A 106,470-nucleotide genomic window follows, 5' to 3' on the forward strand; every position below is an offset into this window, starting at 1 on the left:
TGCCTTCGTTTCCTGCTTGAGCCCCTGGACTACATCCTGCCTCACTGTGCCCACCTGTGAAATGGGGCCCCCAGCTCCTGCTGTGGCTTCTCCATCTGGGGTGCCGTCAGGCCATGGATGTGAGAGTGTCAGAGCCAGAGGGAGCCCAGACAGCTTCCTGCCCACCCTGGCAAATAAGTAAACTGAGGCCCGGATGAGGGAAGAGTCGGACCAGGGCCCGACAGTGGGTGCCTGGGCTCTGCTCCCCGCCCAGGCCCGTACCCTCCGGCTGGACGCTTGCTCTCACCCTGCACCCCAGCCTCTGGAAAACCTGAGTCACAGCTGGAACCAGGGCCTGGGGATTTTCCTGCTCACCCCCAGGGGCCCTTGAACCTCCCTGACCTCGGCCCCCTCGGAAGGGAGGCAGGCCCCCAGCTTGCTGTTCTGGAGGGGCCGTGCTGCAGGACAGCCCTGTCTGTCTGTCTGCATGGGCCAGCGCTGGGGACCCCGGGTCGGGGAGGAAGTGCCCCATCTGGAGTCTCCCAGCAGTGGAGGGGCGCTGGCGGGAGTGGGAGCTGGGAGCAGGGGGGGATCGTGTGTGGCCGAGCTCAGCCCCGCCCCTCCCCTGTCCCCACCCCAAACCCTCTTAATGGAATCAAGCTGGCCCCGCAGCAGCCCCGGCACGGGAGGCGGAGGAGGGAGGCGGGAGGCGGGGGCAGGAGGGGGGTGGCGGCGCCAGCCGGAGCAGCGGCAGCTGGCACTCCCTGTTGCTCCACCTGGTGGGAGCACCCAGGCCTGTGCGGACGGACGGACTGGTGAGTCCCGGCTGCCCCTCTTCCCCGGGAGCCTGGGGGCGCTGGGGGTTTGGGGACTGGGAGCCGGGAGCACTTTGCGGGGCTTCTCTAAGTTCCTGTGCCTTCTGAGCGTGTGCTGGAGGCTGTGTATGCGCGCTTGGGCTCTGTGCTCAGGGTTCTGGTGGTGGAATGTGTGTGCACCTTCTCTGTGTCCGGTGTGTGGGGCGGCCCGTGTGCGTGCGTGTGTGTGTGTGTGTGTGTGTGCGTGTGCTCCCGCGTGCATGGGGACATGCGTGCAGTTGTGGCCTAAAGGGAGCAGCTGTGTTCTCGAAAAGTGGATACCAGGGTGGCTGTCCCAGGGTCAGCAGGAGGGTCGTGTGGCCCGGGTTGTACGCTGTCTGTGGTGTGTGGGGGCCCCAGTGTGTGTCAGAGGACTATGTCTGTGCTCTTGTGGCCAGAGAATCAGTCCGTTGTGGGTCTGCTGTGCCTCCTCTGTGTGTCTGTGCTGGTGGGCTCTGCAGACTTTCTGGGGTGTCTGGGCATTGTGTGTCCCTGTTGCTGTGCGAGTGTGAGTGTGAGTGTGTGTGTGTGTTGTGAGACAGGTTAGTGCGTCTGTGTTGTGTGTCTGTATATTGTGTGTCTGTATATTGTGTGTCCCTGCTGCTTTGTGTGGGTGTATATTTTGAGCCTCAGGACTCCCCATCCCTCTCCAGGCCTCCCTTCCAAGGGGCCTGAGTCCCTGTCCTTGGCTGCCCTGGGGCGGGTGAGGGGGTGGGTAACGCTTCAGCCAGACCCTCCTCCCCTAAAAGCCACTAATTGAAGCCAGGTTTTCGTGGGCTGCCCCTCCCCCGCTGGCCACCAGTCTCTGGGTGGGGGTGGGGCAGAGGCTCTGGCCCTTCAACCTCAGGTTCCTAGGCCCTGGGGGTGGATTTGCATCATTGGCATATTTCCCGACCTGGCGGGGGGGGGGGGGGGCTCATCACCTCCAAAACCCCAAACCCTGAGTGAGATGGGCTCTAGAGGGAGGTCCTGTTCCACCATCATGTGGGGCCCAAGAGTTGATACCCCCTCCCATCCGGCACTGCTGTTTCTTGTCCTAACAACAGTCAAGGGAGGTGGCCCTTAGACCCATTGCACAGATGTGGAAGCTGAGGCTCACAGATGACATGCTGACCCCAGAACGCATAGCTGGGCGGAGCTCCAACCCGCTCTCCTCTGGTTGTTAGACCCTGGGCCGCCCATTCCCAGTCTCAGACCTGATTTTCCTCTTGGCTAAAATGAGAGGGTTGGCCTGACCCCAGCTCCCAGTGGCCTGTGAGTTTCTGAGCCCTGGAGAACATTAGGTCTCGGGAAGAGAGGCCAACTGTCTCCCAGAAGGAGGTGGAGACAGCTGATGGGCTCACTGATCACTTCGGGGATGACTAGGCCAACGTGCCCACTGTATGGAGGGGCAACTGAGGCCTAGATAGGGCAGGGGCTCATCATGAAGGGCCACACAGCCATTGCCTTTGAGGTCTGGCCAGCTCCCCACGCTCTGCCTGCACCTTTCCCAGGAGCCGGGTTGAGGGGTGTGGGGGACCTGAGAGTCAGGGTCTCAGCCTCTAAGAGCCAGTGATATCTTTGTGTGGCCTCTTTCCTGAGCCTCTGTCCTTGACCCCAAGGGTCCAGGGAGAAGGGGGCCCTTCCCTGTGTCCAGCTCATTGTCATGTGTGTGTGTGTGTATGTGTCTGTGCATTTGTATGTCTGTGTGTGTATGTCTGTGTATGTCTCTGTGTATGTCTCTGTGTATATGTGTGTTTATCTGTGTGTGTGTCTGTGTGTTTCTGTGAGTCTGTGTGTGTCTGTGTCTGTGTGTATGTCTGTGTGAGTCTGTGTGTCTCTGTGTGAGTCTGTGTGTGTCTGTGTGTGTGTCTGTGCACACAAACAAACATGCACATGCACCCTGGATTCTGGGGTGGCTGGAGCTGAGCCTTCACTCAGCAGGTGTAAAGGTTGTCACCGCCCGGGCTGGGGGCGATGAGCCAGTCTACACATAGAGTGAAGGTAACTGTCCGCCCACCTGGTGGGAAGATGGGGCTGGTGCTGGGCTCTGCTGGAGTCGAAAAGGGGCTGCTCTGGAGCCCAACCTTTCCTGCGGAGCACGGTTTCCCTGTGCCAGACGCTCTCTACCCCTCATCTCCCCCAGCCCGCGTGGCTCTGTGATCACTTCCCCACCGACCCCCCGATTTACGGGCAGGAACAATGAGGCCCAGAGGGAGCTGCCCGCAGAGCCGGACCCAGGGGGAGCCCCCCAAGCCCGCCCGTAGCTGTCGTCTGTGGGGAGGAGCCTCAGCCCCTGCCACCGAAGATCTCTCTCAGGCTTGACTTGCAGGAGGCAGGGAGGTGACACGTGGACCAAGACCCCAAAGGTCAAAGCCATGTGCAGGGACCTTGCTAACACGCCGTGCTAACAGGAACGTGCTAACATGTTCAGTGTGGGGTGTGAGGAAGGACCCTGCCAACTGATGCATGGTGTCATCCAGGGGTGCCAGCTCATTTGGGGGTGCCCCAGGGCACATGACAGCACATGTGGGGTGTGTCTGTCTGTCTGTGTGCGGGTCTGTGTGTGTATGTGTGTAGTATGTATATGTGTGAATGTGGGTGTGTGCACGTGTAGAAGGGGAGTGTGTGTGTGTCATAGGTGTGTGTGTATGCTGTGTGATTGTGTGCATGGGTGTGTGTGTGGTGTGTATGTGTGTGAGTGTGTGTGAGTGTGTATGTGTGTGGGGTGTGTGTCCATAAGTATGTACGTGTGTGCGGTGCAAGCGTGTGGACTCTCAGACTCACCCAGAGGAAGGTTCAAATCCCAGCTCTGACAGGCACCATCTGTGTGTCCTTGGGCAAGTCACTGTCTGTCTGGGCACTCACAGCCCCTCAACAACATTGAACCACAGGGTTGAGCTCTAGGGCTTCTCTAGGGCTGAGCCCAGGCAAAGAGGGTGGGGGCTTCCCCCCACCGTCAGAGCCCAGGATTGTCAGCTCATTTAAAACAAACCTCTGAGTAGTTTTGCCTCTTTTTATGTCCTGGAATTACCTTTGGGTTTTCTTGGTCATCTGAGCCAGTGTGTCCAAACTGACGTCAGTACAATTAATTTCAATTAGTGCTACTTAACTGGGGGGCCTCAGGTCAGTTGGAAGAAGCCACTCAGTGTCCTGACATCATAACCACCTCACTCCCCAAGTCCCCATGGTGACCTGTGTGGCCGGGCTGCCAGGGTTTAGGGAGCAGGCCTTGAGGACTGGGCCCCTGAAGGGACACACAGTGCAGGTGTCAGGAACCCGACCTCCCCCTCTAGCCCAGGACCTGGCTCTGCTTCCAGGCCCCTGTTCCCCCATCTCGGAGAGACTGTCAGATAGGGGATCCCCAGGCTTTTTTGTCTTGACGCTTTGAGCCCCACCCAGGTCAGAAGGGGGTTCTCAGGGACAGACAGCCCACCAGGGGGCACAGAAAAGGGCTGCTGGGCTTGTCTGAGGGCCCAGCCCCCCTCGGGCGGGTGGGGAGAGCCCATGTTTTAGGAGCCAGCTTCCTCCGCAAACCTGGACCATGCGGAATGTATTAGTCAGCCGGGCTGTCTGGGCCAGATGGGGTCTGGGGGTTCATGGCGGGAGCAGCCTGCCAGCAGGGGGGAGGGGGAGGGTGGGGTTCATCTGGTTCCCATTTAGTGGTGGACTCAGCTCCAGCTTCATCTCAGGCATGAGGGTCCCTCCACCCCCTCCCAGGCCTCCAGGCCCTGCTCTGCGCCTTGACGTAAGGGTTAGACACGCTCCTGACATCCAAGCCTTCTGCTGAGCTCATGGAGTCTGGAAGCTTCAAAACACACGAGTCTCCCGGAGAAGGGGACTGGGACCACAGAAGGGCCAGGGGCTGCTGGGGAGGGGTCCCCCGAAGAGGAGGGGTCGGCTCCCTCCGTTGCTCCATTTCTTACTCCCAGCCCTACTGACCATTTCACCCTCCGTGCCTAGCTCCAAACCCCCGCTCTTGCCTGACAGTGACTTCCCTCCTCTGAGCCTCAGTTTCCATACCTGGAACCTGGGGATAATAATAGTACCTCCCCCTTTGGGTGGTTCCCAGGATTCAGTGAAATTCTACTTAAGAAACTCAAAATAGTACCTGGCACTTGGTAAGCCATGAAAGGGTAAATTATTATTAATTCAGCCAAGGTGCATTTATGGAGCACTTAGGGTATACCAGATATGGTATGAAACCCTGAGGGTGCCGAGGTAAATAAGAGTCAGTCCCCACCCTCCAGGACCTCAGGGCAAAGTGGGGTGCCTCACTGGGATGGTCTCAGGATGAAGTGGGGGGCAGACAAGAACCCCATGTAGCGCGAACGGGGTCCAGGGAAGCGGCCCCGGCTAGGATCTGCTCTGTGTCCCCGGACGCCCCAGAATTCTACCCCGCACTCTCTCCTGCCTCGCTGCCCCACAGGTCTCGGACAGGATGGTGGCGGCGGCGGTGCCCAGGCTGGTGGTGTCTCTGTTGCTGCTCCTCAGGGCGCTGCCCGTGGTGGCCTACTCTGCACACCTGCAGGCCGCCTATCTGGAGGACACAGGGGGCAGCGGGGAGGCCGAGGGCTCGTCGGCCTCGTCCCCGAGCCTCCCACCGCCCCGGACGCCGGCCCTCAGCCCCACGTCGCTGGGGCCCCCGCCCACGCCCCTGGCAGGCCCCAAACCCCCCACCAACTTCCTGGACGGCATCGTGGACTTCTTCCGCCAGTATGTGATGCTCATCGCCGTGGTGGGCTCCCTGGTGTTCCTGCTCATGTTCATTGTCTGCGCCGCACTCATCACCCGCCAGAAGCACAAGGCCTCGGCCTACTACCCCTCATCTTTCCCCAAGAAGAAGTATGTGGACCAGAGTGACAGGGCTGGTGGCCCGCAGGCCTTCAGCGAGGTCCCCGACCGGGCTCCCGACGGCCGGCCCGAGGAGGCCCTGGATTCGTCCCAGCAGCTCCAGGCTGACATCCTCGCTGCTACCCAGAACCTCAAGTCCCCCGCCAGAGCGGCGCTGGGGGGCGGAGATGGAGCCAGGATGGAGGGCAAGTCCGAGGGAGAGGAGAGCCGCGGTGGGGAGGCGGACCAGGAGGCCCAGGGACGTGGGAGCCCGGCCGCAGGGGAGAAACCGAAACCGGAGGGGCAGGAGGAGCCGAGCCCCGTGGTGGAGGAGGGGGCGTGGGAGGCTGGCCAAGGCCAAGACCAAGGTGAGCCCGGAGAGGCTCCTTTATTAGCCCAGGATGCCAGGGGAGCCGCTGATCCCCCTGAGAGCCCCTGTGCTTGCAGTGTCGCCCCCAAGGTCTAACAGGACTCTGGGGCTGCTGGCTCTGACTATTGGACCCCTTATGGTCACCTCTGTGGGTGTGGAAAGGCCCTTGTCCCTTACGGCTCCCTGACACCCCCTCCTTGGCCACCCCTGTCTGCAGGCAGAGATGCTGGTCTCTGGTGTACCCCAAGAATCTCCCCAGGCTCCAGGACCGTTTGCCCCTGTGGCCCCAAAGGGCTGCATCCCAAACAGCGCCTCTGGGGAGGGGGAATGGGAAGGATCCCCATTATATCCATGATGCTACATCCCACAAAACTGGCCCCATCACTCAGGCAAACATAGGCCACAAGTCCCCTGTGATGGTGCCAACATTGCCGCTTTTCCATGGAGGTAGGAAGACATGTCAGAGTAACTAGGAGTTTGGGACAAGGGTGAATGGGACCTGCTGAGGCCCCTGGGGTGGGAGCAGTTAGAGCGACCACAGAAATGGGCCTGGGGAAGCAGGAAGGTTCCAAGGGGCCTGTGTACACATCATGATGGGTCCCTAAGTGAGCCTGTCCAGGGCTGGGTTCCCCGAGCTACTCAGTGCAAAAAGGATTTGGGGGGCCAGTGAGTTGAGGAGAAACTGCTTCTCTGCTCCCTGCACCCCCTCTTAGAGCACCCCAGGGCTCTGCAAATACTCCAGTAAACGCCCCTGTGGAATCTGGTTTTGACCACAGAGCACTTTTTTTTTTTTTTTTTTTTTTAAAGCTACAGAGTAAAGTCTCACAGAGCACACTCTGGAAATTACTGCCCCAAATGTTCCTGAAGGTGCCCCCCAGTTTGCGGTCACTCTGGGTTTAGGGGTGTGGGTCTGGGGGCTCAGGCCCGCCCAAGATCTGCCAAGCATCTCTGTCTGGGGACGAATTTCTCATCCCGTTACTGCTACGGGCATGGGATGAATGAATTGAACCTTTCTTGTCAGGCCCCCAAAGCTGCCCAGAAGCTAGGGGGCTATGTGTGAGGGGGCCCCGCTCTGGGGGGAATGTGAGAGGGTAGGGGAGGGTTTCTAACACCCAGCCTGGAGCAGGGGAGCCCTGGCCCTTGACCCTTTGCTCATGTGTGTTGTCTGACAGCCCGTGCTCACAGCATTTTTCAGCCTTTGACAACGGAGCCTGAGCTCCGTCCTGATTTGGGGAGGCTCTGGGGGTGTTCCTCTTCCTCATCCTCCCATCTGGCACCCCCCCAACCTCTGCACAACTTTTTAGGTGCTGAGATGTAGCAAACCAGCACAATAAACCTTTATTCTGGCCTGAGTGTCGCTGGTTTTCTGAGGGAGGAATGAGTCTGCTGGTGGGGGTGGGGGTGGGGTATTTCTTTTGGGCTGTTCCATGGCGTGGGGTAGCTTTCTGGGGAGACACATCAGGCAGGCCCGAGAAGCTGAATGAGATGATTTGTGAAAGGAGGGCAGAACGGGATCCCCTCTGGGAACGTGGCAGGGGCTCTTGCCCCCAAGGCTGAGTCCAGCCCTGGGCTTGCGGCCATGCAGACCCGGCCTCCAAGAGCAGTTCTGTGATGCACTGTGGCTGCAGGAGATCTACCCGCCTCCTTCTCCAGGGAACACGAGCCCAGTCTCCTGGTTCAGTCTCCCGCTGGCAGTCTCCCAGTCTCCGCTGGCAGAGTGGCAGAGGACTAGAACAGGGCTCATGGACAATGCCATGCTCCGGGCACCCTTGGCCTGGGATGGGAGGCGGCCTTGGCTTTTGTCTCCCTCACCCACCAGGCTCTGCCTTGCCTTTGATGGCTAGTTCCTGCGGCCACGGCCCCCCGCCCCCTTCCCTGGAGCTGCCAGCTGGAATCCAGATGTGGCTGGGCTGGGAGCATGGGCTGGATCCCCTGGAGTGAGGGGGGCAGGGAGGCCACCCCCCAACCCCTCTCCTCTACTGACCCCACATCCCTTCAGAGGGGGCCGGGTTTGAGTTTCATAACACACAATGGCCTCTGTCTCTCGCAGCGGGGAAGGGCCCTCCCTTTCTCAGCCCAGACCGGCTCCCGCCCAAGAATGTAGGGAAAATCCAATGTGAATCCCTGAATGCTGTGTGGCTCTGACCAAATCACTCAACCTCTCTGTGTGTGACCGCTCCTGCAGGGTCCTAGGTGATTGGATGTGGCTGGGGTACACACTGACCTTCTGCATAGCAGGTAAAACTCAGGTAAGACAGAAGCAGATGTTAGAGATTCCTGGGGAGCAGGCAGGGATGACTTTGCAATCAGCGGCTTCCAGGTCAGTGGCTCCCCATTAATTGTCAGCTGGGTCCGCCAGAGGACATTAAGTATGAGGCCTTAGTTACAGCCTCTGTCCCCCGGGACTAATGGGGGTGGGGACTCAGGAGGTAGTTTGAGCTCAGAACCGGCTTCAACCTCTCCCTCACCTCTGAGCTTTAAGAATTCCTATTCCCTCCCTTCCACCCCACTCCTTGTCCAGCCAACTCCCCCTCCTCCTTTACCTTCCCTGCGTAGATGTCCCCTGCCCTCCCCGACAGCACCCACCCAGACTCCCCTGCCCTCAACACTACTCCTAACTGCTCACAGCTCATGAGCATCTGTGACGTCCTGGGCCCTGCTCTGAGCCCTGAATGTCATTCACTCGTTGAGACTCCCAACCGGGGAGAGGGACCCACTGTTGTCCCCATGTCGCAGAGGGGGTGTCAGTTGCCTAGGTCCCAGAGCCAGGATCCCAGCCCCATCGTCTGACTCTAGAGTGGGTCCTCCACGGCTTGGACAGCTGCTTGGATGAATGAATGCGTGAGTGAAGCCTTTGCACAGGAGAGACCAAGGCCTCACTCCTGCTTAGAGCCCCTCCAGGGTGCTCCCACATTTTTGACGGAGTTACCAGAGGGGCCTTCTGTGGGCACACATCTGGCGGGGCACCAGCGGAGGGCGAGCCTGGGGGGAGATGGGCTGGGGGCCCGTATAGGCTGGGGCTGGGCAAGGGGGAGACCTGAGCTGGAGGGTGGGGGTGGGGGGCTCCACTGTTCCCAGGGATCCAGGAATCTGCCAGGTCTGAACAGGCCCCCACTGTCCCAGGGCTTGTAAAACCGCACAGCTGCCCTCAGGCTGGGAGTCTGTTCCCGGGCCAGGCCTGCTGCTTCTCTCCCTACAGAACGAGGGGGAGGGGAAACAAAACCACCTAAAGACACAGCCTCTAGCTCAGTGTGGAAATGGGGCCTTCTGGGGAAGTGTGCTGGAGGTCCGTGGGGTGCTGGAGGGACTTCTTCCATGTGCCATGACTTTCTCTGATCAGCCCAAGGGGCTGGGCATTTGCTGGCTGGGGGTCATGTCCAAGGCAGGAGCAGGAGGGGGCACATCGTCTTGAACCCTCTTGGGGTGATTCAGGTAGTTTGGGCCTGGGGGGAGGGACTGAGTAGGGGGAGACTAACAGTGTCCATGCCAGCTCTACCCTTTCTTAGCTGTGCGGCCTTGGGCGAATGGCCTCACCTTTCTGGGCTTTCATTTCCCTGAGAGTAAAGAGATGATCCTACTCTACCTGGCAGGGGTCTCAGCCTGCAGGCTGGGGTTGTCCGAGAGCTTCGTAACGTCCTAACTCCCAGTTGCCACCCAGACCGTTTATTTATTTATTTGTTTTATTCATTCATTCATTCAGGGCTCGAACTCACACCCGCAAGATCAAGAGTCGCGCGCTCTACCGACCGAGTCAGCAAGGCACCCCCCTCACCCAGACAGATGAAATCAGTGTTCGAGAGTAGGGCTGGGCAACTGTCACGGCCTGGGGGGCTGTCCACCACTGTTCCCCCCACGCGGGGCCGGGTGCCTGGCACACAGTAGGTGCCCTGCGAGTGCGCATGCGTGCATGCGTCTGCGGCTGCCGGAAGCCCTCTGCGCCAGTGCGTCCACGTCCCCTCTTAACCCTCCCCACACTCCCCACAGAGTTATCTCGTGATCCCCTATTTTGCAGATGAGGAAACAGGGTGCAGAGGCTTGGCCCATGTCACAGAGATGGGCATAACTGGGATTTGAACCCCAGGCCTGGCGAGCTCCTCAAGCTGGGCTCTTCCGCCCCGAGACTCCTGCTTCATGTTAAGAACCTGTTTGTGGGTGCAAAGGCTGAGACTTTTTACTGGTGTTGGGGTGTCCGTTGCATTTCATCATGGGGCCCACCCTCCCCCTCGGGGTGTTGGCCGTCACTGCCCAGTCCCGGGGGGGCCCTCCTGTCTCTGTGCTCATGCAGTGAGCCTCGGGCCCCCCGAGTCTGTCCCAGCTGGGATTAATCAGCAACCCGGGTTCCAAAGCGCCCAAAGAGCAGCTTCCAGAGTCAGAGACTCTGGTTCCCAGCCTCAGACTCTAGTGCGTACCCACTGTGCGCCAGGTACTGAGAACGAATCATTGGCTGCAAATGAAAGGAGGAGATGAATCAAAGAAACTTCTAGATGCAATCATGGTGATTGATAACAGGAAGGGCCGCCATATACAAATGCACTCTGGTGCGTGTCTGGCACTTTCCTGATGCCAGATTTTCCAGCTCAATGGAAGCACAATTGACACGCAGTAACTGCACGTATTTAAAATGTGCAACTTGATACTTTGGATAGACGAGTAGATTCATGAAGCCATCGCCAGAGTCAAGATAACAGACATATCCATCACCTCTGACCATCTCCTCCTACCTCTTAGCAATCTCTGCGGGCTGCTCCCCCCGCACCTCAGTCCCTAGACCACTATTGATCTGCCCTCTGTCCTTATGACTCATTTTTATTTTCTGAAATTTTATAAATGGAATCATACACACCTGGGTGGTCAATTGGTTGAGCAGCTGCCTTCGGCTCAGGTCATGATTCCAGGGTCCTGGGTTCGAGTCCCGTGTTGGGCTCCCTGCTAGGCAGGGAACCTGCTTCTCGCTCTACCCCGCCCCCTGCTTGTGCTCTCTCTTAGACAAATAAGTGGATAAAAATCTTTGAAAAAAATGGAACCACACAGTGTACTCCTTTTGTCTGGCTTTTTGCACACAGCACTGTTCTGAGATTTATTCATGTTATTGTGTATATCAATATTTCACTGCTTTTTACTGTGGAGTAGAGTTCCCTTGAATGGACATACCATAATTTGTTTATCCTTTCACCTGCTGATGGACGTTTTCATGGTTTTCCAGGTTGTGGCCGTTACAAATAAAGCTGCTGGGAGCTACCAATGTTCATTTATTTCATCCTTCCAGACTTTTTAATGAGATGGTTGTTATTTCTCCCCATTTTACAGATTAAACCAACAGACTCAGAGAGGTCAAGTAATTTGTCTAAGGTCACATAGCTAGGAGTGGGAGCACTGAACCTTGAAGTGGGAATGTTTGAGTTCAGTTACTATAGGGAACTTCTGAAGCTCAGAGGGTCTCAGAAATCCTGATCTAGACCAGCCCTCTGCATTTCATCTGTAGACATCCGAGGACCAGACAGGGACTGGGACCCATTCAGAGCTGACCAGGAATCCAGGTCTCTGGTGGGCAGTCTTGTGCTGTGTCTAGCTCTTCTCTGCTTCAGCTCTGGCTCTGCGTCTGGTGTTGGGGAAGAAGCAGGCTGATGTGGAGTGGGACAGGGATTTGTCCTTTTTTCAAGCGGTTTTAATTTCAGGATCCCTCCGGCTGCTCAGAAACAGCAGGAAGGATTTGGCATTGGCTCCAAGGCCCAGGGGTCCCCTGCAGCTGCTCTCCCCTCCCCAAACAGGTCCAGGGTTTACAGTGGCAGCTGCAAAGTATAAAATAGTGCTGCTCGTAAATCCGCTCTTGCCAGGGTCCCTGATGTCAGAGGCTCGGCAGTGCCCAGCATGGGCATCCTGCCACTGGACGGGGCCCCACAGGGACACCCGGGGTGTGCCCTGGAAGGCTGGAGGGTCCAGCTCTGTGGGTGGCCACCTGCGACCTCTGCCTTAGGGTTTAGAGAACCGGACTCACTTAGGGGGTCTGGAGGGGGGAAAGGGACTGAGATTGTGCAGGGCTGGAAGATTGGGGACAACAAGGGAGGGGGGACAGATAGTGGGACACAGAGACAAGGAACCAGGAGACCCAGTTAGGCTCCTCCTAGCTGCATGACTTTGGGCAAGTCACTTTGAACTATATATAGTCTCTTCACATATGAAGTCCTGGGACAACAGCCCTTGCCCTGTTCCTCCCCCCTCACCCCCCCCCCATGCTGTGAATGCACTTTACGATGTGCAGGATGGTGGGGCAGGGTGGTGGTTAGGGGTACAGGCTTCACACAGCCTGGGTTGAAATCTTAACGCGGCCACCACCCGGCTGTGTGACCTCGGGCAAGTCACTTCACCTCTCTGGGCCAGAGTTTCCTCATCTGTGAAATGAGAATAATGGCTCCTAGGTCAAAGAGGCAGTGGAAGTTGAGTTCATTCACTTCCAGTGCTTAGAACAGGCCCCCCATGGTGCTCAATAAATGGAAGCTGCCGTTAGCTATAAACTGTGAAGTGCTGTGTCCGAAGAAAAAGGGGAAAGGTCTGTCTCCAAGCGTCTCGCTGTTCTGAGAGGCACCTCTTCTTTCCAGATCTAAGTATGGTAGCTTCAGAATCAAAAGATCAGTGATTCTCAGATTCTTGAAACTTGAGCGTCGTCATGTCTTTTCCTGGGGTAGGAGTAGGGCAGAGGGTCCTGGAAATGTTGGTAAAAGCAGAACAAGGCCAGCAGCCAGGGAAGTCCCGTGAACCCCAAGGAGGGCGTGAAGGATGAGGCTAGAGAGAAGAGACAGGCTCGTGCTGCCCTTTGGGCAGAGATCACCACCCCGCCCCCCAAGCCCGTGTGCCCTTCTGCAGGGGTTTGGCGCCTGATGGGGGCCAGGGGCTCATGGGGCAGCTGTTCCCTGTCTCCCTCTGAGGTGTGGTGACCCCAATGAGAGCTTAGACATTGTCTGGCTGAGTGTGGCTGGAGATGTGGCTGGCAACGTGGGCCGGGGAGCTCAGGGACTTGGGCCCATCATGGGCTGGCACCAGGGCTATTTGTGGGGAGCGGGAAAGCCTGGGGTAGAGGTACCCAGCTGGATTAGTTTCCAGGTGACCTGGACTATCTCCCCTCCCCTCTCTGTTGGGTTCCCATTTATAAAACAAGCCAAATACTTCTCAGCATTGACTCTGGGCAGGAGACTGCTTCAGGCGCAGGGGGGAGGACATAAGATGTCTGCATTCCAAGAGACCAGTAGTCAAATCTGAGTTCCAATTCCACTTCCAGGATGTGTGACCTTGGGCAGCTTCTGCCCTACCCCACCCCCCTCCTTTTGGAGCCTCAGCGCCTCACCTGTGAGAGCACAGGTCTTGTCCTGTTGTGATACTCAGACAAGAAAATGCTCCTCGAGCTCAGGGCCCGAGGCCCAGGATGGAAAAAGGGTTCCATTTCTGTTGACTCTTCTAAGGATCTCTGTTGTTCCCACTGCTGGGAAGCGGTGAAGAAGCTGCTACAGGCCGTGCTGATCTCTGAGATTCTACAGCTTCTCTGCCCACCATTGCGGGTCAGAGCCCAGAACAGAGCTGGGTACCCAGTAGGTGCTCAATGATTGCTGAGCAAGGAGTGCTGAGTTCCCTTCCAGTTGCTCCTTGATTGAGGAGCAGAGAGGAAGGGTGACATTGGGAGGCAGGACATCTCTGCACCCGCCCTAGGGAGGCTTGAGATGAGGCTCTCTGAAAAACCTCCTCGGCCCCCAATCTCCTACTTCTGTCCTTGGTCACTGTTTAAATCCCACTCTCAGGCCCAGTGTCCATCACTTCTTGAGTACCCACTGTGTTCCCAGCACAGCACTAAGCACTTTCTATACACTGGGTCCTCACAAAGCTGAGCAAGGCACAGATATCTGCCTTCTACGGAGGAAGAGTGGAAGCTCAGAGAGGTAAAGCAACTTGCCCAAGGTCACACAGCCAGAAAGGACCTGAGCTGGACTTTGAACCTCCTGAGGCTTTTGGACCCCCAGGGCCAGTGCTCTAACCACTGCCTGCAATCCTGTTCCTGAGTGAGTGAATGAATGAATGAGTGCAGGGATGCAGGACAACAGTGTGGGAGCAGAGGCCTAAGGCCAAGGCGCCCACACTTCCACGTGGCCCTGCAGCTCAGCTGGGAGAACAGGTGTCATCACAGTGGCACCCATGGTCTGGCTGCTGAAAGGAGGCAAAAAGTGCTCTGACAACAGCCCTGGGCCTGCCCCTGGCCCTCAGGGGGCTCATCAGGGCGAATGCGCACACTTGCCACGTGCTGGCAGAACATGCGTTTGAGCCCCAGACAGCAGGACCTCGCAGGCGCCTTTGTTCCCACGGTCCTGAGAGCCCCAGGTCACATGGTGAGTGAAAAAGCAGACAGATGGCCCTTGGGACCCCAGGGCCCTTGGTCCTGCCCAGGACGTTGCATGTGTGGGGATTCCGAAGAGTCCATGGGGTCTGGAGGTGAAGCCCACAGCCCTGGGGCTCTCCAGAGACGTGAACTTGCAGGTAGGAGGCCCTGGGGAGGTAGAGGCTCTGGGTTGTCCAGCTTTACCCCTTCCCTGTCTTTGCTGCCTGGGGCAAGTCAGTTGCCTTCCCTGGTCCTCAGCCATGTCTCTGGCAAAGGGAAGAAGGAGGCTTGCTCTGGATTTCAGCCAGCTGGTGGGCTCCAAACTCTGCGATCCTGTGGGAGGTGTTATTGTTAGCACCTGGGGGAAAGCCTGCAGGAGGCCATTTTCCCCGAAGTACAAACAGCCATTCAGTTCTTGGAGGAGAAGGTCTTGGGATTTTGTCTTCTTCCCCACCCCCCGCTTTAATGCTTCCCAGGGAGCTCAACGTGCCCCTCTCTCCCCATCGTAAGAGTTCCCTGGAGGAATTCGTGGGGCACCTTTGGTTGTCTCCAGCATCTGAGACGCCTCCCTATTGGGAAGTCCTTTCTCCTATCACACCTAAGTGGCCCGAGGGCCACTTTCCTCGCCACCCGGCCTGCAGCAGAGCTCTGGCTGGAGGGACCCGGCGAGTTATTGGGGGAAACAGAAACACTGTGAATTTTTCATGACCTCTCATAAAATAAGAACATCTCATCTTTGTCCAGATTTGATCTTCGCATGGTCAGGGTTTCAGCAGACTGGAGGGAAGATGAACAGCCCTCTTGGAGGGTGCGGTGGCCACGTTGACCAACGTTGTACGTGTCCTTGCCCTTCGCCCCGGAACTGCTCTTGCAAAGCCCGCCTACGCTCAGACCCGCGAGGTTGTTCATGGCAGCGTTGTTTGTAAGTGACAAAAGGGAGTCCGTGTAAGTGCGGGTGGGGAAGTAGTGGTAGGGGGCGCTCCTTCCATGTGAGAGGATAGTCAGGGAGAATTTGCTTGTAGGGGCGCAAGGGCCTAGAACATGGGGGCGTCAATCCTGACAAAGTCAATATTTCCCAATTGGCTTTTCACGTAAATGATTTCATTTGGAAAATCGCTATGGAGTCTCTTTGATTAGCCTCATTCAGCCGATGAGGAAACCATTCCTGCTCAGCGAATCGTTGGTGGAGGTGAGCTGGATCCAAGGTCACACTTGTGCTTTGTGGTCTACATGAAGGGGGCAAGCTCTGAGCTCCGGGGAGCAGCCCTGGAGAGATACACTTGCACAAGCAGGTCACTTTTTTGAGGCGTGAGCCCAGATTTCCGCTCACGGGCTCTGGGTGTTCCCAGCGTAGAGCCACTTTGGGGTTCCTCTGGGTAGATGTGGGGGCCACAGCAGGTGGTCACAGGTCACAGAGCTGGGTGGCCCTGTGTTCTTACACATTTCCGAGGGGATCCCGCATGTGTCTGTCTTTGCAGATGCGGGGGGCGCTCCTGCCGGTTGGGCCTTCCAGTAGGATTGCCGGGTGGTAGGTACACACCTTGCCTTTCACAGGTGCTGCCAAATGCCTTGTCCAAGATGTGGCACCAGTTTCCATTCCCATGTTGGTCTAGGAGAGTCCCCGCTTCCCTCCATCTTTAACAACACCACTGGTGTTCAGTGTTTTTCGGACCTGATGGGTGAGAAGTGGCATTCCATTTGTGGGGTTAGGTATGGCTGTCTGATTGCTGGTGAGAAAGGGGCTCTCCTTACAGAGTTCTCCCATGAATTACCTGTTTCTATCCTTAGTCCCCACTTGTACTGATGGTGTATTCACTGATTTTCACCTCTTTTCAGCCACAGAATCCTTTGTTCTAGTAAACTCTTACCAAAGATCTTAACCAAAGTTGAATAAAAGAAAGAGCTGCATTTTGGAAGGGGGATGGGTTAACCAGAGGGCACATGTTTGCCTCCCTGTGCCCCCTGCAAGGGCCCTTAATGCTCAGGGTAGCATAGTTTGTAAACAGTAGGTACAGTCCTACCACTTAAGCTACAAATGGGGAAACTGAGACCTAAAGTTACCCAGAAAGGTAATGGCTGAGGTAGGTCTCCAGTCCAGGTCCCCTGGCTGTCATCAGTATTGACTGGTGGAGGTAGAGGTGGAGGGGATGGTGGCAGAGGTGGTCATGATGGTCAACGTAGGGGTGGTGATGGTGGCAGAGGTGGTGGAGTGATGGTAGATGAAGAGATGGACGTGGAGGTGATGGTAGAGGTAGAGATGATGGTGGTAGAGGAAGTGGGGGAGGTGGTGGAGGTGTTGGTAAAGGAGGTGATGGTTGAGGAGGTAAAGTGGTGATGATGGTGGAGGTGGTGGAGGTGGTGATGGTGATAGAGGTGGTAATGATGGTGGAGGTGATGGTTGAGGAGGTGATGGTGTCGGTGGTGGAGGTGATGACAGTGGAGGTGATGTTGGTGGATGGTTGAGGAGGTGATGTGGTGGTGATGGTGGTGGTGGTGATGATGGTGGAGGTGGTGATTGAGGAGGTGATAGTTGAGGAGGTGATGATGGAGGAGGTGATGATGAAGGAGGTGATGGTGGAGGTGATGATGGTGGAGGTGATGATGGTAGAGGTAATGGTTTAGGAGGTGCTGACTGTGGAGGTGGAGGTGACACTGGAAGTGATGATGGTGGAGGTGATGGTTGAGGAGGTGATGGTGGTGGTGATGACAGTGGAGATGATCGTGGTGGTGATGATAGTGGAGGTGATGACAGTGGAGGTAATGATGGTAGAGGTGATGATGGTGGAGGTGATGGTTGAGGAGGTAATGGTGGAGGCGATGACAGTGGAGGTGATGGTGGTGGACCTCCTTTCCTGGAGCCCGATCTTAATGGTAGTGCTTCCAAAGTTTTCCAGTGGGCAAAGCGTTTGCTTTTTGTTTTCTGGTAAATATCCTTTTTCAAGTTAAGGAAAATTCCTTTCTATTCTTAGATTGCCAAGATTTTGTGTCGTAAACGGGTATTGAAGTTTATTAAATGCTTCCCAGTATCTGCTAAGATGAGACAAGTCCTTTTTCTCACTGTGGGGACCTGGAAGCAAGCACCCCTTGGGCATCTGAATGGGGCTGGGCTTGTCTTCGGCAGGGAGCCTCCCTCCACCCTGCTCACTTTCCTGGTCTCTCCTTTCTTCCTCCCTGAAATACAGACACTTTTCAAGGCCTGAGGAGGGTGAGGCATCAGAATAGAAATGATCTCCCTGTGCTGGGTCAGCGCTTTCTGCCTGCCTGACTTCTGCTGCTGTTTCCTGTACTAATCCCGGGGGGGCGGGGGGAAAAACCCCCGCCCCAGCTTGTTCCAGACATAGCCTGAGACATTCTGAGGTTGCGTTAAAATGTTGGTGGCGGACAGACGGGGGATCTTGAAGCCTTGCATTCCTCTCCAGGATGCCAGAAGAGGGGTGGGGGGAGGCGGGGCGGGTATGTGGTGGGGGAGGAATTTTTCTTGGGGGGGGGTTAATTCGGGGTGTGGGGAGAAGGGCCGGTTGCTAGGCGAAATCGGCAGAGATGAATCATGTTCTGGCCTGAGTTGGTTATTGGCTAAAATGAGAAGTTGTCCAAGTTTGTGGAATCTTTTTGTTTGAGCTGGAAGGGAATATGGAGTCATTGGGTCCAATCTCTCTTCCTTTTGCAAAAAAAACCCTGCAAATACAGAGCAAGAGAAAGATTTGCCCAGGGAGTGAGAACGGATCTCTTTTCCCTCCTATGTTTCTCAGGACCTGTGGCCAGAACGGGCCTATGGGCGCACCTCCCGTATTGTACACATTTAGTGTTCTAAGCCTTGGAGCTTGAATGGTGAATCCTGAGATATACCCTCCCTGAGCAAGGTGAATCCAGAGTGCCATGCACGGCAGAGAAAGCGAACAGGGTGATGAGCTAGTGAGTAGGCATGGATGGGTTTCTACCTGAGCCAGAGTGGATGGGAGGAGGTAGGACCCGAATGGAGGACTCAGCCTTGGGAAGCTCTGGGGAAGGGGGCCCTGGGCTGAGGGGCCAGCAAGTGCAAAGTTCCTGAGGTGGGAATGAGTTTGGCGGGTCTGAGGGATGGCAGGGAGGCCACTGGGGCTGGAATGGGGTGAGTGGGGCAAAATGTAGACAGGTGGGGTCTCAGGGGCAAGAGAGAGAGAGGTTCAGTGGGAAGCTGTTACTTGGCATGAATCCTGACTTCTCCTTCTGCTCTGTGGTGCCTGCCAAGGGCCTGTCCTGTGGATGAAGGAGCATTTAGTAAGCACTTACTGTGTGCCTGGTTCTCCTGACCACTTTAATCATGTGACCTCATTTTGCCTTGTGACAGGCCCTAGAAGGGTTTCTAAATGAGAGGGGCCCACACTTGCCTGTGGCCATGCAGTGTAGGGGCCCTGACCCAGGCCCTCTCCCTGAGGCCCTCAGCTCCATCAGCTTGGCCAGAAAGGGACTCGCCTGCATGAGCAGATCATCCTTTGGTTCAGCTCCATAGAAAAAAGAGTGGGAAAGGTCAAGAGGAGACAGATTGCGGCGGCCGCCCAAGAAGTCTTGCCAGGAAGCGGGGCTGTGGTGTCCCCAGCATTTGGGGTTAGAATAGATGAGTACCCACTCAAAGGGAGATGGTCCCAGGGGCCCCACTGTTGTGGGAAAGTGAGCAGGGTTCTGAGGCTGCAGGGCAAGTGGGACAGTGTGAGAAGCTCCCACAAAGCTCCTTTGCCCCCAGATAGTAAACCCAATAGATGCTTGGAATTCCACCATTAATGATTTACTCCATGGTAAGTGCTTGGTTCCTCTTCTTGTAACATGCACATCTCCTTTGGAAAACGAGTGGGAAGATGAAGACTTGAACCCAATATGGTGATAAATTCTAGAGATTGTAAGTGACAGGAGCTCAGACGCAGGCCAACTCTGAGGGGCTGCCCGATTTCGAGCTCCCCATAGGATCGACAGGCACTTTTGTCGGGGGTACAAGACTACCCATCTCCTCCCTCTGCCCAATCCTGCTTTTTTACCACCCTTCCACAGGTATTGATACCAGGAACACTCCCGAATAAGTACCTTTCATGTTAAGTGCCATCTCAGAGTCAGCTTCCTGGGGAATCTGACCTGTAACGATGACAGTGATGATGATGGTGATGGTGATGATGGTGGTGATGATGGTGGTGATGATGGTGGTGGTGGTGATGATAGTGGTGGTGATGATGGTGGTGATGATGATGGGGTTAGTGGTGGTAATGATGGTGGTGGTGATGGTAGGGATGGTGGTGGTGATAATGATGGTGGTGATGATGATGGGTTGGTGGTGATGATGGTGGTGATGGTAGGGATGGTGATGATGATAATGGTGGTGATGATAGTAGTGATGATGTTGATAGTGGTGGTGATGTTGGGGATGGTGGTGGTGGTGATGATGATGATTGGTGGTGGTGATGATGGGGTTGGTGGTAGTGATGATCATGGGGATGATATTGATGGTGGTGATGATGCTGGGGTTGGTAGTGATGATGGTGGTGATGGGGATGGTGGTGGTGATGATTCTGGTGATGATAGGGATGATGGTAATGGTGATAATAGTGGTGATCATGGGGATGACAATGATAGTAATGATGATGGGGATCATGGTGATGATGAGGGGGATGGTGGTGATGATGAAGGGGATGATGGTGATGCTGATGTTGACGATAGTGGTTGTGGGGGTGATGGTAAAGGGGATGGCAGTTAAAATTTTTTGAGTGCTTACTACATGCCCGGCTCTGTGTTTTTTTTCACTTGACCTGTGATAATCCATTCAATCCTCTCAACAATTCTATGACTTAGGAGCTAGTTTTCTGCTGATTTTTCAGGAAGGGAAATCAAGGCTCAGAGAGGTTCAGTACCTGCTTACAGTTACATGCAGTGATCATGGCAGAGCTGTGATCAGAATCCAAGTCCCCAGGACCCCATCCAGGGCTGCTCCCTAAGGCCCTGTGGTCCTGCTCAAAGGAGCCAGCGACACAGGGTTGCGTATGGTGTGGAAGCATTTGGGCAGAGGGGGGGTCCGGCCCAGTTTCCCCACTGGGGCTTCCTGCGACCCATTGGCCCAAGGTACTGGGGGCAGGGCAGGAGACTCCTGCCACTTCTCTGGCACTAGAAGCTCTAGGACAGTAATGATTGTCCTCACCCTGGGGGCCTCTTGGAGTTATTCTGGGAGCTGGGTTTCTCTGGGGTAAGGCCGGGAGCTAGTTTTCCAAAGATAGCTGGGTGGGGAGGGTGGTGGTGGTATCTGAGGCTGGGCCCAGGGGAGAGCCATGCCCTGTGGTCGGCCGAGCATGGTGGAGGGAGCTTGCCCAACAAGCTGTGTGGGACAGAAGTCCTCTCTGTGTGTGTCCTGCACCAGGGCAGCCCGACCAGTGTTCTGCGGCATTTGGAAGGTCATACTGTGAGGGCTGGCCTGGTGATGAAGACACCATAGGGTAGAAGCCTGGGGGTTCTGGTATCTTTTTTTTTTTTTTTTTTTTGAGGTTCTGGTATCTTAAAAAGAGTAACAGTAGAAGTAGCAGCACCAGAAGTAAGAGTGACAGCAGTTACCATTCGGAATGGTCATGATACCTGTGCTAGCAGTACTCAGGGCAGGGGAGGGAACAGAGGAGAGAAGCAGCGAGTGGAGCACTGGCAGTCTGGATCTTATCGCCTTGGGTTCGGTTCCTGTCTCTTTCACTTCCTAGCTGTGTGGTCTTGGACATGTCACTTTACCCTTTAGTTTCTTCATCTGCCAAATGGGATAATAATAGCATTTGAGGCTTCCTGGGAGGAGTCCATGAGCTCCTCTGTATCAACACCAAGCAAGTTGGCCTGGTCTGCATCAGGGCTGAGCTGTTGTGCGTGATCATAACTGACACCATGACAACGAGCTTTATGGACCATGTGCTTTCTTGCATTGTCTCATTTAATTGTCATGTCAACCTGACTGCGTAGGTGCTGTTTTCATTCCCATTTTGCAGCTGGAAAAGCTGAGGCTTGAGCAGCTTGGGCTGCTCGAAGTCTCTTGTTCAGGATCACACATTTGAACCCACTCTTGTCGGACTCCAGTGCTCCCAGCTCAATCTGCTTTGCTCTGCTGGTGTCTCCTTGTGTGGCGATGGCCTTCTCAGGGGAGGTGGCTTTTTGAGAGTTGGCTGATGTCACCTTAGATGGGGGGAGAAAGCCAGCAGATAGGCCAGAAAGAGCCATTGATAAAGAATGTACTCCAGTCCATCTTCTGGTTGGGACTGGAGCTTGTCTTTAGGGTCCCTGTCACTCTGCCAAGACTCAGTGGGTCTAGAAGTATTCTGTCCTACCCGTGATGATGGACACACAGCCTGCACTCCTGCCTCAAGTTCGTGGCAATTTCCTCTCATTTGTTTGGCATTCATTCATGAGAGAGAGAGAGAGAGAGAGAGAGCACCAAGCAAGGGGGAGGAGGAGAGGGAGCAGACTCCCCGCTGAGCAGGGAGCCCGATGCAGGGCTCAATTCCAGGACCCTAAGATCGTGACCTGAGCCGAAGGCAGATGCTTAACCGACTGAGCCACCCAGGCGCCCCTCATTTGTTTGGCTTTTAAAGAAGACTCCAGGATAGGGACAGCTAGTTTTAACAGGACATGCTTAATGTAAGGTTCTAAAACTGTACATTCTGATGTGGTCCTAAGTGGCCAAAATCCAGGAATAACTTCTAGGAGAGGTTAAATTAGAGACATGGTCATAGTTGTGGTGTGGTCCTTTGAAAGGGGTGGGAGGGGGTTAGAGGACCTCAGCAGAGGACCTCAGCTAACCTACTGCTTCCAAGCTGTGTCATCTGGGGCAAGTCATTTCATTCTAAGCCTGTTTCTCTACCCACCCACCATCCATGTGTCCGTTCACCCACTAACCCACCCATCCACCACATATCCACCCACTAACCCACCCATCCATCCATCTACCCACCCACTCACTCCCACAGTCTCCATCCATCCACCCAGCCACTGACCCACCCGTCCATCCATCTATCCACTTACCCATGAACCACCCATTCATCCACTCAGTAGGCATTTAGGGAGCTCCCCAGTGAGTTAAGAACTATACCAGATGCTGGGTCCCCTAATTAAGACATTGCCATGAGGATAATCTACACAAACATCAACAGAAAACTAAATTATGGACCTTCATAATGCTGTGCAGCCGTTAAGAATGTGGCAGGTCTATAGGAATGAATAGGGAATGGCCTTCAGAAATACAGTCAAGAGGAAAATAAACATGGCAGAAGTATATGGTATGTCACCACATGTGTAAAAAAGAAGAAAACGGTCTATTTGAACACACATATATTTGGATTTGCCCAGAGAATTTCTGGAAGGACACCTGAGAAACGAGTATCAGAGACTGCCTCTGGGGAAGGAGGCAGGGGATTAGGGATGATGGCAAGGACATCAGCTCTCTTCCATTTCGTGTTGTTTGGATTTTTTTTCTTGGAGCATGTTACCTATTTAAAATTAAAAAAAAAAAAAAGACAGACTGAGTGTCTGCATAATGATGTGGAAAGACAAGAGAACAGCAAATTACGATGTTGTCCATGACACATATGTGATTAAGAAGTACAGGGGACTGTGGGAGCAGAGAGTGGCACCTAGCTCAGCCTGGCACAATCTTGGAGGCTTCCCAGAGGAGGTGATGCCTGAGATGGGGCTCCCAGCCTCAGCGGAGGTTAAGGGAAGACCCCTGGCGAGGGCATTCCTGGCAGAAGGAATAACAAGGGGAAGTCCTAAGGGGAAGGTTCAGCATCCTGGAGCAAATCCATCGATGTGGTAGGAAAAGTATGGACCATTAGGGAGCCAGGGACAGGGTCACTTTTGTTTAGGAAGACTCCTGCCGCAGTCACGTGTAACGTGGATCCCAGCAGTGAGGCTGGAGGCAGGGAGACCAGTGGGGAGGCCGGGAGAGAGGAGGAAGGTCTAGACTGAGGCAGATGCTAGGGGTGTGGGGGGGGAAGGGGCGGGAGAGGAAGGGACTCAGGAGCTTTTTTGGAGATGGGCAGAAACACCAGCGCCCAGGCCCCACCGCCAGGCCATGAGATTTAACGGGGTGTCGGGGTTAAACTGGGCTCCCTGGCAGTTCTGATGCACAGCCAGGTAAGGGCCCTGGTGCTTGGGGCTGAGATGGCCGGATGAATGGACCGGGGCTCGTCCTGTGTTGGCACATCTTCCTGTGAAGGCTCAAGGCCCAGGTGAGCATCTGATGCATGGTCGGTCAGAATCTTAGGTGTTTCTGCCACAAGGAAACCAGGAAGGCGAAGCCTGGGCTTTGGCTTGAGTTGGTTTAAATAACGTCCACCTTGGAGGGTTGTCACGAGAGGGAGCACACTACCAGTGTGAGGGCCTGGCCCAGGGCGTGGGTGAGGGATACACACATCTCCCCAAGGAAGTTTGACTCGGACACACTCAGATCTAGCTTTAAGCTCATTCAAGGGTATGTGACGCCCTCCTGTGGTTAAAACTAGATTTGTTTGGGCAAAGCGGGGTCGGGGGTGTGGGGGAGTGGTCTGGAATGTAAGTCACAGAAATTCTTTTAGCTGCACAACCGCGTATTTTGAGGTTTGGGCTGTTCTGGCAATACTGCCCGAGCTGTTTGGGAGCTGCCTGTGACGTGCAGAATTCTGGTTCAACTCTCAGAGGATACTCACCCTGGCAGAGAGATCTCGTTTTTTTTAATTACAAAGAGAAGCGGTGGGGGAATTGCAGTGTTGCCACATGTGATGAAGCAGGGAAGGAGACCAGCTTAGCCTAGAGGGGCTGAAATGGCAGCATGTGCCACGCAGACCAATCTGACATGTCTCCTGACATGTCCCCACCCGGCGGCCCTAATCGGAGAGTCTTAGGAAGGCCCTGGCCCTCTCCATGGGCCATGGAGGGAATGGCCTTTGAAGTTCTGTGCTCTTCTCCAGGACTCAGAGGACTTTTTTTTTTTTTCTTTTTTCTTTTCCTTTTCTTTCTTTCTTTTTCTTTTTCTAACAAAGAGGTATATGTAAGAGAAGAGACAGCCAGCCCATGCCTGGACAAAAAAAAACCTACCATCAGAAAAAAGCACACCTCATTTTTTAAGAGTTGAAGGAGATCTGAGATGGTTAGCTGGTACTTTAGATCCCAGGGCCTCCGTTAGTGGATTTTGGCTGATGCAGGACTGTGGGTACCTTGGAATGATACCCACAACCCTGATGCGCAGATGGGGTTCAGGAGGGACAGTGGGTAGAATGTTAGGCATGCCGGGCCAGGGATGGCTGTTCTTAAAAGCTCAGGTCACTGTACATGGACAGACTGTTCGGAATGAACTACTTGAACAGCACACCTGTGCGGGGCAGGACGGAGCCTGGACAAAGCCAACTGCTCCCCTGTGGCTTGGCTCCCCTGCCCCCCCCCCCCCCCGAACCACCGGCGGCCACCCGAAGTCACAGGCATTAGAATCACCTGCATAGACCTAAAGCCAAATGCTGGGCCTAGAAATCTCCATTTTCAACTGATCCCCCCAGGTGGGTTTTGTTTTTTTGGTGTTTTTTTTTTTGCTTTTTTGTTTTTTGTTTTTTTTAGGAATCCTACTGTTAATAGCCTTTAATGTATGAAATCTGAATTCCATCAGGGTTGTATACATACCTAGGTCAACTTCTTGGGTCAAAGCTGTGGCTAAATTCATTTTTAATTTCAAGGTTCCAAGTGGCTGGGCCAGTTCTCTGAAAGCTCAGCAGCCTTTCCTCCCAACGAGAGGAGCAACGGCCTGTGCTAATCCCATCACCGTATTAATCACACTGGACTTTAATCACCAGCGTATCACTCTCACACTAGATTGGGGGCCCCTTGAGGGCAGATGGGCACATTCACTTTGCTGTGAAGTAGGTACCAAATTATTTGCTATATGAGTAATATCCATGTTTCTATTCAAATCGCATACATTTACCCACAATTATTGAGTATGAATCTCCAAATATTCTATAATCTGATTGAAGATCCTCACATACAAAGAAAGGGACACCGAGGCTTTTGGTGCAGCCTGTGCTACATCATTTTAAACATTTGTAGCTGAGGCATTTTAGTGTAAGAGTTGGTACCTCTATGCATAAACTAGTAAGAACTTCAAATTCTTCATCTGTTCAGTTTTTTTAGCTTCGCCTTCTAGAAAATCGTTAGCTCTGTCCCTTCTGGCTGCTGGGTGCAGAGATCCTCCTGTCGGGGGTGATTTTAAAAGCATCATTTGTAGTTGAGCAGCTCGTCTTTGTCCTTCAGTGGCAGTAGACCTTATGCCTGTGTTCACGCTGCTCCGTTTTGTCATCTGGGGTCGACCTCCCCTGCGGTGGTGGTACCCTAAAAGCAGATTTTGGTAGACTTTGAACAGCTTGTTTTGCCTGAGGCTCCACGTGCTTTGTGGCTTGCAAGACCTAAGGGCCTGCCAATTCCACAGCGCCATTGGGCGGTCCGGCTGCCACCGTGGCACTGGCCGTGGCTTGGTTTGGCATCGCTGCCTCCACTGAGTGTGCAGCTCATCCCAGCCTGGCAGCCAGCAATTCCATACCTCTACCGGAAGGTGACAAGGCCACCAGCAGCAGGCAGGTGGGTGCCCCCCAGACACAGGCTCCACCCCATCCCCCCAGCTGCTCTGTGACTTTACAGGATTGTCAGGGCCAGGGTTTCTCAGGTTTTAGCGTTTCACAAACCAGTGAAATTACAAAAAGAGTATTCTGGACTCATGTTGATTTGTCAATCTACTATTTTGCAAAGAACAAAAAGAGATGGCTCTCTCCTTTCACCTTCGCCCCCATTCTGTAAAACGGCACCTGTCTGGCTGGCTCTGCCCATGGGCTTTATTGTCCGGTTTGATCCAAGAGACAAGGCTTATCAGAGAAAAACATGGTCTTATATCCTTTATTTTATATGTATATATATGTATATATATATGCACATCTGTCTTATGTACAATAATTGGTTCTATCAAATAATCATATCACGGCCTTCTATTGGTAATCTTCCCCAAGACAGTTTCAGGTGAAATTAGGTATTTGCGCACTTTGATTACCACACTTGAGAATTTGTGACTGATTTTAGTAAGAGGCCATGCGCACAATTCAAAATATATACAAACGGGGTTAAGGCGCTAAGAGTGGGCTGAAAGAAAGCACAGGACTTAGAACAAGTAAACGGTGTATTTTGCTGGCATGGGAGCCGCCACGTGACCAGCAAGTGCTGCACGTGACTCAGAGCTCTTTTACTGTAGTGGAGGCGGGGGTTTCTGAACATCTGTAGTGAGGGCGCGGTGGGTGGACAGACAGCAGGTCTGACCGCTAGATGCTTCGCCGAGGGCTCATTTCTTCTCCTTCTTCTCTGCCTCTCCTTTTGTGGATTCTTGTTTCAGTTTGTAATCTGCTAGGGCAGCCTTGATTGCGTCTTCCGCCAGCACTGGAAGGAGCACAAGGAAAGAGCCTCAGTCTGTAGACTGCACAGAGAGGGTCTCGGGAATCGCACCTTTAAGAGCTAGAGGGCAGCGGTGCTGGGAAGGGCTTATCAGAGCCGCCCCGCCTGGGGCAGTGGGGAGTCAGGAACGAGCCTGGAAAGCCAGCCAGCCGTTTCCTGAGCCTGATTACGCCTGCCTGTGGCTTCAGAGGCAGGCTAGGGTTTTAATACCTGGGACTCTAGGCTAGTTTCTCAGCCTCCTGGAATCCCCTTTCTGTTCTATAAAACTGGGACACTCTCCCCTTGCTGGGATAGGGTGAGGGTTTAATAAATTGACATGTCAGAGGGCCACAAGAGATGTCAGTTCTCATCTGCCCCCAGGGGAAGTCTGGAGTAAATGTAGCGGACGCTGGCTGAGCAAGCTGGTGTAACGTGGGTCATGCCACTGGTTGACAGGTGGCAACTGCCACATCCTCTGGAGGGATCCCAACTTCGAAAACTTTTACTTTGGAGTCAGAACTATATAATGACTATCGGGGAAATAGTAAGCAACAGGCAGAGAGGAGCAGCTAAAGGTTGTGGTGCCCAAGAAGGCCAAATGAAGAGGCTGGGGGTTTTCTGAAAATGTCCACAAGCTATGGCCTTTATTCCTGCATACTGGGAATCCCAGCTCAGGTGGAAAGAACTCGGGTCATAGCAGACTTCCTGACGACTGTTAGCACATTCCTGCCCCTGATTTCCCCTGTGAGTCTTACTCTGGCAAGAGGCCTGGCTCTCTGCTGATTTTAAACTAATTTGGTCAGTCAGTTAAGGCTACTGTTTCTCATTCCCTCCTTCCCCTAGAAGGTTGAGAGAAGATGGAAAACACTTTAGATTTAAGACAGAGGCCAAACTGGAAAGCCAAGTGTAAGTCTTAAGGCATCTGGGCTTTCTCCTAGGACAGCGTACAGGGGACTGTTGCACAACTGGACTTAGTCATTCTGTACACACGGAGGCAGACTATATACACAGTAATAGCACCTGGGAAGGAAGTGGTAACACATGTGACAGAATTATGGCAGAAGCAGAATTATCTCCTTTACTGGTTCAAACTTGACTCCAATGGGTGGGACCAGCACAGACTCTAGAATCAAAGATTGGGGCTTAGGGCCTGGCTTTCCCACTTAGAAGCCATGTGACTGGGGTGCTTTAAGCTGAGCCCCGCTTTCCTGTCTGTAAGAGGGAGAGATAATGATGCTGTCTGTGGACTAGAGGACATTTCTGAGGCTTAGAAATGATGCCACGAAGTGCTCGCATGACGCCCAGCACACCCCACCTCCTAAGACCCTCCCAGAGATGGGTGGTGAGGCCTGGAGGCTTTTGCTATCTGAAGGTTACGGACGCCACAACCAAAATGGCCTCGCCATTACTCCGCACAAATGCCAGTTGATGCCATTACAGAAGTGCTCCCAGTTGTGCAAGCTCGTGGGCATTATGGAGTGGAAACTCACTGGAGCAGTGCAGCTTCACGGGGGGCAGACAGAGCTCCTTGGCGATGTCCGTGTTCTTAATTGTCAAGGCTTCTTCCACCTGAGAGGCATGGAGGAGAGTGGGGGAGTCTCAGTGAAGCTCTAACTCGAGGAACAGGTAATCAAAAAGGCAGGCCAAAGAGGCCCTCAGAATGGGGTGGTGGGGATGACTGCCATTAAGAACCCCCGAGGACGTGCACTTGTGCATCAGGGCTGCAGCTGGGGCTCTGTGGTATGGAGTACACACTCTGTGCAGCGTGGCTGGGGTAAGCACGGCTGGGAAAGACACTTCGACAAGCCAGCCCGTGAGACCTCTCTTAGGGGTCTGCTTCAGGCCAGCAACAGGAATCTCACTTTTTTTTTTTTTTTTAATTTAAAGGCAGTGATTTCTCCTATTCTGGTTTTGTGAGGATCAGCTTCAGTGATGTCTCTATACCAAATGTTTAGAATAAATCCCTTCAACCAGAAGTACTGAATGATGTCAGGGCGGTCAGAGAGGTGGCAAATAGGCCAGTGGCACTCTAGCACTTGGTAGTGGCATAGACCGGTCTTGGGATCATCCTCTGCCAGAAGAGAATCTATCTTGGCCAAACAGACTGGAAAGGATGCCCTGAGTTTGCTTGAGTGTCCGAGGACACGTGAGGGAGGCCCACGTGGAACGGAGCTCTGCTGCCTTAAGAAGAGCCAGAGTTCCCATCCGTCCCTCAATTTCCCAATTTTGCTGACTTCAAGGATAATGCTTCACCTTCTGTTCTTAGAAACTCAGAGAGGACCACAAGGTCAAAGAAAGGCCCTCTTCCTCCTCTTTCTGAGCACAGCTCAAAGGCCAGATCCTGGGAGCACAGGTGCCTTGTCTTGCTTTCCCTTTCCTGGAGCACAGGTCTTAACAAATCGCTTCAGAGGCATCTCCTCCAGATCAGGTTAGGTCTGTGCTCGCCCAGGGAGCTCGCCAGCCAGAAGGCCCGGAGCCACAGGAAGCCTGGCATTACTGTAGAGCTGCCCGGCTCCCCATGCACACTCCTCTGTGACTCAGCCTCTAAACCTGGTCCCTTGGGGCTACAAAGATAAGCAGCCCTGTATTTTGGCTTTTCTGAGCGGTTTTATGACTGGATTTTAGAAACTCCAGTCCTTCACTGGGTTTGGGACCTTCTACCTCTGCAGCTTCTGGGAAAGAGGCTTTGGCAGAGAGAAGAACAGAAATGGTGTTCCAGCTTCTCTCATTTCCACCCTCAGAGGGCCTGCCGACCAGCCACCGGGATCACTGTTCTGACTTATTTATTCCCTTTGCCTCCATCTTTGGTGTTTCTGATCCTTTAATCCCTTTTAGCACCGGCTAGTTTATTTCATGAATCCTTATAAACCACCTGCAATCCTTCTTGAAACATGATAGAAAAAGAAACAAGAACACAAACCACAATATAGCCTCTCCCACCCTTAGACTCCTAAGAAATTTTAGTCAGCAACCCTGCAGAAAGCCATAGAGTTCTTTGCCGTTCTGTTAGTGGGGGAGGTGAGGATATTTTTCCTATTTAATTAAAAACAAAACTGAACGGGTGCCTGGGTGGTTCTGTTGGTTAAGCATCCAATTCTCGATTTTGGCTCAGTCATGACCTGGTTATGAGGCTGAGTCTTGCCTCGGGCACTGTGCTGGGCATGGGGCCTACTTACGACTTTCTCCCTCTGCCCCGCCACCCAAAACAGAAAACAAAAAACGCCTAAACAAAACACCACCCAAACCTCCAAATAAAAATGATCGACCAAAAAAACCCCAAAATAAAAAACTTAGCAAAATTATCCATAATCCCCAATGTGGAGAATTTAATCAAAACCTGAATAGGAGAAATTAAAGAAATTCTCAGAATATTTTGAAAAAAATCAGCCCTCCCTCCCTTCCCTCCAATAATTAGACCCTTCCCTTAACTCAGAGGCAGGTTTGTCAGAAATGTGATTTAATTCTGTCAATCTGCAAGCAAACTTACCGTCTTCCCTTTTACCCATTCAGTGGCTAATGAGCTAGAGGCAATAGCAGACCCACAGCCAAATGTTTTAAACCTGGCGTCCACAATCTTCCCCTTTTCATCCACTTGAATCTAGAAAAGAGACAGGAGTTAAGCAGTGGTTCTTGGTGCCGCCCCGTAGAACCTGCATTTATAGGGGGTTCACTGAGGCTCTCCCCAAGGGCTTTGGTCTTGCTTTCCATACCCTAAGTTTTAACATTAATTACTGAGTTTGCTTTGTCACAAAGGGCTCGGTGATGAAGAGTAAAATGTAGGAATGATCATCAGAACGATACAGGCCTACCGGGTAAAGATAAGCTGAAAAATACACCCCCCACCCCCAATTTTTGGTTTTGTAACCCTAGTCTGCTCTTTGGCTATGAAGTTCTCTTGGCTGCTCCATCTGCATCTTTAAACACTGGGAGAGTCTGTAATAAGGTTCCTGGTTAGGGCTTTTTAGTTTGGTATGAAATGACATCTAGTGGTTTCCTCCTGCCTTGTTTCTGTTTTCCAAGGTAGGCATGGAGACCTCTGGCAAGCTGCCCCTTCACCACGACGAAGCAGATGTGGACAAAGCTATGGTTTACTCAAAGTGCCAGTCACTACCTTTGTGTTGTTTCCAATCAGGGGGAGGCTTGATATGTGGCATTTCCTGTCTCACTGGGGATTGCTAACTGAATGGTTGTGGTTTTCCTTTGCTCAGTAAAATTCACAAAACTTTCTACTTGGCTGAAGTTAGAATTTAAGCTGATAGCCTGAGTAGAAAACTGACAGCAGAAAGGGTCAGCATAGTGTATGAGACAACTAAGATTCAGTCCCTACCTAATAATTGATAACTTTGAACCATCCCATCATCTCACAGGAATCCAGGTAGAGACCAAGAGGAAAGCTGTGCATGCAAATGCTTTGTAAACAACGAAGCACTGTATGAGCAAAGGGATGACTGTCATTACCATTAAAGACGAAAACCAGCGGTACCTGCAATTTCATTACATCACCACATGCTGGCGCCCCCACCAATCCAGTTCCGACATTTTTTGAAGTCTTGTCAAGGGACCCCACATTTCTAGGATTTTCATAATGATCAACAACCTGAAATTAGAAAGTTAAGAGAAATCCAATGATCACTCTTTTTTGTCTCCCCAACTTGATGGTAAGCTCCTTAAAGTTTCTTGAAGTCAGCAAGCTGAACCTGGCAGGCAGTCAGTCGCTAAGCATCAGACATCACCTGGGGAGGAAGGCTTACACTTACGTCAGTGAGACTTTATGACCCAACCTTTTGGACCTCTTCTCCAACTACCCTCAGAAATTTGAGTTACTGGAGAAAAATCAGCAAAATCATGTGTTAAATACATAGTGTTTTTTTTTTTTTTAAGACTTTATTTGAGAGTGAGCAAGAGACAAAGCACAAACGGGGGGAGGGGCAGAAAGGGAGAAGAAAACTCCCCACCAAGCTGAGAGCCCAACCTGGGGCTCCATACTAGGACCCTGGGCTCAGGACCTGAGCTGAAGGCAGACGCTTAACTGTCTGAGCCACCCAGGCATGCCTCCATAGAGTTTTTAAATCACAAGTAATTAGCTGATCTTTACCACCTAAGTCACCAGATTTGGGCTCAAACAGCATTTCTGGTATTTCCAAATAAATCCATCCTCAAACGATGATTACTATTAAAAATTTTTCAAAAAACTAGTATGGTGCAGCAATCGAAGGATTTCCCAGAAGTCTCAAGGAGAATGTTATACGAGGAACAATGCTATGGAATGTGTCCATTTGTGTATGATAAAACAGTAACCGTCCCATTACTGTATTTCAAGCCCGGAAATCACTCTGGTGGAGCAGCGCACCCTGGTGGCTGAAAGGCTGCTAGCCCACGTTCGTTGAGGGTGTTTTGTCAACAAAACACACCCCTAGGTAGGGGAGGAGCGAAGTCCCTGGCGGACGAGCTGAAGCCAGGACAGAATATTATCTATTCAAACTGGCACACGGAAGACTTTAATGTAACCTTGAGGCGTGTTTACCAGTTAGCCTTAAGTCTAGCCTTAAGTCTCCCGATCTTCCAGTGTCTCTTCCCGACCGCGGATTTTGAGTCCAAGCCCAAGGACATACAAGATAATACCTCATCTGGATTTTTTGCCCCATGTTGATTCACTGCCTTCTTAGTCGTTTCCAGAGTAGGAAAGTTTCTGGTCTACGGGACTTTATGCCCTCGGAAGGCAAGGGCTGCAAACTATGCACCTATTCCTATTCCCCGACGCCGTCCCCCCTACCCCCCACCAAACAACAACAACAACAACAACAAAAAACAGGACAAAATTAAAGCACTGCAACGGTTGATTACGTGTCTGACTCCATTCGGAGACTGAGTTCCTACAACAGTAACTGCACCGTAAATGATCTCCATGTGCTAGGCACCATGTCGAGGGCTGCACAAGCACTATCTATCTCGTGTAGGGGAAAGCTAAGAACCCACTTTACAAATGGGGAAAACAGGTTCATCGCAGAGCAGGGACTTGCCCAAGGTCATCTGGCTAGGGCAACGGCCTCCCTGAAGCCGGAGCCCGCGCCAGTGTGTCTGTCCCTGGAGTGAGGCTGGCAGGTCATAACGGGCCCTTCTTCCTGGGCTGCTGGGTTTTGAGGCACGAAATCGCAGCCAGCGGCGGGGCCCACGGGCAGCGGTTAGTTTTATCCGCGCAGCAAAGGAAACCTAGTCCAGTCAGAGTCGCGCGAGGGGGTGGCTCCTACCCCCGCCGCAGTGGGGGCTCCCAAGGCCGCGCACAACCCCGCAGCCACTCCTCCCCAGGTCCGGCCTCCGTCGAGCGCCGGCATACCTGGGTCCTCTCGCCGGTCCTCGCCATCCCGCCGCCTTATCAGTGCGGGTCCCGCGCATCCCCTCATCTGCCCCTACCTTCTTGTGATAGAGCCGGGCCGGAGCCGACAGTTCCCGGGCAGGCAGGCGCGGACTCCGCAGCAGCAGGGCCGACGCCGCCCGTCTCAGACGGCCCGCTCCAGCCGCCGCCATCTTCCCGGCTTGCGCCAGCGTAGGCCGAGCGTGAGACGGAGGGGAGGAACGCGCCCGCGCGTCGGTTCCTGGTTTGGAGCGCGCACCCTTTTGAGTCACCGCGACTTCGCGCCTGCGCCCTCCCCCTCCATGCACGTGTCTGCCTTTGGTCCCGTCTTGACCACGCCCCTCCGGGGTGGGCGGGAAGCCGAACTGAAAGACTGAAGTTGGAGGGTTTGTTCCGAGCGCGGGGTTTTGAATCTGAGGGGTCTCAGGCAGGAGTGGGAGCCCAAGTTTGCGTTCACCAAGCCTACCCATCACTGGAATGCGGCTTAGTGGATCAACCACTACTCTTCACGGCTTGATTTTGCAGCTTAGGAAGTTGAGGGTCAGAGAGGTTTAGTAACTTCTCCAAGATTGCCCAATCTCATTTGAGATTCAAGCAGGGACAATTCTGGGTTAGAATCCGGAATCTGCTCCTTCCCGACTGTGTGGCCCTAGGAGAATGACGTAATCTCTTTAAGCCTTGATCCTCGCTTTTATACTAATTCAAAAGCAATTCATTGAGCAAGTGTCATATGTCAAGGCGTTATACTAGGCTTAGGGGATTCCACAAAGAAAAACACATTAATTCTTTACACAATTAACCTTGCTAATGAGGGAGTAAGGCAACAAGTAAACAATATTTTCCTACCTCAAAAATGGGAGCTTAATTGCGAAAAACGAACACGCCATACTCTGATTTTTTTTAAAGTATGTATGTATATGTCTACATCTATTTGTTTTCATCAGCATGCTCACATATGTATATGATCAATGCCTGGAAATGAAGAGTTTCTAATAAACGCTTAGTAATGAAATTTATTAATACTGGCTTGCAGAACATGATTTCATACAAGAAAACCCACACGTGTATTTAACGCTTACTTAGGCACCAGGTATTACATAAAGGGGAGGAAGCTCTGTGAAATATGTTTTTCTCGTGAACGGTGCAGTCGATCCTTCCCCAAGTACTTGGAGTTTTCTCTGCGTTTTCGGTTTAGTTGCTGGGGAGACTGAACCAAGCGCCTGATCGGGCTAGGCAGTAAGGAAGGCATTCATTCCCAGATTCCTTTTGACCTTCTCAAGATGGCGCCAAACCCTTCCCTTCAGTCATCTCTCCATGACTTCCTCTACGGCCTCCACTTCCTGTTCAAAGACCCAACCTCTGTCCGAAGTTGCGACGGAACACATGCCGTGTTGGGGAGTTCTTATTCTGAGAGAACTTCTATACCTATGTAAAAGCAATACGAAATTTCACGAGTTCCGAGATTTTCCCGTCGTTCGAGGTTCACAGTTTCCTTTTCCGTCGCAAGGAGAGCGGGGTTTAGGTCAGGCGCACGCCGCGGGCAGCTCCTCCTTCAGCGGGTCTTCGGCGGCCGCGAGAAGACCCGGGAGTCACTGGAAGCGCAAGATGGCGACGGCGGCCGCAACATCGGCTTCAGAAGCGGAGGCTGACCCCAAGGCCGGGCCCACAGCGGAGGGCGAGGAGGATGACGTTAAGACGGCTAGGACGAGGAGAAAGGTGTTGTCGCGGGCCGTGGCCACTGCGACGTACAAGGCCGTGGGGCCGGGGTGGGACCAGCCGGAGGAAGGCGTGAGTGAGAGCGATGGGGACGAGGAGTACGCGATGGCTTCCTCCGCCGAGAGCTCCCCTGGGGAGTACGAATGGGAGTATGACGAAGAGGAGGAGAAGAACCAGCTGGAAATCGAGCGGCTGGAGGAGCAGGTGGGTCCGGGGCTGGGCGGCGGGCTCCTTCCCTCAGGTTCCCGGGTCGCGGCTCTTCTCCCAGGTCTCCGGCGGTAGTAAAGCTGCCAAGGCCGCAAAACCGCTATTAATCATCACAGGTCCCGTCATTTGAGCGTTTACTGCTTGACGGGTGTTTTGCATGCGATATGCCATTGAACGCTAGCAGCGACCCAAGGAAGGAAGTAGTGTATTCCCCTTTTTAGGGGAGGAGATTGAGGCTTCTCGTGGAGGGAATTCTCTTGCTGAAGATTACACTTCTGCAAGTGGCGAGCCAGGTCTCGAACTTTGGAACGACTACAGAGCTCCCGCTTTTAACCACACCGTTGAATTGTGGTCAGCAATCGCAATAAAATCGTACTTAAAAGAGAGTTTTTTTTCCTTTTAAGTAGCAATGCCCACAATGGTGAACTACGGTATGATAGACAAAGCAATGACCGTGACTGTGATGATAGAAACAGGACGGTAGAAATCTCAGCGTCTGGAGGCTGAGGCCCCAGTTGTAGCTAGTCCATGTTTGTGTGAGCCTAGGCACATTTCTTAACTTCTCTGAGCCTCCGCTTTCTCACCTGTAAATTGGGAGCAACAAGTTCTGCTTGTAGTTGTTGTAACAGTAATTAATAGCTCAGTGCCTGGCACCTGATGGTACCATGATCTGTAATTTGTAACTCCTGTGTAATCCAGGATCTCAGCAGGAGATAGGTGGTCCGCTCAGATTAGGATAATTTGAGAGAAGTTAATAAAGGGACTGCTGTGTTTATTAAAGTGTGGTCAGAGAGAACAGGAGTGGAGGTGCAGTACCTCAGGGCTAGTGACTGCGGGACCTAGTGTCTGCTTCTAGGCCTGAAGAGATGAGGGGAGAAAACAGACGGGTTTTCTGAATCGTTGTGTTGAGAGGGCACCTGAGAGCAGGGGAGACCTTTAGGCAGGGGTACAGCCCCAGCTTCCCATCAAGGATTGGGGTGAGGGAAGGAATACCCTGACCTCTCTCTCCGAACATTTACTGGTGCCTTCTGCTGGGCAAACCCTGCTGGAAGCGAGAGAGCCAGAGACTCCCTGGATGTGGTCCACACAGGAGGGCAGAGGACAGAGATGAGAGGGGGAAGTAGAATTGGGAGGGCAGGGCAGCTGGGTGGCTCAGTTGGTAAAGCGTCTATCTTTGGCTCAGGTCATGATCCCAGGGTTATGGGGTCAAGTCCTGCATTGGGCTCCCTGCTCATCAGGGAGCCAGCTTCTCCCTCTGACCCTCCTCCCTGCACACGTGCACTCTCTCTCTTGCAAAAATAAATAAAATCTTTAAAAAAGAAATGGGAAGGGCAAACAAATCGAGAACATTTTCGTTTTAGCAATGAGGAAACAGGCTTGGAACAGATGATGAAATGATTTGCCTAGAGTCACTCACAAGGGGAATTGAATTTATCAGGGTTGTCTGTGGGCCAAAAGCCACACTGATAAGGAATCACTTAGCTTTGTGAAGTTGTTAACCTATCTTACTCACTTAACCTTGCTGGGTGTGAGATTCCTTATAATGTCCTCTTTGGTAGTCATACTTTTGTTGTGAAATAGTGACGATACCCATCGGTATCTCGTTTCACTCATCATCACATTTGAATGTCAAAGGAGCCCAGTAGGGGAGGCAAGTAGTTATCTTTTCTGCTTTTTAGAAGTAAGTACGCCAGTGTTTACTTGGTCTTTTATTCATTCACAGTGTTCTATTCATTCACTACACAAAAGTGTAACATAGGGTGCCAGGCTGACTCTGTCCCTGTCCTGATGGAAATCTGTGCTTCTGACTTCTTTCGAGCCTTGGGCTTTTCCAGAAGCCATTAGCTTACTCTTCTGTGAGTCAGGGGAAAGAGGATTAGCTGTTGAGCAGAAGGGGAAGCTTGGAAGCAGAGTAAGTCCTTGGTGAGAGTAGTTAGCAAGAGAGCAGGATGGGTCAGAGCAGAGATCTCCTGGCTACTGGTGTCCTCTAGTTGCCTGCCCTACCTCAGGTCACAGAAGGTGGTTTGGAGCTCACACGGTGACCACACTGTGATGTGAATTGAAGAGCCTCTGGCTCTTGTCGACCTGTTTGTCATGGGGTCTGGAGATTGATTTTTCCAATTTTTGCAAACCTCCCTCCCACCTCATCCTGATCCCATCGCCTCTAGTTCCTCCTGTAAGTGCTCTTACGGAGGAGTGTGACGATGGATAACATCAACACAGGCCTGTGAAAACCTCAGCCTTGTCATCTCTGCAAATTTCAGTTCTCTGAGTGTATTGTATGGGAGCTCAACATTAATTGTGGTAGCCATCCATGTAACAAAAGCAAAGATTTCCCTTTATCTATATTTGTGTTCTGAAACTAAAAGTGGCACCTCTTGGTGCCTTATAAGTTATTCCAGCTCCCTGAGCCTGCGGTGTCCTCGGTGGTTGAACCAAAGGTTGTAGGGCTGTAGTGGAGCTTAGGTGACCCACGCTTATAAAGCTCCTGGCAAATTTGACACACAGTAGGTGCGGTGCCGCGGCCGGCTGTGTGCTTTCCCCGCCCTGCCCGGAATTGTGGTAGTTGTCTTCTAGGACCAGGCCTCGTTATTTCTCTACCACCGCTTGGGGTCCAGGTTGTTAGGGGATCAGGAAAACAGCACATCGTTGTGTGCACTGGCTAAGCCGCTTCTTTATTTAAGTCATACTTTGTTGTTAATGATGTTCTGAGACCAGAATAGACCAGTATATGTTCTCACTTATCGGTGCTGAGTGAACTCTGTAGAAAGTCTCATAAATGCATCTCAGTATGCATTTAAATACACATACTTTTGGAGCACCTCTTACTCAGTGTCTTTATTATTTGGGCCTAGAAATCAGAAATTTAGACCAATAGCCATCCTGGGAAGCAGTTTCTCTACTTCGTTGACTTTTATACTTTTCCTGACGTACAAATGGTATTCATGTAAGGGGAGCTGTATAGACGTTAGTCACTCTAACAGGACTGTCCCATCCCTCTTCCTGCTCCAAAACCACCTTCAGACCCAGGTGACTTGAGAGCAGTGGGTGACAGGGAGCGCCTCTGCCTCTTGTTTAGCAAGAAAAGTACAGTTTGGGCAAACCTCACTTCTTCAGTTAATGTGACTTGGCTGCACACTTGACAGTCAGTTGTGAAACATGAGTGTGTCAGGACAAACCACTTGAGAAGCAGAGGTTTACTCTGGCTCCTTCCTGGTAAAAATGAAGACGCCAAGAACCAGGGGAGATTAGAATGCTTGTGTCCTGACCTAGTCCAGTCCTTTTTAAACTCATCATGTAATCATAGAATGGGCTTAGCTTGTTAAAATTTATATCTCATGAGCAGGAGAACATTGCTAAAAAGTCTTAAGATAAAAATTTTAGGTCAGACTCTTGCCTATTATTGAGTGTTGTCTTTTTGCATGTAATTTGATACATACAAAGCACTTCAGGTCTGTAAATTGTGAAGTGTGGTGGTCAAGTGAACACTACTTACCCCACCATTTGGTCTAAGAGTTAGAACCTGATCAGTACTGTTGCACGTACCTAATTGGCTTTTCCCCTATTCCGTGGCCCTGCTTCCCCTCCGTAAAGCCCAAGTAACTACTTTTTTGAACTGGTGTGCTTCCTTCTCTTTTAAAAAAGTGTATATCTTTTTCAGCTACATATGTGTCCCTAGGTAATATATTGCCCACTTTTGCTAATTTCTGAGTGTTTGGAAAGTGTATCATGTGGCATTTAATCTTTTGGGACTGCTTTCCATGCAGCAGTGTGTTTTGGGATTCCTCCGTGTTGCTTGTAGCTACAGTTCGTTCATTTTGCCTGCTGTATATTTAGTACACCATTGGAGGGGTGTTATCAATTCTTCTAGCTTTAGGATTGCTCACAGTTTATTTTTGTTTTATTCTTTTATTTTGGTCCTATTACCAACAAGCTACAAGGAACATTGTTACTGTTGAAATGTGCTATTATTCAACATGTATAAGGATTTCTCTGAGTGTTTTTCAAACTGGGGTCATGGTCGTGAGTCATGAATTCATTTTGATAGATAGAACCAGTGTTGTTCTGTCATATGTTTTCTGTCTGCATGGGTCTGTTTCTCAGCGTTCTCTTTTTGTTCTGTTGGTCAGTTTGTCACTCTTGTTTCCACGCTCTAAATCATTGTTCCTGAGTCTTGCTACCTGGTGATACAGATTCTCCTCTGTGTATTTTAATACAGTACCTCGTGTCTAGATTGTTGAGTACATCGTCAGAGTGTTAGTTGAATGAAGGAGAGGGAACTAACTTAGTGCTGAAATGTGGCAGATGTTGAAAGAGTAGACCCTGGTGTTCATATGTAGACTTAAGGGAACCCCATACCCCAACTCATACGAAAGCATTTTGAAAAAATTAAACTTTTCATTTTGAGATAGTTGTAGATTCCCTGCAGTTTTAAGAAATTCTACAGGGATCCTGTGTACCCTTTACTGGTTTCTTCCAATGGTAACCTTTTGTAAAACTATAGTGTAACACCACCACCCAGATGTCGACGTTGATACAGTCAACACAGATCAGTCTGTCACCACAAGGGTCCTTCCTGTTGTGCTTTTATAGTTACAGTTCCTGATCTCTGGCAACCACTAATCTGTTCTCCATTTCTATAATTTTGTCGTTTCAAGGATGTTATGTAAATGGAATCACATAGTATGTAATCTTTTTGGATTAGCTTTTCTTATTCAGCATAATTCCCTTAAGATTCATCTGACTTGTGGGGCCCATGGGTGGCTCAGTCAGTTAAGCATCTGCCTTTGGCTCAGGTCAAGATGCCAGGGTCCTGAGATCCAGCCCCATGTCGGGCTCTCTGCTCAGCGGGGAGCCTGCTTCTTCTCCCTTTACCCCTGCTTGTGACCCCCCCCCCAACCCCGGTCAAATAAATAAATAAAATCTTAAAAAAAAAAAGTTTCATCTAAGTTGGGTACATGTTGTTCATTTCCTCATTCTGGCTAAGTAGTAGTCCATAGTATGGGTGCCCCACGGTTATTGGAACCATTCCCCAGCGAAGGACATCTGGGTTTCCAGGTTTGGCTACTAGGAATAAAGCTGTTAGGAACATTCACTTACAGGTTTTGTGGGTACATAGGTTTTATTTCTCTGGAAAAGTACCCAAGGGTGCACTTGCTGGGTGATGTGGTAATTGTGTGTGGAATTTATAAGAAATGGCCCAGCTGTTTTCCAGAGCTGCCATCCACACTTTACATTCCCATCAGCAGTATCAGCAACGTATGAGTGAGCCAGTTCATTTTTTTTTCTCATCTTCTCCAGCATTTGGTATTATCACTATTTTTTTTCTTTTTTTTTTAAAGAGAGAGAAATCACAAGTAGGCAGAGAGACAGGCAGAGAGAGAGTGGGAAGCAGGCTCCCCGCCGAGCAGAGAGCCCGATGCGGGGCTCGATCCCAGGACCCCGAGATAATGACCCGAGCTGAAGGCAGAGGCTTAACCCACTGAGCCACCCAGGTGCCCCACTATTTTTTATTTTAGTCATTCTAGATGTGTAATGACTTCTCATTGTGGTTTTAATTTGCATTTCCCTGATAGTGTGCACTTACTTGCTGTCTTGTGTCCTCTCTGTACCTATTAGTTCATGTCTTTTACCCATTTTCTAATTGAATTCTTGGTTTTTTATTGCTGAGTTTGGAGTTGTATCTTTTAGATACTTGTCCTTTGCTGGGTATGTGGTTTGTACATATATTTTTTGAATTCTGTAGCTTGTTTTTGCATCCTCAGTAGAATCTTTCATAGAGCAAAAAATTTAAATTTTAATAAGGGCCTAACTGGTATAGAATTTTTATCACGAATGGTGGTTAGATTTTGTCAGATGCATTTTCTGTATCAGTGATACTGTGATTTTGGTTTAACCTGTTGAGCTAGTGGGTTACAGTGATTGATTTTCACAGACTGCAGTATGAACTCGCCTTATGTACCTGGAACAGATTCCACTTAGTCATGGTGTATGATTCTTTTTATACATTGAATTTAGTTCTGTAAGTTTTCCTCTCCGTACTGCGATAGCTGTATCCTTATTTTGACTTGCTGTATCTTCATTTTCTTTTCTTTTTTAAAAAGATTTTATTTATTTATTTGACAGATAGAGTTCACAAGTAGGCAGAGAGAGAGGAAGGGAAGCAGGCTCCCTGCTGAGCAGACAGCCTGATGCGGGGCTCAATCCCAGGACCCTGGAATCATGATCTGAGCTGAAGGCAGAGGCTTTAACCCACTGAGCCACCCAGACACCCCTGTATTTTCATTTTCATTCAGTTCTACATATTTTTAAGTTTATCTCAAGACTTTCTCTTTGACCCGTGGGTTATTTACAAGTAGTATATCACTTAATTTCCAAATGTTTAAATATTTCCCTACCATTACAGGTTTTTTTTTTGTTTTTTTTTGTTTTTTTGGCAGAGATCACAGGTAGGCAGAGAGAGAGAGAGAGAGAGAGAGAGCACGCGCACGAGGAGGGAGCAGGCTCCCCGCTGAGCAGAGAGCCTGATGTGGGGCTCCATCCCAGGACCCTAGGATCATGACCTGAGCCGAAGGCGGAGGCTTTAACCCACTGAGCCACCTAAGCACCCCCTCTTTTTTTAATTTGCCATTACAGATTTCTAATTTAATTGTGTTTTGATCAGAAAACATCTTCTGTATGATTTCACTTTTTAAAAATTTGTCTTACAGCCCATGCTTTGGTCTCACTAAACCTTCCATGGGCTCTTGAGGAAGAAAAAGCTGTGTTCTGTTACTATCAGATGGAATGTTCTGTATATGTTAATTAGATCCTGTTGGTTGATGCTGAGGCTCTTCTGTCTGCTTGCTGATTTTTCATCTAGTAGTTCTAGTTGCTGAAGTGGAGGATTTTGAAGTCCCCATTGTAAGTGTGTATGTCTCTTTCTTCTTTTAGCTTGAACGGTCTTGCTTAATCTATTTTGAGGGTCTGTTGTTTGTTTCATACACATTTAGGATTGCTTTGTCTTGCTGGTGGGTTGAGCCTTTCATCATTTTGTGATGCCCCGTTTTATCCTTGGTAGTTATATTTTCTCTGAAGTCTGCTTTATGTGATATTAATATAGCCACTTCTTTTTTTGGACTAATGTTTATATGCTATCTATTTTTTTATCTTTTTACTTTCAGCCTTCCCATGTCCTTGAATTTGAAGTGAGTTTCTTGTAATCATATAGTTAGGTTGTGTTTTTATCTACTCTCCCATTCTGTGCCTTTTAACTAATATATATATTTTTAAAAGATTTATTTGTTTATTTTTATTTATTTATTTTAAAGATTTTATTTATTTGGCAGAGAGCTAGAGAGCACAAGTAGGCAGAGCAGCAGGCAGAGGGAGAGGGAGAAACGGGCTGTCCACTGAGCAGGGAGCCCAATGCGGGGCTCGATCCCAGGACCCTGGGATCATGATCTGAGCTGAAGGCAACCGCTGAACTGACTGAGCCACCCAGGTACCCCATATTTGTTTATTTTATGGAAAGAGTGAATGAGTGGAGGGGCAAAGGGAGAGGGAGAGAAGCAGACTCCCCACTGAGCATAGAGCCCCATGTGGGGCTCAGTCCCATGACCCTGAGATCATGACCTGAGCTGAAATTAAGAGTCAGATGCCTAAGCAACTGAACCACCCAGGTGCCCCTTAATTAGTATATTGAGACCATAAATATTTAAAAGATAAATTTTATTTATTTGTCAGAAAGAAAGAGGGGGAGAATGCGCTTGCACAAGCAGGGGGAGTGGCAGAGAGAGAAGCAGAGAGAAGGAGCCCAATGTGGGTCTCGATCCCAGGACCCTGGGATCAAGACCTGAGCTGAGGGCAGATGCTTAACCGACTAAGTCACCCAGGTGTCCTAAGAGCATAAATGTTTAAGATAATTAATTGCTGTGTTAGGTCTAAAGCCTGACATTTTATTATTTTCTATTTGTTTCCTGTGTTTCTTATTCTTCTGTTTCTCTTTTCTTGCCTTCCTAGGAAGGACATTTTTTAGGATTCTGTCTTGATTTATTTATAGTGCTTTTTAGTGTATTGCTTTGTATAGTTTCTTAGTGGTTGCCTTAGGAATAGTTTATTTGACTTAACACGGTAGCTGTGTTCTACCACTGAGTGAAGTGTGGAAATGGTCCTTCCATTGAGGACGTCCTTGCATTTAGCATCCCCACTTTTAAATATCATTGTTTTGAGTATCAGGTGGTCTTAAAATTTTTGTGTCAGTTATCACTTACAGCTTAGAAAACTCATGAGAAGGATCTTCCAGGATACTTGTCTATATTTCATGCTCTTTGAGCTCTTCCTTCCTTCCTGATGCTACAAGATTTCTTTGATCATTTCCTTTCTCTTCCTTTCACTGTCTTTAAGAGAAAGTCTGCTAGTGGCAGGTTCTTTTAGTTTTCTGTTGTCTCAGATGTCTGATAGCTTTTTAAGCAGTTATTTTCATTTGTTTTAACTTTCAGTTTGAAAAGTTTCAAATAATAGAAATAAATCTCTCATGTACCTATTACTTAGCTTCAGCAGGTGCTGCCATTCTCGCTCCTCCCATTGGGGTTTCCTTTTTGTTGTTTTTGTTTGATAAAAGAGCTCTTACCTACACAGGCGGCAGGTGCTAAAGCACGCTATTAATCACGTTTTTAAATCCTCACAAGAACCTTATGGACTAGACCCTAGTGATAGCCCCCATTTTACAGATGAGAAAACAGAGGCTGAGCAAAGTTAATGACTTGCCTGAGGTCACACTTGGTGTTTGTTTCATCAGAACGTTTCCTGTATTTCAGAGAACAACCCAGCTGGGTTCTTACAGGGACTGGAACAGAGTGGAGGCTCTGTGTGTTTATTAGAGAAAGGCTTGTTCATTGATTTTTCTTCCTCTTCCTGGGGGTAAATGTGGCCTTGCTCTTTCAGTGGCACTCCCAGATAGCACATCTCTTTTGTTAGTAGCAGATGCGTGCATTGTCACCATTGGTGAAAAATGCTAAGTTCTTTTGATGGTGGCATTGTAAATTTCACCTTGTGTTCTTTTCCTCTTAGCTGTCTATCAACGTCTATGACTACAACTGCCATGTGGACCTGATCCGGCTGCTCCGGCTGGAAGGGGAGCTTACCAAAGTGAGGATGGCTCGCCAGAAGATGAGTGAGATCTTTCCTTTGACTGAAGGTAAAATGTTAGCAGTGGGCCTGCTTTTGTAAACACAGAACTGAAGAATATACATTCTGTTTTCAATGCTGAAGCTCGGATGTGTTCCTTACAGAAATGTGGAACATAGAAATACAGTGGAAAGAAGAAAACCCATTATCCAGTGTCAGTGATTTCTAGTTTTTCATCTTTTAGTTTTTTGCAAAACATAATTGTGATTGTGTAATACAGACTGATGTTTTGGATCCCAGTTTTTTTTTTTTATCCTCTGTCATGATTAATCTTTTCCCACATCTTTCTGTTTCCCATTCTGGTGTTTCTTTAATCCATTTTCTCAGCACCAGATAATTGTATTACAGTTAAACTTTTATAAACGATTTTTAGTGTAAATGTTTCGTACTTTGTTTGTTACATGGTAGTTAGCATTTAGATTACTTTTACTTACCTATTTGAAACAGAATTACCCTGTGCATCTTATAGACCAGTCCTTCATGAGTTTGTAATTGATTTTTTAGGGAGGATTTGGGAGAACACAGGTCCCAGATCCAGCTCTCTCCCCCTCTCCCTGCCCAAAAACATAACTGCTGAGTGTAGGAGCTGAAATCAGATTGCCCAGATTCGTTCCTGACTGTACATCTTACTAGTTGTGAGACCTTCAGCGAATTATGTAAACATTTTAAGACTCATTTTTCCCAGCAGTAAGATGGGCTAGCCGTAGTTTCTACATTATGGTACATGGATTGGATGAGGTATTCTGGATACAACACGTAATAAATGCCCTAGCATGTCATAAATGCTTAGATAGATGCCATCGTTACTCATTATTATGACTATCACCTACAGGAATTTAAAAAAGATTGAATGAGAAATATATATACCTAAGTACTTAGCAAAAATATGAAATGCCCAACAGGTGTACGATATTATGATTTTAATTACTTGGTCTTATTTGGAAGCATAAACTTTCTGTGTGTTTGGTACAAGTTTCAAGAACTGAATTTCTGTGAACTGTGGCAGGCTGTATGAGATGGGTGAAACGTGGGTGCGCTGGTGACTTGCAGTAGAGTCCCTGCTGTCATCCTGCCCTTTGGTGAAGGAGATGGTCATGCAGGAGGTGCTGTTGTCTTGCAGAGCTCTGGTTGGAGTGGCTCCATGACGAGATCAGCATGGCTCTGGACGGCCTGGACAGAGAGCACGTGTACGACCTCTTCGAGAAAGCTGTGAAGGATTATATTTGTAAGTTCCCCGCGCGCTTTTTAGAGGTGTCTGCGGATGTGTCCGTCTCTGGTGCCCAGGGTTGCCTCGTGAGGGATTGCTCCTCAGAAAGGAGAGCGTTAGTCCAGCAATTAGAAAGATTTGAATTTACTTATTATGCTCATTTTGGCTTTCTTTCTTTTTTCCTTCCTTCCTTCCTTTCTTAAAGATTTCATTTATTTGAGAGAGATTGAGAGAGAACATGAGAGCAGGGTGAAGGGCAGAGGGAGAAGCAGACTCCTCACTGAAAAGAGATCCCGATGTGGGACTCGATCCTGGGATTCCAGGATCATGACCAGAGCTGCAGGCAGCTGCTTAACCAGCTGAGCCACCCAGCCGCTCACACCCACTGTCTGTGGTTTTCATTTGAGGATATTTGGTTTTAAAATACAGTTAGGAGAAATGTTTGTAGTAAGGGAGTGAACATATTCACACCCTGCATTTTTTTGGTGGGGAGAACTTAACATGGTATTTTTAGATGACTAAAGGTTGCCTTTTATACATAGTTTTGGATTTTTAGAAGTTTTGGACAGAATGCTTTTTTTTTTTTTAATATTAAAAAGCTTTTAAAAACTTCTTATTTTAAAATAAGTTTAGAGGGCGCCTGGGTGGCTCAGTGGGTTAAAGCCTCTGCCTTTGGCTCAGGTCATGATCTCAGGGTCTTGGGTTCCAGTCCCGCATCGGGTTCTCTGCTCAGCAGAGAGCCTGCTTCCCTCTCTTTCTCTCTGCCTGCCTCTCTGCCTACTTGTGATCTCTGTCTGTCAAATAAATAATATCTTAAAAAAAATTAAAAAAAAATAAAATAAGTTTAGATTTACAGAACCGTAGTACAGAGAGGTCCTATACTTCATTCTGCCTTCCTCAGTGTCCTGTAACTACTATGCAAAATCAAAATCAGAGAATTGATCTTAGTACAATGTGCGTGTCTGCTTCTGTGATGTTTTACCCCATGTGTGGATTCTGGTAACCACCACTACAGTTGACATACAGAACCTCCATCACCACACAGGTGTGCGTTGTGCATTGTCTGCTCGTGTTGAAGTTTTGCCAGCGCAAGTGAAGTAGACACCTTCTCTCGAAGTTTCTTTCCCTCCCCTGTTGGTAGTATGATTCTCTAAATACGCTTTTTCTCTAAATAGGACACATCAGAGAATGCTATGGACAAAGTGTATTTAAAAAATTTTTTTTTAAATTTAAAATTTTTTTTTAAAGATTTTATTTATTTATTTATTTGATAGAGAGAGAGAGAAAGATCACAAGTAGACAGAGAGGCAGGCAGAGAGAGAGGGGGGAAGCAGGCTCCCTGCTGAGCAGAGCGTGATGCGGGGCTTGATTCCAGGACCCTGAGACCATGACCTGAGCCAAAGGCAGAGGCTTAACCCACTGAGCCACCCAGGCGCCCCTAATTTATTTTTTAAAGATTTTATGTATTTGAGAAGGAGTGCACTTGCAAGTGTGGGCTGTGGGGCGGGGAGGAGCCAGAGGAAGAGGAACAAGCAGGCTCCGTGCTCAGCCTGACCCAGAGATCATGACCTGAGCTGAAATCAAGAGTTGGACGCCCAACCGGCTGAGCCACTCACCCCCCACAAATTTCCTCCTTTTAAATTAAACATCCTTCTTCCATATCTGGTTTTCCCCACTGTGGGCATTTCCCCTTTTGACAGGCACTGGAATGTGAAGATAGACTACCCTGAGGAAGAGAATTCTCCATGTGCCTATACCAGCCAAGAGAATTGATCAGTTTTTAGTTTTTATAATCCAAATACCAAAAATTACAGGTGTTTTGTGAATATGAAATTCCACCATTATGTGCTTTTAGTATTCTTGGGTCTTTGCTCCGATCGTCCATGTGGCTTCTTAGAACCTCTTGACAGTTCCAGGGCTTGACGCTCCCATGTTTTCTGATATCCTGGCACCCCTTTGTGAATGTCTCAGAGTCATTATTAACAGTTACCCTGCTGTGGGGTCACCACTGTCAGTGCTGAGGTCAGTGTGCCTTCCTGTTCCCCAACTGCTTCAGGGCTGCTGGGGGTCTGAAGCCAGATAACCATGCTTCTCAGATTAGGTCTCTTAAAGTAGTTTTGAATGGGGGTCCATGGGGCTCTTATGTTAGTTTCAGGAGCCCTAGAGCATGGAAATTATGTCCCTTGTTTTGTGAATGTTCGGAAGCCACTTTGACCTGCTTTAAGAGTCGCATGCTCTACCAGTTGAGCCAGCCAGGCGCCCCCTCTTCCTTTTTTGTTTTGCATCCCATATGGCTGCTCTGTACTGGTGAGCTAAAACAGAGTAGCTAACAAAGTTTGGCTAAGTTCTTTGAAATAAACCTGTTTCATGAAAAAGCAGTCCTTGGGAAAACATACAGTAATTGTCAAATTGACTTTATCTTTTAAGTATTTTTATTTTACAAGGTTAATGGATAGGCCTGTGAAATATTTTCAGATCTCTGAGAAGTGACTTAATGTGCAAAACGTGTGCATTGGGAACCACTGCATTCCTAAAGCATTTAATATATGTGCTACCGAAGTGAGCACGCCCAAGGAGTTTAACTCATTAGTTTGCTCTTAAAGCTGCGGGGGTGAGTGTGTATAAAGTTTAAGAAGAAAGTGACAAAAAGCGGGTGTTCAGGTCTTTTCTGCTGTTGCTGTTTAAACATCATTACAAAGAGAGTCTTAAAATAGACTTCTGGTTACAGAATTGGTGGTTTTAATTTGTTCTTTGACTTTGACCAGAAGGCTTAAAAAGATTCAAAAGTCAAAAAATTCTAAGCTTTGAAATCTTTCTGAAAGTACTCAGATTTGTAACTATTTCTATTGAATATTTTCATTGAATTGCTTCCATTTTAATAAATAGGCTTTTTAATCATGAGCGTATTACATATTACCGGCTGGCATATTCTGTTTATGAAGTAAAATCGCGGTAATTGTAACCTAGTAGAGACATTAAGATACACTTTCCTTTCCAACTTCAGTATTAGTAATTTATTTATGTACATTGGATGCTTGTTGATGTGCTCTTGCCTTTTTGCATGAATGAGTACTGTTTTGGTGGGCATATTTCTTTTGTGATTCAGCAGAACAAAAGTTTTGATCTTTGGGTACTTCATATCCTGAATTAATAGAGCACTTCTTCTTCTTAGGTCCTAACATTTGGCTGGAATATGGCCAATACTCAGTCGGTGGAATTGGTCAGAAAGGTGGCCTGGAGAAAGTCCGTTCTGTGTTTGAAAGGGCGCTCTCGTCAGTCGGCTTACATATGACCAAAGGACTCGCCATCTGGGAGGCTTACAGGGAGTTTGAAAGTGCCATTGTGGAAGCTGCCCGGGTGAGTGGCCTTGGTCTCTGTGACCAATGCTTGCCTTCGACTGGTTGGGGTTGTCTTTGTAAGTGGCCTTGGAAGAACACAGTTAACGAAAATGGTCCTCACCAGTCCCTTAGTGGGTGGGCGGTAAAGTAAAATCAGTAGTGTTTGTGGAACAACAAGAATGATTCCTTTGACTAAAAGCAGATGACCTTGTAATTTTTCTGATATTTAAAAATACTACTTCAGTTACTGGTTCCAGGTGAATACACCAGAATAACTATGTCTCTTAAAAGAAATGTATATGTATTAGTCATGTGCAGTAATAACTGGCAAGAGGTGTAAGAGATTTGACCCCATCATAATTGGATTTTTTTGAACTCTGATTCAAGGGTTTACAGTCCCCTCCCAGTGTTCCCTCTCCCGTGTGTGTGGCGCACAGTTACCATCCGTACCTAGTGGAGCCCTCTAGTAGTTAGATGGTTATTATTAAAGCCCAGTCCCTTGTTGATTACATCCCTGTTGAAAAGTCTGCAGTGGTGCCTTCAGCTCACCTCGATGGAGGCATTGGGGCTAACTCCTTTGGCTGGCATTTGTGGCCCTCCAGCATCAGACATAACCCTGTGTGGACTCTGCTCCTACGCACCCCTGCACAGTTGTGCACTTGCTGGCCACTGTACTTAGATGATTCCTTCGACTGGGAGTCCGTTTCCTCCTCTTACTGCGGCAGGAGAGCCTGCAGGTGCATCCCAAATGCCTGCTTCTCCTGGAGTCTGTGCTGCTTTCCTCCCTTCATAACAAAACTCAGCCTTAAACGCCAGCCAAAAGCAAGCCTTATGATACTTTTTCTTTCCTAGTGTTTACATTCTGCTTCATTGTAGTCATTTGTGCATATGTCGTCAGTATATACATTTTTAAGATTCCTTTTTGCTTTTCACCCAGTCGGAAACACTTAGTAGCAGAGACGTTTATTTTTGTGCCTCTGCCAGCATTTGACACAATACCTCGTGTATCAGAGGTCATATATATGTATTTTTAGTTTGAACTAAAAAATTTGTTGCAGTATTTTTTTGAAGTAGGAAGGACTGCCAAGTTTGTCATTTACTACAAATTTGCTTCTTTAGCCCATAGCTGGCTTCCTTTCCCCTTTTGACCGGGAACAAACCTTTGATTCACAGCTGGAGAAAGTCCACAGTCTCTTCCGGCGACAGCTGGCGATCCCACTCTATGGTAAGAGAAATGGACCTGTCGACAGCCAGCCCTCCGTGGTTTTTAAAATGTTTTGGGGCATGTCCTGTCATTAGGTCTTGCCTAGCACCCTATGAGGCAGATGTTGCTGGTGTTCTTACTCTCACTGGGCAGTGTCACTGTGGACGAGGCCTTTGGTTAAAAACATACCTTGAATTGTTAATGGTCAAGAGGATTGAGGGTCAGCCAGCAGAATTAGAAGCCAGACTTCCTGACTCGCAGTTTTCTCTATTAAGACACTGTTGGAGAGGTAGAATTACTATAAGGAATAGGGAAACAAACCCCCCTATGTTTTCTGGGGAAACTTCATTGGGTAAGAGCTCCATGGTGAGCATTTTTTCTTTAGTAGTAACCTCTTCCGAATCAGAATGAGGATTTCTCACAGGCTTATAGCATTCTTCTGTGAGGGTGATTGGTTCAGGAGCACTGTTGGTTGGAAGTGTTCATACCTGAATTTCTTGGGGGTTTGGTAAGGATTTTCCTGTTTGGGTGAATATATTTTGGTAAGCCAAGCCTTGAAACTCTGGAGCTAGAGCTAGAGCATGAGCAGTGTCTGGAGGATTTTTCTGGGCATGGGAAGAGTTTTGTGCTGCCATCTTGTTTGTTCTCCAGGCGTGGTTTCACATTGTACACCCTTGGCACCTCTGGACAACTGCTTGAGCCCAGACGTAATTGCTCTTTTTACTTCGTAGCTTATTTGGATTTGATTTAACAAGTTATAAAGTGGCTTTCCAGTTGAATCCTTGGGTGACATGCAGAAAAGGCTAGAACTGAGCAGCCTACAGGTTTCATCTCTCATACCAATGTGACATGGCATAGTACAGTGAGTAGAGCATGTACTTGAGCCAGACTGCCTGGTGCAAGGCCTTGCTCTACTGTGACCTGCAGACAATTGATGTAACCCTCTACTTGCGTTTTCTCAACTGCAAAATGGGGATCATGGTAGAACCTACTCCCTAGAGCTGGGAGGATTGGATGGGTTAGTGGATGGAGAGTTTAGAACATAGGAAGCACTAGGTAAGTGTTGCTATTATTTAATTAACTGATGGATTAATTGGTAGGGCTTCCGGGGGAATTGCTTTGAGACAGAATCTAAGGTCACGTCTGGGCCCAGTAGAAGATTTGAGCATAAGAGTTGCTGTGGTCACTTGTGGGAGGGGCTGGCATCCTCCGAGTCTCATAGTTTAATCTCTGGGTTGATAAAACTCAGTGGCAAGACCTATGGGGCTGAATCCATCTCTCAATAGATATGGAGGCCACATTTGCAGAGTATGAAGAGTGGTCAGAAGACCCAATACCAGAGTCGGTAATTCAGAACTATAACAAAGCACTACAGCAGTTGGAGAGATACAAACCCTATGAAGAAGCACTGGTAAGTGTCCGCCTCTTTACAGTGAACTTCTCGCTGCAAATTTTTCCCTAATCAATAGTTGCATCTTTAAAACTTGTTTTGTTGTGAAATCTATAGAGTGTATAAATGTGTGCATACAGTTTACATACTAATAATAAAGTGAACATCCATGTACCCACCACCCAGGTTAAGAAATAGAACATTGCCAGTACCTTAGAAGTCTCCTATGTGCCCCTCTCCGATTGCCTCCTCTTCCCTCTCCCGAGAGGTAATCACTTTCCTGACTTTTGTGATAATCGTTCCCTTGCTTTTCTTTATAGTTTTACAACCTTTGACCATATCCTTGATTAATATATTGTTTAATTTTGCTTGTCTTTGAGCTTTTATGTAATGGAATCATGCTATGTATTTCACTGAACATGTTTGTGGGCTGTACTCGTACTGATCAGTGTAGTCTGTTTTCACGGCCACGAAGTCGTATGTGTATGCCACACTTTATACATCCGTGTTCCTAGCGGGGTCATTTTCCAGTTTGTTGCTAGGAGGAGCAGCATGTTTCTGGCCTTTCTTGTGCATGTCTCTCGGTGCACACATGAATAGGGTTTCTCCGGAGGGCATCCCCAGGAGGACTTGCTGGGTCAAAGGATTGTGCCAAACTGTTTTCTGTGTTATCAGTTGGCACTCCTGCCCAGGAGTTCTCATTGAACCTAGGGTTCTCCTTGGTCTCGCCAGCCTTTGATACTGATCTAAATATGAGCCACTGAGATGGGTCTGAAGTTGTAATTTTAATCTGCATTTCCCTGATTGCTAACAAAAGTTGAGCGTTTGTTCCACATCTGTTGGCCATTCGAATGTCCTTTTTTTGTGAGGTGCCTGGTGAAGTCTTTGACTCATTTTTCTTTCATCTGTATTTTTTCTAATTAATTCTTAGGAATCCTGGATCGTATTCCTTATTTTGGTTGTATGTATTGTAGAAGCTTCCCCTGGGTTTGTGGTTTGTCTTTTTAGTTTTTTAATGGCATCTTTTGATGAGCAGTTCTCAGTTTTACTCTAATTGGGTTTATCATTCTTTCTCTTATGGTTTCTGCTTTTACACTTAAGAAATCTCTCTAGGTTCCAAACTCATGAATATTCTTAGCTTTGTTTTCTTCCAGAAGTTTCTAGCTGTGTATTTCATGTTTAGATCTTTATATGGAATTGATTTTTGTGTATGGCGTGAGGTGGGGGCCGGTTTCGTTTTTCTATACGACAACCAGTTGTTCCAGCACTGATTTTGATAGTTCCATCCTCCCCGCATTGATGTGCTGGCCCACATCTGTCATAGATCAGCTGTCCATCTATTTCTGGGCTTTCACTTCTGCCCCACTGGCTTAAATTACACTGTCCTAATAATGACAGTTTTGTAAGTTAATTTTTTAATTAATTCATTTTTAATTCATTTGAGAGAGAGAACACAAGGAGAGGTGAGAGGCAGAGGGGGAAAGCAGACTTTCTACTGAGCAGGGAACCCAATGTGGGGGTTATCAGGAGCTGAAGGCAGACGCTTAACCATCTGAGTCACCCAGGCGCCCCAGTTTCATAAGTTTTGCTTGTAGGTAACATGAATCCCATCCACGTTGTTCCTCTTCAAGAGTGTCTTCCCTTTCTTTCTTTAGTTCTTAATAACTTGGATTTAGAATCAACTTTTCAGATTTTATTTAAAAAACCTGTTGAATTTTGTATTGGAATTGCACTGATCAATTGGGAGAAGACTACATCTTAGAAATACTGAATCTTCTAATATATGAATGTGGTGTAGGCCTTTGCTACTTAGGCCTTATCTTTCTCTAAAGTTTTATAAATTTATAATTTCATCTGGTCCCTTGAACACATTTTTTAGACCGATTTCTAAGATATTTTTGATTGTATTGAACATGCCACCTTTTAAAAAGATTTGCTTTTCTAATTGTTCTTGCTATATAAATTGTAATTTGGTTTTTATACTAATTTTTTATCTGTTGAACTTTCTAAATTTTTATTAATGATCAGTAGATTTTTTTTGATTTTGGATTTTCCGTGTTGACCATAATATTTGGTTTTTGACCATAATATTGTTTGTAATAAGTGGTGTTTTTCTACCTGTCTTGGTCTTAGAATACTTTCAGCTACATTTACCATGCCTCAGACTTATCCTCGTGTTTTCTTGTCCTGTTTGACCTGTAAGTCATCGTTGTTAGCAGTTAATCTTGAATTATACAGCCCCAGCTTCCTTACATTCACTACTCGCATTTCCCGCTTCCTTTCTCTTCTTCCCTTGCATCCCGGAGCTTTCATCTGGAATCATTTTTATTTTGCTTCAGGTACACCCTTTAAAGTCACCTGCCCTGGATATTTGCTGGTAACAGATTTTCTCAGTTTTAATTTGAAAAGGTCTTCACTTTGCTCTTCTTAAAAGTTCGTTTCTCAGGATGTAGAATTCTAGATCGACAGTTACATGTCCTGTCTTCCTGGCTCCTCTTGTTGTTGTTGAGACGTTGGCTTCTGTGATGGCAGTCCTTGTTTTCTCTCTGGCCCATTTTAAAATCTCATAGGTTTTGTTTGATGTCCCACAGTTTTAGTACAGTAGGTCCAGGGGTGGATATCTTTGTATTTATCTTGTTCGTGGTTGGTTGGCCTTGGCTCTGTTTTTGGTATCTTGTGGTATAGTAAGAACAGTGACTTCGAGAGCCAGGCCACCTCAAGTTCGAATGTTAGCTCTGCCAGTTGCTAGCTCTGTGACTTTGAGCTTGTCCTTAGCCTCCATGTGTTTCAGTCACCTCGAATGTAACATGCGAAGATAATGATCCCCACTGTGAAGATCAAATCCTTAATATATCTTACACCAGCAAAAGCTTAACCTTCACCTAGATTTTGTCCTTAGTATTTCTTGTGTCTTTGCCAGTTTGCTGATGATTTTCAAGATGTTTTTCATATCGAATCCAGCAGTTTTAGTAGTTTTCAGTGGCAGTCTCTCTGGGTAACCCGTTTGTCATTATAACTAGAACTGAGACTAAGACATCCTCTTTCTCTACTCAGAGCATGTGTGCTCTCCTGCTGGCCGGCCTGTGCACCCTCTCCCTTTTTCACATGTAAATGACTGGTAGGTAGTTGTATTTCTTAAAGCCTCTTTAATGAAATCCTCAGCTAGTTCATTTTGTTACAACCGTTAGAAGAGTGTGGCTGAAGAGGAAGGTTGTATAGGGATTTTGTCTGAAAAGAATTTCGATTGTAGCTCTTTGGCTCAGTAGACATTCAGCCTAGCCTCTTTCGTGTTCTGCATGTGCCTGCACGCTGGCAGGAGCTGATACTGGAATGAGAAGCCTTGGAATGAAGGCAGCGAATCGCTCCAGTGTGGATGCGTTCACTCCACTCAGTAGGCCGAGAAAGTGACTTCTGTTTCGGAGGGATGGCTGGCCGTGGTCACTGGCAAAGGTGTTTCTCTTTCATTTAGTTGCTGATGGATGCTCCCATCAGAAGCCCCCTGTGGCCTGAGGGTGGGTTTGGAAAAGGGTTCGTGGAACCTTTCTAACTTGCCATGGAGAGGCGCTGTGGACTCTTAGTCTGCCCGTCGTGTTGTAGACCCCGGCATGCCAGAGGTTCTGCGAGTGGGAATGGGGGATTTTTACTGACATAGCCAGTCTTGCCAGAATTTACTATGAAGATATGTTGTGTTTCCTAACAGTGTCAGGTAGCTCATTTCAATCTCATTATGCTTCCCTTTTGCCTTAGTTGCAAGCAGAGGCACCCAGGCTGGCTGAATATCAAGCGTACATCGACTTCGAGATGAAAATTGGTGACCCTGCTCGCGTGCAGTTGATCTTCGAGCGTGCCCTCGTCGAGAACTGCCTCGTCCCAGACCTGTGGATCCGCTACAGTCAGTTCCTCGTAAGACCACTCGACTTCTAGTTTCTCTCCTTCTTACAAATTGAGAGCCTGTTCAAAGAAAATCAGCAGGAGTGTCGGGAGTTAGTTCTGTGCCACCCCTCTCTGCTTCCTCATTTTCCCCTCATCCTCCTTTCCCCTCTGCCAACTCACTCAGGGAGTTCTTCCGGTGTTCCAAGTCTTTTCAGACTGACACTGTAAAAAAAATTTGCACAGTCTTCTTACTGAGGACTTTATGACAGATTACTTTTTTTCTTGTAACTTTTCATTATGGGGAAAAAATGTGAACATTAGAACATAGATTAATAAGGTGAAACCTCGTGGGCCCATCACCCAGCTCTAACAGTTAACTCATGGCACTAGTCTAATTTCGTCTATGTCCTTAATCTTCTTCCTCTTCCATGTGATTTTGAAGCAGATCCCAGAAGTCACATTTCATTGGTAAATATTTCAGTACATGTGTATAAAAGATTTGAATCAGGATCCAGGCAGGGTCCATCCATTAGGATTGGCTGATGTCTCTTAAGGCTGTTTTCATCTATTGGTTCTCTCTCTACCTCTCTTTTTCTACCCTAACTCCTCCTTATAATTTCTTTGTGGAAGAAACCAGTCACGAGGCATTTCTAAAGAAATTTGTCAGCTGGTTGTGCTGGGGATGTGTCACAGATGGTAAAGTCTGTAACAGTAGCACTTTCTCTCCTAACTCTGGACTTCTTTATCGTAGGATCGGCAGCTGAAAGTAAAGGATTTGGTTTTATCTGTACATAACCGTGCTGTTAGAAACTGCCCATGGACAGTTGCCCTATGGAGTCGTTACCTCTTGGCCCTGGAAAGACATGGAGTTGACCATCAAGTGATTTCTGGTGCGAATGTTTTTGTGGGAAGACTCTTAAGCTTTCTGTCCCAGGCCAGAAACCTACTGTTGTGACAGTCATTAAATCAGCCTTCCCCTGGGTGTTAGCTTTGGGACATAGGGTGTTAGTGACAGAAAAGGCCCTAAGTGGGAGATAAACTGGTTGTAAGCTTTTAACATGCTAACATTTCATTGTGATTTTCTGGGAAGTTGGCATCTTTTCTCCAAACCTACTGACCCGGAATTCTTTTAGTGCCGGGCATCTTGTGGAACATGCCCTTTCTAGAACAAAGTTCATGTAAATCCTGGAGGCTCTTTTTTTTTTTTTTAACATTTCTCTCTAGCTCATTTCACTTTGTTTTCCCCTGTCATTATTATGAAGTCATATGGTATGGGATAGTAGAGGTTTTTATAACAATCTCAGTAATTTATATTAACTTCTTTTTGAACTGGTAACAAATCCTGGCTTATTCTTCAATTCCAGTGACCTTTGAGAAAGCTTTGAGCGCTGGCTTCATTCAGGCCACTGATTATGTGGAGATTTGGCAGGCGTACCTTGATTACCTGAGGAGAAGGGTTGATTTCAAACAAGGTATTTAAATTCACATGTCATATTCAGTTCTGGATTTTTTCCCAACATGTCTTTCAGTGAGTTATCCCAGTTGCCCAGATACATCATGATGAGGCAAATGGTGTAGACCAGCCATTGTCAACTGTTTTCCCGCAGAAATTTTCACTTCTTAAATCCTTAAGTCCTATTGTGAATTGTAAGGGAAGATACTTAGGGTCCTTATGTTCTGTATCGACTCCCGCCAGCACTGTCCATAATGTGCTATTTGTTCCAGTGTCTTTCTCCCCAACCACATGATGAGGGCAGGACTCGCAATTTTATTTCTGTGTCCCCAGCCTGATGCCAGGTGCATAGCAGGCTCCCAGGAGTTTCACTGTAGAGTTAAAAAAAAAAAAAAAAGACATGGTACGCGGTTTCTTGAAGCCAAACCTCTCTTGCAACTCCTGACAGATTCCAGTAAAGAGCTGGAAGAGCTGAGGTCTGCATTCACTCGCGCCTTGGAATATTTGAAACAGGAAGTGGAGGAGCGTAAGTGCGGCTTCACCCACTCCTTGGCGCGGTTGTCTTTCCCCCTCTTGGTGGGCGTGCCTTCTCTGGCAGAGGCTCTTTGTCTCTAAATTCTTCTCTGATTTTGGCTACTTCTCTTCTTAAAGGTTTTAATGAGAGCGGAGATCCAAGCTGCATGATCATGCAGAACTGGGCTAGGATTGAGGTAAGTGTTTTTGACAGATCTGCCAGTGACATACATCTTTGTAGGACATGTGTGTAATGATGTGGCTGCCGTTGCGTCAGAATCCCCGGTGATAGTCTGGGGTCTGTAGGGATTTGTGCTCTGCACCTTGCTTGATGCACATTCATCTGTATCTTAGAGAAAACACTAGCACTCGGATAAGAAATATGCAGCAAACATCGGAATGCCACGCGTTGACTCATGGACTTCTGCCCCCCTCCCCTTGGTGTCTGGTTCATGAGAGGATCCCGGGTGTGTACCGTCTGCCAGGCATTTTACTGTGTGCTGGCGAGATGAGGGGAATCCTGCTCCGTGCTCCCAAGTCTTTGATCTCCTATGGGAGACAGAAATTTGACAGATAATTAAGGGATATAATGAATTGAATGTTATTGTTGGACCAAGGACCCCAAGTGAGTAAGGTATGGAACCTGCCCTTGATCAAGTCACAAAGTTGGGAATTCTCATCCTGTTTTATTTTCTGAGGGAGTCAGGTCAGAGAACCAGTGTCTGTCAGGTTCAGAGGGGTTCACTTGCCCAAGTCATTTAATAAATGGCAGAGCTGGGACCTCCTTCTAGATCGGTCTTTCTTTTCTCAACATTGCCACTCAGATTAAATGTTTGTAGTTAAACTTGATAAAAATAAAAAGTGACTAGCCAGTTCTGTTTTAAGTACCTCTGGGCTCCTGCTCCTTGCTCTCAAGTAGACAGGCAAATAGGCAGACAGCTTGAGGCTTGTCTCCTCTGAAAGCCTGAAGTGGTTGAGCTGGGCATGCTCCTGTGGACAGTGGCTGGGAAATATCCAGGGAGTCACGGAACATAGATCGTCAGTGAGGGGTTTTAAGGCACGTCCGTTTGAGGCATGCTTTGTAATGGGTGCCAGTGTGCTAAGGTTTGCGTCTTTCCTAATGGAGCCTGTTAATGCATTTTAGGCTCGACTGTGCAATAATATGCAGAAGGCTCGGGAACTCTGGGACAGCATCATGACCAAAGGGAATGCCAAGTATGCCAACATGTGGCTCGAGTATTACAACCTGGAAAGGTAATTGGCTTGGGGGCGGGGTTGGTTATTGCGTGTCAGGGGTAAGCTGTGTTCAGTCCTGGCTGACTCCTGCTGGCCTTGGCTTGGCCCTCACCACAGGGCCCTGGCCTCTGGCAGCCTGTCCTTTGTTCGCGGCTGTGTGTGTGTACTGGGCGAGACTAGGGAACTCAACTTGAAATTTTGTGTCTGGGTCGTCATACAGCCATATATTTCTTTCTGTTATTTTGGTTTTTGGATAGAAATATTTAACTTTTTGGGGAACTATTTTTTGTATTTGCTTTGTATGTAAAAGTGGAAAATATTAAAAAGCAAGGAGAAAAACCCCCAAATTAATCTACATTGGCAGACCCAGAGACATAACCCATTAGCTAATGCTTTGGGTATATTCTTTGAGATTTTTCTATGCTTAATTTTTTTTTTTCCTTAAGAAAATACAGTGACAGTGTACATGTTAGAAATCTCTAAAACTATTTTAAATAAATGTAACCAGTAATATTTATATCATGGGGAAGATGTAAAGAATATGACCAGCCTTTCTGTTCATTGTATCTTGAATGTTGCATCTCAATAAATACATTTTCAGGGGCGCCTGGGTGGCTCAGTGGGTTAAGCCTTTGCCTTCAGCTCAGATCATGATCTCGGGGTCCTGGGATCGAGCCCCACATCAGGCTCTCTGCTCAGTGGGGAGCCTGCTTCACCCTCTCTATCTGCCTCTCTGCCTACTTGTGAACTCTCTCTCTTTGTAAAATAAATAAATAAAATCTTTTTTAAAAAAAGTATATATATATTTATTTTCATATACTTTTTTCTTTTTTGAGTGTTTTGGTTTTTTTCCCCAATTTAAAAAATAACACATGCTCAAATTTAAATGAAAGATTTGCCAACTATGTGGTAGAAAGGTTATTACCATCTCACCCCTAGAGATGACCACTATGAAAGCTTCTTGAAGGGGCGCCTGGGAGGCTCAGTTGGTTAAGCATCTGCCTTTGACTCAGGTCATGATCCCAGGGTCCTGGGCTCCCTGTTCTGCAGAGGGGGTCTGCTGTTCCCTCTCCCTCTGCCTGCTGCTCCCCCTGTTTGTGCTCTTTCTCTCTGTCAAATAAATAAATAATGTCCTTAAAAAAAAAAAGCTGCTTGAATATTCCTCTGGGTCAGCAGTTCTCAAATTTTTTGCTCTCAGGACCCTTTATACTCTTAAAGTTTGAGAACCCTGAGAAGCTTGTGTTCATGTGAATCATATATATTTAATATTACCATATTAGAAATGCTGACAAATAATATTAAATATCAATATCAGCGTACTAGAAAACTGAGAAATAAAAAGTTATTTGTCAAAATAATAAATTGATTACATTTAACGTAAAGAATATATTTTTTATGAAAAATGTTTTCCAAACCCGAAAATAATTTAGGGAGAAAAGTGGCATGGTTTTGTTATCTTTGCAAGTGTCATTAGTCTGGCTTGGAAGATAGCTGGATTCTGATGTCTGTTTCTACATTCACTGTTGTGAATTCTCATTGAAAAATATGAGGAAAATTAGCCTTCATATGTGTAGGAGGTTAGAAGAAAGGGCTATTTCACCTTCCCAGATAATTGTGGATATTCTTTCATACTAAAGCAAAATTAGCAAGTGGTTGTTTCTTAAATAGTTGCAGTGTGGAATCTGAAACCATTTAACATTGAATTTCTTTGTACTTTCAATAGACCTTTTACCCACACACAATTCTGTAACAGTCATTGTTCCATTTGGAGAATACTCATTCACTAAGTCATGTAGCTCTTCCCAGTATGGACACATTTCATCATGCAGTATTTAACAAATTACATTTGTTCATATCCTCAGTGATCTTAGAAAAGTTTTTTTTTTTTTTTTTTTAAGATTTATTTATTAGAGAATGTGCATACGCAAGTGGGAGGTGCAAAGGGAGAGTAAGAAAGAGGATCTCAGGCTGACTCCCCACGGAGCACGGAGCCTGACTGAGGTGGGGGTGGGGGGCTCGATCCCACGACTCCAAGATCCTGACCTGAGCTGAAACCAAGAGTCAGATGCTCAACCCACTGAGCCACCCAGGTAGGTGCCCTAATAGGAAAGTCTTTTAAAGTAGGAAGCTGTCAAACTCAAAGTGGCAGATACAGATTTTCCAAAATTCTGATTTTCACTTAAAAGCTGCCATTTTATGGCCAAATATGGCCAGGGGTTTTCCTTGAAGTGACAGATGTCCTTCATTTATTTTCAAAATAATTTCATTTTTTCAAAAATGTCTGCCAAATACTCAGGTCTGCCTAACCACTGTTTTTGTCGCTGAGCTGTTTTCTCAAGTAAAAATGGTGTTCTGTGAAAAAACAAACTAGTACAACTTACATCCCAAACAAAAAGATAGGCTTTTCTTTGTGACGACCATTGTACTTTGGTGTGCAGAAAAAGTGCTTTATATGTACACATAAAACACATCTCCTTCTGTCGCACAAAATGTAAGAAATATGTGCGTAGCCTCGATTTGTGCCAGGGGCCACCGTAGCTTTTGCCCCATCAGTGCAGATGTCAACACAGTGAAAAAGTCAGTGTTGCAATAATAAAGTAGTCTTGACTTTGCAGATCGCCTGAAAGGGTCTTAAGAGACCTTTAGGGGTACATGGATCTTACTTTGAGAACTGCTGGTGTAATTTTTTTTCCAGTATTCTAATATATATTTATAATTTTTATGTATATTTTTAAGTTTTTTTAAATAGAAATGGGAACACAGTGTTTCGTAACTCTTGTAAGAGAACATAGTTTATAATTACCGTGATGAGCAGTGTATCTTTCCATGTGTGCATCAGAATGTGTAACTCTGGGCATGAAATCTGACCGTTCTCTGGATTGGTGATTCTCCCCTTGGATAGGATGGCCTTCTAGAATTTCTCCAAGTTATCAAGTTAGTGTTGCATTCTTGGATTCCCCCACCTTGCAGGTGCCAGTGCTATAAAGGCTGGACACCTGGTCTCAGACTACTGTCCCAGGTGCATTTTCTAGTAGCATCTCATTGCTAATGGAAAGAGTAACTTAGAAGAAAGCCTTAGTTTTGACTGGAGAAAAGAGGAGAAAACATTTTAAGTGGCGTAGTACAGAGAGCTGTGGATAATTTTGGAAGCCAAAGTCACCGCAGAGCTTCTGATCTTGTGACACTACCTGTGAGAAGACGGCCCCTCCCATTGCGTGCCTTTTGCTTTGTGTCCTGGTGGCTGCAACGGTTTGTTTTCTGTCCTAGGGCACACGGTGACACCCAGCACTGTCGGAAAGCCCTGCACCGGGCAGTCCAGTGCACCAGTGACTACCCAGAGCACGTCTGTGAAGTGTTGCTCACCATGGAGAGGACAGAAGGTGGGGACCCTCAGCTCTCTGATGCTGGCTTGGTGTCTGTCCCATCCGCCCTCTTATCTTAAGACTATAGTCTATGAGGACAGACTGTGTACGGTATAGCCACTCAAGTGGCGCTCAGTGATTAGACTGTCACGGGAGCCCACGTCCCCTTGCCCTCTCCTCAGAGTCTCCGAATGCAAGGAGGGCTCTCTGTGATGTTCCTATGCAGTGTTCTCTTGGTTTTTTGTGGTGGATGCTGTTCTGTCTACTCGCTAGGTACCAGTAGCACCCTTCCCTTGCTCCCAGTCATGACAGAAATGTGTCCAGACTTGTTGCCTGGGGATCCAGGTTGCTGTAGCTGATAATCTGCTGTAGCACAGTGTCATGGACACCAAAGGCACGCTGAGAGGCAGAGGGCTAAACACGGGCTTTGGTCATGTTGCGTCCCTTATAAAGTTAAGCGCCTCGGTATTAAGTTCTCAATAGGGAAATAGTGAATTTATCCATAGGCATTGATCTAGATTTTGGGTTTGAACTCCTCAGAACTGGAAGTAAAACACCCAAGTAACAACAGCAAATTAACACCCAGGGGCGCCTGGGTGGCTCAGTGGGTTAAAGCCTCTAACCTTTGGCTCAGGTCAGATCCCGGGGTCCTGGGATTGAGCCCCACATCGGGCTCTCTGCTCAGCAGGGAGCCTGTTTCCCCCTCTCTCTCTCTGTCTGCCTCTCTGCGTACTTATGATCTCTGTTTGTCAAATAAATAAATAAAATCTTAAAAAAAACCCAAACCAACATTTATCATTTGAGCAGCTTTTAAAACCCTTCAGTCTTCTTATAGGTGTCATGTCTTGTACCTTTTACTTGAGAATGTCTTCATAATCTTAGCTAATGAGAATAATATCATATTCTGGTTTTCAGGTCATTTAAAAAAAGGGATTTTTTTTTTCTAAGATTAGAGGGAGAACGCGAGCACACGGGGAACATGCTTGAGTGGAGGGCGTGGGGAGGGGCAGAGGGAGATACACAGGGCTCAATCCCAGAACCCTGAGATCATGACCTGAGGTGAAATCAGGAGTTGGCTGCTCAACCGACTGAGCCATCCAGGTGCCCCAGAAGAGGGGATGTTTTAAATACACCTAGGGGGGGGTGCTTGGGTGGCTTAGTTGGTTAGAAGTCTGCCATCTGCCTTCAGCTCAGGGCGCGATCCTGGAGTCCTGGGATCAAGCCCCACATTCCCTCTGCTCAGCAGGGAGTCTGCTTTTCCCACTCACTCTGCCCCTCTCCCTCCCTCCGCTCATGCTTTGTCTCTTCTTTCTCTCTCTCTCAGATAAATAAAATTTAAAAAAAAAAAAAAAAAACATCTGGAAGAACTGTTCAAATTCTAAAAAGTTCAAGCCCACAGCAAGGAAATCTGGAAGTGGGGAGCGAGCTCTACAGTTCTTATTCCTCATGGGAGAGATCTCTTGTGGTGGTGGGGAATTAAGAAAATTTTCTATTATTCTGTCCTTTAAAATTCTAAAACGTGACGGTTTGCTTCTGTTTCTGTCAAGGTACTCTAGAAGATTGGGATATAGCCGTTCAGAAAACCGAAACTCGACTAGCTCGTGTTAATGAGCAGAGAATTAAGGTAACGATGCTATTCAAGTCTTGAAGCTCTGCTAGCTACTTTGCATGTGGTACGAATGTTTGTCAGAACCTCTGAGGTCTTCCTAAGAAGTATCTTTTCCTCAGGGAGTATTCGTGAAATACTTGAATCTGTGTATTTAAGCCTGTCTTGTATCATTTACTTGGTTTGGCTTAGAACTTTAGCCCTGACAATAAAAACTTTATATAGTTGGGGAGTTTGGGAGCTAAAGGTTACTGGGACGTAGATGGAAAAGTTAAGAATGGAGCCTCACTCAGCCCTGTGAATGGAACGTAAACACATCCAAATTAATCAGAGCCCCAGTTTTATACTTTGTTTTCTTTCTTTTGGTGAGTTATTACTGGGGATGTTGCAGAACATTCTGTAGATGTGAGATACGGAATCCTAAGAAGCCTCAATAAGCCCTGGCAGGGAAATGTCAGCATGCCATCCCCCTCTTTCTCTTCCTCATGACCTCTCCTTTCTCTGGGGTAGTGAATTTCCACTCCTTACATCCTCTTTCCTCACTGCTCATCATGGGCCTGTAGAGTTCCCGCAGTCGCTGCGTCCTAGTGATGCGTCCAATGTTCCCATTTTCCCAGGCTGCAGAGAAGGAAGCAGCCTTCGCCCAGCAAGAAGAAGAAAAGGCCGAACAGCGGAAGAGGGCACGGGCCGAGAAGAAAGCGTTGAAAAAGAAGAAAAAGACCAGAGGCGCAGACAAGCGCAAAGCAGAAGAGGATGATGAGAAGGAGTGGGGAGATGATGAAGAAGGTAGATCTTTCTGGAAATGTTATTTGGGAACATCTCTAACTTCCAGAGGAGTTACAGACACTATACAGAGAACTTCTGTCTTGAGCCAGCTGAGAATAAGTTGTTCACACGGTGCCCCGTCTCCCTTCCTTTCTCTGCCTGTCGTCCACGTGGGCGTTGTCCTCCCCCTGCTCGGGTTCCCTGCCATCCGCCTGGCACTGCCCTGTAGCAGCTCCCGCCCATCCACCCAGGCTCCACTCCATCCACTGTGCCATTGCCCCCTCCACCCACCTCCTGTGTGGTGCCTCTTCACCCTGCTCGGGCTCCCACAACCTGGCTGTCCCTGCCTTTCATCCACTCAGGTTCCAGCATCCCACACTGCAGCCTGCACACACACCTGCCTTGCTCAGCACACCAGGTGGTTTTGACTTGGTGGAGTTTCCAGCTGGGGCTTCTCTTGCCTCTGCCGTTTCAGGGGTGGGCAGGTGTGGGTCAGGAAGGTCTGGCAAGGGAAAACGTTGTTTGTGGACATTCAAGGACTGCAGGTGTTTTGCTAGTACAAAGGTATCAGCCAGAGGGGCCGTTCTTGTGCACCTTGAAATGACCATGGCTGGGTAGCTCGCTGGTCTTCAGGGCTGCAGGGGAAGGCAGATGGGTTTGTTTTTTTGTTTTTTGTTTTTAAATTTATTTATTTATTTATTTATTTGACAGAGAGAGATCACAAGTAGGCAGGGAGGCAGGCAGAGAGAGGGGGAAGCAGGCTCCCCGCTGAGCAGAGAGCCCGATGTGGGGCTCGATCCCAGGATCCCAGGATCATGACCTGAGCTGAAGGCAGAGGCTTAACCCACTGAGCCACCCAGGCGCCCGCCCCATGGGGAGGGCAGATGTGATGTGTGACCGCAGTGGCGTATGATCAGGATCATGGGAGAGGACAGCCTGGATTACTGGTGGAGGCCAAAGGAGGCTCTGGTGGGTCAGCTCCCTGCAGGAAAGATTTCATGCACCTCATGCACCTCATGGAGGTGGGAGTGGGTGACTGTTAAGTGCAAAGGAAGGAAGGGTAAGCCAGACAGAGCGCCACTGTCAGCAATGCATGAGGCACAGAACACCCTGGAATTTTCTCTGAGCAGCAAATGAGTTTGTTAGAGTCCTGTTGTATGCTGAGAGCTGTGTGCCAGGGTAGGTGAGGCTGGGGTAGCCAGCGAGCCGGCCCATTTAGGGCCAGTCTGGAATGCGGTGTGCGCTGGTTAGACTTCATTAGGAAAGCAGTGGGGAATTGAGGGAAAGGTCTGGCAGTGGGGCCAGTGCAGCTGGCTTTCAGTACTAACCCTCTGCAGGGTTAACCATTCTACACCAACATTCTAACATTCTACACCAGCCCATCTGTGGGGCAGATGGGTTGGTGTAGAATGTTATTCCACTCTGTTGAAGGACACAAGACAACAGTGAATGTAGAGGAATTACAGTACTTTGGAGGGTGTGGCCTGTGGAGTGCATACGTCAGAGTCACCTAGGTGCTTGTTTAAATGCAGTCCCCAGGGGCGCCTGGGGGTTCAGTTGGTTAAGTGTCCCAACTGTTGGTTTCAGCCCAGGTCATGATCTCAGGGTTGCAGGATTGAGTCCCATATTGGGGTCCTTGCTCAGTGCGGAGTCTGCTTGAGGTGCTTTCCCTCTCCCTCTGCCTCTCCCCCACTCGCATGCCTGCACATGCTTTCTCTTGCTCTCTCAAATAAATAATTACAATCTTAAAAAAAAAAACCAAAAAACCCTTAAGTCCCCAGGCTCCATCCCTCTCCTGCTACCCCAGGCTCTCTAGGAGAGCGGTACTAGAATTTGCCATCTGAACTTTGAGACCTGCTGACCTTTTATGCAGTTGATCCTTGAACCTTGGGGCTTAGGGGTGCTGACCCCCTACTCAGTCAAAAGTCCATGTTTAGCTATGTTTACCTTTTGATTCTCCAGACACTTAACTGCTGATAGCCTACTTTGACTGGGAGCCTTAGCAGGATAATGTAAACAAGCAGTTGACTAACACATTTTATATGTTTTTAATGTGTTCTGTACCGTCTGCTTATAGTAAGGCTAGAGTAAAGGAAACGCTGTTGCAACAATCACAAGTAAGAGAAAATACAGATTGTATTTATCCAAAACAGTCCGCATGTAAGTGGATCTGTGCAGTTCAAGCCCGTGTTGTTCAGGGGCCCACTGTGTAATTAAGAGTGGATAGCTGGGCCTTGTGTTACGACCTCCCTTGATTTAATCCACTTACATCAGTGTACCTGGGGCCCAGAAAGTCGGAGGACGAGCTGAGTGGGTCAGGCATGACTCGAGAGAGGGCGTGGTGCATGCTGGGCTCAGAGACGGGAATGGGCGTGTCCCGTGTAGCCGTCGCAGGCCTGCTGTCCGCACTTGGGGGAGGGCGCACATCGAGCCCCTCACCGAGGAGAATCAGCAGTTCATCCACATTGCTGCTTTTCTTCCTTCACCCTGTAGAGCAGCCTTCCAAACGCAGGAAGGTGGAGAACAGCACTTCTCCAGCTGGGGAAGCACAGGATCTAGAGGCAGAAACCGGCCTCTTTGGGAAGAGTGCGCCTGTAGACGTCGACCCCCCCTCCAAGCAGAAGGAGAGGGCGGCGGCCCTGAAGAGGGACGTGCCCAAGGTGCCCCATGACAGCAGCAAGGACAGCATCACCGTCTTCGTCAGCAACCTGCCCTACAGCCTGGGCGAGCCGGACGTGAAGCTCCGGCCGCTCTTTGAGGCGTGTGGGGAGGTGGCGGAGATCCGTCCCATCTTCAGCAACCGGGGCGATTTCCGAGGCTACTGCTACGTGGAGTTTAAAGAGGAGAAATCCGCCCTGCAGGCGCTGCAGTTGGACCGGAAGACTGTGGAAGGGAGGCCGATGTTTGTTTCCCCCTGTGTGGATAAGAGCAAAAATCCCGATTTCAAGGTGGGTCTGCAGAAAACACCTCCATGTTGGGTTGCGGTTGATAGACTGAACGCTTTTTGCCTCCCGCAACTAACATAGAATTTATGTGGAATACTTATAGTCTGTTAAGAACTAGACTTTAACCAGGGTCTCTTCCGAGCTGGGTAGGGGAGCCCTGACTCACAGCTTGGTCACTTCGAGCTCATGGTAGTTGACAAATGATGAGAAAATTGGAAATTGTAATGATGGTTACTTGCCACTGAATGTTGCAAAGTGGCAAGGGCCATGCGGAGTATTTACTATTTACCTTGTCAGATCCTCACCCCAACTCAGAATAGCGGTTTTCATTCCTGCCACGTGTCCGGGGAGGGAGTGGGGGCTTTGAGAGGTTAAGTTACCTGACCAGGGTGACCCCATTAACAGTTCGCAACACCCAGGGTCAGCTCTGATCTCCGATTGGGGTGAAGCCTATGGCCACGTCTGGTACCGGCTACAGTATGGTGCACTGGGTTGGGCCGTGGGAGTTTGACTCTTTCCCTCCCTTCTTCCTGTAGGTGTTCAGGTATAGCACCGCCCTGGAGAAACACAAGCTGTTTGTCTCAGGCCTGCCTTTTTCCTGCACCAAAGAGGAACTAGAAGAAATCTGTAAGGCTCATGGCACCGTGAAGGACATTAGGCTGGTTACCAACCGGGCAGGGAAACCGAAGGTCAGCGTCTGCACAGATGGTGTTAGCTTCCCAAGGCTTGGGCAAACCTAGTTGTCCATCTGTTTGGATTACTAGGTTCTGAGTGGGTTCCTCGTTTGTTGAGAAACAGACAAGTTAACAATAGGGACACTTGGCTCTACTTGCATTGGGAGTCAGATTAGCCTGTTTCTAGCTAATTATACTGAAAAGAGCAGGGCATTGGGGGAAAGAAGACTTCCCATGAGTAACAGGGGCCACAGTGCAGACCCCTGGCTGGGTGCGTCCTCTTGCCCAGACTCGCCTCTTTACCAGGCCTGCAGGCACCTCCTCCAGGCCAAGACCCCATCACGTCTGCCCACTAGCTCCCCTCAGCATCCTGTGAGATCTTCTCATGCCACATTCTGACTAGTTGTTTAGGCACGAGTTTGGGTTATCTGTCTTTGCCCCAGCCCTCTGGGCTGATGGAGAGTTGAAGAGCATGAAGTAAGGAGCGGCCGAGGGCCAGACATGAGAACTCACTCTGTGTCCAACCGCCTCATTCATTTGCTCTTGCTGGATTTATACTGGTCTGTCTGTCCCTCCCTTTCTCCCTCTCTATTGTTCCTTTTTAATTTTTTTTATATTTTCCTTTTTTTTTTTTGGCTGGAGCAAGCACAAGGTACGCTGACCTCACAAAGGTTATCTGAAGTTACAGTCAGTTGCAGAAACAGGGAGGAAGAGTAGGGCCAGTGCATAAACCTATAGACAAAGGATGGTGGTGGAGAAGGGAACCTGATGTCGGGGTGCCTGCCCAGTACTGGCTTCTGGACTGAGGCAGGAAGTTGGGTCCTGGCTCACCCGCACCTGATCTGACTCTGGATCTTGCCTCTTTCAGGGCCTGGCCTATGTGGAGTATGAAAATGAGTCCCAGGCATCACAGGCTGTACTGAAGATGGATGGCATGACTATCAAAGAGAATGTCATCAAAGTGGCCATCAGCAATCCCCCTCAGAGGAAGGTTCCAGAGAAGCCAGAGGCAAGGAAAGCTCCAGGTGGTGCCATGGTGCCGCGGCAGATTTACGGAGCGTAAGTGTGTGCATGTTCCCTGCATGAGCTCGGCCCTGGCCGGCACCATGGTGGATTTGTTTCCTGCCGGTACAGCAAACTGGGGCGGGAAGCCAGGGCCTGCTGCTCTGCGGATGCTCACTGCCATTCCCCAGAGTGGGTCCATGCAGAGCGCAAGCCTGGAAGTGGAACCCTTCCTGGTGTTTGCCAGTTTACAGGTGTGGTTTATCTGAGGTCATTTGGTTTCTAGGCAGTGATTATTTTAGTCTCCTTTGGTGGTAGAATCTGTACATGTGGATTCTGAACCTTACAGCTGTGTGCTTGCTGTGGTAATCTGCACTCTGGCTGTAACTAGAGAAGACCTGGCTTTTCACCTGGTTGGAAGGAGACAGCGAAATCGTGAGGTGGTTTGGTGAGGTCTGAAAGAGGATAGCGTTTTTATCTAGCCTACATGTGACTGTTGCACAGGGTTGGGCTTTCCCCAAATTGTGAAAAAGGTGGTTTGTTAAACTGGTTTTTGCCTGTTAGTCAAAGTTACGGAGGTCAGGGATCATCTTTCCTCTCTGGTTTTTACTCTTCACCTATTAACTTGGTACTTTACACGCTCCGAGAAACTTCTCTACTACTAATAAACTATAGAAGTGAGCCCAGAAAGTATGGTCTTCACTTTGTAACTTTGGGTGATTGAAGACCATCCTCGCTTATTTTTGCAAATGAAGCAGGGGCTGCAAGTGGTTGCTTTGCAAGGATACATCCAGTGTTTGTTCTTCCAGGAGGGGGAAGGGGAGAACCCAGCTCTCCCTGCTGCCTCGTGCCCTGCAGCGCCCAAGTGTGACAGTTGCCCAGGCGGAGAACGGCCCTGCTCTGCAGCCAGCGGTTACCACCTCAGCAGCCACCGAGGCACCCAAGATGTCCAATGCCGATTTTGCCAAGTTGCTTCTGAGAAAGTGAACGGGACTCTGGAGAAGGGAAATGCCTTACTGCACGCTGGCCAGGAAGAGCAGCCGGCACCTAGCTGTACTCTGGGTATGGAAGGGCCCGGGACAGTACCCCTCCTGTGTATTTTCCTCGGGGTTAGAAAGGGATGAGGTGTCCAAGGAAAGAGGCTTGAAGTGCTCCCTCATATTGAGGGCAAGGGGAGGAAAGTGATCACTCCATGGGTTGGGCCCAGTGTGTAGTTTCTTAAGCTATTTTTGTGTCTTACAGAGTGAGAAACAGAAGTGAAACTCAAACACACCATTTTGAGACCTACTTGTCCAAACGTTTTTGGCCAGCTCTGGCCCCCTTTTATAAGACACTTCTCTTAACAGCCTGCACAGGTCATGTGCCCGTCACTCTTTTAATTTTAAAAGACAAAATGGCAGATGCTAGTAATTCACCAGAATGGCCTATTTTAGTAAAGGGGTGTTGGGGATTGGGGAAGTCACATAAAAAACATTTGATGGATTTTTGTTGGGGGGGGGTTGTGCGTTTTTATATTATGTATTTGTAAATGACACATCAGCCCACTGTTTTATGTTTCCTAAAAGCAAAATATTTGTGACCTTTGTTTTATATGGGAACTTTCTGTGCCACCTGCTCTGGACCATTTTCTTTGCCTAGTGATTAGTGAACCGTGTTCTTTGTCAGCCCTTTGGTTTTGTTTAAATACCACATCAACTGCAAACTTAAATTCTCCCCACTTAGCTTTGTTTATTAAACTGAAGTTCTCTCTTCAAAGCTTCTTGCTGAATGGTACTCAGATGTGCATTCAAACATGGATGGATTTTGAAATGGGTGCACTTGTGTTACCTAACAGATGTGTAAATAGAACTTTTGTAAGTCAGATCCCGTTGTCCCTTTGATTTAAATCATTTCAGTTGTTCTGGGTCTTCAGTTTTAAACTCGACTTTCCTGCATTTTGGCCCTTCAGTTTCTAGGGTTTTCTTTCTTTCTTTACTTCTTATCTTTCATCTCTTATCAAATATTTATTGTTTTAAAAGCCGTGTTGCCAGTTCAGTAGGGAAATGAACTTTTTTATAAAGACACTCAGGGAGAAGAAATCAGGAAATGCTTTCATGCGTGCTAGAAATCAACCCACTTTATCTGGTTTTTAAGTTTTTGTACATCAGCCTTTACTACATTTTTAATGGGAAATTGAAAATGTCATCCAAAAGTGTTGACAAAAGAGCAAAAGGAACTCTAGGGCCCGTCCTTGAGCTTCAGCATCCGTCTAGCACAGGGTCTTTCATCTCTGCCGCGCCTGTCCTCCCTGTTGCGTTGAAGGCTGTGTCAGACATCACAGCACCCCCGCCCGCCCACCAGCCCTCCCAACCAGGGACTACAGCGAGTGCCTCCAAGAGATAAGGCCCTACAGGCCATGGTTTTTTCACTACTCCTGGAAACATGAGCAGTAATGCCTTAAGGTCCTCAACTATCCAAATTTCTAGTTTCCTGTTTTATAAGTGCATCCCCCCACCTACCCTGGGAAGTTAGGGTAAGTTGATAAACCTCTGAAGTCTTTTAATCTGACAGGTCCCCTCTACCTTGTCTCTCCTTTTCACAATTTTTGTTAGGTGTTAGTTGTGAATTAAATTCATAGTGGCCAGAAGAACGCGTGTTGTGACCCTGGTCCCTCCTGTGTTCCTTGGAATGGGCACCAACCCCCCCCTACCCCCCAACCCCCCCCCCATGGAAGCTTGTTGGTGAGGTGAGCGGATGGGGGACATGCAGGGCCTGCAACCGAGAAGCCCTGAGTATCTCCTCCCTAGTCCAAGCTGACGTGGCTTCACTCGCGCCGCTGCCCATTTCACTGTTCCGCTCTCTTGCTGTCGGCCCGTCTCTGCCCCTCACTTCATGCTCTCTTTTGGCAGCACAGGCTCATTACAGAATTGAACTCACTCAGACTTGGGCTCAGGGTATGGACCGTCCAAGAAACGGACTGTCAGGAACATGTGAGTGGGTTTATGTGTTTTCCCCAGGAAATCAAGAACTGATGGTAAAGAGAAGCACGAAACACCATTTGCGTTACTGGCGTGTTAGCAGAAGACCAGTGCTTCAGGCCTGCCAGCGCAGGTAGGTGGCGTCCCCCCACAGTTCTGTCTCATCTGCCGGTCGAGACGGGCGCCTCGTACCACAGTACAAATGGGGCTTGATGTTCCAAGAGGATTCCTCCTCCAACCTTGTGACAGACAGGAACACTGCCTGAATAAGACGGCAGGGTCTCAGGCCTTTATGTAATAAAATACTTTATTAGAGTCAGTAATCTGTTAAAATAACCTCCTTTACAACAGAGCTAAAGTGCACGATTCTCTCTATGACAAAGCATGTACTTCTGTCAGGCTTTCTCGGCGTGCTTACAAAACCAAGACGATAGGAGAGTTCAGGTTGCTGAGAGACCTTATGGCAGCATATGAGTATGAAAATACTTTTTATAAGGTTTGAATATCTCTTGGGGCCACTTCACACAGCTTTTTCTTAATCATTCAGAAAGCTACTCTGTGCCTATTACACAGTTAAATAACTATAGAAACACCTGCCACCTCAGAAGAGTGACCTCCTTGCTGTCAGGGTGTGACTTCCCAAGTCAGGGGCCACACTTTGCATGTGTTCACCACATTCTGACGCCGACCCAGGGCACAACAGCGTGCTTTGCCACTGGGAAAGGAGCCTGTGGCCATTTGGAGTCTGAACAGCACAGCAGTGGCCATTTCGGCACCTGGGCCAACATGCTACTGGTAGAGAGGAGGTTTCTTCCATAGAATAAAGACTTGGAAACTTGGCCGCGTTACATGGGACATTTTATCATTTTACAAGTTGCTAGAAAAATAAGGCCACTCCAAGGCAATCTCTTCGGCTTCCCCTAGGGGATGTGGGACAGTACCAGGGCTGGGGGAGATGGGTGCGGAGTCAGTAAGTGGGGAAGACTGCGTGATAAAAGGGACACCTCCTGGCTGGGAGAAAGGTTTTTCTTGGTTTGCTAGCAGCTCCCTCTAATTCATTATCGAAAAGGCTTATTTGGTGTTGATGTGGCAGCTGTTTTCTCAGATATGTTCTCAAATATCTACCTACATGAGGTGTTCCACCGAAGGGTCAGTGAAGGCAGACTTGGCTACTCGTACAATACCTGATCTGTGCTAGGATTCAGTTGCGTGACAAGCGCAGAGGACTTGTAGACTAAAATGTCTGGTCTGAGTTGCTGCAAACAAAGTGCAAGAAACATTCTATACACAGAGAAAACCTAACTGGCCACTCCCCTGTTCTTAATTAGAAAAATAGTCTTGATGAGGGAACGTAACTGCCTCTGGTACTAGAGTCTGCGAACTAACTAGGTAGGACTCAAGGACCTCCTTGAAATGATTAAGGTATCTAACTAGAAATGTTGTCAACATTAATTTTATTTCATATCTCCAAAGTTTGCTCTACCAGTGAGAATTAGTCACAACGCCCATCTCTTTGTAGAAGCAAGCTTTCAGTCATTTCTCAAAACTGGGACCAGGTTCTCCCCAAGAGTGCTGACCTCTCAGGTCAAGTCATAGGGCACTTGGAGGAGTTTCTCCTATGGCTTCTGGACCTCCTTCCATACTTCTGGCCTCTCCCCACTTGAGTGCAAATTCTGCTCCAGAACCTGTGTTCTGGTCACACACACAGCGCTGATGCCCCCAAAGCCTCCTTCAGGCCACCCGTGCAGACAGCGGACACCACACAACATTTACTAGCCCCACAGAAGAAAATAAATAATAACTTGGGCTGAATTATAAGTTACCTTAGAGATAAGGCTTAATAATTTAGGTTTTCTTTTTCTGAACTGAAACATCTGGAGGTAAAGAATGTTTTAAGTTCTTTTTCTGTCTCCTTTTGGAGACAAGTAGGTTTCTAGAAATGCTAAGGTTTCCCCTGCCTCGGGACATCCCTTGTCACCCAGGGAGGATTTCCAGGGTTAGGGCTTCACAGGCAGGGTCTCCTTAAACCCGGAGTGGTTGGGTTTGGCTTCAGGCAGTGCCACCGGGTACTCCGTTGTGGCAAAGAGCAGGGTGTCCAGAGTGGTCTCCGTACACTTGGCAATGAAGCGGATGAATGGCCTCACGTCACCTTCATTGGCGACCTCCAATACGTGGTAGTACTCAGACCTCTGCTCCTTGCGGATGGTGATGGGTGGGTAGCCTGCCTGCATCAGTATGAGGTTCATCAGCAGGCGCGAGGTCCTTCCGTTGCCGTCGATGAAAGGGTGGATGTAAACCAGTTTATAATGGGCCAAGGCTGCAAACTCCACTGGGTGCAGATTCATGGCGTCCTCGGAGTTGAGCCATTGGATGAACTCCTGCATCTGCTTTTCCACATCTTGAGGATGGGGAGGGATGTGGTGTCCCACAAGGACCTGTGTCGTCCGAAACCTGCCAGCTTCCACTGGATCCACGTAACCCAGCACCCGCCTATGGATCTCTAGCACGTCGCTGATGGTGACAGACCCGATGCGGGAGACTAGTGTTGTGTTGATGTACGTCATGGCTGCATGCATGCCAATGACCTCATTCTGTTCCTCCAGGCTTTTCCCCGGCACAGCGTAGCGGGTCTCCAGGATGTGCCTGATTTCTGAGAGGGTGAGGGTGTTGCCCTCGATTGCGACTGTATGGTAGATGTGATGGTAGTAAGTTTCCTCCATGACCCGGCGCAGCGCGGAGTTGCCCTTGGGAATGGACATGACCTTCTTCACTTTACTGTCGATGATGCTAAAATACCTCTGGTCGATCTCCTCGACCAGCGGCAGCGTCCGGTCCCGGTTGACCAGCGCTTTCTCATGGTAGGGCGAGATGGTCAACGCTCTGGTGTATAAGTAATCCGCCTGGATGATGTCCTTATCCTCTTCTGAAAAGATGCCAAACTCGTTGAGTGCATCCACGAAGTCCGGGTCCATTTTGAGGGCGTGCAGGAAGAGCTTGTGGGCCTTTTCCCGCTTGCCTTGGCGTTTCATCTCCAGGGCTTGGTTCAGAGCTGCTTTGGCTTCCAACTTACCAGCTAGAAAAGAGCCAGAGAAGCGTTGGCAGAGAGGGTGGTGGGGTGGTGGGCAAAGAATGTTCAGGGGAGCTGTCCCCTGTGCTGGGCCTTCAGGGGGCTCGTTCCAGCCTCTCTGCTCATCATTCCATGCTACACATATCGATGCATTTGTGCCCCGCAGATGGTCTTTGTGTGTCCCCAAAGCCATTCTCTGCCCTGGGAGATACCGCCTGGATTCCCTGGCCCCCTGCCTCTGAGTGCTGCAGTGAGTGGCTGTGGCTACAGCTCCTTTTAGATGGCTCTCCCGTATTCTCCGCTCTCTGCTGTCCTGTGTCAGTCCTGGTGATGCTGGCCCTGGCCCCTGGTCCCTCAGGCCTAGGCTGTCAACAGCTCCCCCGATGCTAGGCTCTGGAGGTTTCCCCATCTCTGGGATGTTCTTCAAATCTTTTAACCCAGTGGTTCGCAACCAGGGGTGATTTTGCCCCTCTAGGGGACAGCTGGCAATGTCTGAAGACTTGTTGGGTTGCCACAGTTGGGGGGGGGTGCTACTGGCATCCAGTGGGTGGAGCCCAGAGATCCTGCTCGGTAGCCTGCAACGCACCCCAGAGGACAGTGTGGAGGGAGAGAAACTGCTCTAGACTAGCTCTCCCATCATCAGCCCTCCACCCGCTGTGTGTCTGCCACACATGGGGCTGCTTTTCCTCACATCCTCAGGCTCTCTCACCCTCTGGTCGCCGCCTGGTTGTACTTGCCCCCCATGCCTTTTCCTTTGGGTCATTTTCCTGTTTACAATGGGGTCTCAGCTCAGGCATCCCCTCCAGGGAGCCCACCTGGTGTGCTCTCCTGTCTCCCCATCACTGCTTGTTATCTTAGCCAGCTGTCCCATTTGTCTAGGCTGGGAGCTCGGGGCAGACTTGTTCGCCCGAGTACCCTGTACCCTGCACATGGGACACTGCAGGCACTCCACACAGCTATCCAGTTAAGAAGTGGTGAGGAGCGGTGTCCGGTCTGCCTTACCTGGAGAGGCCTTGGTCTTGACTGCCAGCAGTGCCGGGTCCCTGGAGGTGACACTGAGCTCTGTGGATGGTCTGCTGCACTTGGTGACGGCATGCTGCACCCTGTCCAGCTTGCTCCTGAGCAGGTAGAAGCCCTTGAGCACGGTTAGACACTGCTCTTCTAAGGCCCCCAGTGGCAGCAGCAGCGCCAGCAGGGACCCCAGCACCATGCTCAGCAGCGTAACCCAAAGGAAGCGGCCCCAGACGGAGACCCATTTTGGTTCAGTCACTGCCATCACTGAAGCCATCGGCATGAGTGTCATCTGGACTCAGGGGTGGGCCCCCTGCACATATTCAGTTGCCCGAGAACAAGATCTGCAGGGAACCAAGAGTTGTAGATGAGGCAGGGGAAGCGGGCACGATCCAGATAAGTTTCTGAATTCAGCGGGGGCTTGGAGGCTCCCACACCTCCTATTTCACTATGACCAGGGGGTTGGGGCAAGGCAGGAAGTGGATATAAATGCGAAGGGGCCAGCCTGGAGGACAGGTGCCGCTTCCAGGGCGCCGTGACTCTGAAAAATAATGCCATGGGCACTCAACATTTACTGAGCACTTACTGTGTGCCAGGTCCTGGGCCAAGCACTAAGGACCTCACACTATCTCTTGCAATCTTCAACAGGAGCTGATGGCTACAGTCTTCCCACTTCTCCACATGAGGAAACAGGCTCAGAGAGATGAAGCTCCTTGCCCAAAGTCACCCAGTGAATAAGTGACAGCCTTAGGACTTGAATTCAGGAATCCATGCGTCTGAAGTCCCCTCCCTTGACCACAGGTTTCTGACCACACACATACCCAGATTGGCCAAAGCAGTTCTGAAGTCTAGTCTTTGATACGAACAGCTGTTTGGTGGCCTGATTTGCTGCCTCATGGTGGCCGTCAATTCATGCCCACATCTGGTATTAGCTACAGTGCTTCTCCCGTCTCTAGCCTGCCTTCCCTGACCTGTCCAGAAAGGATCTCACCTAGAGCTTGGGCAGTCCAAGCATCTCAAAAGGAACTCAAGCTGCGGGCCAGAGTGGGTGACCACTCACCCCCCACATGACAGTGAGCATGTGCTTTGGGCTGGCAGCGGGAGTGGAGGGGTCAGGTATGCAAGCACCATTATGCTAACAATAAGCATTTATTGGGCAACTATGGTGTACTGAGCACTAAGCTGAGTGCTAGCCATGCATTATCTCAAACATCAACACCTTATGAAGAAAAGCTACTCCCAACTCCATTTTACAAAGAGAAACTAAAGCAGAGTAAGTCAATCTCTAGAAGGCCACGGGAGTAAACAGAATCGCTATGAATGAATGGCATCCCCAGTACATCTGGGAAGAGCACCCAGGTCTTAGCCTCTATTTCCAACCAGGACCCATGCACCCCTGCTCCAGCCTACTCCTGGTGCTGGGCCTCCAAGACCCAGAAATGACTGATTAAGTTTCTGATCGCCCAGGGCTTGGAGTCTAATGAGGGAGCCTGGCTCGTTGATACACCTGAAATGACCCGGTCTGCGCTCTAACCGGGGTACGCTGGGCGTGCTGTCCGGTTTTAGAAGAGGGTATGGGTCACTGCTTCGTCCAGGTGCTCTGAGAGGCTCCCGGAGGGACGGGATCCGAGGCAGGGCTGGAGTTCTCCAGGGACCCGGGTCTGTGCGGGGGAGGCAGGAGATAAGAACGTCTCACCACTCTAGGAAGGGGGAAACTGAGGCCCAGAGGGGCGAACTGGCTGGACTTAGGTCCCTCTGAATTCCGCCCAGGCCTCACTTCCCCGCTGCCCCCTGCCCAGCTTGCCCCTTCCGAGCCCCTGGGGCTCGCCCCCTCCTACCGCGCGCTGCTGCCCGACCCCTGCGGCCGCCTTCCAAGCGCTCGGAGGCTCCGCAGCCACCGGCTCCCAGGCCCGGCTCCGCCGCCAGCCCTCTGGCCCCGCCCCCGGTGACTCGCAATTGGTCCGCCCGCCATCCTCGTCGCGGCGGATTGGTTACCCGACTTGTCCCCGCTTCGCACTTCCGGGTTTAGCCCCTGTGTCTGCTTCCCCGGGAAAGACGCGCCGTGGGTCACCCCCATTGGCTGGCTCCTGTGTTGGTCTCGTGCACTCAGCAGCCAATAGGTAGCCGTAGGGGCGGGGCTCGGCGACAGGCGGGAGTAGCGGGCGGAAAACCCGCGGGGTGGCTCTACGGGGGTACGATAGGTTCCGCGACCGGAAACTCGCAATTCCACCTGCTGTGAAGTGCTGTTCTTTTGCTCACTGTGTGGGGCCGCTCTCCTGGGCCTCCGTTTCCTTAGGTGGAAAATGAGGATGACCCGCACCCTTTTTGTCTGACTTCAGAGCTCCTGTTCTTAAGTTTCCAGCCTGTGATACTGGGCTTGCCCCCTTCCCCCTCTTTCTCACCTCTCTTTCCCTTTTTCTCACAAACTTTTAAATTTGTATCCACTCGAGAAGGAACTGGCTGGATTATTTAGCTTCTCAGAGAGACTGGTGTTTTTCCTTGAAGCAGAGAGCTGAAACCTGCATCCTTGTTCACAATTACTGGAATTCAACATCCAGGACGTGCCCAGAAATTCTGAGCAATTAGATGTTAGCCTATAGTTTCTGGAGGCAGAGAGACCCTGGCTTTAATCCAGACTTTGTCACCTAAGCTGTGTGTGATCTTGGGTGTTACTCCAAGCCTCAGTTTTTCCATTTGTAAAAGGGGGACACAAACAGCCAATCCTGCCTTTGGCCCCAAGTTCAGGATCTGCAGAAGGCCTGACTTTTCAAGATCTGACCTCCTCCACGACACACATTCCCCTTGGGAGCCCCTATCAGGCAGTGGTTGTGGATGTCACACTGAAGCCACACAGCCCTGGGTTCTAATACCAGCTCTGCCTCTTGGAAATGGAGTTACATTCAGCAAGTGACTTGATTTTACTGGTCCTGTCCGCTTTTCTGTAAAAGGGGGACAGTGTGATGACACTCCCTCCTTCATAAAGTTTAGTGTGACAGGGAAGTGAGATCCTACATGTCTGGCACAAAGCAAACATTTGATAAGTATCTGCTATTGCAGTTATTTCTAGAGAAGACATAAAGTCATTGCTGTTTTGTTATTCACAGAAGAAACTGTCAGAGCCGCAGGTGGCTCCAGGCCCTGGGGAGTGACTCTGTGTCCTCCCATAGGTCTCAGTCTGCTTCCAGTTTAGGCAAGTGTGCTGTCGTAAAAGACACCATGGGGGCGGGGGTGGGGGTCAGTGCAAAGTGAAGGACCAAACAACTTTGGCCCTTGCTGGTTGTGCTTCCTGTTTATATCTTGTAACCATTCCCCATTCCCCCAGCTCCAAGCCCTTGGCATGGAAATTGGCATCTAGTAAATGCTCGAGAAATTTTGTTGACTCAAATAAGAAATACCCAAAGCAGGACAAACCATGTTGTTTTTAAGAAACAAAATCAGGATAGTCGTTATTTCTGGGGCTTCTTGTTTCTATTTTTTAAACAAAGAAGTCTACCATTGTTCTCTTGAAGTCTTGTGAATTTTGTTTCTGATGGCCCAAGCAGTAGTGTTGTAAAAACTTTCCCCAGAGGATGGCCTGCTATGCAGCCAGCTAGTTATGGGGGATGGTTGGTGGAGTAGAAAGAATTGAAGCTCAGGGGTCCAGCCGGTAGGTGTTCAGTTGCAGGGTGTATCTCTTATTAGCTGTGTGTCCTGGAGCAGGTCACTTACCCACTGAACTGGGTATCCTGGGCTTGTGGACTTCTACCCCTCCCAGGCATAAGGTGATGTCATCATCTGCTTATAAAGGCACTGTCTGGGGCACTTGGGTGGCTCAGTCAGTTAAGCATCTACTTTCCACTCGGGTCATGATCCCAGGGTCCTGGGATCGAGCCCCGTGGCAGGCTCCCTGCTCTCCCACTCCCTCTGCCCCTCACCCCTGCTTGTGCTCACTCGCTGTCTCTGTCTCTCAAGTAAGTAAAATCTTTTTTTTTTTTTAAAGATTTTATTTATTTATTTAACAGACAGAGATCACAAGTAGGCAGAGAGAGAGAGAGAGAGGGGAGGAAGCAGGCTCCCCGCTGAGCAGAGAGCCCGATGCAGGGCTCGATCCCCGGACCCTGGGATCATGACCTGAGCCGAAGGCAGAGGCTTTAACCCACTGAGCCACCCAGGCGCCCCTCAAGTAAGTAAAATCTTAAAAAAAAAAAAAATTAAAAAACATAAAGGCACCATCCACTTTCCACGTTCTGAGGTGCCAGCGTCGCCTCTTCACTGAGCTTAGAAAGATGGGTAGCAAATCCAGAAGCTACACAAGAACCATGGATGAGTAAAATTGCCTGGTCATGAGACAACAGGGGGAAGTGGGGAGTGTGGAGAAGGTGAGAGTACCTGCCTTATCCAAAGGTGGCAGCAGCTTCTCAGCTCTAGCCTACATTCATTGTGTAAAAAAAATGTATTAAGTCCAAAAGTTGACAGATTTTCTAATTTTTCAAGAGAGATGTCAGGCCTAGATTTTTAAGCAAACTCTCCAGATTTTCAAACAGTTGGTATGTCTGCCCACTGGCTACGGAGGGCTGCCAGACCGTAATCCCCGTTTTAGGGGATTTAAAATGGGCCGGAGATGGTGGCTGGTGGAACACAGGAAGGAACGTCACAGATGCCTCTTGGCAGATGATCTCACCACTGCCTGTGACCACTAGGGGGTAGTAATTTCACGGGCATCACTTTCCCCACCCAATCTCTTTGTCAGGAGACCCCACTCAATTTTCTTGACTGCCTTCAGCTGCACTGAATGCACAAAATACGGTCCCTGAAGCGAGATTCAAAAGTTGGCTTGCTCCACCTTAAGCATTCCGTGTTGGGTGGAAATGGCCTCCTCGCAGCCTACGGAGGAGTTCTCTAAAAGCTTACCTTGACACTTGACAAATGCAAAACAAAACAAAACAAAACAAACCCTTATGCATCTTTAAGAAACAGCAGTCAAGCACTTCTTGGAGGCAGAGTCGGATTCTATTGCTTAGGAAGTACAAAACTCCCCAAATGGAGGCTATATTGCCTTGAAATGGCTCCAGAATGACTCAACTTCATTTAAAAGAAAATGCACAATACTGGTCCCCCCTTCCCCCGACCCCCCCACTTCCTCTCATCTCCCAGCCTGCCTGGATTTTTTTTTTCTCTCCTAATTTAGAGCTGCTGCCAAAGAGCAGCACCCCCGACCCCCCCACCCCAGCAGCCCTTCTCCCTGACTACTGACATCTTCAGTTTGCATACCCAGTGCGGTCAGGCCCAGTGCCTGGGGCATCCCCAAGAGGCAGGGTTTGGGTAGGTGTCCTTGGGCCCTTGGCTCCTGCTCTGAATTCAGGATGATCTCAGACATGCAAAGTGTTGCTTTCAGAGCCAAAATAACCAACTACTTTATTTCCTTTTTTTTTTAATTGAAGTGTAGTTGACATACAGTATCATATTAGTTTCGGGTATATGACATAGTGATGTGACAATTCTGTACCTCGCTCAGTGCTCACCACGAAGGGTGCAGTTACTGTCCATCACCTTACAAGGTTTTTACAAACACTTTATTTCCTAAAAGCAAAATGGGATCACAGACAGAATAGAAGCAAAATGGGGTCGCAAACAATAATAAGAAAAAAATTCCCATGGGCAGTTGTACTAGATATTTTTATGCATGTCTACTTTTAAATTATGAAGTATTTCAGACATCCAGAAGGCATAAATAATAAAATGGGTACCTGTGTGCCAAGTCTCCAGTTTAAGAAATATCATATTGGGGAGCCTGGGTGGCTCAGGGTTAAGCGGCTGCCTTCGGCTCAGGTCATGATCCCAGAGTCCTTGGATCAAGTCCCTCATCGGGCTCCCTGCTCAGTAGGGAGCCTGCTTCTCCCTCTCCCTCTGTCCCTCCCCCTGCTTGTGCTCTCTCTGCCTCTCTCTCTCTCTCATATGAATAAATAAATCTTTAAAAAGGAAAAAAAAGGACTAGAAATGATCCAAATACCTATCAACAGGTAATGGGAAATCGTAAGTGGAATACAACACCGCAATCTACAGTTGCTGAGCTCAAACTAACTGTATCAACATTAATATAAATCTCTACAATATAATGCTAAACCAAAAAAAATGCAGGAGGATACACAGTGTATATATAACATGTAAAAGCGTGCAGAATATTGCTATATATTATTTAAGAGTATATACATATGGTTAAAAACAAAAGGCCATGTATGGATATAATAAGCAACAAATTCAAGACGGTATTGTCTCTGGAAGGGAAGGAAGGGGAAGTGACACCGGAGAGGATGCCCAGGGCTTCAGAGCATTGGTAATATGATCTATTTCTTTTTTTTTTTTTTTTAAGACTTACTTATTTATTTATTTTAGAGACACAGAGAGAGAGCACGAGTGGGAGGGGCAGAGGGAGAGGGAGAGAGATTCTCAAGCAGACTCCGTGGTAAGTGTGGAGCTCTGATCCCACGACCCCAAGATCATGACCTAAGCCAAATCAGCTCCTTTTCTGTTACAAACACATGGCAGTGAAATTCTTGTATGATTTTTTGGGCATGTGTGTGGAAGTTTCTCTAGGGCAGAGTTTCTCAAAGAATGAATCACCTAGGGAGGTTTTAAAAAACATCCATAGCTGGGCCTGCTCTAGACCAATAAAGTCCTCCAACCTTTGTGACCCTCCTGTATCTTGACTATAAGTGGAAATAATTGTACCTGTCCTGCTATCTCATTATTGGTAGTGGTAACAACCACTTATTAGGCACTTACTGTGTACTAAGTAATTGATGTGTATTGTTTTACTGGATTTTTGTAACAATACTATGAAGTAGAGATCATTAAACCCACTTTACAGAAGGGGAAGCCAAGGCTCAGTGAAGTTCAGTAATTAGCCTGAGTCACACAGCAAGCAAGTGGCAGAGCCAGGGTTCACAACCAGTATTCCTAACTCGAAACTTACAGTTTTAACCACTATCAGACCCTGTGATTTCAGGGCTGGTGGGCTAGCTCTTCAATTTTACATATAGAGGAACTGAAGTGGTTAGAGGGCAAGGGCAGAGCCTGGACACAAATCCAAGTCTGCAGACTCACAGTTCACCAACACATCACTTTCTTTTGTAAAAGGGTGGGGAAGGGTATGAGGAGCAAGGAGGGAAAAATCTTTTTTTTTTTTTTAATTGTATTTATTTGTCAGAGAGAGAGAGTACAAGCAGGGGGAGCAGCAACCAGGGGGAGAAGCAGACTCCTTCCTGAGCAAGGATCCTGATGTGGGACTTGATACCAGGAACCTGGGATCATGGGCAAAGCTGAACTGAACCACCCAGATATCCCAAGGAGGGAAAATCTTTTCTTCTCAAGATCATCTTCTCAACCATCTTTTCTTCTCAAGACAATTTCCGACTATCCTAGGGGCTGCTGGACCTACTCTGAATCCGTTATCCACTGCTGTGTAACAAATAGTGCCCAAAATTGGCAGCCTAACACAACACCACAAGTGTATTATTTTACATACTTTGTGTGTGACAAGAGTCCAGGAGCAGCTTAGTCGGATAGTTTGGACTCAGGATCACTCTTAAGATTGTGTCACCATCTTGGCTGGGACTGCAGTCACCTGAAGGCTTGACTGGGCTGAGGAGCCGTTTCCACGGTGGCTTGCTTAGGCAGCTGGCAGGTTGGTGCTGGCTGCTGGGCAGGGGCTTCAGTTTTTCTCCACGTGGGTAACTCCATTAGGGCCGTCTGGGTGCCCTCCCAACATGGCGGCTTCCCCCTGGTATGAGTGATCCGAGAGCATGATGTCCTCTACGACATAGCTTTGAAAGTCACACAGTGTCTGAACTGTCTGGGTCACGACACACAGCAACCTGGGTACACTGTGGAAGGGGACTGCCTCATGTTCAGCCAGGTGAAGGTGAGGATCATTAGGGACCATCTTGGAGGCCATCTCTCCAGTGCCCACTGTGCCTGCCCCCCATCAATCCCAGTGGTTCCATCTGACAGCCCAACAGCCTGGACCCTTTGGCCAAGTCTTGGGCGGGGGGGAAGCTTCTTCAACTGTGAGACTCACCTGCCACAACACTGGGCTCCCAGTTCACAATTGCCTTTCCCCCAGATGTTCCATGAGAACTTTCCAGCTACGTTTCTCTCATTGGCTGGAGAAGCTGCCTCCTCCTATCTAAAAATATGGCCGTGCCGACAATGGAGACTGGCTCAGGTGCTCAAGATGCCATTTTAGTCACAGCCTCTATAAGATGTGCCTAATACCCTCTCCTCTTCCTGCATGGTGATGGTGACTCAGGGTGGCCACTAGGCCAGCCTGAAGTGTGGACCCACAGGACTGCCTCCCTCCCAATTTCCCTACTTCATGGGATTACGGGCTGTCCCACCCATCAGCAGGGCAGCCAGCGCCTGGGAGCTACTGGACAGACAGGTGGCAGCCACCCTGGGTCCAGATTACAGTCCCTTTGGACACACCCCAGAAGCTCTCCGGTGGAAGCTTTCTGTTGCCGTAGTAATGTGGAGACGAGGAAATTAGCAAGGGTGTCTGGCTAGGCAAGGAAGCCAACCCTTTACTATGCATTCCCCTCCTCTAACTAGATAAGAATTCCGAGTGGGCTCTGGACGGACATCAAAGAGTCTTCCTGGCCTCAGGGAAATGCTCTTTAATGAATTGCCCGTAGAACGATGGTGTTGGCTCTGGCCTTCCTAGAGGAACCGGAGGAGGAAGTTTAGAGCCAATGCAGCTTTCTGTTGTTGTTTATTGTTGTTTTTAAGAAGACTGCCAGGTTTTTTTTTTTTTTTAAGTTTATTTGTTTATTTGAGAAATCTCTACAGCCAGTGTGAGGCTCAAACTCACAACCCCGGGATCAGCAGTCTCATGCTCCACCCACTGAGCCAGCCAGGCGGTCCTGTTGTTAATATCAACTTTATTGAGCTGTGATTCTCATACCACACCGTTCACTCATAATCACAGTCGATTTTAGAACTGTTCATCTCCCCTTCCCCCTCAAAAGAAACCTCCCACCCTTTAGGTTTTTCTGCCCTCCTCCCTGGCAACAGCTTTGTATCCATATAGATTCCCCTTCCTATAAATGGAGGCATAGAATGTGTAGTCTTTGGTGACCGGCTTCTTTCAACGTTTTTATCCTGTGCCCCTCCTTAAGGTCCTCCACAGTCTCTCTGACAAAGGTGTCTCTATTCTTTGGGGGTGTGCTGCCAGATTAGTCCACAGGCTCCAGAGGGATGGAGGGGAGCAGACTCTTCCAAGGCTGCCAGTGCTGTCCCTTCCTGTTCCATCTGGAGCCTTCCCCGCTGCTTCGAGACTATAGTGGGGCAAGAGGCCCCTTCAGAGCACGGCTGGCCAGGTGTCCTGCCTGCGCTGAGTTGGACATGCTTCCCCACGACTCCCTTTTACGGAGGCCGGTGTGGTACAGTTGTCATCACAACCAGCAATTGCTTCCTAGGTGCCCGGCGCTGTCCTGCAAGTGTCACACGTGTTAGGACTAGACAGGACTAGTCTGTCATTATGACAGACCTTTCTGTCCCCTCCTTTTCTTTTTGTGGGATTCACTTCAAAGCCACCTCTTTGTGCACCTGCTTTGCCGAAGCTACATTCTGTTTTCTGTCTTGCAGCCCTAACAATGCTGGTAGAAATCATCTCACTTTTTGCCTTGCACTGGTCTAGGTATTTGACTTGTTTATTTGATCAGCATTATTATTGCATTAAAATGCACATACTGTAAGATTTACCATCTTAACTATTTTGAATTGTGCAGCTCAGTGGCATTAAACACATTCACATTGTTGTCTAACCAACGCTACCATCCATTTCCAGGACTCTGTTCATCGGCCCAAACTGAAACTCCAGCGCCCCGGTGCCCCTCCCCCAGCCTGGGGGACGCCCTTTTACTTTCCGACTCTCAGATTCTGACTACTCCAGGTGGAACCCTACGGTGATTATCTCTTTGAGAAGACTTAGCCTAATGTCCTCAGGGGTCATCCCCATGATAGCACGGATCAGAGTTTCCTACCTTTTTGAGGCCAAATACCATTTCCTAGGGTCCACTTTGAACATGTCCTTGGGTACAGCTGAGATGCTAGTCTGCTATCATTTCTTTTTTAATTTAAAAGATTTTATTTCTTTCTTTGTTTTATAGAGCAGCTTGAAGTTCACAGCAAAATTGAGAGGAAGCTAGAGATTTCCCTTCTATGCCCTGTCCCACCCCCCCACCCCAGGCACAACCTCCCCCTTTACTGGCACCCCCACCAGAGTAGAAGTCTTGTTGTAATCGATGGACCTACACGGACACATCGTCACCACCCAGAGTCCATAGTTTCCATCCAGGTTCTTTCTCCATGTTGTGCGTTCTGTGGGTCAGGACAGATGCTTAAGGACAGGTGTCCAGCATCATGCAGAGCATTTTCACTGCCTTAAATATCCTCTGCACTCTGCCTGTTAATCCCTCCCATGCCTCCCCCCCTCCCCCGCCCATGATCCGCCCCCTAACCCAGGACAACCTGATCTCTTTATTGTCTCGAAAGTTTTGTCTTTTCCAGAATGTCATATATTGGGATCCTACAGTATGTTGCCTTTTTAGATCTGCTTCTTTCGCTCTGTCCTATGCACCGATGGTTCTTCCATGTCTTTTGTGGCTTGATAGCTCATTGCTTTTTAGTCCTGGATATTTCCATGTGTGGATGTACCCCCGTTCATTTATCTTGGTTGCTTCCAGGTTTGGGCAGTTATGAATAAAACTGCTGTAAACATCTGTGCGCAGGTGTTTGTGTGGACAGAAGTGTTCAACTCCTGCGGGTAAATACCAGGGACAGCGATTGCTGATTCGTACGTTGAGAGGATGTTTCATGTTATAAGAAACTGCCAAACTGCCTCCCGAAGCGGCTGTCCCATCTTGCACTCCCAGCAGTACCGAGCGAGAGCCCCCGTTGCCTCACTTCCTTGGCAGCATTTGGTGTTGTCTGTGTTCTGGATTTTGGCCGTTCTCCTAGATCTGTGGTGGTGTCTTGTTTTAATTTGCATTTCCCTGATGACCTGTGACACGGAGCATGATATGATTTTCCCATTGACTAGTGTCTGGGGAGATTAATTGGAAAATTTTGTGAAAGCAGAAGAACAGAAGGTTTTATATCCTAGAATACTTTCTCTTTTATATTAGTGTCCCGGCACAGATGTTCTGTGTGTTCATTTGTATTCTGTACATTAATTTTCCAATATTAATATTGGGTTAATTAATATTAGGTCAATTGAGTAACCTAAGTAATTAATTAATATTGGGTTAATTAATCAATGAGGGTTTAATTGATTCAAGCCTCCTCTCTTCTTTCCTGTACAGATCAGATGATTGTCTCTTTTGGCTTACTTCAGCATAATGAGAATTTAAAGACACTTGCGGAGCAGAATATAGGACCCTTCCTGATTTTAATGGTGGCCCCCACCTGATGTTTTACAGTGCCTACCTCGATAACTAATTCTTTATCAGTTCCTATTTAGAGATTTTATTTATTTGACAAGAGAGAGAGAGAATGAGCCCAAGCAAGGAGAGCAGCAGAGGAAGAGGGAGAAGCAGACTCCCTGCTGAGCAGGGAGCCGGACACAGGGCTTGATCCCAGGACCTGAGCTGAAGCCAGATGCTCAACGGACTGAGCCACCCAGACGCCCCATCAGTTCCTATTTAGGAAGTTGATTTTTTTAGGGCTTTCCCAAACACTTCATGTTTCACAGATACAACTTTCTTTCCCCCTCCTATTCTATCCTATCCACTTTGTACCTAAGATATGTAATTATAATGACATCTACAACAGATATAAACAGGTTTGGGAGCAAATGGCTACTTTTGGTAAGCGCGCTGCTCACCAACGGCAGCTGGCAGCATACTGTTCTGTGATGGTGGGTGTGCCGTGGACAATCTAATTGAACGATCTGACTGGACAGATCGAAACTGAGCAAAATCCTGCTAACTATCTGGCCAGAACTTGTCAGAAGTGTCCTGATCTCAAGAGCCAAAGAAAGACCGAGGAACTATGACAGACTGGAAGACACTGATGAAATGTTGGGACACCTAAATATGTCCTGATTCTGAATTGTTTCCTTTTATGATAAAGGACTTTATTGGAATAACTGGTGAAATTTAACTGGGGTCCGAGGATTAATTGATGATGATACATCGATGTTTATTGCTTGATTTTTTTTTGAAGATTTTATTTATTTATTTGAGAAAGAGCAAGAGAGAGCATGAGCGGGGTGAAGGGCAGAGGGAGAAGCAGATGCCCTGCTAAGCAGGGAGCCCGATGCGGAACCTGATTCCAGGACTCTGGGGTCATGACCTGAGCCGAAGACAGACACTTAACCAATTGAGCCACCCAGGTGCCCCCATTGCTTGATTTTGATGGTTGTCTTACGATTCTGTAGGAGAATTACATGCTGCAGGCCCCTCTTTCCCAGCTCAGAGTCTCTCCCTGAATCAGGGAGGAGCAAAAGGAGCATGCCTGGACCATCCATTGCACTTCAAGAAAGATCTTTTGCTCCCCGGTGATGTGCAGGGTGATGTCAAGTAGCAAAAAAGTCCATGAGGGAGTTCAGGGACTACCCATAACACACCGAGAGCCATCCAGCCAGAGGACTGCTTCACTTTCTTTTCACCTGGAATGTTCTTTCCCACATCTGTGCTTCCCGTAGCAAAGTCCTGCTCACCTCAGAGCATCTCAGCTCCTTTCTTGGGGAACTTACTCAAGTCCTGACCCCATTTGTGGTCTCTCCTTGGGTGTCAGTCCCTCTTGTACCGAACTATTTGTCTGCTGTAGCCCTGGCAGCCCGTGGACTCATGAGGGCAGCCCTTGTCTGCAGCAGTGACAACGCACAACACAAACCCCCAAATAGTTCCAGCACGAATAGAACGTTCTTATAAGCATCAAGAGCTCACCTTGTTTCAGGGCTGATTAGATTTTACTGAACCTTGCTGCTTCCATTTATAAACATCTTCCCCGTGGCTCCCCCTCACTGTGCTAAGTGTCTCTCTTGGGGTGTGGACCTCCGCTCACCCCAACCTGGAGTTCTGAAAATGGGGAGTCAACAGGGGACAAATGAGTGGTTTCAGGGCTCCAGGAGAGAACAAAAGCGTGGTTTATGGACAGGGTCGCTGGTGCTGTTGCCATATCACCTCCGGGCGCCACACAGAAGTTAATTGTTCAACATTTCACTTTATATGGCTGAGTCTAATTACTCGGGGAATGGAGTGTTAAATCTCACACGTTGGCCCTTATGGCTTTCAAACAGGGAGGGAGTTAAGAGGCTCAGTCACAATGGAAATGGAGGACAAATGAATTTCCAGTGCGATGGGAAGCCATAGAGGGGCCCTTAGAAGTAGTAGAGAGAGCCTCTTGACAATGATGCCTAATATTTTCTGTGCCTCCTGGAGAAGTAGCTGGAGGCCCCAATTATAGCATTACGATAATTGCATTTGGACAGGGATGATCTTATAAACTGGCGGCATGCACTTCTTCCCTGGATTGTCCTCGTAAGCCTGCAGAGTGTGTGTGTGTGTGTGTGTTTGTCTGCGCGCGTGCGTGTGTGCGTTTTCTGTGTGTGCCATGTGGGTGTTGTTTTCATTTTACAGTAGAGGAAACAGGACCAGGAGGTTACACGGTCTTCTCAGGGTCCCACAGGATTCGCCTCCTGATTTCGAGACCAACTGATCATTCATTTGCTTTTTCTGTGATGGGTGGGTGGCTCAGGGTATATCCTTTGGAAATGACAAAAGGCAGTGTCGTGCAATGGTTTAAAGTAGGGGTTGGCAGACTATGGCTTGTGGGCCCAATGTGGCCCACTGCCTGTTTTTTGTAAATAAAGTTTTATTGGAACACAGCTGTACCCACTCATTTATGTATCATCATGGGTGTTTTAGTCTACACTGGCAGAGCTGGGTGGCTGCAGCTGCAGCTGTATGGCCCACAAAGTCTTAAATATTTACTTCTGGGCCCTTCATAGCACAAGGTTTCTGACCCCTGAGCAGATGTGCGACCTTGGGCAAGTTACTTAGTTCTCCCTGGCTCTGTCTTTCCATCTGCAAAATGGGAATGATCACAATGGTTGTCACATGGTTTTTGGAGGAGTGAATGAGCTCTTGGCCGGTGACACCTGGGAGATGTTCTTGCTCCTCGGGCTTGCAATTGGAGATGAAGATGTTCTGAGTTGCTTTCCTGGTGGTGGTGGAGGCTGGGAGATTTGCATGTTGGTCACAGACACGATCGCACTTGAGATCAGCCCTGTCGGGACTGAGCAAGTAGCTGTGGGTTGTCAGAGGGTCTTCCTGTAGTGGGTCCCTGGTTGTTTCCACAGGCCCCTGAGCTAGGCTATTGTGTGAATGGGGGGCGGTCCTGGCTCCCAAATGAAGGAAGGGTATAAAATAGGCTGCCCTGGATCCTCCTTAACCCTAAACCATGGGCAAGAGCCATGGCATAACCCCTTGGCGGGATTTCTGTAGAGGGGATATAAGCCATGTGCACAGTGATTTGGGGAGCTGGTGGTAGGGAGCCAAGTGGTGGGATGAAATCGGCCACCTGGTGTATCTCCTTAGCTCCGAGTAGTGGTTAAAACACGGGCTCTGAAGATGGACCTGGGTTCAAATCTGAACTCCACCATGTCCCATGTGACCTCGGGCAAATGACTCCACCTCCCTGAGCCTCAGCTTCCCTGGCTATAAAACAAGACTAACGATAAAACCTATATCACGGTCCTATAGGAGAAGGAACCCCATCATGCTTTTAGCCCACCTGTGAAACCACCTGTTTTATTATTTATTTAATGCTTTTCTTAGAAAATCTTTTTTGTTTCTTAAAGATTTTATTTACTTGAGAGAGAGAGGGAAAGAGAGAGAGCACGCACCTGAGCAGGGGAAGGGACAGAGGTAGAGGGAGAAGCAGACTCCCCACTGAGTAGGGAACCTGGCACGGAGCTCCATCCCAGGACCCCGGGATCATGCCCTGAGCTGAAGGCAGACGCTAACTGATGGAGCCACCCAGGCACCCCATTTAATTCTTTTTTTCTAATCAACTTTTAAACCTAGAAATTCATCCTAAGGCAATAACGTTGGTGACCTCATAGAGTGTGAAGTGTCTATTTCCTAACACACATCCCTGCTGTATTTTAAGGATGTGCCCCACTAGAAACTAAACTTCACATGGCCAGGCATTTGTATGTATCTCGTTTGCTGATCCATTTCCCACACAGTGCCTGACACATAATAGGCGCTTAATAACTGCTTGTTGAATGAATGACGAGATGAACTTCAGTCATCCTCCACACTTTGGGAAACACTGAGATAAAGCACAGAAGGCGGTTCGTTTGGCTCCTGGCCCAAGGCAAGCGTTTAATAAATGTTTGCTGTTAGGATTGTTGGCTCGAGCAGTCAGGGTAACGTGGAGCTCCCCAGCTTGGAAGACCACCCATCGTCAGCTGCTGGCGGCAGGCATCTTCCCCCTTTTCTGGTTCCATGGCGGGGGGGACCCAAACCCCGTGAGCCCGGACTGTCTTTTGGCTCCTTCTAAGCTCTTAGTGCAGATTGCAGCCAGGCCCAGCTGAACCTTGACAAGTGTGGAGAGGCTGTAGGGTCTAGAGAGAGACGTTCACGGTACATGGGGGCTCAGGGTGCGCAACGCCCACATCGGTCCTTAGCCGTTATTTATTATTGCCACCAGCATTTTCATGAAGGAGATGGCAGGCATCGGGGCCCATAGCTGCTTCCAGATGTCCACCATAAACACTCCACTCTTGCTGAGTTCCCAGGAACATAAAACCCGCTGTCAGTGGACTTGCCCAGAGCCTGTCTTTGCTGCATTTTTGTTCTTGTTTAGTTATTACATTAAGTCTCCTGTGATTACAGAGCTGACAGCTGGTAAGGATTTGCATATGGCATGAAATTAAGTTAGTTCATTTTAATGTCTAAACTGAGCGGGGCACGAATTTGTCTGGTGAAAACCCTGCCTTCCTTATCTTTGTTTGCACATCTGCTTTTGGCACTAGTACTGTCTTGAAGTTTGATTTCTCCCCACTCCAGCCAGAGAAGGCTGGGGGATTGGCTCCCCCTTCTAGAACTGCAGCAGGGATTATGCACTTGGGGCTTAGAATGTTCTCTTTTAGGTTTAGGCACAAATTAGGATTCAAGGCAGCTGAGGAGAGACCAGTGTTTTAGCCCCCGGCTTTGTGGCCTCTTTTTGTTTTTGTTTTTGTTTTTGTTTTGCTGTTTCACCTTGAGCAAGTCGCTTTCCCTCTCTGAGCCTCAATTTCCCCACCTATCAAATGAGGGACTAGAGAAGTGTTCATCTCTGGGGATGCTTTTGACATTTGGAGTGGGACTGTTTTTCATTATGTGGGACTGGGCAAGGCATGGTTTAGCCTCCATTGTCCCACCCCTGCCAGTCCCTGGCAGCTGGTAGATATCTCCACACACGTCCGAACCTATCTGTAGCGAACACAATCAGTGCCCTGCCCCTGGGCCCGGACCCCTTTACTGTGCTCACATGCACTGTTTCCCCCACAACCCACACCTGCATCTCTGTGCTGGAGCTTCGTCCTCAGACTGCCAGAATCCATTCTGCTGGGACCCGGCAATGACCGAGAGGCGAGGAGGGGGGATAGGCCCCTACACACGCTGAGCTGAACAGAGCCCCACACCATTATTCGGATAAACAGAACACATCTGCAGGCTGGATCTTGCCAGAAGCTAGGGGTTTATGACCTGCAGTTGTAACACTACCGATGGCGAGGCTAGCCAATGTTCTCATAGCACTTTGCGTATGTGAGGGACTGTTGTAAGTGCTTTATGTGCACTAACTCATTGAATCCTCAAGACCACCCTCTAAGGGCGACACTAGCCTCCCCACTTTGCAGCTGGGGAAACAGAGGCACAGAGAAGTGACTTATTTGCCTCAGGTCCTGCAGCTAGTGGGTGTGGAGTCAAGATCCACATCCTGGTAATCTGGCTCCAGAACCCACACTCTGACGCCTCCTCTACGCTGTACTTACTCTCTATATGGGATGGTCCCATTTTTGTTTAAACACATGCACACAGTCTGGCTGGAGATACCCCAATATGTTGACTGCTTATTTTATCTTTGGGTGATCTTTAAAAAAAAATCTGCCTTGAGGGGTGCCTGGGTGGCTCAGTGTTTAAGCGTCTACCTTCTTCTCAGGTCATGATCCCAGGGTCATGGGTCAAGCCCCTCATCAGGGTCCCTGCTCAGCAGGAAGCTTGCTTCTCCCTGTCCCACTCCCCCTGCTAGTGTTTCCTCTCTTCGTGTGTCTCTTTCTGTCAAATAAATAAATAAAATCTTTAAAAAAATCTGCCTTGAAATGTTTTTTTCACTGTACACTGAGGGGGAAAAAATATATGTAGAAGTTGTGTAACAATAAAATAGTAAAGGTCAAAGAAAGCCAGAGGGCCTCATTCTCTTCCCTCTCCTGCTGTCATACCCACCTCCACCAACATCTGTCCCCAGAGCTGCCCAGCCATTCCCTCCAGGGTCTCCTTGGAGGTGTGAGTCTCTGTTTGAGCTCTGGGCTCAGCCTGGCTCTGACCACATCAGGACCCAAGACCCAGGGGAGAGGACCAGCCTTGATGCAGGGCCTGTGTCTTCAAGGGAACCTGGTCTTGGGTTGGGTTTCCTTGAAGAAGACCTTCTGAGAGAAGGACTTACAGGTCCCATGGGAGATGAATAAGGGAAGGGTGAGACAGGACCGGGAAAGGGAGGAAACCAAACAAGGCATAATTTTGGCAAAGTCCTGTGGAGGGTATTCTCAGCCTGTTCCTGTAGAGGGGTGCCCTGGAGAGTGAGTCACATCCCAGAATTAGCCCATGCCTGGGGAAGGAGCGGGGCTTTTGGACATAGGCACCTGATGGGCATCAGGCAAGGGCTGCCTGGGAGAAAAGCTCAGGGGCTTCTGGTCCCCTACAAGTGCCAGCAGAGAGCCCCTAGCAGCCAAGGGTGGTGCTCCAAGAAGCGTCCCCTGGACTGGCTGGTACAGGTGAATGCACCCAGAGGCTGGGGTGGATGGTGGGGCCCCAGAAAAGGAGTGAAGCGATCTGAGTGGATTTGGCCCGAGTACCAATATTGTCTAGGCTAGACAGGATGCTGCAATCTATCTGGAAGAGTGATTGACTTGCTGTTCTCCTCTCACTGTTGACTTTGGGCAATTCCCTCAACCTCTCTGAGTCCCAGTCTTCTCATCTGAAAAATGGAGGCAGTCATCTGTCCCCCGCCACTCTCCTTGCCGCCACGGCTTCGTAAATAAAATACCGCGCAAAGGTAAGGTGTTCACTCTTCTCTTGGTTGGGGTTTATTTATGTCATACCTTTGTTCTGTATTTTAAATGGAATGGGATTATGTATTGTATTAGTCAGGTGGGCTGTCATAACAAAATACCAAAGACTGAGTGACTTAAACAACAAAAATGTATTTGTCACAGTTTCAGAGATTTCAAGTCCAAGATCAAGACGTCAACAGGGTTGTTCCTGGTGAGGCCTCTTTCCTTGATTTGCAGATGGCTCATTCCTCAGTGCTTGTATGTATGGGGGTGGTGGGCTGGAGAGGGAACAGGAAGAGAGGGAGAGAGAGAGAAGGAAAGAGGGAGGGAGGGGGAAGGGAAGGAGGAGAGAGAGGAAAAGCAAGAGGTCTCTGGTGTTTCTTCTTCCTCTTATAAGGACACCAGCCCTATTGGATCAGGGCTCCCATGCCATGACCTCATTTAACCTTAATTACTTCCTTAAAGGCTCCATTTCCAAATGCAGTCACTTTGGGGGTTAAGGCTTTGATATACGAATTTGCGGGGGCCATGGGATGACACATTCAGTCCATACCATTCGTGTAGAAAGCTTACATGGTGTGTAAGCAGATGCTGTAAATGTACATTTCTCTCCCCCCTCCCCATTGTCTTTCCTTCTAACCAGTGCTGCATTCTAGGTAGTGTCCTGGGCTGGGGAACAGAGTGGTAAACAAGACAGACACAGTTCCTGCCTTCAAGTCCTCTGAAAATACCTGGCCTCTCACCTATGGTGAAGCAAAATCAGTAAGTTCAGGGTTGGGCCCAGGATCCTTATAACGCACTGTTTGAAATCAGAGCCGACACACCCCGGCCTACCAGTCGGGAGTGCCTCATGGCTGTTGGTGGGGGAAGTGCCCATAATGTGTTTAAAATGTAAAAAACAAAAATAGTAGTTAACTTTGAAAATATGATTTCGCTTAAAAATGGCTACTTCCAGCTTCTCTTAAAATAATTAGCAGCTGGCAGCCCTGGGCCGGCATTCTTATGAGGCCTTGGTTGGCTTGAGCCGCATGCCTGCAGCCCTTGGGGAAGCACCGGGGAGTGGTTTCCGGTTCACTCCATCCCCGCCCGCCCCCCCCCCCCCCCCAGTCTGGCTCAGTAATTATCCTGCCTGTCCCTGTAGGTATTAAGATTTGCAACGGCTGGTTTTAATAAATATGACTAACTGAAGAGCCTGACTTTGGGCCTTACTTTTCCCGTATGGAGAATGGGGTTGGTAGAATCGTGTTTTCTGTTCTTTCTTCCTTGGGCTCAAGGTCACAGAATGTGGGGTGCGGTTTGGGTCGAGGGTGGTTGGGAATTGGGTATCATTGCTGTGGTAGGCTTGGTTGCCCCTTTCCCCCTCACCCACCTCTCTCCCTCTTCAATTTGAATTTATTGAGCATCTGCTATGTGCTAGGGTACATTGGTGACCAAAACTAGATGCAGTCCTTGTCCTTGGGATGTTTATAATCCTGCTCCTATTTCAATCATCCGCCTTGCAAGCCTGAACTTCAGTATGGAGGTGACTTTTTTCACAGTTAGGACAACCCCCGCTGCTCTAGACTGATCTGGGATGTTTGTTCCCCACCAAACGCTTTGTTACAACTTCCATCATTCCCATTTTAATTGTTCCCTCGGCCACGGCAAAGATCGTCACTGGTAGAATCAGCTCTTTCCAGTAATGGAAATCCTTTCAAAATGATGTGTACAGCTAGGATGTCCTTAAGTAATTTATATAAAGAGTGAACAAACCCTTGTATGTTTTTATAAGGTAGGGATAGGTTTATGTTCTGTTAAGTTTGATGTATTGTGATAAATTATGCTTTGGTCTGAAGTCTATGCAGAAAAGCACAGCATTTCTCTGAGTTCTGGGAAATATACTGTAAATAAAGTTGTGGTTTATTTCTTGGCTGGGCATTTTCTCTAATAATGTAAAGAGACGTCAACACCCATTTCTTAAGGGCAAAATATGAGATTCTCTCTTCTTACTACAGGGATAGAGTGACTAGAGCTTGCTGTGTTCTTTTTTTTAAGATTTTTATTTATTTATTTGACAGAGAGGGAGAGAGAAAGAGAGAACACAAGCAGGGGGAAGGGCAGGCAGAGGGAGAAGCAGGTTCCCCGACAAGAAGGGAACCTGACATGGGGCTTGATCCCACGGCCCTGGTATCATGACCTGAGCCAAAGGCAGACAATTAACCGATTGAGACACACAGGTGCCCACTTGCTGTGTTCTTTAGACTCTTAAAGGAAGGGGGGCTTGATCTAGAGCCTGTGTCCCACTCCGGTCGCAGTCCTCATGTTTCCAGCTGGCCCATGGCAGTTCGGGCGAATTAGGGGAGTCAGCACCATCTAATCCTGGGCTCTTCCCACTTCTTCTCCTTGGGTGTCATTCCCAAAGATGTGTCTGCTCTGCCTTCAGCCTGCTGTAGGCAGATCTTTCTGTGGAAGTGGAAAGGCCAGTCATGGTCCTATTCCTGGCCTCAGTTTCCCCATCTATAGTAACCCAGTGATAATCCACAACCGGTTTAGCTGTTATCATTCCACGAGCCAGCCTAGTTAGAATTCTTTCCCTGGGTTTATGCATTTGTTAGATTCATCTTGGAGACAGAAAACAAGGGGGGAATGGGTCCCTGATGGTGGCACTGGGAGTGGGAAGTCATCCTGATCAGGTGATTTAATTGATTTGATCATTTGTGTTTGGTAGATGCTCTTTCGTACTCCTCGAGTGATGGCTTCCTTGCCTGCTGGTAAAGGAAGAAACTCTGAACCGTATATGAGTCCTGCTTTGGTCCCTGTATTGTGTGGTTTTGGGAGAGTCAAGTCCACTCTCTTGGCCTCTGTTTCTTCCTCTGTACAGTGAATTGACTTTTCCAGCTCTGACATTCTGGAATTTATTGATGCAATAACATCCCTTGCAACACGTGTACAGCTAGGATGTCCTTAAGTAATTTATATAAAGAGTAAGGGGGGTTTTCCTCCAATTCCCTGCCTTCTTCTTGGAGATAGAATCCAGAGTGTCTGAATCAGTGTTCTTCTGTTCGAACACCTTAGAAACTCATTTCACCTTTGGTTGAATTAAGGTAATATGCTGGCTCAATATCCTGAACAATCCAGAGCTCTGGCCTCAGGTGCGGCTGGATCTGGGTGTCCTTTAGAAGGCCTTTGCAGTTGGTTATGTGCTGTAGAATGCTCTTGGTCGGGAAGGTCCTCCTCAAACATGATCTCTCTCCTTCCAGCCGCTGTTTAGGTGCATTCTGTCCTTCCCACCATCACCCCTGGTTGTCTATGAAGGGACCAGTTGTCCTGAGAGCTGGGTTCAATTCCTGGGGCTTTGATGAGTGACATGACCTGAAAGTTTCCTTTCCGGGCTTCACTTTTCTCTTCCATTAAAGAGAATTAGGAATTCTTTTTTTATTTGACAGACAGAGATCACAAGTAGGCAGAGAGGCAGGCAGAGAGAGAAAGGAGGAAGCAGGCTCCCCACGGAGCAGAGAGCCTGATGCGGGGCTCGATCCCAGGACCCTGGAATCATGACCTGATCCGAAAGCAGAGACTTTAACCCACTGAGCCACCCAGGCGCCCTGAGAGTTAGCAATTCTTGCTTTGTTCTTCTTATAGACTCAAATGCAAGGATCGAGTGAGATCAAGGACACGGCTGTGTGATGAAAAGCCCAAAGCCCTCTGTAAGTCCACAGCCATGTTCCTCTACCCTGTAACGTGTGTGAAGTTGCTTCTGAGGTTCTTTCTTCTTTCTCTTTTCCTCTCTGGACTGGACTTGACAGCAGACTGGCTGGTTGACTGTCATTGTTATTGATATGGCCGCAAAGAGCCCAGGCCATTAAGAAGAGCTCTCCCAAACATTAATTACAATGCCCACATCACATCTAGCGCAGGCTCAATGTGGCTTCTTCCTTGGGCCCAGGGACCATTTCTGGGAAGCAGAACCCGCATGGTATTTTATCAGACATTTATGGCTTTTGGTTTGAGGGGGGTGAGTTTACAAGGCCGGGACTGGGAAATTAAATTTCTTGCATTTTGACTCAGTCCCTAATCATGCCACCAGCCGGGGAATTTATGAGGCTGTAAAGGCTTAAGTACATTGTAGGCTGGAGGCCTTGCTTATGGCTTCCGGTCTGTGTCCTTGACAAGAAGCATCCTCTGGGAGCTCGGGGCTCAGCAGTCCATTCGGTCAAAACACACACACACACCAGGCGCCCACTGTCCGCCAGGTGCTGGGGGTGAGCAGTACAGACGTGGGATCTGCCTTCCTTTTGCCTGCAGCTTCCTAAGAAGATAGGCATTGCCAAATGATGTCACAAGTAATTATAGAATTTCCACCTATGGTTAAAGGCATGAGGGGAAGTTTAAGATGACAGGCAGAGGTTGAGTGGGTTGAATGGTGATCTCTAAAAAGATATGTCTGTGCCCTAACCTCTGGAACCTAGGAATGGGACTACATTTGGAAAAAAAGGATCTTTGTGGATATAATTAAATGACAGCTGTCAAGATGAGATGATCCTGGATTTTCCAGCTGGGTCCTAAATCCAGTGACAGGTCCTTATAAGAGAAAAGAGGAGAGGGCCATGGGAGGATAGAGTGCAGTGTTGCAGCCACAAGCCAAAGGACATTTGGAGCCACCAGAAGCTGGAAGACACAAGGAAAGATTCTTTCCTACTGACACCCTGATTTGGGACCTCTGGCCTCTAGAACTGTGAGGAAGTGGATTTCTGTCGCTTGAAGCCATCACATTTGTGCAAGTTTGATACAGCAGCCCCGGAAAATGAGTACAGAGGTTGTAACAGATTTTGACCTCCTCTGGGAAATCACAAGAATCTGTGAGGAGGTGACTTTTGAACTGGCAGAGAGATGTAGGATAGGTAGCAGTTCATGCTGGCAAAAGGGGCTGGGCTGGAGGTGAGGGGGGAATGGGGAGGGGAGGAGTGTTTCATGAAGAAAGAGCATATGCAAAGTCCCTGAGGTGGGAGGAACTGACCTTGCTCCATCCACAGCCCCTTTCCATTTTTCAGAAGCATCAAGCTCTGTCCTACCTCTGGACCTTTGCACTTGTTCCCTCAGTCTGAGATGCCCCTTCCTCCAGCTCTTCCACATGCCTATCTCCTTCTTATCATTCAAATCTCAGCTGGAATGAGAGCTTTGGCACAGCTTTTTATGGCCACCCTAACTAAATATATTCCTTTCCTTTATCCCTTCACCCATTTGTTCCCTTCATAACGTTGAGAATAATAATGACAGTAACCACGACTGAGCCCTCAGTATGTCCTAGGCACTGGGCTGATTGCTTGACATGTATCCATCTTATTTAATCGTCACAACAATCCCATGGGACAAATACTATGTTCTTGTCGTTGTTAAATCCCCATTTTACAGATGGAAACACTGAGGCATAGAGACATTAGGTCACATGGGAACAAGGGATGGAGCTGGGATTTGAACCCAAGCAGTTTGGCACACATTCAGCAAATACTCAGTGGCTGCCTCCTGCCTTCTGGACCCTGACAGAGCTTTGGGCCCTCCTGAGAGCAGTATCGCCCAAACAGCCCACAGTGCTGGGTCCTGGCCCCCCAGCAGGAAAGCATCGGTTCTTCGCTCTAGTTCCCGCCTGACCAAGAGTCCTCAAGAGAAGGGGACCTGAGAGCCCCTCTCAGCCTCTGTCCATTCCTTCCCTGCAGGTGGAGGGGAGGAGCCCCCACTGCAGTGTTGCTGAGACGCACAGGGGGTCACTGCTGCCTGACAAAACTCCTCCCACCATTGCCGGGAGGCCCAGGGTCTGAGGGGCTGCAGGATTGGAGCCCAGAGACGGTGCCCGCTGCTCCATCTCCTTGGGAGCGGAAGCCAGTTTGGATGTCCAGACCGAAGGCCCCGTCTTTCAGGAAGCCAGGGTGTGCCACGATAGGGGCCTGGAAGCATTAGTCAGCGATACTGACAACAGCGTATGCGCAGCCATCCCAAAGTACAGCGGCTTACCACCGGCACGTACATCTCACTCCTGCAGCTTCTCTGTGTTTCAGCTGCAGCTGGGCTCAGACGGCTGGGCTCCAGGCTGCAGAGTAGGCTCCGGACTCCTCCTACCCAGGGTGTTCTCTTCCCAGGCCACCGGCTGGAGCACCAGTCGACTGCAAAATCGTATTTAGGACTTTGCACTTACCATGTCCACTAGCACACCATTGGTGCAAGTCCGCATCCCATGACCCAAGCTCAGCCTCAGTGGAGCAGACACGCTGCCTCTAGTGGGAGGGACGTGACAGAGGGTGTGGGCGCAGGAGGGAGTGGAGGAGGGGGCCCAATCTGCCATCTTCCTCTTGTGCTGTCTGTCTACAGCTGGGGGTCTTAGGCCTGGATTTTCTCAGCCAGTCCCTTCTGGATGGGGGCTTGGAGCAGGCTGGGAGAGTATCTGGGGCAAGGTGCCAGAGTTTCATTCTGTCCCTTGCTCCTAGCTGTGTGGCCGTGATTGGCTGCTCTGTGAGTGATAATATGGGGGTTAAAGCCGAGGATGGTGTATTCACCATGAAAGCGTTAACAGTTCAGTGCTGATGGGGAAGCAGGAAGAGGAGATCGCCTCAACCGCTCTGGTCCTTTCCTTTTTATTTTATTTTACTCTTTTATTTAAAGGAGTATGCTTCAGGTTTAGAAGGAAAATCCTCTGATATTATTGCAGGGGAAGGAACATGTTCACCAAAGCATAAGGATCTCAACATACTAATCACCATCAACTGCAGGCAAAGAGCTGGTGTGACTCAAAAAACCCCAACCTATCCATCTGTCTATCTATCATCTTTTTTATTGAGCTATAATCCACATGTCATAAAATTTGCCCTTTTTAAGGTATAAAATTCATTGGTTTTAGTGTACTCACTAGGTTGTACAACCTTCGCCACTATTTAATCCAGAACATGCTTACCAGCTCAAAAAGAAGCCCGCTTTCCATTAGCAACCCCCCATCTCTCCCCAGCCTCTTCCCCCAGCCCCTGGAAACTGCTAATCTGTTTTCCATCTTACAGATTTGCCTATTCTTGGCAGCTCATGTGTTTGAAATTGTACACTATTTGGCCTTTTGTGTCTCGCTTCTTTCACTTAGCAGAGCATTTCTGAGGCCCATTCGCCTTGTAGCACAGGTCTGTGCCTGATTTCTTCTCCATCACCTCCATTTCTGGGGTGAGTGTCCATAAGGGTGTCTCCTGGTCTGCCACACCTCTTCCTGCCAGCCACGTTTGATGTGTAATTCCCATTCCCTAGATACCGTGGAGGCAGGAGAAGCCCACTTATGCACTCACTCATTCCCTTGCTAGGAATTGAGTGCCTCTTGGGCCAGGTGCTGTCCTAGGCCCCTGGGGCCAGGCAAGGAGGGAGGCAGGCAAGACCCCTGCTCACAAGGAGGTAAGGATCGAGAGGAGAATAGGACAGCCATGGGCCAAGGGACGGAGAGGAGGATGGGTGTTCTGAGAGCAGAGAGCAGCTTGTGGGATGGAGTCTGGAAAATTCACAAGGGTGGAGAGCTCAGCCTGACTGGAGGCATGGATGAGAGGGTGGGGACAGCAGGAGAGGGGTGGCAGAGGTGGAGGGCATGGCCGCAAGTGCTAATGACTTATTCATTATCTCCTGGAATGCAGGGGTCCCTGAAAAGTTTTAACCAGGCCATGGTCAGGGCCTAATTTGCACTGAAAATCTCCCTCACATGGTACGCAGAAGACTGATCAAGGAAGAGAGGGAGCATTGGGAATGGTACTGAGCTGTACGTCCAAACCCTGCTGGACTCAGCAGACACATGAAGAAATCAGGGCTCGGTTTCTAACTTACGGTCTAGGCAGGGAAACAAGAATTACCAGAGGTCACGGTTGAGGCCTAAATAGCATGCAGATTCTGAGGTGACCAAGACCTTCATTAGCCAAGGAAATCAATCAAGGAGGACTTCCCAGCAGAGGTAGCCTTGAAGGAAGGGCAGTGGTCAGTTTGTAGAGACTGGGGAAGACACATCAGGAGCCAAAGCAACCCCAAAATGTAAAAATTCTTCATAATATCGAACGCCTCCTACATGCAAGGCACTTTGTTTTCACTCTACCATTTAATCCTCAAACAACCTTATTTGTATCCCCATTTTATAGATGGGGAGGCCGAGGCTAAATCACACATAGATGTTAATTGGTGGAACTGGGATTACTGCCCACATGAGTCACCCTGGCTCCCTGGCTTGCCCCCACTGTCCTCCTCTTTCCTCACCAGAGAGGAACTCAGGAACTTAGGCCTGGGCTTTGGCTCAGGCTGCTTTAAGCCGGGGGAGGTGGAGAGAAGAACCACCTTTTTAATCTCGTTCTTCCTGGCCCGGAAATTGCCCATGACGGTGGTGGAGGGGCTGGGGAGGGTTGAAAGAGGCACTGGCCAGGTCAGGAAAAGAGTCCTCCTCCCTGTTTATCGGATGATTCTGTTACTGGTGTGAAATCTTCATTTCAACAATAAAGATCAAGGTGGCCTATCCGCAAACATCTCCTTTCCATAATCCCAAGAATTATAAAGTAAAACCTCAGTCAGGGCTGGGTACTCCCTGATCTGCTCTTCTTGGTGTGGCTGCCCCAGGGATGGAGGAATAGACCTGGTGCTAAATCCGGGAGGGATGTCCTGTGTGTGCGCATGAGCTTTTCTTCCTGACATAAACTGTTTAAATGCAATCGACACAAGTGGTGATCTGTCCCCTTAGAGATTCTGCAGCCCCCTGACCTCTGCCCCAGCCTGGCCTAGGAGATGAGGCCAGAGTGGCAGACTTGACAGCAGGTGGCCCTGTGTAGGCAGCCGTTGCATTTTCTGTCAGAAGCCACCATCCCGTATTAGTCGCGGCGGTGGCATCCTGCACGTGGGGACGTGGAACCGATGTCCTAGCTGAATGGTTCCTGAGCAAGAACTGAACCCTGATTGTTCTGAGTAACTGGCTTTCGGGGATCAGTTGTTACTGCCCCATCACCTGTCCTGCCCGCCGGGAGTTTCTCTGGGTGCAGAGGGTGACTTCCTTCCTCCAGCTGAGAGGTGATGCCGCAGATGGGGCTGGGGTCTGGGCTGTGGAGGCTAAAGAGACCAGGGCTGGAGAATGAAGGGAGAAGGAAAAACATCACCTCTGCTCGGCTTTCCTGAAGAGCTTTCAGACCACCAGCGTGCCTCTCACAATCTCCTATTAAAGAATAAATTCTACCCAGCTTCTCTCCAGAAACGGGTCTCTGTGTTCACTCCCCCTAAAGGGCAAGAGAAAGTTCACTCCAGAGAAGCGAGGGCCCCACCCGCCTGTCCCAGGGCCAGGGTGAGGTCTGTTGGCAACATTGTCAATTGCAGGCGGCCATGGCAGGTGCAGGTCAGCTGGCCTCACAGCGGGCGTTAGGGAAATTGTCCTTGGCTTGATTGTATCACCTGGCTGTCCCCGGAAGAGGTGACAAAATAGACCTGAATTCCTCTGGCTTTCTGCGCCGCCCCCCACCCCCGCCCGCCTTCCCTTGCGTAAGTCGAGGCTTAATCAGAAGATGGCTTTTCAGCACAGCGGCTGTGAAAATGGGCTAGCAGGGGAAATCTTATTAGAGGGAGAATTGTGTCAGGAGGAGAGAGAGAGAGAGAGATGCAGTTTAGCACTGTATGTTCTTACGAAAATTCGTGTGCTTCTCTGTAAAGGAACCAGCACTGTTTGGATGGGACAAAGGAGGTGATCCTGGGGACCCAAGGACAGGGGTCACATGGCTTTGGATGTGCAGTTTGGTGCTCCCACCGGCTGCCTTTCTCCAGAGAGCTCGGAAGCTGGGTGCGCGTGCCCATTTCAGCGGATGTGCCCTACTATTTGCCCCAGCGTGTAGAGCTGTGCCTCCCAGTATGGAAGCTACTAGCCACGTGTGGTTATTTGCATTCAAATTAATGAAGACGAAAAGTTCAGTCCTTGAAACAAAACAAAACAAAAACGTCAGTCCCCCAGCTGCATTACTCAGATTTTAAGTACTCAATAGCTGCATGTGACTAGTGGCTACCATATTGGGTAGTACAGATAAAGAACACTCCCCTTGTTGCATAGAATTCTTTGGCTATTGCTGGTTGGTGCCCCCTGTCAGGAAGACTTAAAACGGAGGATACTCCAGCAGCAAAAAGGAGGGGAATCTCCACTGGCTCTAACTTAAGGAGCCTATACACCTCTCGCTTCTGTCTCCCACTAAGGGGCAGAACTGGGGCGAGAACCCAGATCTCATTTAATTCCAGAGCTCCCCCCTCTATCTTTAATCTCTATGTTACATGGACTGCCTCAGGTCGCTATGAAGTGGCTAATTTGGCTTAATTCTTCCTGAGCCAGGCAGCTGTGGGATTTATCCGCATCAGTCGAGGGATAGACAGCATTGATTCCAGGCACTGCTCACCTACCCTGGGCAGCCAGAGAAAGCTGGAGAAAGCCCAAGGCAAGGAGCTGGACCTGGCATGGCAGCCAGAAGTTGGGCCATGGTATCCAGATGTGGTAAGTGTGGAAGAATAGGGAAGGGCACCCAGAGGGCCTGCTCTAAGTGGCAAGAGAGTGAGTCACACAGATCTTGGTGGGGGCCGGGGGACATTGGCTTTGCCACTTACCAGCTCTCTGGCCCCTACATTTTCTCTTCTTGCTCCGTCTAATACCTCTCCACAATCAGGGAGTTCCTTTAAAATATGAATCAGATCCTGTCACTCTCCTGCATAAATCATGTCCATGAATTTCCCATTGATTTAAAATCCGATCCAAATTCTATAAAGGCCCACATACCCTGGCTCATCATCCTTTCCTCTCCAGCATTATCTTCCTTCTTGCCTCTTATTGCTACCTTCGTGGCCCTCGTCAGCCCCTGGAACTGTTTCCTTTCCCAGTTATTGCCTATAGCCTTCCTAGACTGGAGGCTTCATGAAGGTAGGGCATGCTTATTTTATTCCTCACTGTACGTACCGGTGCCTGGCACAACCCCCGAGATGCAGTGAATGCCTGTAGAATGAAAGAAGTAACGGTCTTGTGCATGATGCTTAACCTCCGTGAGCTTCCATTTCCTCACCTGTAAAATGGGAAGGAAACTAGAACTATCTTGTAAGCGTGTTTGTGAGGTGGAAACGGAGTGATGAAAAGTGCACGGCAAGGGTGCCTGGGTGACTCAGTCTGTTGGGCGTCCAACTCTTGATTTTGGCTCTTTGATTTGATCTCAGGGTCCTGGGATCAAGCCCCACGTCTTGCTCTAGTCTCAGCACAGAGTCAGCTCATCCCTCTCCCTCTGCTCCTCCCCCAACTTGTGCTCACTCTCTCAAATAAATAAATAAAATATTTTTTTTTGAAAAAGAGAAAAGTGCACAGCGTACAGTTGGCACTTGAATTGGTAGTTATTATTATTATAGAAAAACTGCAAGTTCAATAAAAAGAACTTTCTCCCCTCAGAGCCATTTGAAAGAAAGCCGCCAACCTGATGACCTGTCGTCTCTGAATAGAGTAGAATTTATTTCCCTAAAACAGGAAGGCTCTCGGATAATCAGAATAAAACTCTTAGGATCAGGATATCAGCCCTGATGCATTACTAACCTCTAATCCTCAGATCCCATTCCGCTTTTGCTATTTGTCCCAATAATGTCCTTTGTAGTAGAAGAGTGCCCATAGGTGTCCCGTCTCTTGAGTCTCCTTCAGTCTGAGCATTCTTCAGTCTTTGAAGGGGATAGGTCTATCATTTCGTAGGATGTTCCTCAGTTTGGATTTATCTGACATTCCCTCAAAATTAGCTTTCGGCTGTGGGGCGCCTGGGTGGCTCAGTCCATTAAGCATCTGTCCAGCTTTTGGTTTCGGCTCAGGTCATGATCTCATCATGAGATCGAGCCCCGCATTGGGCTCTGCGCTCAGTGGGGAGTCCACTTAAGATCCTCTTGCTCTGCCCACCCCCCTCCTGTGCTCTCTCTCTGTTTTTCAAATGAGTAAATAAATCTTAAAAAAAAAAAAGTTGAGCTCAGGTTGTGCATCTTTGGCAGGACTAGCGCAGGACTGACACTGTGTCCTCCTTGAATCCTGCCAGATGGTTTCCATTTATCCCCTTACTCTGTGTTCCCATTGGTCAGTGACAAAGGTGGTTTCTGCTGAGCTTGTTTGCTGTGAAGTTACCCTTTCCCCTTTTGTGTTTTTGTGGACAGGTTCTTTGAAACTATGTACATGTCGTCACAAATCATTCATTCATTCATGTCAGTAAGAACGTCACAAATCATTCATTCATTCATGTCAGTAAGAACTAATTTTTTGCTATTTTACTTAGTGCATTTAATCCATTACTATCATCACTTATTTTAGGGCTTCAATTGCC

At 48.9% G+C, this 106,470-nt stretch overlaps 4 protein-coding genes across 5 annotated transcripts; 2 read left to right on the forward strand and 2 right to left on the reverse strand.

Moving 5' to 3' along the window:
• Positions 1 to 706: 706 nt before the first annotated feature.
• TMEM119 (transmembrane protein 119) lies at positions 707 to 7,360 on the forward strand. The gene is made up of 2 exons (XM_080822229.1): positions 707 to 794; positions 5,242 to 7,360. Exon 2 carries the CDS (start codon positions 5,254 to 5,256, stop codon positions 6,109 to 6,111), a length of 858 nt encoding a protein of 285 aa, XP_080678355.1. The 5' UTR covers positions 707 to 794; positions 5,242 to 5,253; the 3' UTR covers positions 6,112 to 7,360.
• Positions 7,361 to 26,255: 18,895 nt separating this feature from the next.
• ISCU (iron-sulfur cluster assembly enzyme) lies at positions 26,256 to 33,377 on the reverse strand. Its single transcript, XM_080821331.1, has 5 exons — positions 33,206 to 33,377; positions 31,278 to 31,391; positions 30,282 to 30,392; positions 28,285 to 28,363; positions 26,256 to 26,800 (listed from the first exon to the last, which is right to left on the reverse strand). Exons 1-5 carry the CDS (start codon positions 33,317 to 33,319, stop codon positions 26,706 to 26,708), a joined length of 513 nt encoding a protein of 170 aa, XP_080677457.1. The 5' UTR covers positions 33,320 to 33,377; the 3' UTR covers positions 26,256 to 26,705.
• A 1,359-nt stretch (positions 33,378 to 34,736) lies between these two features.
• On the forward strand, positions 34,737 to 70,712 carry SART3 (spliceosome associated factor 3, U4/U6 recycling protein). Of its 2 annotated transcripts, none has more exons than XM_080822091.1 (19): positions 34,737 to 35,066; positions 44,121 to 44,247; positions 45,358 to 45,462; positions 48,617 to 48,801; positions 49,902 to 50,007; positions 51,273 to 51,397; positions 55,124 to 55,279; positions 56,001 to 56,139; positions 56,614 to 56,721; positions 57,151 to 57,228; positions 57,354 to 57,412; positions 58,360 to 58,469; positions 61,719 to 61,831; positions 63,361 to 63,437; positions 64,037 to 64,205; positions 66,678 to 67,132; positions 67,666 to 67,818; positions 68,672 to 68,862; positions 69,615 to 70,712. In XM_080822091.1, exons 1-19 carry the CDS (start codon positions 34,752 to 34,754, stop codon positions 69,790 to 69,792), a joined length of 2,949 nt encoding a protein of 982 aa, XP_080678217.1. In that variant the 5' UTR covers positions 34,737 to 34,751; the 3' UTR covers positions 69,793 to 70,712. The 2 variants fall into 2 exon arrangements, with proteins under 2 accessions (XP_080678217.1, XP_080678216.1); XM_080822090.1 differs by having other exon boundaries at positions 34,738 to 35,066; positions 49,956 to 50,007.
• A 1,339-nt stretch (positions 70,713 to 72,051) lies between these two features.
• FICD (FIC domain protein adenylyltransferase) lies at positions 72,052 to 77,769 on the reverse strand. The gene is made up of 3 exons (XM_080822092.1): positions 77,679 to 77,769; positions 75,832 to 76,184; positions 72,052 to 74,835 (listed from the first exon to the last, which is right to left on the reverse strand). Exons 2-3 carry the CDS (start codon positions 76,130 to 76,132, stop codon positions 73,760 to 73,762), a joined length of 1,377 nt encoding a protein of 458 aa, XP_080678218.1. The 5' UTR covers positions 76,133 to 76,184; positions 77,679 to 77,769; the 3' UTR covers positions 72,052 to 73,759.
• Positions 77,770 to 106,470: the final 28,701 nt, after the last annotated feature.

The sequence above is a fragment of the Martes martes genome (genome assembly GCF_963455335.1).
Source record: "Martes martes genome assembly, chromosome: 13".
Classification (NCBI taxonomy): Eukaryota; Metazoa; Chordata; class Mammalia; order Carnivora; family Mustelidae; genus Martes; species Martes martes.

What these genes read in the sequence shown, in the direction of transcription:
- TMEM119 (XM_080822229.1), top strand. Translation starts at nt 5,254, where the DNA reads ATGGTGGCGGCGGCGGTGCCCAGGCTGGTGGTGTCTCTGTTGCTGCTC.
- ISCU (XM_080821331.1), bottom strand. Translation starts at nt 33,319, where the DNA reads ATGGCGGCGGCTGGAGCGGGCCGTCTGAGACGGGCGGCGTCGGCCCTG. An exon ending in GTGATGTAATGAAATTGCAG is followed by an intron (nt 30,393 to 31,277) that starts GTACCGCTGGTT and finishes TCTCTTTTCTAG; the next exon opens with ATTCAAGTGGATGAAAAGGG. An exon ending in AATGGGTAAAAGGGAAGACG is followed by an intron (nt 28,364 to 30,281) that starts GTAAGTTTGCTT and finishes CATGCCTCTCAG; the next exon opens with GTGGAAGAAGCCTTGACAAT.
- SART3 (XM_080822091.1), top strand. Translation starts at nt 34,752, where the DNA reads ATGGCGACGGCGGCCGCAACATCGGCTTCAGAAGCGGAGGCTGACCCC. An exon ending in TGACCATCAAGTGATTTCTG is followed by an intron (nt 56,140 to 56,613) that starts GTGCGAATGTTT and finishes CTTCAATTCCAG; the next exon opens with TGACCTTTGAGAAAGCTTTG. An exon ending in ACCGGGCAGGGAAACCGAAG is followed by an intron (nt 67,819 to 68,671) that starts GTCAGCGTCTGC and finishes TGCCTCTTTCAG; the next exon opens with GGCCTGGCCTATGTGGAGTA.
- FICD (XM_080822092.1), bottom strand. Translation starts at nt 76,132, where the DNA reads ATGACACTCATGCCGATGGCTTCAGTGATGGCAGTGACTGAACCAAAA. An exon ending in CAAGACCAAGGCCTCTCCAG is followed by an intron (nt 74,836 to 75,831) that starts GTAAGGCAGACC and finishes GCTCTTTTCTAG; the next exon opens with CTGGTAAGTTGGAAGCCAAA.